Genomic DNA, 144,179 nt, shown 5'->3' with positions numbered 1-144,179 from the left:
ACGTCCTCAGCAGGGTGATTGGCTCAGCCAACAGGTGAGGCCTCTCAAGCCAGGGGAGAAAGTCTGGCTAGTGTCTAGAGATCTTGAAAGTTGAGAGCTGCAAATTAGCCCTACTTATAACCGGAACCCATAGGGCCATTCGCAGGGGAGAAGGCTATCAACAAAGCCTCCAATAAGCTGTGCCTACCATTATTTTTGAAGATTCAGCCAGCGTTCCATGTTTCCCAGCTCAAGCCAATGACTTCTTCCCTGCTTTGCTCCAGTCACCCTGCTTCCCACTTGCTGGATGGGTCTCTGGTTTATTCTGTGTGGCGCCTCATGGCATCTTGCCATTACCTCATGGATTGGAAGAGGTATGGCCCAGAGGAACCTGCTTGAGCTTTGGCTCATGACATCCTGGACAAGTATCTCATCTGCGAGTCTCAGTGGGCACAGATCTCCGGCAGCTCGGGAGCTGCCCCTGCGGAAGGGGCCCCGTCAGAAACATGGATTCTGCCACGGAGTCTAGGCACACTCACAGGTGGGCAGCTAAATAGGGTTGGCAATCACTCACGTGAGTATGTATGCTCCAGCCGATTGGTCTTTCATTGCGGGTGCAGTTAACTCCCGTCCTTTCATTCCACTCTTGTCAAGGCTTGACCAAAGCACAATGGCAGCCATGCTCCCTGCTTACGTTGGTCCTTGTTCCAGGAAAGAAGACTACCTACTGCTTAGCTTGATGCTGTAAAGGAGCGAAATTTATTTCGTATTAAGTTACTGCTTCCGAGCTGCCTGTCGGCGATAGCTTTCAGTTTGAGGATCTTAGTTAACAGCCCAGCTGGCCTAGCGATTATTATTTTCCTTTTGTTCCACACAGTTCTTATTAAAATTCAGCGAACTGTTCAGTCCACTTCAGTGTGTCTCCCTCTGCATGCGGGTCATTACCGCACATCATTATCAGCAAAGCAAGAGAATTAATAGGGACCTAAGAGGCAACTTTTCCACCCAGTAGTCAGCATATGGTTTGAGTTGCCAGAGGAAGTGGTGAAAGCAGGTACATAAACAATATTGAAAAGATACTTGGACAGGAAAAGTTTAGAGGGGTATGGGCCCAACGTGGGACCAGTTTTAATGGGCATCTTGGTCAGCGTGGACCAAGATGCCCAAAGGCCCGTTTCCACACTGTATAACACGATGACTGTGATTCCATGCCGGAATATCCATTGGAGGATTAATTAGCCTATGAGCCTGGATATGTCCAGTCCTTTAGCCACCAGCTACGAGCAAAAAAGTGAGAAACACATTACTCTCACATGCAGTGTAGAGCTGACAGGAGCAGGACTGGTCTTCTGAAGGGCCTCACTGTCATAGACTTCTCCCTCTGCCTAGGAATCTGAGAGTGGTAACTTGTGGTAACCCTAACCTCAACACTGCAGGAGGGATAATCTACTTGAGGAGGTACAAGGCCCGAGGTTTGAGTCCACCTGCATGTATCATAGAGTCATACATCATGGAAAACAGGCCTTTCAGCCACCAAAATCCTGCTGAGCATCACGTGCCCATTTCCACTAACCCTATACTAACCTCAGTTTATTCTTCCCACACTCCTATTAACTCCTCCAGACTCCAATATTGATCTATACACCAGGGAAAATTTATGGGAGACAGCTAACTGGACAATCAATCTCCCGTTTTTTCAACCACTGGAAGCACCTGGGGAAATCAAAGGGAGCATGCAATCTTCACACAGACAGCACACAAGGTCAGGATCGAACCAGGGTTGTAGGAGCTGAGAGGCAACAGCTCTTCTCGTTGTGCTGCCACACCATCCCAGCCACTCTGTGCAGGTCAGGGCTCAGCTATGGGCCTGGGATCATTTTTAGCTCTCTGCGTGCTCAATAAAGACTAAGAAAAGCACAATCTGGGAATTCAGATCTGCACTTGAATCATTAAGACAGAGAAGCAATGGACCAAATGTCAGCATAGCCATGGTGAGCTGAAGGGCCTGTTTCTATTCTGTATTACATTAGAATGCTATGGGTTCTGTGTTCACTATAATGACATGGGTTCTGTATTATATTATAATGCTATGGGTTCTGATTTCACCATGATGTTATGGGTTCTGTATTACATTATAATGTTATGGTTTCTGTGTTCACTATAATGTCATGGGTTCTCTGTTCACTATGATGTTATGGTTTCTGTGTTCACTATAATGTCAGGGGCTCTCTGTTCACTATGATGTCATGGGTTCTGTGTTCACTATAATGTCATGGGTTCTCTGTTCATTATGATGTCATGGTTTCTGTGTTCACTATAGCGTCATGGGTTCTCTGTTCACTATGATGTCACGGGTTCTGTGTTCACTATGATGTCATGGGTTCTCTGTTCACTATAATGTTATGGGTTCTGTATTCACTATAATATTATGGACTCTGCATTCACTATCATGCTATGGGTTCTGCGTTCACTATGATGCTATGGGTTCTATGTTCACTATAATATTATGGGTTCTGTGTTCACTATAATGCTATGGGTTCTGTATTCACTATAATGTCATGGGTTCTGTATTCATTATAATGTTATGGCTTTCATTTCTCGGTATTCTTACTTCACAATCCTTACATATGGGTGAACATTTCACAAATGCTGCACATAACTGAGCTAAAAAGAAACTCTCAGTGGGCACTATTTAATTTTCAAATAAAAAGAATAAAAGTACAGAAGTGTTGCCCTGTGGTCAGAATAAGGAGTAATTCCCCTTTAAAAAATATATTTTGGCTTTGTACATTACTGACCTGTAATCCTTCTTGGGATTTCTTTCCTTGTTTGGTAATCCAGATGCAAGAAAAAAGACTATAATCAGACTACAAGATGACAAGTGTGCAGTTTGCTGACATGATGCATTGGGTGGGAGGATTATTAGGGCATTGTTTGTATTCTGAAATATTACATTTTGTGATAGATAAGCTGTTTAACAAAACTTGATCCACTTACAATAAAGTTGATTGATTTTTGTATCGAAACCCAGGAAGAAAAAAAATTGCCTGCCATATGTGGATTTGGAAGGAGTACAGGGCTGCCCTTTCCTGATACATTGTACGGAACTGATTGTGAGTCTATTTATAGTGTGTAAATTATAGAATTACACTACTGTGCAAAAGTCATTGGCACATATATATAGCTAGGGTGCCTAAGACTTTTGCACTGTAGTAATTTTAGGTATTGCACTGTACTGCTACCGCAAAATTTTAAAAAATCATGACATGTGAATGATGATAAATCTGATCCTGATATGAGTCTCTATTGTGGACTGAGAGTGGGAAGGAGGCAAGGAGAGGGAAATCACAGTTGGGAGGAAGAGAAGGATGAGGGGAGGGAGTGGGAGGTACCTGAGGGACATATTGTAATGATCAATAAACCAATTGTTTGGAATCAAGTGACTTTGCCTGGTGTCTCAGGACTGGAAGTGTCTGCATCTGTACCACTCTTGCCCCTGGCACTCCTTCTCTGCCATCTGTCCCATACCCATCCTGTGGCACTCAACCTCCGTCATTCCCATCATCCTTTGTTCCCACCAGATTTACAAACTCGCTTTCTGTTCCACATTGACAAATACAGTACCGTGCAAAAGTCATAGGCACCCAAGTTATATACAGGTGCTTAAAACTTTTGCACAGTATTGTATGTTCAACTGCCTCTATACAATATGCGAACTATATCTGATTGTCTCTCCATAGTAAGTGGAATATGGGAAATTGTTCTGACTGTCCTTCTACAGTTTGTGAAATATCAGAAACATGCCCAGTTGTCTCTCCACTGTGTTTGAATTGTGGGACTGTCCTACTGTGTTTTCGTGGAAGTTGAGATGAGTGTGGGTAAGTTTTCCTTCATAGTATGCAAAATGTCAAAATCTGTCTGACTGCTAGACATTGGGATACATCTGACTGCTCTTCTAGTGTGTATGTGAAGATAATTGACTGTTGCTTTACAGAGTGTGAGAGCTAGGGATGTTTCAGACTGCCCCCACAATGTGTATGTGCAGGTAAGTCTGACTGTTGTTCAATCTGATTGTAACTCTCCAGTGCATATGTTCAAAGTTTGAAGTAAATTTATTGTCGAAGCATGCATATGCCACCAGATACTACTCTGAGATTCATTTTCTTGCAAGCATTATGGGAAAATAATGAAATACGATAAAATTTATGAAAAACTATACATAATGAACACTGACAAACAACCAATGTGCAAAAGAGGACAAATCATCCCAATAATAAATTAAAAATAGTAAGTAAATAGTGTGGAGAACATGAGTTGTAAAGTCTTTGAAATTGATTCTGCAGATTGTGAAATCAGTTTAGGGTTGAGGTAAGTGCAGTTGGTTCAAGAACTTGATGGTTGTAGAGTAATAATTGTTCCTGCACCTTGTGGAGATGCGTCTACCTGACCCTCTACAGTATGCAAGTAGAGGTGAGCCTGCTGACCCTCCAGAGTATGTATATGGAGGTGTGTCTGACTGTTCACAGTATGTATGTGTAGATGTACCTGTCCCTCTACAGTACGTACATAGAGCTGTGTCTGCTTATCTCTCTTCTGTATGTGAGATGTGTTGATATGTCTGACCGTCTCTCTTCATTGGATAGGATGGGGACGATGTCGCATGAACGAAGTCACCAGAGAGAAGTACTGGTCGATATGAAGCAGTCTCTTTATTCAACAAAATGAGACAGAGCAGGCATCATACTGAGACCCCTTTCAGAGGAAAAAGGCCTGCTCAACCCAACACTGCACAACATTTTATTTGGTAAAGACCAAAGGACAATCCAGGACAATCCCATATTTACAATGCATCCACAATGCTTTCTTTTGACTATACACAAACCTCACACCTCCCTCTTTGCACCAGCACTACAGACACCCAAATAATGAATTTAAATCAGCATTATCTGGTCTTCCAATTAACTGTGATTCACAGTTCTTAGGAACACAGTGTTCAGGGCTACATTTTAAATTTAATCCACAGTCCATATTCATATTTGAAGATTGATGACTGAAGTCAGTTGCTGAAGTTATTTGCCATATGTGCCAGCCCCAAAAATGCACTAACAGTGGAAAGTGTTTGTTACTCTACCTTCATGGTGTTTGGGAGATTTGCTTGTCTGTACAAGTGTACGGAAAGAGAAAGAACGAGGCCAGAGAGAGCAAGTGGATTCAGGAGAAAATTCCAGGGGAGGGAACAGATTTGGTAACAGGAAGAATTCCTTAATTTTGAGGCTTTAGTAAACAATGAGTTAAAAAAGAAAAAGATGTAATGTCTTGATTTCAGCACAGTGACAGCACAAGGATCAGGAAACAAATTAAACTGAAGTATTTAGAGCTTAGAAGGAATTCAAGAAGAAGATTAAGGTGACCACTGATCATCTACTGACCAGAGATGTGGAAGGTGACAATGTGATGAGGTGCAGGTGTGACAGATGGTTTGCTTTTGAAGTATAACTAAAAACAAAATCGAGTTAATTCCACTGTTCTTCAGCCTACTTACAATCTACAGTCACCAGCAGACGCTGGAGAAAATGGACTGGTCATTGCAAAGTCAGCCGCGATTCCCTGTCACTGGATAGGTCCTGTGAGCTGCAAAATGAGCACACACTGAAGCGAATGAGGGAAAACTAGAACCACATTTCCATATTTCCTCACAACATGGAGGGAGACCATTTCGACACATCAAGTCTACGCTGGCTACCCAAACAATTGCATTCCTTGATATTTTTCCCCATAACCTGCTTCCCCTAAATTCCTATTAACAATTTTTAAGAGAGTGTCAAAAATAAGCTTTCCTTAACTTCCTCAATTTGCAAAAAAATGCAATTTGCTCCTCTTTTTAAGATTCCACATGCAGTGTCCAATCTCCAGATTATATTCCATAGAGAAAGTAATGTTGAAAACATGCACAGGTTCAGATTAAAGATCTTTGTCAGTTGTAGCAGTAATATTTTTATATCCAATGTAATATATCAATAATCAATATGCTTTATATACATATTTATAATGTAAATTTTTAAAATTACTTTATTTATGAGTTTCTACAATACAACAAAAAAACCACCAGCAAAAATGAGATTTATACAGTGCAAAACAAACATGACTAATATACAATTCATAACAATAAAGAAAAAGCACCCAAAATAAAATCATATAAGTTAGTATCCTCCCCACACTCCCACTACGCAACTCCAAGCCAACCATTTCAATGTAGAGAAAAGTTAAACAGAGCTTTTGTGACCACAGAGCTGTAAATATAAAAAAGTATATTGCCTACTACCTAAACTGTAATATATTTCACATGAAAAAAACCTTAAAACTTAACCCAAAAAAAAAGCTGAAAGTAAGGGAAGAAAATACAAAAAAAAAGGATAAATCTTTAATCTAAAGAAGAATTATGAAAATATTCAAGAAAAGGTCCCCACACCTTATGGAATTTAATGTCTGAATTAAGAAGTGAATAATGAATCTTTTCAAGGTCTAAACAGGACATAATGTCTCTAAGCCATTGAGCATGAGCGGGTGGGGCAAATATTTTAAAAACTTTTACTTACTGCACTTACAATAGGGGAACTGTTGGCATTTTATAAACCAAACTAAAAACTCTACCTGAAACATGGGATCTATTTTAACCTTACTCCTGAATGTGGGAGAGTCGGATATTTTGGATCTATTCAGATTCCGGGTACTTGGAGTGGGGATTTTCAACCACAATTGTTTCTTATCTACGAACAAAGCTGCAAATGTGGGTGTGTAAAGTTTAAATTGATGGATCAGAGTCTGTCAGGTGAATGGCTGAACTTTGGGTGTTCCTGCCTTGGAGTATTATAACTGGCCTTGGCGACCCAAAATTAATGAAGGGCAACTCAGCCCAGGCTTCCCACCTTGACGATGTTTTATGGTGCACCATGGTGGCATAGAACTTACCATAAGACCATAACATAAAGGAGTAGAATTAGGCCATTTGGCCCATTGGGTCTGTTCTGCCTTTCATCATGGCTGATCCAATTTTCCTGCCAGCCCCAATCTCTTGCCTTCTCCTTGTATCCCTTCATGTCCTGACCAATCAAGAATCTATCATCCTCTGCTTTAAATATACCCAAAGACTTGGCCTCCAGTGTCACCCGTGGCAATGAATTCCACAGATCCACCGTCCTCTGGCTAAAGAATCTCCATTCTAAAAGGACACCCCTCTATTCTGCGGCTGTGTCCACATGTGCTGAGTATGCCCACAAGAAAATGAATCTCAGGGTTGTATATGGTGTCATCTATGTACTTTGACCGTAAAATTCACTTTGACTTTGCTATTTCACATAATTTACCGTGATCCTATTACAGCTTGGGCTGTTGGAGTTTGGTCAGCAATTCCAGAACCATCTGTAAGAAGCTTGTGCATCCTCCCTGTGACCACGTGTGTTTTCACCCACAGTCCAAAGATGGGTTAGTAGGTTAATTGGTCATTGTAATTTGTCCTGTGATTAGGCTGGGGTTAAATAGGTGGGTTGCTGAGTGGCGCGGCTCATTGGGCCAGTAGGCCCCACTCCATGCTGTAGTTCTACATCAATAGATCAATAAGAAAAATTACCTTGGAAGCCTTGACACCAAACAAATTGTCAAGGACCCTGTATTTGACCCTATATAGGATGCTGGTCAGACCCCACTTGGGGTCAGTTCTGGTCGCCTCACTACAGGAAGGATGTGGAAACCATAGAAAGGGTGCAGAGGAGATTTACAAGGATGTTGCCTGGATTGGGGAGTGTGCCTTATGAGAATAGGTTGAGTTAACTCGGCTTTTTCTCCTTGAAGCAACGGGGGTTGAGAGGTGACCTGATAGAGGTGTATAACAGTATGAGAGGCATTGATCGTGTGGATAGTCAGAGGCTTTTTCCCAGGGCTGAAATGGTTGCCACAAGAGGACACAGGTTTAAGGTGCTGGGGAGTAGGTACAGAGGAGATGTCAGGGGTAAGTTTTTTTACGCAGAGAGTGGTGAGTGCGTGGAATGGGTTGCCGGCAATGGTGGTGGAGGTGGATACAGTAGGGTCTTTTAAGAGACTTTTGGATAGGTACATGGAGCTTAGAAAAATAAAGGCCTATGGGTAAGCCTAGTAATTTCTAAGGTAGGGACGTGTTCGGCACAACTTTGTGGGCCAAAGGGCCTGTATTGTGCTGTAGGTTTTCAATGTTTCTAAAGGTGGATCTGCTGGCTTGGGTGGGGGGGGGGGGGGGGAGGAGAGGAGCTAAAGAGCGGAAGGCCAGACTGAGGGGACATCTCTAACCCTGGTGAACGATCAGATAAGACACACTGTACAGGATAATGCAGGAAGCATTGAGAGCTAACTGGGGATAGTTTAACACCCTCAGAGGTAAAGGGCATGGAACTGCAGCCACAACCATCCTTTCACCCCTGGTTTCTTGCCCTATCCCTCTCTTTCGGACTTTAAGTGAACCAAAAAACATTAAGTCGTGAGGGGACTCACGTGGCCACGGGGAGCTGACGCAGCTCCTTTAAGTGTTAGCAGATTTTACATTTAATAGGATCACTGCAGCTTATGTTGTCATCTGATAAAAGTAAGCGGATTGACGTGTACGTTGCTCCTTCTTAACCAATTTGCCTTCAATTAGTGTAATTAAGAAACCAGTAAAGCGGTATTGTATTAATACAGTAAAGTGATGAATCTATTAAATGCCCTCTGCAGCACAAATCAATTTACCACTCACCTCAATGAAAACTGAAAGGCAATTATATTAATTTATTAAGTGGGTGCTTGAGTTAAGGAGGTTACACATCATGCAAGGGCTGGTGGTGCCATTTCTGGAGAGTTTTTTTATTGAATCAGTATTGGTTGCCAACATAGTTTATCAGTAGCCAGGCACACCCCCTAGTGTCGACCACATTCAACTAGAAAGACAAAAATACCCCTCAACCTCCCTCTCTCCTCTGGAGATGCTGATATGCAGGGAGGCACAGTAGCGTAGTGGTTAACACAATGCTTTACAGTACCGGCGATCACCATTCAGGGTTTAATTCCCACCACTGTCTATAAGGAGTTTGTATATTCTCCCTGTGACCACATGGGTTTCCTCTGGGTGTTCCGGTTTCCTCTGACATTCTAAAGTTAGGGTCAGGGTTAGTGAGTTGTGGGCGTGACATGTTGGCGTGGGATGTGTGAGAATGCTCGTGGGCTACCAGCAGCACAATCCTCAGACTGTGTTGGTCATTGGTGCAAAACAACTGCATCTCACTGCAGGTTTTGATGTTTCGATGTAGATGTGGCAAACAAAGCTAATCTTTCTCTTCTCCTATCATTTCAGATCTCCCCCTCCCCCTCCTGTCTTCTCCTATCATTTCGGATCTCCTCCTCCCCCTCCCACTTTCAAAACTCTTACTAACTCTTCTTTCAGTTAGTCCTGATGAAGGGTCTCGGCCCAAAACGTCGACTGTATCTAACCCAATAGATGCTGCCTGGCCTGCTGCATTCCACCAGCATTTTGTGTGGGTTGCTAATCTTTCTCTTTATCTTTCATGTCTGGTTACAGGTCGATGAGTGTTGCTGTGCTCTCCATTGCAACTCCCCAGGCTGTCTTTTCTTCATGTGTTTGACCAGGGGAAGTTTCACAGTTCTCACTCCACAGCCCACAAGCAGATAAGGCTCATGTCAGGCCTCTATCTAGGATCGGTAGATAGGGATGAAGTGTGGGGAATGCTTCTTCTGAAAGAGGACTTCGAACTCAATGATCTTTTATTGCCTCTCATTTATCTCCCACTTTCTTGGATAAAACTCAGTTATTAAATGTGCAGGTTGAGTGCAAGGGAGATGGTCACACATTTATTGGTGACTATCAAAGGGGAATTGGACGAAGGCACCCGAAAAGGATAAAATTTCCATGTCATGTGGAAAGAGCAAAGAACTGGCACGGGCACTGTGGGTCAAATGTTCTCATGTGTTAAAGATCCCTGGAAAGATGTGATTTGCCACACAAAACATTTCTACAAAGGCACCTGCACAGTACACTTTTCTGCCCAAACATTGAACCTAAAGACAAAACATGCATGAAATTTCCAAGCAGACTTGAATTCAGTAAATTATGCAATGAGTATTTCACTGAGTGAAGATACCAGTAAGGAACTGAATCAAACTAATCACAAGGTCCCAGGTCTGACCCAAAGTTGACCTCAACCATTAAAGAACAAGAGAGAAACAACAATCTTCACTGGCAACCCTGGGCCATGAATGAAACAGGCTATCAGCAACATCTCAGAGTTATTTGGTGCTCATAATGTGGCAGTTTATGAGGCAAATTCCTTCACAAAAAGACACCGAACTCCCTTAATAGAGCAGATATCCCATCAAGTGGTTGAAGAGTACCATTCCAAAACTGGAGAGATCCAGGATAGTTTAATGTTATTTCCTGCACACAAGCATAAGGAGAACGAAATAATTGTTATTCTGGAGCTGATACAGCTCAAAAAATACTGCAAAAGATAAAGAACACAATAATAATACTAAAAAAAAAATAAATATAAATACATAAGATAGCTTTTATGCATAGATTGATTGCATGTCCATAAAGTGATGCTAGGCTGAATATAAGCTGACCGATGGGAAATTATAAAGTAGTGGGTGGAGATGTTGATCAGTCTTATTGCTCGGGGAAAGTAACTTTCTTTTTTGAGTCTGGTGGTCCTGGTGTGGATAAAATGTAGCCTCCTCCCTGATGGGAGTAGGCCAAACAGTCCACGAGCAGGGTGTGTGGGATCCTTCATGATGTTACTGGCCCTTTTCCAGCACCTTTCAGTACATATGTCCTTGATGACAGGTAGGCTGGTGCCAGTGATGCGCTGGGCAGTCTTGACTACCTATTGTAGAGCTCTCCTGTCCGCCACAGTGCAGTGCTCGTACCAAGCAGTGAACCGGCTTGTTAGAATGCCCTCTACTGAGCACCTGTAGAGTGAGGTGAGTATGGACGTTCAGCTCTCTTCAGCCTCTTCACAAAATGAGAGACTTCGATGAGCTTTCTTGACTGTGTAGGATGTGTTCTGGGACCATGAGAGTTTGTGTGGGATGTGCACTCCCAGGAGTTTGAAACTGTTTGCAGTTTCCACCGCTGTGCCACCACTGTAAAGGGGAGTGTGACTGATACAAGTTCTCCAGAAGTTTGAAGGGAAGAGAGATGGAGAGGTAGGCAGAATATAACAACGGAGATCCAAAGCTTACAAATTGGCAGTTGTCACTGATGGAACAAATAAAATCAGTGGCAGTCAAAAGGCTGAAATTGGAGGGGGCAGGAAGAGACTTGTAGCTTTGATGGAAGGAGGGGAAAGTCATGTGATGCCCCCTGTTTCATCATGGACATTGTGTCCTAGCTGTCTACATGACACACAAGCCAGTGTGCAAGCCAAGGCAGCACAATACGGAGGGCAAGCTGTTCCGACAGAGCCCGCTCCCCCTCTCCACGCAGCTGATGAATCCAAAGGAAAAGCAGAGACCGATATAGTGTTGCAGGAGTGGCCAGTCAGTCAACGTTGGACTGTCTTGGGGACTCCAGCTCCGGATTTTCCCTCGGAGTTTACTCCCGAAGCTTCCTCCATGAGTGGATATAGCTGCAAGGCAGTGGGGGTTCTAGATCAGAGTTTTCCTTCTCTTAGGTGAGCTGTCAACCAGGGTCAGATGATTTTGTCAGATCATTGACCTGAAATGTTAATCTTGTTCTCTCCACAAAAGCCCTCTGACCTCATGAATGCTTCTAGCATTTTTGTTTTTTGTTGTTTATCCATGTGTTGACATCAACATCAACAGAATCTGAATGTTTATGATGTTGTTCTCAGGCATCTGCTGAGCTGCTGTGAATAAATAACAAGAAATGTCAATCCTTCTGTAAATGCATTCTCTGAATCATTCAATGACACCAGCTGGAAAATTTACAAGAATTGACGGCTGACTGAGACAAAAGCAGGCTCAAGTGTGGTGCCAAACAAACAGAAATCAGGAGAATCACAGCCATGAAGTTCTAAAATATGATTACTTGTGAATGATGCAGCTGTAGTTTCAGACTTGCACTTTTTCAATGTGCAATTCGCTAAGCGTCTCTGATACATCATTGTAGTCATGTTTGCTTTTGGAAACTGAATTCAACTTCATTAAAGTAGATTATTTTGCAGTTTTCAAACCTAACTCTGCTTTTGTCCTCTGCTTCAAAGTCTTTCTTTTAGCAAAACTGTTCTTGTTCCTACTCTTCACAACTCCCCTTTCTCATTCACTTAAACAGCAAACACCGGGGTGACACAAACTCTCTCCTTGCTCTATCAGCACTATTGAAATTAAGATAGTTGCTTCCAAATTTAGGCAAGGCAGGCAGCACAAGTCCGTGGACTAGTCTCAAAGTCAAGTTTATTGTCATGGTGCACGAGTACATGCTGGCAACTTACTTGCAGTAGCATCCCACGCACGCACCATGTAAGCTGCATTCACAAGAAAAGCCAAAACTAAATACAAATTTTACTAGGAAGAGCACATCAGAACAGAAGAGAAAAAAATAAAGTCAATTTAGTGCAATGATCAAAGAGGTCACAGTGTCGCTAAACTGTGGTAATGAGGGCTGGGGCTGCTAGTAGAAACTGATATAAAAAGGACGTTTAAGAGACTCTTAGACGGTCACATAGATGTAAGAAAATGGAGGGGAGGGGTTATGCGGTTGGAAAGTGTTGGAATGATAGAGTGAGTTTATAACGGTTGGCACAACATCGTTGGTCGTAGTGTCCATACTGTTCAATGTTATATTATAATAATGACTGCTAGGCTCTCAAAGGCCAAGAAGCATTTCGGATTGACCGGAAGGTTCTGATAGGTACTATACAGTATACATTTTATTTCAGATTTCCAGCATCAGGGTATTTCGATAGGAAGCCAGGCAGTATTCTTGACTCTACTACAAGTGTAGGATCCGGACGTTTAGTCCGAGCCCCCTACCCCAGCCCAGGGATGGTCGGCTGGTGGCGCAGTGAGATCAGCGCCGGGCTCGAGAACGGAGGTTCCCGAGTTCGAATCAGTGACAGACCGCTCCCGAGTGCGCAACTCGACCTCGTTAAAAAAAAAACACTGCCACCTCCAGTTTTAATTCCCACACGGAATATTGTGGAGGATCAAATACCCAAACCCAAACACCGGGGATATACGGAAACGCTTGAGATCTGGTTCATAATCGAAGCTGAGCGTCAGAAAGTCCTCTAGCTTCTAAAGGCAGTCAGGACCTCATGCCAGAGACAAGTTTAATCAGCTGGCCGCATGGTCAAGGGGCACGGCCCGACTCTGTGAGCACAACTAAAACAGCCCGTCTGCTTCAAACACAATCAAACGGCACCCACAGAGGCTACATTCGCCCTGTTACGTGCAGAAATGGAGGCAGTTCAGTTTAATACACACGTTGAAGACCGAAAAATCAATTGAAGATTGTAAAAAAAAACGGCAATGGGATGCATGGATTAAATCAGAGGATGCAAAACTCTAATCAAGTAATACTTTCGTTTCAACGGTTGCAATTGAAAGAATAAAATGGTCTCAGGTTTTAGTTGGCATGCGTGCCTACAAAATCGCACAAAAGTAGTGAATCGAGACAAATTCGTGCCGACACCAGTCGCTTTCTCTGCGCTTGTCTGCACATGTCCCTCGTTCAGATGTGATGCCTGGTGTGTTTATTTATATTTTCAAATTTTGTTGCTCTAATTGGGAAACTCCTCTCCCTTTGGTTCTGAAAAAAGTTGCGATTTATTGTACAGGGAGTACAGAACCTGCTACCGCACTGAAACAAAAACAAGATACAAATTCATAGGAACGTGTTTTCCATCCGTTCCCAGTAATGAGGGGATTAAGAGGAAACTCACTGTAGACCAGGTCGCTCATTGTCCCCGTACAATTGTTTTAAAGAGACCGCGTCCCTCCGCCTGACCTATTTTATATAAAAAAAACCTCCAATACATTTACTCCGAACTCATTCTCCGTTCTACCATATTCTATCAGCCTTCAAAAACTTCACAACCACTTAACTTTCTTTAAGGAGTCTTATTTTCCCACACAGTTGCAATCTCGGCTCTGCAATAATGGCCAATCGTAAGCAGCGAGTGGTGTGTTGAAACTAAATATTTAAATATATATACTTAAGCGCGTACTGATTTCCCATTCGTTGTTTGCAAACCAAATGTAATTAAAGTTGAAGTCTTAATTATTTGTTCGTTCTGGAAATTATACTCAGTAAAATAAAACGAGAACACTACAATATATTCAGGGGAACAATTGATGACTTTTAATCATTGTTCTTATTCTTTCTTTACAAATCTCGTTATTGATACTTGGCATTTTTCAAATCTGGGAATGGGGATTTAGATGGAATAAGTGGCACGATCAGCAAATTTTTGTGTACAGGGAGAATGAGCAATTACGTTTTTATCTGTGTGTAACCACTAATTCTAGCTCCTTGTTTACGCGAATTTATCCCTGAAAATGTGTTGATATCGGGGAGCAATGGTCCTCTCATCACCTGCCCTAGGATACATTTCAACGCTCCCTCTATTTTGTTTTACAGCTATGGGAACCAACCATTGCTCTGAATGTGAAATTTTTACACGGCCTGAAAACAGCGAGACTTTTAAATGCAACACATAAAAGTTGCTGGTGAACGCAGCAGGCCAGGCAGCATCTCTGGGAAGAGGTACAGTCGACGTTTCGGGCCGAGACCCTTCATCATTTCGGCCCGAAACGTCGACTGTACCTCTTCCCAGAGATGCTGCCTGGCCTGGTTCACCAGCAACTTTTATGTGTGTTGCTTGAAATTCCAGCATCTGCAGATTTCCTCCTGTTTAGGCTTTTAAATGTTTTCTTTTGTTGTAATATGTATACAATGAATATTTAGAACGAAAATTGAAAAATTACATACTTCTGATTTAATTTATTAATTGCAATGTACAATAAATTACAGTACAACAGAGAAAACCTTTCAAATTCTTAACCATCTTCTCGTCTGACTTTATTACAAATCTATTGTCTATAAACACTGCCCAGATTAATTTCCCATCCAGATGAAAGATACGTCGTAATCCTCATTAGGTCATCCAAATGTTCCACTTTTAGTCTGTTTCTGGATTTACATTTGATTTAATTTTTAACACTGAATCTACGTTCGCCGTCAGCATTAGAAATTTAAAATGTTCGACGATGCAACAAGAATTGACAGTTCCTCCTTCCCTAAGCACGTAGCTCAACATATATCACTAAACGCCTTAAAAGAACCAGTCTCAACTTTCACAGAAACGACAAATTTGGAATCACCGTATTACTGCGGTATTTTGGAGGGAAACATTTCGTTGTAGTTCTGAATAGTAGCTGAGTATTTTTGCCAGTCCTTTTCTTTTTTTCCAAATTCAAAACTGGTTGCGTTTGCAATAACGACGGTGTCAAAAGCTTGCTATTCTCTTAACTCATCATCAGGAAATCTATTATCCAAGTGATTACACACGTGTTGAATGAATCGAATATTAGGCGCACTACTGACGTCAGAGCTTATAGATGCAAGCAGGTCTTTCACTTTATCACTTCAATAAACGGTATCGCCAAGATACTGTGACCGTAATTTGTTACTTTTTGCTTTCGCATACAACAGTGCTTCAATTGTATTCAGAAAGGTTTTCCGATCTTCTAAAGCGTCGTTAAGGACAGTTATTGCCACTCGATATTGCGGATTGGTCAGAATCTTCAGGCAGTAGTTGCTGATTGGATCGTTACATACAATAACTTGCAATTCTGCATCAAAACTTCGTAATTCCCCATTAAAGCAGTAACGGCAAAATGTCCTGACAACAATTTTTAGTTCGTTTAGTGGCCTAAATGACACAACATCACATACTACGACATTAGCTAATTCTTCTGGTTTTCCTTTTTTTAAAAAACCGACGGTCTGCTGAACGTTATGTACACTGTTGGTAGTAAAGTTTATATACTGATACTTTTTTTCCAAGCATCATCTAATCCCAGTTCAACGTTGCTCAGATGCTTTACTTCTCGTCGAAGAATCGCTACTATATCGTTATTCTTTCAAAGTTTCACCATCTTTTGAATATCAAGATTGTTGATATATTTTTGTTCCTTTAACATTAGTTTCAAAATACCCACACGGTCTTATTTTACAATATAAATTTCAATATAAATTTCAAGATTATATTAACATTACATAAAAGAAAATCCCAGCTGCGCGGTAACAAAGGTTATGTGCGCGGGAGCATTTCAGTCACTGTGCGGCCGCGCACCCGCTCAGTTTAGAGCGAACAGTAATCCATTTTAATTGTATAGTATTCTCGGGTTGAATTTACTCTTTATAGTTATTCTATATATTATCTGAGTTTAATTAATCTTATTGGACGGCACAGAGACAATTTACTGAAATGAACAAACTGAATTGGGCTGTTCGGTCCTTCGAGTTTCTCTGCCATTTGATCATGGCTGATTTATTTTCCCTCTCATCCCTACCCTCCTGTCTTCTCCCCATAACCTTTGACGCCGTTGGCAGTCAAGAACCTAATAGTCTCTGCTTTAAGTAAAGTGCGCATCTCCTTGCCTAATTCAGGGCGAATGGGGGCTTTATCGTTGGTGTAGAAGGTCGTTGGGGATAATCTGTCTGGCACATAAACAAGGATTATTACCTTGTGGAAACAGTGCCGGGGAGTGGCATAAGTAGAGGGGGTTTCCTTCCCTCCTTGGGCTTGATTCGCAGGCACGTTGTTTTGGGGACGGTAGGTAGTGAGGGGTATTTCACTGCCTTGCTTGATTCCGGAGAAGTGGGAGGAAATACGAGGTCCCATGGGGCCCGGAGGAAGGGAAGTTGGTGCTTTTTCTTGTGTTTTACATCGAATGATTTTATTTCATTCTGGATCATACTTTTCTGGTTTTCTTAAGTGAATATAAAAGAAAACACGTGAAGAATTGTGTGTTTCACTGTGTCCGACGGTATACCGAATTCCAATGTGACCCCCCCCCCACCTTGTCTACCCTTGCTGCCGTTTCCGCAAACAGTTCTTCTACCATATTTATCCTCCTGCATGATTTCGTTACCTGTCTTTGCTCTTGTTCTGCGAGGTTGGTCTTGGTCTGTTGGGGAAATCCTTACATACTTGGACACTTCCTTCCCGCCGACCTGAAAATAAACGGTGATCTATGTTTTGGGAAGGATAGCGTGGAAACAAATTACTGCGTCACATTTTTCGAGAATTTACATATTACTATTTAACTATTTATGGTTCTATTACTATTTATTATTTATGGTGCAACTGCAACGAAAACCAATTTCCCCCGGGATCAATAAAGTATGACTATGACTATGACTAAACCTAAGCAGACAAGGACCGCTATCACCAGCAAACTAAACCCGAGCTATGCTATTGAACTGGTGTTACAACTCTCTTGTTTAACCGCGGAATGAAGTCGATTTTTATATAAACCCACTTAACAGACTATAGTTAAAGTTTTTTTTATTCAAATAAACTTTCTCTCTCATAACAACATCTTTCATGGCCCTGTTTACATTCGTTCAGTCACTATATACATTCACAGTGTTATCAGTTATATACAGTTTGCACATTTTGCTTAAGGAGCACCGTTACCAGTCACAGGGTTATATAAATTTCATGTGTTTTGGAGACTTAGACCCGTAATATCCAATGAGGAGGACATCTGAGAGCAGGTCTTCGCCACAACCCGCTATTTTTGACGTGCTAAGTGGCAGAACTATTAATTACACGTCAGATAGATAGACCTTTAGGAGAACTTAGATTTCAGCTCTGGCGCAAATACGGAGTGACTAACTTCTGTCAGATTTAAAGTGCCAATGTCTTCGTTTACCCATTTACCCCTTTGACTTTATTTGCTTTAATAAAGACTTTCAAAATAATTTTCACTCAGGTTATTCAGATTGAAACTGCACCGCCGCAATTCAGTTAGAGAGCATTCGCACTTCGGAGTTACTCCGAGTTTATGAAGTGCATGCAGGAGTGGAGAAGGAAGGGGCTTCGCCTTCAGGTGTTGTATAAATATTTGATTCATATCCAACCCCTAGTGGTTATTTCCTACAGAAATGAAGCTCCTTAAAAGAACCCCTCCCTTTTCTCAGAATTGCGACTTGAAGTGAAGGGTATTTGCTGCAATGAATGCAGCTAAAAAAAAATCCTGTCAATCACTGTCAAGAGGATGTCTTCTAATAATCAGATCCACTAATCCCCGGGGATTGCTTCCTTCTTCCCCAGTACATCGACATCTGGGAAGTTTATATGATTGAGGAATCGCCGTTGGGAACGGTGTTGGGAGCTACTGAAAGGCGCTGGGAAATAATCTGAGCTGGGGGGGGGGGTGTATTTTAATGGAGGTTTTCAGAACTCCAAGATTTCCTCCCTTTATTTGATCGATGGTAAATATGTTTCTTTCTTCCCCATTTTAAAGACTATACACGAGCTTCTGGCGAGTCAATTAAAAGAAGACGCACGGCTAATTCTACGGTTTTTTAAAAAAATGAGGTGGCGACCAATTTCTAACAATTTTAATTCAAAGTTCCTCGTTTTTTTCATAATTTCGCTGGAGTTTTGTTGTCCTTATGATTTTACCCCTTTGACAGGTCAAGGATTGTACTTGCCGAAACAAGTACAATACATCCGGATAAGTTTTCGTTTGAGAGCCCTTTGCGATGAAATTGTAAGCGATATCCTGTTTTATTTTTGCTTTGTAGCCGGGATGCGTTCTTCGAGCCACAATGGATTGCATGGACGAGAAATGCCTGATTCCAAGCAAGTTCCACGAAATGGTTAAGAGCCCAAGCGCCTGTTCGCGAGTTCACAGCATCGACGTGATCCTGGGATTTGCAAAGGATCAATCCCTGCTCAACTCTGCACCCCTCTCTTCCAAGTCCATCCAGGAGACGGGGGAATCCCAGCAGAGTGACCGCTACAGCCACGTCCCCTCCCTGGGCTCGGCTCGGCCAGGCACGCCTGACGGTAAGGTGGCATTTTCAACTTTCAGAACGCTGGCCTTAAACTTTGCGCAATTGAGTTTTATGTAGAACGGGCAAAAAAAAACAAAACAATGTGGAATTTTATCACCATTCACGTGTATTCTTTTTATACAAAACATTTTGCTAGTTAAAAGAAAATAAGACCAAACTCCATGCGAATGTGAGTACCAATACCCTTCACTGCTGAAACTCTCAGCGCGGTAGAGATACTGCAGGAGTTATCGCATGTGATTTGTTCATAGCGTACTAAATATTTCATATTGTAGTTAAATGTTCCCCACATAGACGGAGAGACCTTATATTCTCATGAACTTCATATATAAAAACAGGTATTATACAAATAGACTACCTCATCATTTAATCTTACAATAATTACATTTAAATTTTATTATCTTAAAACAGTGCTTTAAAAAAATCTTCCTACTAAAGTCTGAGAGGTTAAATTCATACTTTGGGTGACGCCGTTGCTGCCTCACAGCGCCAGAGAGCTGGGTTCAAACCTGATCTCAAGTGTTGTCTGTGTGGAGTTCGCACGTTCTCCCGGCGACCTCTAGGCTTTTTTGATCTGGGTGATCCGATTTCCTTTCACACTCCAAAGATATTGCGGGCCAGTAGGTTAATTAGTGGCTGCAAATTGCCCCTAGTGTGTAGGTGAGTGGTTGAATGGCGGGGGGGAGGCTGTTGGTAGAATGTGAAGAGCACGGGATGATTCATATAGATGGGAGCAATGGTCAGAGCGGGCTCGTGTTTGCGAGCTGGATCGCTCTGTGACTTTAAGCAAAGGGAAATCGTTTAAGTCATCTTTCACTTGCGCGCCCGGTCTTTTATTTGAAACTGACGGAGTTAAGTACAATATCTTCGGGTGAGAGGGCTCTAATAGTTCACTTTAGAAAAAAAATCAGAGCCTTCTGTGTGTGCGTCATCTTTATAAAAATAGAAAATAATTCCCATGTTGACATTTCGCCGTGATTGCGCAAGCACGTTATAATAAATCTTAAATCTGGAGGAGGTGCTGGTTAGTCACAGAGCGGAGAGCACACCTGTCGAATTCAGAGACTGCAATTTAGAGAAAGTTTGTGGGGAAAAAGAATCTGGTGGTCTTCCTTTTATTGACACGATTAGTAACACTACCATGTATCAAAATTAGGGGCAATTTATTCCAACAATTCAGCCTAAATCTAGAAGGAGGGCGGGGCTTATGTTCCAGCTCGTCCTGCTTCGGGTTCCTAACTGAACCGGAACTGAGTTCGATCATCGAACCGCGCCGAATTTCCCTTCGGTACAATCAATAGCTTTGTTCTGCACTCAAATTGGGAGAGCGTTCTGCTAATCCTTTTTTAAAACTCTGTAATTAAATTTGAGAGCATAAAGAATTATACTTTGAAACGTATAGGCAATACTTGAGGCCGAACAATGTTCGTTCTGTTATCGTAACATTAATTGTAGCATGGACGCAAGTTTCTGATACACTTTAGCTCATTTGCCAAACTTGTTGATTGTCGGTGGTCATTTATTCCCATTTCAATGAAATGCATTGTGTTAGCCTCTTGTAAGCAAGTCCTCTAGACTAAAGTGATATTTTGGGATATATTGCCGCGTTTGCTTATTTTGAGCTCTTTGTCTCTTTGTTTTTGTTGTGGTCTGGAGGCTTTGTTTTGATTTCCTCTGGATGAGCTTATTCGCCTTCTGATCCCAGTTTCGTGGCCTCTTCCACACGACTGCAATTATTTTGCAAACCAGCAGCTTGGCGCACAGCGCCGTTGTTTCCACGTGGAGCCACCAAGATTTAAAAATATAAGGAAGGAGGACAAACTGGGGGACAGTAGCTGAGCATCTGGTCCGTCTTGAAGGGTCGGTGGTCAAGGCCTCGAACCGTGGGTTACCACCCTCCCTCCCTCCCCCCCCCTCCACCCCCTCCACCCCCTCCACCCCCCATGCTCGTAAACAGAGTTCAGTCCTAATCACCATTCAAATCAAATCAGCTGGCGAGGCGTGTGGGAAACAAGCTGGCCAGGAAGTTTGCGATCAAGTCGCTTTTCAGAAAATTGCAAATCGATGTAACCTATTTCCAAAGGCTGATTTGCTATTGAGGCTATTGTTCTTTCGCATGAAACCACTCCCGATAAAGTGAGTGTGTGTGCGACGACTTCAGAATCAAACAGCATCCGATCTGGAGGTCGGATACCTGAACGTGAAGCGGATCTGTGTTGTATGAATCTACTGAATGATAAGTTAAGCAGAACCTGTAGTGACCCGCGTTGTGTTTTCAGGACTCTGAGGCGAGTTGTTGAGAATGTGGGAGAATAAAGCATGAGGTTTAGTGTAAGTGACTGACGTCTGGCATGGACTCCGTGGACTGACAGATCTGTTTCCACGCTACATCTTTAAGACTCGCTGATTAACTTTCTGCCCCTCCACCTCGATTCTGAGAGGGAATGATATTTAGCCTCTGTCGTGCCCAGCTTGGTTTAGCTTCCACACTTTGGGAGATGATTTCTGCCAAGTTAATTATGTGTTGGTTTTCCTTAGATTCTGGCCTGTTCTTGAGCAAATGCAGTGACGATCTGGGTGAGTTCGGCAGCTCTACCGTACGCCAGGAGGAAGCTGGTCTGGACATGGACGAGGAGCCGCCCAAGAAGAAACACCGAAGAAACCGGACGACCTTCACCACCTACCAGCTCCACGAGTTGGAGAGAGCGTTCGAGAAGTCACACTACCCCGATGTGTACAGCAGGGAGGAGCTGGCTATGAAGGTCAACTTGCCGGAGGTCCGAGTCCAGGTGAGTCGGGGGAAGGAGCCCACGCTGAGGGAGTCAGAGGAGAGAGTCCAATAGGCGAAGCGACGGAGTCTGGAACAAACTGGTGAAGGAACTCAGCGGTCAAACGTGAGTTCCTCCAGCAGCTTGGCTTTTTGTTAATGCTGGACAGAAATTGTACTCCTGCACGACAAGGAGAGAGGCGGAGAAAACAAGAGGGGAAATGAGAGGGAAAATTAGCAGAGATTAAACCCAACCGAATACAGCGAGGATAAACACAGAGCTAAAACGTTCGAAACAAGGGAGGTCAGATAAAGAAAGAAAATTGAGAATAAAAATGAGAAAATAAAATTAAGAATGTTTATTATTTCAGAATAAAGAATGGAAGAGTGCTAGTGATAAAATGATGCAGAAATGTCGATGACACCCGATTCACTACAAGGAGAAGGTCACGGTAATGGGACACGTTTGCATTTGAAATCACGCATTGTTTCCAAATCCAATTACAACATGCTCCGAGTGGTGGTAAATCATTAGGGCATCTCAAACAATTAACGTTTCCAGCTGATGCCCTTCATCTACCCTGGAAAAGAAAGGGGAAGAAACCCGAATAAGAAGGTGGGGGAGGGGAAGGGGTAACAACTGGTGGGTGATTGGCAGAACCAGGTGAGGTGGAGGGTGGATGGAGGGGGAGGGGAATAGGGTAAGAAGCTGGGAGGTGATAGAGGGAAGAGGAAGCTGAAGAAAAAAGCAATCTCATACCTGAGGACAGTAGACCATGGAAGAAAGGGAAGGAGGAGGGGCAACAGAGGGAGGTGATAGGCAGGTGGGGAGAGAGATGGGAACCGGAGTGGGGAAAGGGAAAAAAAAAGAGAGAATTGGGAGGGACGTGGAGAATTACTGGAAGTTAGAGAAGGGATATCAGGTGTTGCTCCTCCAACTTGAGAGTTGCCTCATTGTGGAAGCAGAAGATGCCATGGACAGACTTTAACCAATTTTTCCCGGGATCAATAAAGTATGACTATGAGTATGACCTGACAGAATGGGAAGTCTGAGATGTCCTCTTTCTTTAAAGAATGGGGTTTCCCTTACACATCCATCGATGCTGCCCTCACCTGCATCTCCATTTCTCACACATCTGCCCTCATCCCATCCTCCCATTGTCATAACAGCACGAGGGTTCCCTTTCTCCTTAGCTACCACCCCATGAGTCTCCATATCCAGCACATCGTTCTCCATAAATTCTGCCATCTACAATGGGATCCTACCACTAAGCACATCTATCCTTTCCCCCACTCTCCACTTTCTATGGGGATCACTCTCTACATGCTCCCTTGTCCACCCATCCTTCCCCACTCATCTCCTTCCTGGCACTTATCCCTGGAAGTGGTACAAGTCTTACACCTCCTCCCTCACCATCATTCAGGACTCCAAACAGTCCTTCCATGTGAAGTGACACCAGTCTGTAAAGGTCATCTATTGTATCAGAAGTTCCTGGTGTGGCTTCCTCTACGTCGGTGAGACCTGACCTAGATTGGGAGACTACTTAAATGAGCACCCTCACTTTGTCTGTCACAAAAGACAGAATTTCCTGGTGGCCACCCATTTCAATTTGACTTCCCATCCTGACATGTCTGTCCATGGCCTCTTCTACTGCCATGACGAGGCCACACTCAGGTTGGACGAAGGGAAGAGGCAGTTCCTAAAATGTTGAGTGTTGAATGCTGCTATGCCTCCTGCCCCATGGTAGTAATGTGAAGAGAGCATGTTCTGGATGGCAAGTGTCCTTAATGGTGAATGTCACCATCCTGAGGCATTGCTTTTTGAAGATCCTTGATGGTAGGAAGGGTTGTCCCCCTGATGCGTCTATAACCCTGTGCAGCCACTTTTTATCTTGCACATTGGAGCTTCCTTATTAGGCTGTAATGCAACAGTCAGAACACTCCCTGCTGTTCTGCTGTAGACATTTGCTGGTCTTTGGTGTCATAACAAATCTCCTCAAACTCCTAATGAAGTATAGTCACTGGCACAGAGGGAAAATGATCTGGTGAATGAGTAGCAGTTGATGCCACTAATGAGTTGAGAAACTTTGCTCAATTTCTCAGGTTTCCCCTCTCTGTAAAACCGTGTTATGATTTGCGGCCACAATTATCCAAATGCCTGGAACACTCAAAAAAATACTTACGCTGGCTGTCTCAGGGTACATCCCTGGGCACAGCAGTGGGTCAGCTGGGCCGGCTCACTGCATGTGCGCTGCAGACTGGGCCACAATCCACTGAACGGACTAACAGCTGAGCAGCAAATGACATACTGGACTGAGGTTGATAACTACTGAAGTGGACCCATCAAAAATCTGCTCCTAGGAGAAGGGTGAACTTGTGATCCTGATGCACAACCAGAGACGCTGATGAACTTCAACTAGGCATTGATTATCTCTGACTCCTTTTATGCACCCCAATTAGATGATTTAACATTCACTTTGTTTGTGCACTTATAAAGGACCTTGTCCCTGCAAATTGATCCTGTACCTTAAGAGGAGATGAAAATTTCTGACATCTCAATTAAGAATAAATGCCCTTCCTCTTTCAGACTTGCAACAACACCAGGAGCTCACACTAGGGCTCTGCATCAGACACTCAACCCAACAATGATGTACCAATATGTGATTAAACTTATCATTTGAAGACTATCCCTTTATTTCAATTAACACAATCTCAGATATTTCAAATATATTTGAAAGCAGAATTGGACAGGAACACAGATACCTTTTTGTTAAATCTGTTTGCATAAGGATGGGGCTTGCCACTATACCTTGTTGAGTTAGATATCATGGCATTTTTTTCATGGGCGAATTAGAATAAATCCAAGACTGTGCAGAACTAATTTGTTTGCAATATATTCAGGATTGCATTATCCAAAACACAGCACAAATGCCAAGGGCAGAATGGTCACTTTCTGTGGTACAAGTTTCTGCAGTCGATCACTAAGCAGGGGATGCTGAGAGTTCTCCAACTTGCTGTCTCAGGGAGGTTCAGCTAGTTCAGCTCATGGTAAATGTTGAACCCGACGGTCCTTAGTCTGTATAAGTTGACAGCTCACCCACTGCATGACAGGGGAAACATACCCTAGAATACATATTGAACAATTTGCTGTAAGATGCCATATGTTAGGTGGAGCTAAAACCCATCAAATATTTATTTTATTAAGGTGTGCAGTCCACAATTAAATCCCTATAATACAGTTTGCCTTGTACACTCAGGCATGATTCCCCTGTGACCCTACAGTGGGTGAGGCTGTTAAATTATACAGACCAAAGGCTGCTGGGCTTAAGATCTGCCATGTGCTGAATTGACTGGTGAGAGCTTTTAGCACCCTGAAATGGGATAGACTACAGAAGCCTGTATGGAAAGGATTCCTTATGCTCTTTGTACTTGTGCCATCCCTTTCATAATACAGCCTGATTCTACTGTCAATCCTTTCACCATAGCCTTAGATCATATTCCATCTTCCTTAAAAGATGCCGTGACCTCTAGTTCAGCAAGATCCTGGGCAAAATATTTTGCACTTTGTATCTGCAAATAATGATTTTTCACCACTCTCTTTACCAACAGCTGTAAATAGATGAACTCTCCCCCTTGAGTTGCTAGCCCGAGATATATTTTGGTCACCGATGTACTTCAGAATTCAGTGGGATCTCGGGTCTCTTCACAAAACAACAATATCCCATTGCCAACACCAGTCTCTGCTGCACATTCCTACTGGCTTTGATATCTCATAGACAGAAGCAGAAATCTACACATAGCATTCTAATCATGGCTTAACTAACGTTGTCCTGATTTATCTTTAGCTCATTACACTGGCACTCAACACAATTTTAATGGCTTCCTTTCTTTCTGCACTCCCACATGGTGAATTATATCTTTAAATGCTTGGGTTTATTTATTGTCTTTCTGTGTTTAGCCATGAAACAGAACTAGAAAGCCAGCCAATGTTTCCAGTTTCAATCACTATACACTGATTGCTAAAGGAAGTGTGCTGGTAAGAAGATATAATTGGTTTAAGCAAAGCCCGGTGGTGGAATTTGCCTGTGGTGCAGACCTGTAAAGCCAACCAAAGATCATGGAAACATATCACCAACATGATTTTGGATTTTCAGCAGAAAGGGTCAGAAGATTGGGGTGGGATCCTGAAGAGGGTGGGGTAGTCTGTGCGACAAATATCCTGCATAAATCATTCCAACAAAATTTCTTTCTTTTAAAAATCACAGGTGTGGTTTCAAAACCGCAGGGCAAAGTGGAGAAGACAAGAAAAAATTGAGGCCAGCACGATGAAGTTGCATGATTCTCCCATGCTGTCCTTCAACAGACCACCAATGCCCTCCAGTGTCGGACCCATGAGCAATTCCCTCCCCCTGGATCCCTGGTTGACATCTCCCATTTCTAATGCAACCTCCATCCACAGTATACCAGGCTTCATGGGGGCACCTCAAGGCTTGCAGACCGGTTACTCGGGTCACACGTTCTTAAACTCCCCTCCACCAATGGCCCAGACAATGCAGTCCATGGGACCTCCGACTTACCAGTGTGCAACAACATTTGTTGACAAGTATCCATTGGAAGATGCAGACCAGAGAAGTTCTAGCATTGCCTCCTTGAGGATGAAAGCAAAGGAGCACATTCAGTCCATCGACAAAAGCTGGCAACCCATCTGACAGAACAATATGAAATGAGGACCAATTGTAATCTGACAGATTCCAGGTTGGAATATTGATGAGATGGATTCCTTCAGTTTCTACGTGACTTTGTATAACTATGGACCAGTAGTCATGACAACAAATGCCTACATCTTGAAAGCTATCGGCATAACCAGCATAATCTGAGATACAATACCAATTGTGACTGGACTTAGATACAAGCCAAAGGACGAACTTTATCTTTTCATTAATTAAGGTGATAATTTTGTGCTAAGGGAATTTCCCATTTTCCACAGTTTTTCACTATTGTGAGGTTATAGCAAAATGTTGTCTTCCATCCTTATTCCAAATAGATATGTCAGATATGTAGCTATGTGCAATTATTTTTTATGTTATTGAGGAACCTAGGCAAAGGACCAAAGGCCCAGAGTGCAGGACACTGCCAAGGTTATAAAGAATAGAAAAGGAGATGAGCAAAGATATAGAAGTTAGAAGACACCAGGCTTGAGTTCTAAAGGCTTGTAGGTTATAGAATGTTAATTTCCACATTATGATCATAGTACATGTGGAGACCAGAAGGAGGTAATATGAAGGTCTTCTTTTATTTCAGCATAAGGAGATAAAAAGAAGATTGTTTCATCTTTCACATCGTGTTGTCTTAAAGATTGTTAAAAAAAAAACATTTATTGCTTGAAAAGAACTGTCAACTTTAGCCAATGAAAAACTTTTACAGTACTTGCTCATTGGGTCTTAAATTCAACTTCTTGCAAATAAATTTTATTTTGAATCTCAAGCAGAGGCTTTCTAGAATGTTGGTGAATAACGCTGTTAAAATCCCACATAAATCAGCAAAGTTGTTGGACTGTTGACACGCAGTTACTTGAGCACTTGATACACTGGAAATATGTGATATTATCTCTCAAATACATTCAAATATAGTTTTTATAGATGGCTTTGAATTTGATTTCTTGCACTGACCAAAATGAGATCTGTTAGAACTGGGAACTGGTATTAGTTTCCATGTTGCACCCTGGTGCAACACATTTAGATACAATGTAACTCTTTTGAAAAGACCTATGAGCTAACAAGTCAAATTCAAGATGGTTTACATGCAACATTCTGTGTCACCTACACTGAAAATATGAAAACAGGGCTGGTGCACCTAATTGTATTTGTCAGATAAATCATGACTACTCTACATATTCCCCACTATTTATCCTTAAGGCCCTAGTTGAATGTAAAGTGTTCAGGGAAATCCTGGGGATTTGAAAGCACCTTATATAAATATAGATTTGCAATGAACCTGCTAGTTTCAGGAGATCTTCCTCAATTTTTGGATATTTAATGACAGTAACATGCAAAACACCAATAGGGTTGTTGTCACAAATATAATCTTAAATACATTTTAATAAATAATTTGTTTGGAATAAATACTCAAAGTTTTTTATGGAGAAGGGAGTCTTATACTCTGTCGCTTCACGCCACAGAAACCGGATAAGCACCGGCCTGATGTACCACAAGGCTCGGGACAGACCTTAACTTTAAAAATTAGTATAGAAAGGAAACAGAGATAAGCACTGATTGTTTCAAATATCATAATTTATGCAGTTTCCATTGGGCATTGGAGAAGGTCCAGAGGAAGTTCATGAGAATGATCCCAGGAATGAAATGGTTAACGTATGAGGAACATTTGAAGTTTAGAAGAATGAGGGTGGGGGTGGAATCTCATTGAAAGCTATCAAATATTAAAAGGCCTAGATAGAGTGTATGTGGAGAGGATGTTTCCTACAGAGGGGGCGCCTAGGAGCACAGGACACAGCCTCAGAATAGAAGGACATCCTTTAGGACAGACATGAGGAAGAAATTAATTAGAGGTTGGTGAATCTGTGGAATTTGTTGTTTCAGGTGGCAGTAGAGGCCAAGTCATTGTGTATACTTGAAGTGGAGGTTAATAGGTTCTTGATTAGTAAGCGCATCAAAAATCACAGGTAGAAGGCAGGAGAAAGGGGTTGAGAGGGATAATAAATTAACCATGATTGAATGCTGGAGCAGACTCGATGGGCTGAATGGCCTAATTCTGCTCCTACGTCTTATGGTCTTAAATGAAGTATAAGAGTAATGTCCTAAGAGAAATACTGATAGTTATAAGCAGAACAGTGAGTGTTTACATTCAAGCCCAATATTTGCTTAAGGTCTCCCAGAGTTATAAGCTACTACAAATATTGGCAATAAGGTGTTTATACTGCACATTAGCACCTTCCCATTTCTTGTCATCCAAATCCATCAACACCCAGAACATCCCTCAATACTCTCATGAACTTTTCCAGCTTCTCCTCAATGCAGGTGTTCTTTTCACATTAAGTACTCATTGAAGTAATAAATTTCACATTCTGTCACTTTATGGATAAAGACTTTCCTTCTGAATTCCTTTTTGCATTAACAACAGGCTCACATATTTTTATGATTCCTAGTTGGGGTCTCATTGAGAGCAGAAACAACTCCGTGAAACACTGTTGTAAACCTAAAGGTCTTCAGCAGGTCATCCCGCAGAATCCCAGCATGGTCACTCGTACTTGTAAAGCTCCTGGTAAACTGTTTTGCTTGTCCTTTGCATAATATAGAGACTGGAACCGCTCAACATCCTCTGCGCTGTTCCAACTAATGACTTAAAGGATTTTGGATTTATTAACAAAGTGTTTTACTTACTTTTTTAATGGGATTATTAAACTATGTCATTTCCATATCTCAATTTTGACATTTAATTTGTAAGGCATAAGTGATTTCCTTATTCCTCATAACAAAATCTACTGAAAAGCATTTGTCAATTAGACACCACCTCTGGAAGTTTACTCCTGTGTGTTGCCAACAGTCGTCTTCTTTATTATCTACACCCTTAAATTAGATGTCAACGACTAACTTGAAACTGTCCTTATGATTCTGAGTCCACACTGTTAATGTAAATGGTCCCAGTTCCTGTCCTTGTTGGATAAAATTTGAGTATCTATCTATTTAGCTCCATCTTTGTTCTTTGTCCTGATGTCACTTTGCTACTTCTTTCTTGATTTTGCAAGTGTCAAAGTTCTGAGTCAGAATCAGAATCCGGTTTAATAACACCGGCCTATGTGGTGAAATTTGTTGTTCTGTGGAAACAGAACGTTGTAATTCATAATAATAAAAACTGAATTACAGTAAAAATATACATAAAGTTAAATTAAATAAGTACTGCAAAAAAGAGGAAAATAAAGTGGTGAGGTAGTGTTCAATGTCCATTCAGAAATCTGATAGCAGATGGGAAGGAGTTGTTCCTGAATCATTGAGTGTGTGCCTTCAGGCTCCTGATGGTAGCAATGACAAGAGGGTACAACCTGGGTGATGGGGGTCCTTAATGATGGATGCCACCCTTTTGAGGCATTGCTCCTTGAAGAAGCCCTAGATGCTGGTGAGGCTGGTGCCATTATGGAGCTGACTAAGTTTACAACTTTCTGCAGCTTATTTGGATCCTGTGTACTGGGCCCCCTACCATACAGTGATGAAGCCAGTTGGAATACTCTTCACCTGTAGAAATTTGCGAGTGTCTTTGATGACATACCAAATCTCCTCAAACGCCTAATGAAATATAGCTGCTGTTGTGCCTTCTTGGTAACTGCATCGATATGTTGGGCCCAGGAACTTGAAGTTGCTCACCTTTTCTGCTTCAGACCCCTCGTTGAGGATTGGTGTGGAGTCTACAAGGCTTTCACAAGACCTTAGAATTCCAAGTGTATTACTACATTACCCTTACTGCTACCGATACCTTCTTATATAATTCAAGTGTTTCTCATAAATAACAAATCCCTCAGTATTTTTGATGACGTGTATTTTATTTTCAGCTTCTGACTGTTCCCTACTACATTTCTGTATAAGAATTCCATTTTCTTTTCCACAATGAACATTGACATTTAATCAACAGTTCCATGGATGTATCTTAACGTCATTTTTATACAAATGATCCACATGGATTTTACAATTGCCTGGTAAAAGATGGGGGAAAGGTTACAGGATGCTGCAGAACATCTGCCCAAGTGTACCATTCATCCTTATTAGTGCCAATGCAGGCAGTTATACATTGATATCCAGTGTTCCCTTTAATGCGTGACGAAGTTGAGCTTGGTACACATCATATGCATGAAGGAGGCTGCTCATCACCTCCTTCTGGTGCCCCCCTTCCTACTCTTTCTTCCACGGTCCTCTTCTATCAGATTCCTTCTTCTTCTTCATCATTTTTACCTCCCTTCTATCGCCTCTCATTTTCTTACTTTGTACCCTCTCCTCCACTTACCCAGCTTCCCCCTCACCTGGTTCCACCTATCACCTGCCATTTTGCACACCTCCTCCTCCTCCCCACCACCTTCTTAATCTGGCTTCTTCCCCCTTCTCTTCTGATGAAGGATTGACTGTTTATTTTCCTCCATGGATGTTGCCTGCTCAAGGAGTGATGCTGAGATAAACTATCAGCTATGACCGTGTTGAGCAACAGAGCAGACACCATGGACAGTTGGATCTTCCTGGACCTTGGAAGTACATACATGTTTCATTGAGGTAGGTGATAGGACAGAATACCTAGAGGTGTGGACAGAACATCCAGAGGTTTTCTTGATTTTGTTCCGAGACCAAAAAGAAATAATTCAGAATTTTCACTTCAGAAGATAAGTAAGAGGTTGGGTTGGGGGGTGGTGGTTAGGAAGAATCCACAACCAACCCTCTTCCAAATAATTTTTATTTCTTACCATTTATTTGATGTAAATTCTGGTGATTTTGTGTTCATTTAAAAATCTACAAAATGTATAAAAACACATCATCATCATCATGTGCCATGTTGACCATGATTGTTTTGGCAAATTTTTCTATGGAAATGCTTTGCCATTGTCTTCTTCAGGGCACTGTCTTTACAAGATGGGTGACCCCAGCCATTATCAATACACTTCAGAGGTTTTCTACCTGACATCAGTGGTTGCATAACCAGGACTTGTAATATGCACCAGCCGCTCATACGACCATCTACCAGTTTCTCCCATGGCTTCACATGACCCTGATCGGGGAATAAGCCCATAGGTGCTACACCTTGCCCATGGGTGGCCTGCGGGCTAGCGGATGGAAGGACCACCTTACCCCTCCTTCAGTAGAGATATATCTCCAGCCTGCCACTCATATAAAAACATAGTACAGCTAAATAACACAGTGAATTCAACCAGATTAGGAACCTGGAGAACTCAGAGTCACTTACTGGCAATGAGTGGACAGACTGGAATCAGGCAGAGTGAACTGAGATAGAAAGGATGGGGAACACCTGTCACAGTTAGAACCAGGATGGAGGTAAAAACATCAACATTTTGGATACTGATTTGATCAATAAGAATCTGCCAATTCAGGAGCAGATTTGGCAGAACTGGGGGAGGGGAGTGGAAGAGGAAGACGTCAACACTGTACAGCCATCCACATCTTTTCTCTTCTGCCTTTGGCATTTTCCCATAGACCCAGGGATCTTCTGCTCAATACAGTTCCCTCAATACTACTGCCAATTCCACTCCAATGCCTTACCCACCAGCAAAGGGAGTGATTGGTGAACAAAGACAATGCCTTCTATTTATAAACACCTTGAACTTCACTAAATACAAGTGATTAATATTTGAGGAAAAGACCAAGCCCAACCCTGACAAAATTGCGGTGATGGCAATCCACTTTGAATACAGTTTGTATTGTTTTTCCTGTTTTGTGTTCTGTTGAGCATCGTGGGCATGCTATGTTGGTGCCTGAATATGTGTTGGCTGTCGATGCAAATGGCTCGTTTCACTGTATGTTTCAACATACACGTGGTAAATACATCTGAATCTGACTAGTAATTATAGCGGAAGGTAACTCATTGTGACAACACCGTGGCACGTCCTCTTTCTAAGCCAGGGTGAGGACGATTGGGATGTTTATCTTCCACAACAACCAGGGGAAACCCGATCCAGAAATGTGTCCGGAACTGAAGCAGCAACAGCAGTACTATAGTCTTAATCACTGCCCTTCGGGTATTCCATGACTACATATAGACCAGGGCTTGTGGACAAGGCTTGTGCTGTCAGACACTACTTTTCCACAAACTCTTCACAAATCAGGCACTACTCACTGTACAGAGGATGGGAGCAGGACTGGAAATCCCCACAAAGGACTGTGATTAATGCTGAGAGGGTGATAGGGGTCTCCCTACCATCCACCTGGGACATTTATCGGGAGTGTTGCATACACAGGGCTCTTGGTGTTATCAAGGATCCTATCCATCCATCCAGCGTCCTCTTCAACGTTCTACCATCAGGCAGGAGACTCCAATGCATAGAGACAAGAGTAGTCAGGATGGGAAACAGTTTCTTCCTCTAGGCCATTAGGCTTCTGAACTCTCTGCTGCATTGCATTCAAAGTGTCACTGGTTAATCTGTTCTGTACCCTACAATATTTAATTTATGCACTTTATTTATGCATGCTTCATTTGTAGATCTTATTCTTACTTTCCCAAGTTATTGCGTGTTATATGTATTACTGTACTTTGCACCCTGATCTGGAGAAACGTCGTCTTGTTTGGCAGTATGCATGTATATAGTTAAATAACAATAAAATTGACTTGACTTGACAAGGAACCTCAATACACCCCTCCTAAAGACCTTGCATTTGTACCTTACCAAACTGAAGCATACACTTTCCCCCAAGTGGTTGCACAATATACAACCCAAATACACTCAGCTATGAATATTCATCTTTACATTTGACTGCATTAATAATGGTGATGTATTTTACTGTGTGCACACTGAATAAAGGAAGGATGGTGGGCAGATGGAACCAGTTGAAGCTGTCATGTGTGATTGGTAAGCAGGTGGAATAGGGGATGGGGGAAGTGGAATTAAACTGGTGGCGGTGGGGAAACCAGAAAGAGAACAAATGGAACACATACATTACAGGTTCCCTGAAGGTGGGACATACCATTCGGTTGTAGACTACCCAGATGGAATATGAGGTGGTGTTCTTCTAGTTTAAGTTTGGCCTCACTATGGCAGTGGCAAAGGCCAGTGATGGGTCCGTGTGGGAATGGGAAGGGGAGCGAAAATGCCTTGGTACTGGAAGCTCAGGATGACCATTGCAGACAGAGCTTAGGTGTGCCACCCAGTGGGGACCCTCTCTTGCCAATGTGGGTGAAACTGCACCAAAAGCATTGAGTAGAGTAGTGAGGTTGGAGAAGATGTGCATGGATCTCTGCCTCAGCTGGAAAGACTGCTTGGGTCCCTGGATGGCGGTGGGGGGAGGGGGAGGTGACGGACAAACACTGGACCTCCTATGGCTGCAGGGAAAGTGCCAGAGGGGTGTGTGGATAGGGCTGAGCAAATCAGGGAGACACAGAGAGACTGGTCTCCGTGGAAGGCAGAAAGAGGTGGGAGGGGAAGATATGACTGGTGGTGGGATCTCTTTGCAGCTGGCAAATACGATGAAGAGTGCTGTTGGATGTGGAAATTGGTAGGGTGTATGGTGAGGACAAGGGGAACTCTGTCTCTGTACTGTCTGTGTGGAGCTGGGTGAGGGTAAGAGCAAAAGTGTGGGAAATGGAGGAAATGTGAGCTAAGGACCCGTCAAACATGGGAGAGGGGAAGCCAAGTTTTCTCATGTCCTGGAGCGGAGAGTCTCATCTTGAGAACAGATGCAGCAGAGATGGAGAAACAGAGAAAATGCTGATGGCATCCTCACATGAGACTGGATGGGAAGAGGTATGGTCCAGGTAGCTGTGGGAGGCAGTGCTTTTATAGTAAGTGTCAGTGGATGGCTTGTTTCCTGAGATGGAGACAGAAAGGTCCAGGAAGGGAAAAGTTTGTCACAAAAAGTGTATGTGAATTTAAGGTAGGTAGAAGTTCATAGTGACGGTGATAAAATTAATGAATTCAGTGTGTATATGAGAAACAGTACCAGTATTTCTATAATTATTTCAAAACTCAGCATAAACCCATTTCTATTCATTCATTCACTGTCCTAACAGAACACTGAAAAACCCGACCTCATAGCTTCTCTTGTCAGTATTAGTCAGGTTGGTGAAATCATTGCCTGTCCATTCTGCAGATGTGACGCCTCTTGCTTAAAGCAGAGGGTTAACAGCAACCATGCTGCCTACAATGCTTTGTGTTTTGTTTCCTGTTAACATTGTCCCTTCGCCACAGGAGCAGAAACGAGTCAAGTTGAAAAGTTTTACACAAATGAGGTGGGTTTTCATGCACCTGTCAGAAGCAGGCCGGCTCCAATCAGTCAGCCTGGCGGGAGCCTGACAGTTCACTGGGCAGGGCTGCTCTAACCGCAGGGAGTCAGTCCACTGCAGCACATGTTAAACCACAGACATTAAACTGACCAGATTTATTAGCAGCCCTCTCAGGAGCTGAATCAACAGCTGGCTTCCCGCTGGAGGAGACAGGTATATGTGAGAACCAACAATCATCATCTTCTCCATTCATTTTATTCCTTCTCTTCTAGTTGACAATAAACTCAACTTGACTTCTATTCAGTACTTGACTATTACTCAGTAATGGACTATTACTTAGTTCTTGACTATTACTCAGTACTTGACTATTACTCAATACTTGACTATATCACAGCCAGCCATCTTCAGGTACCTTGACCAAACTCAAAGTTCCTATTTTGACAGGAAATATTTGCTGAGGATTTTACTTTCTTTGCTCCACTCACAACATAAAACATTTCTCATTGTTTTGCAGCCAATGAAGTGCTTTTGCAAGGTTGAGTCATAATTTGGGGAATGAAGCACCAGATCTGTCCACAGCGACATGTGACTAAGAGTGGGGGCATATAATTAATTATTAACCTAATTTTAGATATTGAAGAAAAAGATATTGGCCTGGTAGTCAAAGAGAATTCCTGTGGGCTTGTAATTATTGTATTTTATTGATTTGTCAGATTTTCTGCCAATAGATTGCCTCTGCCATAGGTCAGTATCCCTCTGTGCTGCATTAGACTGGATCCAGGTTTCAGGTTCTTGCAATGGGGATTTGAAATTACAACCTTGCCAATTTACAATGCTGCTTCTGATGAACATTTGAGTATTCCACTGGGAAAATCCCAAATAAAATCTACCCTACTTAACCATTGATAGGAATCAGGAACCAGTGAAATTTCAGGGATAAGTTAAGGCATTTGGACAGTGCTTTTCAAAACTGTAGGTATCCCAAGTTCTGTACAGCTAACAAATTATTTCTTGAAGTTAGTTGCTGTTGTAGTGTGGGTAAAGCATCCATCAGTTTATACATATGTTCCAACCATTCACCATCTGATAATGATCAGACAGTCTGATTCCAGTGACGTTGACAAAGAAAAAACAAGAGAAAATCTGCAGATGCTGGAAATCCAAGCAACACACACAAAATGCTGAAGGAACTCAGCAGGTCAGGCAGCATCTGCCAAACGGTCTCGGCCCGAAATATCAACCGTACTTTTTTCCATAGATGTTTCCTAGCCTGCTGAATTCCTCCAGCATTTTGTGTGTGATGTTGACAAAGAAATACATACTGACCACATCCTTAGGGATAACGCCCCAAATCTTCAAATTGGTGCTATGCAAGCCCTTAGCATAAAACATCAGCTAAAATCCAAAGAGATTGAACCCCTACAGCAATCTCCAAGGGTTGCAATAGAACAGTCACCTATATTTTTGGCCTTCAGGAGTGTAGAGTGGAACTTGAACTGTCAACAGGCTAACACAAGGCATGAACTGCACCAGTGGAACTGTAGCTTGAGACATTTGAAAAAACCCATTCTTGCCTTTGATATCTAATTTCTTAAATGGCATTTTAATATCAATATTCAATCATCTATGTTTTTAAAAATGATGCAAGAAGCAATGAAATGGAACAAGCTGAGCACAAACAAGAGGAAATCTGCAGATGCTAGAAATCCAAAGCAACCCACACAAAATGCTGGGGGAACTCAGCAGGCCAGGCAGCATCAATGGGAAAAAAGTGCAGTCGACCTTTTGGGCCGAAACCCTTCGGTAGGACTCAAATAGAGCTTTTTTAAATTTGACTAGGGTATTTGTCAGGAACAACTCCACACCTAGTACGGTTATGATTTATTTAATTTTCAGCTACTCGGGTAGATGGGATGGCAGCTTCACATCTGGAACAGAAAACAGGACCTTTAACGTTGCTACTCTCCCTGAATAGGTACAAAGCTCATGGCCTGGGTTGTAAGTCTCATCATACTGTTTCAGCTAAGACTCAAGAATACTGCTGACAGCCAAGCTGCCGAAACTCATCTGGGACTTGTGATCTTCAGCTGTAAACAAGACTAAATCCAGCCTGTGTTTTGAGCTGCGTTTTTGTCACAGGTATCCCTTGGCTAAGAGAACAAGCTGCTTAGTTGCTCTCCAAAATGCAAGTCAGCTGTGAAAATAGAACCACATCAACATCCTGCTATCCGTCCTATCAGCTGTACCGATTATCACACTGGTGAACTGATGTACACAGCAAATAAGTTCAGGACGGATGAAGCAGGATTTCAAATCTTTGATTTAATTGGGTCACTAAATGGCTGGTGAGCTTCAAAACAGTCAGGTACAAAATTACAAGGAGCAAATTTCTAAAATAGCATGTGTTACTTCAGACGGAAACGTAGACCGTTTATTCCTTCAGCATTTTGCGTCTGTTACTCCATGTTAAGTTGAGCAGTGGGAAGAGTAAACCAGAAGGGATATCTGGGGCAACACACACTTTGTGCTGGAGGGATTCAGCAAGTCAGGCAGCACCTATGGAGGGGAATTATCAGTCAGTATTTCGGGCGGAGACCCGTCATCAGGACTAGAAAGGAAGGGAGCAGAAGCCCGAATAAGAATGTGGAGGAAGGGAAAGGAGCACAAGGTGTATAGATGATAGGTGAGACCAGCTGAGGGGAGAAACGTGTGCGTGGGAGAGGGGGGATGAAGTAAGAAGCTGGGAGGGGATTGGTGGAAGAGATGAAGGGCTGAAGAAGAAGGCATCTAATAAGAGAGGACAGTGGACCATGGAAGAAAGGGAAGGAGGAGAGGCACAGGAGGGAAGTGATGAGCGGGTGAGAAGAGAAGGGGTGATCTAGGGATTGGAGGGTAAACCAAGATAAATGTAAGACAGTATGATCTGATACTGGACATTGTGCTGATCAAGAGATCTGTAGATGAAATATGGAGTGCAGCGGACTATGATCGTTTTAAGTAATAAAAGTGGGACTAAGTCCCTGGGGTTGATCAATAAAGGGCCCAAGTTAATCGATCCGAGGCTGCACTGTTGTTGCTTATTAGACATTGATCAGAGTGTAAATGGGCTGCTGGGCAGTTTTGAGCAGCTTTGGACACCTGCTCGGATTTCATCGTTTTTGACTGAAGAGAGCAGCAAAAATGAGACAACAAAGCTTAATGCACAGGTGAGGGTTTGTGCCACTGGCAGGGTGCATACAGTTAGAACAACCTCTCACCTGTGCCTTGACCTGTGCTGATCAGTTGTATTGACCTGCTGTTAATCCCTTTGCTCCTCATTTCCCCATAGTCATTCTCTGTCCTGGGAGTACTTCCCTCTTTGCTCTACACTTCCTCGGTGTTATTCTACTTTTGTTTAGTGACCTTGTCTGTGCTTTTTAGTCTGCCTTTTCTCTTCATCTCTATTTACCTTCCCCTTGAAATACATACACATATAGTTGATTGCTTTTAATATAATCAATGGGATTATTCATCTTTGAATGAAGCCTGTCTACCAGGCAGACATTTCTCAAAAGGTTTGTTTTAAATTTGTTTTGATTCCCCTCCTAATTTTTGGTGCAGAGACAAAGCCCATTCTGTTACAAGATCCTGAAAAGCTCCAAGACCCCCTTCTAATTAGGGAGAGTGCAAAGTGAAGTAGTTTTTTTTTCCGCTTGTTACTCCCCTATAGGTGGTTCAGTACTTGCTGATTCATTAGGGACAATTAAGTCTCTAACTAGTAATTAATCACATAATCGATTCCCTGAGTCCCACTAATGGGAATGGCTTCAAATTAACTGTCCAACTCGGAGAAAACCAGTCTGAGCAAAGATAATGGACCAACAAGCGGAATTAATTGAGATTGAGTTTGATTAAAATATGCTTTGAATAGACACTGAGTTTTCACATGACATGATTCCCGCAGTGGAGCTGTCCTGGCGCCAAGTTTGCACAGGGCTCCATCTGAGCAGCTTCCCCGTACCGAGCTCTCGTCCCATTCCGAGAACAAAGGCTGTTGTACGGCATGGAAAGAAACAGAGAGGAAGTGGCTCCACGATTAAAATAAAAGAATATGAGACGCATATACACACACACACACACACGTGCACGCATTCACACACACACAGACCCACCAGCACATACACAAGCTAACTATACCCGCACACACTGACACACCAACACACACAAGCATACACACACACAGACTGTATATACATATATATCCACAGACATATGCACAAACTCACCAACACACATCCAAGCCAAACACACATGAACACACACTATCATACATACACATACACACAAAGGCACAGACACACACGCAGACACACACACACATACACATATGCTGACTATACACTCATGACACGCTCACACACACACACACACACACACACACCACACACACATGCACACACACAGATACACTCACCACACATGCTAACCACACACATATTTACACACAAACATACACAAACACGGACACAGACATACTCAAAAACACACATACACACACACACACACACACACACACACACACACACACCACACACACATGCGCACACACAGATACACTCACCACACATGCTAACCACACACATATTTACACACAAACATACACAAACACGGACACAGACATACTCAAAAACACACATACACACACACACACACACACACACACACACACACACACACACACACACACGCCAACTAAACACTTATGCATACATGGACAAACCAACAGACGGACACACCAAAACAAATTCACCACACACACACATGCAGTGTATATGGACACAGACATACATGCAGACACATACACACACACCACACACACATCAACTGTACACTCATGCACGCACACAATCCACATACACACACACACACACACACACACACACACAAACATTTCCCAATTAGTAATTCACTTGCACTTCCACTTCCATGTTCTGCTATTGATATTCACACTGTCATCTCTTCTACACTGGAGAAACCAAACACAGATTATGTTATGGAGCACCTGCCATCATTCCTCCAGAGTGACCCCGTGTTTCCAGTAGCTACCACTTTAATTCTCCATACCACTCCCACTCTCACCCTCCTGTCTGTAGCTTCCTTCAGCGTTACAATGAGGTCCAATGCGTCCTTGAGGAACATCACCTCATCTTCCATCTGGGCACATTGCAACCTTCAGAACTTAATATCAAATCCTACAAGGTTAGGTAACACACCCATCTTTCCGTCTATGCCAAGAATGGCGTTCCTGCCTCTCATGATTTTGGCTCAGTTTTTCTTATTCTATTTATATATTCTTGACTGCTGGACAAAACCCACAGCCTCACTATTAAAGTACTACATAGACGAAGAAGCACAATGTGTCAGTAATTGCTCCACTCCCATTACCCTATTTGGACTCACTCTATCATAGATTTGCTCTCCCCCTGGTTTCCCCAACCCCATTTTCTCTGCTACTAAAAATCAATTTGTTTTTCTCTCTTTCCCAGTTCTGAAAATGGGTCCCAGATGTGAAACAATAACTCTGCTTCATTTTCAACAACCTGACCTGCTGCCTATTTAAAGCATTTGCTGTTCCAATCTCTGTCAGTTCCAAGTAACCCATTCACAGAGAGGGCCAATGTCCAGTGTACTTACTCCGAAAGAGAGCCAGTTCCCAGGGAGTCCATTGCCATGGAGAGCTAGTTTCTGGGAAAATCATTTCCAAGGAGCACTGTTTCTCTGGAAGCCCATTGACAGGAAGGGCTATTTCCAGGAAAGCTGTTCAATATCCAGGAATGTATTCCTAAGGAGAATTGGTGCTCAAGAAACTCGTTGCCAGGGAATAAAGGAAACCCACTGCCAGGGAAAGATAGTACCCTGGAAATCTTGTGCTCCATTGGAACCAGGATCCAGGGAACAGATCCACAAGGTAGAATCAGCACTTTAGGAATCCACTGCACATTTTATACAGGAACCCATTCCTCAGTATAACAGGGTATGGTTCTCCATAGAAACATATATAATGTATGCTTAGCTATTCAGCTACAAAGGAAAGGTAGGTCGCATCCGGAGTTTCTCCGGTTAGCTGACAATTTCCCTCCACACCTCTCTGACGTAGTGGGGAACCGCGTACGAGGCAAGTTACAGCCGTGGTTTGCCATTGTCTTCTGCTGGGTGAATTTCCAAAGAGATCACCAGCTCATAACCCAGCACGGATGGAAAGCGTGCAGGGGAGCCGGCTGGATTCGAACTCGGGACCTTTCGTCCCGAAGTCCGACGCTGATGCCACTACGCCACCAGCCGGGTCGCATTCAGATACAAATAAGGATAAAATACAAGAAATAAGTATATGAAATTCCATATTTTATAAAAAGGAGTAAAGCCTAGAATAGGTATAGTGCTAGACCTATGAAATCACTGATTATCCCTCTGGCGAGGATACTGTGTCCAGTTTAGTGTATCTTTAATGTAAGGTGACTCCGGTCAGGTATATCTCAAATAAGTTTAAACTTTGTGATCATGTCATCTTCTTACCTTTCTTATTTTCATTTAATATATGAACAAGGCTGATGTACAGGATGTGATGAGAGGCCAGTTTTCCTGTCTCTCTGTTGTCGCTAAGGCTAGGACTTACTTCACTTGCTGTCATTTATTTTTCAATAGGTAGGCTGAATCTGAATGGACGTTTTGTAGTAAGCGCATGGCAAGGCATCTGTAAAGTCTGTTACTTTAACCATTTAAGTTCTAGTCATATGTCTTGTACAGAATCATTAAGTTGAACACCAGCACCATAACTTTCTGGAAATATGTGGACAGTATGCGCTCTCCAATGGAGCAAGTAGTTACCATACAATGGATGTGATTTTTTTGTGAACACCTTTTAGAGTGACTGTGGTTCCTGCAAGTTAGAAAACCAAGGAAAGTACAAGTCAAAGCACTATAACTACCGGTGGTGGAGTGAACTCCTGTCTCTCTCTTTACTTCAGGAATTATTCATTTTAACTCAAAGTGATCAACTAAGTTGACTTTAGGAAGAAGAAAAACAAGTTCTGAAGGGCATTTTCAGGAGTCTGGGTTATTTTCTAGAAAGCAAAGAGCAAAGAGGCTAGCATGAGGTTTTTATGTTTTAGAAAATCAGTAGAAAAAACTGCAGATGCGGGAAATCTGAAATAAAAACAGAAAATGCTGGGAACTCTCAGCAAGTCAGCCCACACCTATGGAAAGAGTTATAGAGCAATACGGCACAGATACGGCCCCCTTGTCCCAATCCGTCCATGCCAACCATTAGTCCCCATTTCCTGTGTTCAACCCATGTCCCTCCATGCTTTCATGTACCTGTCTAAATGCTTCTCATATGCCACTGGTGTGTATGCCTCAATTATTTCCTCTAGGAACTCATTCCATATAATCAACACCCTCTGCATGAAAAAGTTGCCCCTAAGTCCATTTTAAATAATTTCTCTCTCACCCTAAATCCATGTCCCCTCATTTTGGACTCACCTACCCTGGGGAAATTCTGTTACCATCCACTGTATCTAAGCTGCTTGTAATTTTAAATAGCTCTATAAAGTCACCCCTCATTTTCCTATGTTCCAAGGAATAAAGACCCAGCCTGGTGAACCTCTGTCTATAACGTAAGCCATCTAGTCCAGGCACATCTTCATAGGTCTTCTCTGCAGTCTTTACAATTTACTGTTACTGACGTTTTTTAACAGGGTGACCAGACCTGTTGCCATCACTACTAGAGCAGCCTCACCAATGACTTACACAACCATAGCATGATGTCCCACCAGTGCCCTGACTGAAGAAGGCCAGTATGCTAAAACCTTTTTCATCACCTGTCTTTCACCATGCTGCTTTTAATGAACTATTCACTTGAACTCCTAAGACTTTCTGTTCCACATATTCCCTAGTGCTGTACCAGTCATAATATATGTCTTACACCGGTTTGACTTTCCAAAACGCATCATCTCTCAGCTATCTGTATTGAATTCCATTTGCCACTCCTTGTCTACTTCCCTAACTGATCAACACCTCCCTGTATGATAACTTTCCACACTACCAACAATACCTCCTAATTTTGTATCATCTGCAAACTTACTGATGAAGCCTTGTGTATTTGTGTATATCATTTATATCAACAATGAATAACAGGTATCCCAGCAGCAAACCCTCCAGTACACCTCTAGTCACCAGCCTCCATTGAGAAAAACAACCTACCTCCAAAACCATTTTTAATCCACCCAGTCATTGCTCCCTGAATTCATGGGACCTGGAAACAGAGTTAACATTTCCAAGACTTTGTCTGCAATTAATTCTGACCTCTGATCCTAATGTTTCACCAGCATAAGATGTTAACTCTGTTTCTCTTCTCACTGATGTTGCATTATCTGCTGAGAGTTCTCAGCATTTTCTGCTTTAATTCACTCCTATGGTAGTAAGCCCTATGTTGATTGGCGGTCATCCTGCATCCTGTCTGTGGAAGTCGGGGCAGTATTTTATGAAGAGCAAGCTGTTGCCCATGTAGCTCCTTCTCTCCATGCAGCTGATGAATCCGAAGGGATGGCAGAGACTGATACAGTTTGGCACCAGTAGCGTCGCAAGAGTTGCCAGTCAGCGTTGAACCCAATGATGGACTGCCTTAGAGACTCCAGCTCCGAATTTCTCCCTGGCGTTTACTCCTGAAGCCTTCCCATTGAGCGGGTATAGCGGCAAAGCAGCGGAGGTCTGAGATCAGTGATTTCCTTCTCCTGGATAAGCTGCCAACCATGCTGATAAGCCCCATCTGCCCAGAACAACTGGTCTTAAGGTGCCAGTAACTCACCTTTGCCCCTTCTCCAGTCAGTAGCAATGGTTCTGCTGGGCTTACTAGCTAAGCCACATATGAAGGCAGGAGCTGGACTTGGTTGATTGAGGCTATTGTCTTGTCTTGTCCATACAGCACCAACTGCCGCTGCTGGGCTATAAACGTGCAGAGCAATGTGTGGTTAAGTGCCTTGCTCAAGGACACAACACGCTGCCTCGGCTGAGGCTCAAACTTGCGACCTTCAGATCACTAGTCCAACGCCTTAACCACTTGGCCACGCGCGAATATTTGAGGCACTTGCCATTAGAAGCATTTAATAGGCAGTGGGAGCTTATTCCCACTACTCCTCCCAGTCATGAAAAACCTTAAGGAACCTTATACACGCAGTGCCCACTTTGTTATGTATCAGCTGTACCTAATAATGTGGCCACAGACCATAATCATGGTCTTCTGCTGCTGTAGCCCATCCTACTGCCACACACTGGATGTTTTAGCTTTTCACACCATTCTCTGTAAAGTCTAGAGACTGCTGTGCATTAAAACCCCCAATGAGCAGCAGTTTCTGAGATACTCAATCCACCCTGTCTGGCACCAACAATCATTCCACAATCATTCCATAGACAAAGTCACTTATATTATATTTCTTCCCCATTCTGATGTTTGGGTCTGAAGAACAACTAAGCCTCTTGACCAAGCCTGCATGCTTTTATGCATTGAGTTGCTTCCACATGATTGGCTGATTAGATATTAATGAGCAGGTGAGCAGGTGTACTTAATAAAGTGGCAAATGAGTGCATTTGTTTTTATTATCCTGATGGCAATGGGCTCCAATCCAGGAGGAACAATTCAAAAATGAGGATATTAGAAAGCAGTCAGAGTGAATTTACAATTACCTGCTAACAATGGCTTGGACCAAACTTTCACCTCTGAGTCTGGAGCCTGTACAAAGCTCCGGACAGTCATTCCAGCATCAAGGAAACGGTATACTAATGGAGGTGGCATCTTTCAGGAGAGCTGGTTGTGTGAGAGCCTGCAAAGCCATGGCATTATTTCAGAAAAGGCAGGACAACTATCCATGGTATCATGACCAGTAATACCCCCTCAAGAGGCATCACTGAAGCTAATTATCCAGTCACTCTAAGTTGCTCTGTGAGAACTACTGGATACCACACACAAATTACCTGAAATAGTTCTTATATGGAATGAATGTTGTCACTTGAAAAGTACTTTTTAGGCTACAAAAAATTTCAGAATAACCTGAAATAATTGCTGAAAACATGGTATAAGTGAGAGGAATGTCTATGGCAGCTGGGAAAGCTTACAAATGCCGTTTCCTTCATAAACGGGAGCACATACTGGAAAAAAAACAAGAACATGAGGCACTAGTGAACCATCTGGCTGCCCATTTCATTTATCATGTACAACCCCATCTGTTTTATGTTCATTTATTGATTTTAAACTATGTTACAATCTTTTTCCAAGTTTCTAAAACTGCTCTAGAATATTTTATGTCGAATGCTATGTAACTGTTCAATTAATTAAATTATTTTGAATTAGTTACATCAATTATCTTACTTAGCATGTTCTTTAATCAGTCAATGACATGCAATTAAAATAATAGCTGCTACACTTGATCAAACATAGCTCTATCATTATAATGGAGAAAGCTCAGACCCGTCACTAAGCAATGTTCATGGAAAATGTAGTCGTTTGGAGATCACACAATCAGAAGAGGAAAATATTCTTTCCAACATGCACTTAAATAAAGAATATGAAACTGATCATTCCTTGTTTCTGCCATCAGAGAGAGAAGTACTACAAAACAACAATAGTATCTTGCCTTTCTATAACACTTTAAAAGTTTGTGCCAGTGTTACATAAGAATATTATCAAATAGAAGTAGGTTCAAAAGGAGCAATATAGGGAGACAGCTGGACAGATGACCAAAAGTTTTAACCAAGTAGCTCAATGTCACAGAGCATGTTAAAGGGGCAGAGAGACAGAGAAGCTGAGTGTGACTGTGAGTAATAAGAGGCAATACTCAGCATACGAGAAGTTGGAGAACCAGGATCCAAATCAGAATCAGTACTGACATTGTCGTTAGATATGCTGTTTGGGGGCAGCTGTGCAGTGTAAGACATAAAAAATTACTGAGTTACAAGAATAAATAAAAGGTGTCTCAGAGGTTTGGAGGGATGGATTTTTGAGATGAGGAGGGTAAAGTAATGGAGGCATCTAAAAACAAAGATGAGAAGTTTCAAATTGCAATCTGTAATTTGTTCCCAATTTCTTTCTTCAATGATGAAAATCCAATTATGAAGATTAAACAATTAATTAGTGTGCAAACTTAAAGCACGCAGTATTGGGGGTATGGTATTGATGTGGATAGAGAATTGGTTGGCAGACAGGAAGCAAAGAGTGGGAATAAACGGGACCTTTTCAGAATGGCAGGCAGTGACTAGTGGGGTACCGCAAGGCTCAGTGTTGGGACCCCAGTTGCTTACAATATATATTAATGACTTAGACGAGGGAATTAAATGCAGCATCTCCAAGTTTGCAGATGACACAAAGCTGGGCAGCAGTGTTAGCTGTGAGGAGGATGCAGGGTGACTTGGATAGGTTAGGTGAGTGGGCAAATTCATGGCAGATGCAATTTAATGTGGATAAATATGAGGTTATCCACTTTGGTGGCAAGAACAGGAAAACAGATTATTATCTGAATGGTGGCCGATTAAGAAAAGGGGAGGTGCAATGAGACCTGAGTGTCATTGTACACTTGTCATTGAAAGTGGGCATGCAGGTACAGCGGGCGGTGAAAAAGGCAAATGTTATGCTGGCATTTATAGCAAGAGGATTCGAGTACAGGAGCAGGGAGGTACTTCTGCAGTTGTACAAGGCCTTGGTGAGACCACACCTGGAGTATTGTGTGCAGTTTTGGTCCCCTAATCTGAGGAAAGACATTCTTGCTATAGGGGGAGTACAAAGAAGGTTCACCAGATTGATTTCTGGGATGGCAGGACTTTTATATGAAGAAAGGCTGGATTGACTGGGCTTATACTCACTGGAATTTAGAAGATTGAGGGGGGGATCTTATTGAAACGTATAAAATTCTAAAGGGATTGGACAGGCTAGATGCAGGAAAATTGTTCCCGATGTTGGGGAAGTCCAGAACGAGGAGTCACAGTTTGAGGATAAAGGGGAAGCCTTTTAGGACTGAGATGAGGAAAAACTTCCTCACACAGAGAGTGGTGAATCTGTGGAATTCTCTGCCACAGGAAACAGTTGAGGCCAGTTCATTGACTATATTTAAGAGGGAGTTAGATATGGCCCTTGTGGCTAAAGGGATTGGGGGTATGGAGAGAAGGCAGGTACAGGGTCCTGAGTTGGATGATCAGCCAATGGCCTACTCCTGCACCTATTTTCTATGTTTCTATCTGTATCCATGAGGGAAAAGGAATTGTAAATGTTTTGAGTTGAAACCCTTCACCAGCACTTGTGCGTCTAGTGATTGCCTCTTCCAATGCTAAGGCCATCTACTCTGGTTCCTCTGAAATATCCTTCTTCTTCTTGACACTTTTCATCTTCACTGCCATATTGGATAGAGCTCTCAATGCATTTTCTCTATTTCCTACATGCCTGTTTTCATGCCCTCCTTCCCATGAGAAAGAACAAAGGGCAGCACTTACCTTCCACCCCACATTCAACAAATTGTCTTTTGCAATTTTCTACCTCCTCCAACATGATCCTTCCACCAGTCATGTTCCCCTTTCCTTTCCCCTTTCTACATCACTTCATGACTCCATAATTCAGTCTTCCATCCTCTCCCACCATTCACACTTTCCACTGGAGATGAAACAACTGTTCATTCACCTCTTCCCTTCCCACCATCCAGAGGCCAAAATAATCATTCCAAATGAAGCACCAATTCACTTGCATGACAGAGTTCCCCTTGTCCTCACCTACCACCCCACCACCCTCCGGATCCATCACGTTATCCTCCTTCAACAGGACCCCACCGCTAAGCACATCTTTCTCTCTCCACCCCTCTCCGCTTTCCACAGGGATTGGTCCCTCTGCGACTCCCTTATCCACATGTCCATCCCCACTGATCTCCCACCTGGCACTTATCCCTGTAAGCACAAGTGCTACACCTGTCCCTACACCTCCTCTCTTGCCACCATTCAGGGCCCCAAACAGTCCTTCCAGATGAGGCAACACTTCACTTCTGAGTCTGTTGGGGTCATCTATTGCATCCAGTGCTCCCGGTGTGGCCTCCTCTACATCGGTGAAACCGGACGCAGATTGGGGGACCGCTTCGTCGAGCACCTCCGCTCTATCCGCCACAACAGACAGGATCTCCCGGTAGTCACCCACTTCAACTCTGCTTCCCATTCCCATTCAGATATGTTCATACATGGCCTCCTCTACTGCCATGATTAGGCTAAACTCAGGTTGGAGGAGCACACCTCATATACCATCTAGGTAGTCTCCAGCCCCTTGGTATGAACATAGAATTCCCTCCCCCTCCCTTCCTCTATCCCTATTTCACTCTGCCCCCTCCCCCAGCTGCCTACCACCTCCCTCATGGTTCCGTCTCCTTCTACCACCCATTGTGTTTTCCCCTATTCCTTCTTCACCTTTCCTGCCTATCACCTCCCTGCTTCCCCTCCCCCACCCCTTTGTCTTTCAGATTACTGGTTTTTCAACTGGACCTACCAGCCTTCTCCTTCCCACCCTCCCCCACCTTCTTTATAGGGCCTCTGCCCCTTCCCTCTTCGGTCCTGACAAAGGGTTCCAGCCCGAAACGTTGACTCATCGTTTCCACGGATGCTGCCCGACCTGTGGAGTTCCTCCAGCGTGTTGTGAGTGATCCAATGTAGTCTACTGCACCAGGTATTTACAAAGTGGTCTCCTCTACATCGGAGAAACCAAATGCAGACAGAGTAATTACTTTGTGGAGCACCTATGCACAGTCCACAAGGACAATCCTGATTTTCCTGTTTTATACTGCTTAGTAATATCTCAACTTTTGTCTGGACATATTACAGCTTTCTAGAAAGGTCAATTTTTTGTTCTTCTTCCAGTAAGATGGTGGCACACTCCGATGCAAGCAGACTCTCAGGGGCCAACCAAAGGTGTTTTTCTCTTTGTTAAATGTGTTTTTTATAATCGCAAGACAATACTGCACTCCAAGAAATTTGGGTACTGCAGGTCTCGTTTATCGGAGTAACCGGCTGGGGTGTCAAAAGGAGCTGGACAACATGTCAGTGGAGCTGGTTCCCAAGTTCTGAGAAAGAGCCATTGATCCAAAATTTTAACTTTCCGCAGATGCTGATTGACTCTCAGAGTTCTTCCTGCATTTCTGGATTTGTTTCAGATTCTAGCATCGACAAGTTTGTTTTCTATGAGAAATCAGGGCAGTGCTGGACTTAGAGGGAAACAGGGGAAATGAACAAACAGGGCTTGCTAAGAACTAGGATACAGTGGGCAGAGCTTCAAATGACATTAATGAAGGTGGAAGATGGAAGGCTGAGACAGGGAGCTTTACAGAGAGATAACAAAATCGGATTAATCCCAGGATGTGCCTTCTTACAGAAAATAATCTTTGTTGTTTTAAAGGGAACAGACGAGATAATAGTCCCAGTTTAGCAACAGAAATAATAGTTTGCTTAATAGGTGGTTTTACCTTCATGAGGTGTCATAGGCAATCCCTTAATTGATGTAAAATACAGAAAGAAATAATTTTCTTGTCCCTGTGACAATTGGTAGTCGGAAGGAAGTGCAGAGGGCATTGAGCTGATTTCTGTCTGATAATTGTGGCTCTAGGGCTGATTCTCATTAAACTGTGTCTCTGCTTTCTCAGTTAGTATCTATTTTGCAGCCTTACCAATTCCAAGGATCCAACACAGACAGCACAGCAATTGTCACACAGGTGAAACTCACAACATTGACAGTCAAGCCCATTTTATGCATTGATTATATGTTAACCCTTAGTTAGCCAAAACATCCACTGAAATTTCATTTTCGGTGCATTTCTTTTCCAGTCTATAGCTAATATATTATGACATCAAAATAAGTTATGGTGGTCAACATCTTCGTTTATAAAAGATGAATGCTAACTCAGGTGTAGAGTGCCAACAAAAATTCAACCATTTTAAATAAAAGGTGAATGATTTTTTTGGCAGTTGTATTTTATTTGTGTCACAGAAAAAAGGGATAGTTAGTTAAAGAGAAAGATTCACTGTTCCTTTGCTGCTGGTGTCCCTTTTCTGTGCTTTGGGATTCCATTTCCTTCTCTCCCTGTCATTTTAAATAGGTTTCTGCATTTAAGCATCTACCTTATTCCTTTCTACAATTCGATTTCATTTGCAATGATAAATTCTTGTTTCTGGTAACTTGTATACTTAAGACAAAAAAAAAATACTAACCTCCTTAGCAACACCCACAAAGTGCTGGAAGAACTCAGCAGCTCAGGCAGCATCTATGGAAGTGAATAAACAGCCTATATTTTGAACAAAACCCTTCATCGGGACTGGAAAGGAAGAAGATAGAAGACAGAAAAAGAAGGTGGGGAGGTGGGGGGAGGGGCACAGGAAAGAAGTAGATGCTCTCAGGCAACAGATGAAACCAGGTGAGGGAGAAGACGGGTGGGTGGGTGGAGAAGGCGAGATGAAGTAAGAAGCTGGGAGGTGAGAGGCGGAAGAGGTAAAGTGCTGAAGAAGGAACCTGATAGTAGAGGATAGTGGACCATGGAAGAAAGGTAAAAAGGAAGGATTTCCCATCCCGACACTCTCTATCTGGCCTCTTTGACTGCCATGATGAGGCCGTACTCAGGCTGGAAGAGCAACACCTTCATTCTATTTGGGTAGTCTCCAACCTGATGGTATGAAATTCAATTTCTCTAACTTCCTGTAGTTTCTCCCATTCCCTCTTCTTTTTCTATTCCCCAGACTGGTTCATCTCTAACTCCTTCTCTTAGAACATGGAATATAGAAGAGCACAGCACAGGAACAAGCCTTTCAGCCCACAATGTTGTGCCGAACTAGCTGAAGAGCAAATGAAAGCACCCAAACTCTAATCCCTCCTACGTACACAATACCCATATCCTTCCACCTCCCTTACATCCACATGCCTATCCAAACATCTCTTAGAAGTTTCTTATGTATTTGTCTCTACCACCATACCAGGCAGCGCATTCCAGGCATCATGATTCTGAGTGAAAAACTTACCCATCACATCCCCCTTGGATCCACCCCCTCTTGCCTTCAATGCATGGTCTCTGGTATTAGATATTTCAACAATGGGAAAGAGGTACTCTCTCTCCACTCTACGTAAGTCTCTCATATTCTTGTAAACCTCTTTCAGATCTCCCTTCAGCCTCCGATGCTCCAGAGAAAACACCCCAAGTTTATTCTGTCTTTTGTGATAGCACATGCCCTCTAAACCAGGCAGCATCCTGGTAAACCTCTTCTGCACCCTCTCCAAAGCCTCAATATTCTTCATATAGTGCGGCAAACTGAACTGTATGCAATACTCCAGAGGTGGCCTAACCAGAATTCTATAAAGTTGCAACATAACTTCCTGACCTTTGAACTCAATGCCTCAACTAATAAAAGCAAACATTCCATTATCCTTCTTCACCATCTGTGTAGCCATTTTCATGAGCTATGAACCTGGATCCCAAGATCTCTCTGCTCAACAACACTGTTATGGATCTCGCCCTTAACAGTGTACTGTCTCCTTGTGTTTGTCCTACCGAGGTGCAATACCTCACACTCATCTTGGTTAAACTCCATTTGTCATTTCTCAACCCACATCTGCAACTGATCTATATTGTACTGTATTATTTGCCAGTCTGCTGCACTATCCACAACTCCACCAATCTTAGTATCGTCCACAAATTTTCTAACCCACCCATCTACATTTTTATCCAGGTCATTTATATGCATCACAAGTAGCAGAGAACCCAGCACAGATCCCTGCAGAACTCCAATAATTACAGACCTCTAGCTTGAGTAAGTCCCTTCAACCATTACTCCCTGTCTTCTATTGCAAGCTATTTATGAATCCAAACAGCCAATTTGATGCAGACCCCATGCATCTTAATCTTCTGGATTAGCCTCCCATGAGTGTCTTTGTCAAATGCTTTACTAAAATCCATGTAGACAATACCCACTGCCCTGCTATCAATCCCTCTCGTCACCTTGTCAAAAAACTCAATCAAGTTGGTAGGACGTAGCCTGCCCCACACAAAGCCATGCTGGCTCTCTCTAATTAGGCTATGGGCCATAGGCCATCCGATCCCTAAAATATTCTCCAGCAATTTCCCAACAATGATGTGAGACTCACTGATCGATCGCTCTCAGGATTTTCCCTTGTTCCTTTCTTAAGAAGAGGTACAACATTAGCCCTCGCCAGCCCTCTGGGACCTCGCCTGTGTAGCTAGAGAGGACCCAAAGATACTGGTCAGGGGCCAAGCAATCTCATCTCTTGCCTCCTTCAATATCCTGGGGTAAATTCCATCAGGTCCTGGGGATTTATCCACCTTAATACTCATTAGGAGGTCCAACACTTTCTCCTCCTTGACCTCTAAGTGCTCTAACATATTTATACACTCAGTATTGATCTGGTCCTCCGTATCCTTTTCCTTGGTAAATACTGAAGGAAAATACTCATTAAGTACCTCACTCACATTCTCTGCATCCACACAAATGTTCCCCCTTTTATCCTTGAGTGGTCTCACCCTCTCCCTAATTATCCTTTTACTCTTAACGTATGTATTCAATACCTTGAGATTCACCTTAATCCTACTTGCCAGTGACTTTTCATGCCCCTCCTGGCTTTCCTAATCCCCTTCTTTCTTCTTTTTAATCCTCATGTGCTTCATTTGATCCTGACTTCTGAAATTTTACATACTTTTCTTTTTTCTTCTTGACTAAATTCATCACCTTGCTGGACATCTGAGGTTCTCTTATCTTTCCATCCCTGGCCTTCCTTCTGACAGGAACATACCTTTCTTGTACTCTGTGCAATTGATCTTTAAACACCCTACACGTCTGATGCGGACTTGCCAAAGAAAAGGTGTTCCCAATTCACACTTCTTGGTTCCTATCTAATGCCCTTGTAATTTTCCCTACTCTAATTTAAAACTCTCCCACAAGGACCATACGTAACCTTATCTATAGCTATCCTGAAAGATAAAGAGTTGTGGTCTCTGTTCCCTAACTGTTCACCCACTGAAAGTTCGGTCACTTGACAAGGCTCATTACCCAACACCAGGTCCAATATGACCCCTCCTCTCATCGGACGGTCCACATATTGATTTAAGAAACCTTCCTGGATACACTTAACAAATTCTGCTCCATCTAAACACCTTACACTAAGAAGGTCCCAGTTTAGATTCAAGATTCAAAAACTTTATTGTCATTCTAACCGTACATCAGCTCTGCAGGGCAGAATGAGACAGCGTTTCTCAGGAGCAGTGCAATCATAACATAACAAACGCAACACTAAATAATAAACACAACAGCCACATGTCAGTTAAAATTAAGTTATAACTGTCCAAGTTAAAAGTGTCCAAAGCAGAGTCAGGTAGGTCAGCTATTTAACAGTCTGACTGCCTGTGGGAGGAAGTTGTTTAGTAGCCTTGTGATTTTAATTTTGATACTCCTGTAACGTTTGCCTGATGGCAGAAGAACAAACAGTTCATGGAGAGGGTGTGAGGGGTCTTTAATGATGTACCGTGTCTTCTGGAGGCATCGACTCTGAAAGAGGTCTTGGACAGAAGGTAGGGAGACCCCAATAACCTTCCCTGCTCCCCTAACCACCCTCTGCAAGGCTTTTTTGTCGACAGCACTGCAGCTGGAGTACCAGGTTGTGATGCAAAAGGTTAGCACACTCTCAACCACGCCTCTGTAGAATGTAGTTAGATGTTAGTGGGGAGTGATGCTTGTTTAAGCTTCTTCAGAAAGTGCAATCTCTGCTGGGCCCATTTCACAATCCCAGTGGTGTTCCTGGACCAGGTGAGATTGTCCAAGATCTGCACCCCAAGGAACTTGATATATGGAGGAGTTGAAACTTCCCCTTGACAACAACCCTATTATTTTTATAATTTCCTTAATCTGATTACATACCTGTTCACCTTCGCACCTGGCCATCACATTCCTCTAGGTAGTGCCTCTCCTTCATTTAACTGTCCTTTCCTTTTAGATTCCTTTTTCTCCAGCCCTCTGCCTCTTCGATTAATCACCTCCCAGCTTCATATTTCATCCTCACCTCCACCCACCTTCCCCTCACCTGGTCTCACTTGTCCCCACCTTCTTATTAGACTTTTATCCCCTTCCCAGCCTGAAACATCAGCTGTTCATTTCCCTCCATAGATGCTGCCTGACCTGATGAGTATGTTGCTCATTGTTTCAGCATTTATCTCTTAAATCATTTATGAATCTGAACATTTCCAAGATCTTACTTAACTTTCTCCAGTCCATTGAATACTGTCCCGGTTTTTTTTAATCTCTGCCTCAGGACTCCATCTGAAACTTCTCTCTGGCTCCAAAATCCTTTCCATGATGAAAACCTTAGAAAGTCATGTACAGTGCTTTCACATATTATACAGCAGATGTGAATTATTATCTCATAATATTTACTTTTAAATTTGGTTAAATGCTCCATGACTAAAACCACCAATCCCATTTGGTTTTTATAAGTTGCCCTAAGTAACCTCCCAGGTTCCTTCTGTCCGTTCTTCGTTTCCTGATCCTCATCTGACAAAGTCATAGATCTCTCGGTTGAGAAGTACCCCAATCTCAAACTATGCAAAGCCTGATCTCAAGCAGTGGTCATGCCAGAAGGTGTAGCATGCTCTGCTTCTCAGTTTGAGATACTTCAGTGTTCACTCAATTTTTTTAAAAACAGATAGTGTACAGTATATTGATTTTTCATTCAATTTACAAAAATAGTCTCTTCTCCTCGACTCTGACTGAAGCACATTAACCATGCATTTCTGATTGCTGTGTCTTCAGACGTTTTCTCTTTCTGTCTGCCTGGTCTTAAAGTTGGATTCCTAAGAAATAGTCAATATTACTCTCCACATCCAAGTGATATTTATCAATTTGGGAGTTAGACAATTCCATGGGTCAAATTGGATTCTATAAATTTGAGAATCTACCCATGTTGTTACCCTCTTCTTTCCATTCTTTGCTTATCCCATTACACATCCTTTCATTACTGATTTTAATACCTTCAGCGTTCACAGAAAATATTATTGTGACATCATTTCTTCTTGCACCTGATGACCTAGCACTCTTCGCTTTAACAGCACCCAAAAAGTACTATTTATGGGATCATGTACTGCACACAGAGGTTGGGTGCCACTACAGCCAGAGGTCATGGGTTAAGGGTGAAAGGTGAGAAATTTAAGGGAACATGAGGGGAAACTTGTTCACTCAGAGGGTCGTGAGAGTGTGGAATGAGCTGCCAGCGCAAGTGGTGCATGCAAGCTGAATTTCAATGTTTAAGAGAAGTTTGGTAGGGGTATGGAGAGCTATGGTCCCAATGCAGGTCGATGGGTGTAGGCAGTTTAAATGGTTTCTGCATGGACGAGATGCGCTGAAGGGCTTGTTTCTGTGCTGTACTTCTCTATGACTATGATAAATAGACCTTAATTGCCCAAATGAAAAAATAACTTATTTATATAAAGGTGTTTCCCCATCTGAAGGCTCATGTTCTAATAATTATTCTTAATCCAATATGATAACTGGAGGAGAGAAAAGTAAGCCTTTCAGTCTGATAAACAATTCCACAATATTCATTTTCTCTTTTCTTCCTAAAAGCAGTCAGAGATCACTGACCAGCTGCCTCTACAAACTGCTATGGTGTTACAAGAGGTATAATTAGATTACACCTTTACATTTGCTCCTATTTAAAAGCTAAATTGCCAACTAAATATCTGCTCCATCTCTGCATTTCAACTTCCTGCAATTGTGAAACTGGCTAACTTGATCCAAAAATAAACTGACAATTCAAACATTTTCTCCATTAAGGCCCCCTGGAACCAGGCAGGTCAAATTCCTGGAATTCTTGAATGCAGTTCCTCATTTCAGCCTGCTGCTTCACATCTGAGCCAAGGCATTTCAAGAAATCACCCAGCCTAGCATGTTTATTAAGACTGAATAAGGAGGAGCTTTCAAAATCTGAAAATGTTCTGATGCAGTGTGACCTAACTGGTCAATGGACTGACCAAACATTGACTACATTCTCCACAATGATACACCAGCCAGAAGCAGGCCTTGCAAAAACTCTTCTGGCTCACGTGTTAGAGGATCTTAAACCAATGAACTTGATCCCTTTAATTTTTGAAATATGCAGGAACACAGCCAGCCACTTGGAATGGAATGAGAGACAACCATGATATTTCTGACTGGGACCATTCCTGGGTCATGTGTAATGGCCACAAAAAGTCTAACTCATCAATTGCACTACATTCTGCTCATGTACTGGACTGGGAAGTGACTCAACAGAAGTAAAAAAGAGTAAGAGTAGATCGCAGCCCCACAAGGCTGTTCTGCTATTCAACATCATTACTCATCTTCCACTTAAATAGGATTTTAAAAAATCTTCTTTCATTATTCTTTTTTTTTGCAATCAATTACTGAAAAGTTAAATTTATTGAAAGAGTACAATTTAGTTTGGGACCTACACCTATCAGATTTTGGCCTTGGGGAATTTGTTTATCTATGGGCAACTGCTAAATTACAATTCAGTGTCAGTATTATTCCTAGTCCCGACAAATCTCATAAAGGATTTCATCATTATTTTAAAAGATAAAATAAAAACCTTGCTGGTTTTTGTGCCATTTCCTGTGGATCCATCTGTTCAGAGAATACGGGGATATGTGTGCTCTGGTCAAGTATACACGTAGACATGGCTCCAGACCGTCAGGTCATTGTTCTGTCGGCAGTGTTAGTGTGGCCCACAATAAACAGCAATACTTTCTTACATAGAACATAGAAATCTACAGCACATTACAGGCTCTTTGGCCCACAATGTAACCTACTCTAGTAATAGAATTTCCCTAGCACATTGCCCTCTATTTTTCTAAGCTCCATGTACCTATCCAGCAGTCATTTAGAAGATCCTACCATATCCACCTCCAACACCGTCGCCAGCAGCCCATTCCACACACTCACCACTCTCTGCATAAAAAACTTACCCCTGACATATCCTCTGTACCTACTTCCAAGCACCTTGGAACTATGCCCCCTCGTGTTAGTCATTTCAGCCCAGGGAAAAAGCCTCTGACTATCCACATGGTCAATGCCTCTCATCATAATATACACCTCTATCAGGTCACCTCTCATCCTCCGTCGCTCCAAGGGGAAAAGGCCGAGTTCACTCAACCTGTTCTCATAAGGCACGCTCTCCAATCCAGGCAACATCCTTGTAAATCTCTGCATTCTCTATACTATCCACATCCTTCCTGTAGTGAGGTGACCAGAACTGAACTCGGTATTCCAAGTCGGGTCTAACTAAGCTTTAACGTTACTTCACAGCTCTTAAACTCAATCCCATGTTTGATGAAGGCCAACACACCATACACTTTCTTAACAAAACTGTCAACCTGCGCAACAGTTTTGAGTGTCCTATGGACATGGATCCCAAGATCTCTCTGATCCTCCACACTGCCAAGAGCTTTACCATTAATACACCTGAACGTGTACGTGAGCACTTGGGAATATATGGATGGGTTTGTCTGTTACACGTATGCCCCTTTTGGTGTCCTTCTTGAGTCCCGAGTCTGGAAGCTTGTGTTTCTACGTGTGAATGTGTGCCAGTGTAAATGTACCTTAGCGAGCTTATGCCTGGCTGAGAGTGTATGCATAGCTACTAGAAATGTGACTCATTACGAGATGTGCATTTGGGGGGCACAGCAGCATAGCAGTTGGCGTAACGCTATTACCCCAGCGACCAGGATTCAATTCTGCGGCAGTCGATAAGGAGTTCGTACACTCTCCCCATGGCTGTGTAGGATTCCTCTGGGTGCTCCAGTTTCCTCCCACATTCCAAAGACAACTTGTCAGTAGGTTAATTGCTCACATGGATATAACCAGCCAGTGCGGGCTGTTTAAACCAGAAAGGCCTGTTACCATGCTGCACCTCAAAGTAAAAAGTCAATAGATCTGCTTATGCACACTAACATCACTTGTAAAAGAGTGCATTATGTTTGGGGGGATGTGTGCATTTGTTGAAGTTAGTGTGTGTGCTCATATCCACATTACAGAGTTCATACTCCTGCCTTGCATGGTGTCAGGAAGCCTCAGATCATTCTACAGCCAACGCCATAGTTTTGAAGTGTAATCACTGTTGTAATGAGCAATACAACTGCCAGATTTTACATCAGCCCAGTTGTAAAGTGGTTTCCTATACAGCTATTACATAATCTAGCAACGCACAGTTATGTTTCTAAAGGAACCATTGCCATAACTCTGCTTTATTAACTTGCTCTTGAAAATGTCCATGACACACATTCGGACAGTCCATCGTACCACAGAACAATTAAAGGGCGACTACGTACTCAGTAGCCACTATAAATCAAGTAACACAAACCCAGCAGAACCCAAATGCACATGACACTTTGACCTAGGTCCTTCTGCCCGGTCTTGGGAGTTCTGTTACACGAGTCACCCCTTGCAATACTGATCAGGGAGACACAACGAGAGAATCTGTAACTACTGATAAATACTTTATTGTCTCAATGGAAAACTACGTGAACCTACACAACCAATACTGGTGTGCACACCAACTAAGTTTTCCTGACCTTCCATGAACAGTCAAAGAACAAAAAAATATAATACCAGTTAAAAATCAGTTTCTGCTGCTGGCCACTGGTTTCCCGTAGCCACGTTTCGAATATCCATGTGTCTGTGGGGCTCCAAACATCCGTGTTAGTTGGTCCCCTACAGAGTTACCGCTGCCAGCACACTTGAATCATCTGCTTTTACGCTCATTTCTTACCAATTCAAATATTACATTCCCGTGTCATTGGCTGTAGGTCATGTGTCTGACCTTTAATACCTTTTTATTGGCTCAATGCCAGGCCAGCATCCATTTATTGCCCTCCTCCCAGCAAGTGACAATCGGTAATTTATGGCCCTTCGTTCTCAATCAGGCTCCAGCTTGAATCACATAGACCAAAATTCATAAACCTGCATCTCACATCCACCCGAAGAACACCTCACAAATAACTTCTTATTTGGAAATGATCCCTAGCTCCGCAGATTACCTCAGGCTTCATTGTGTGGACTCTAAAGCACTGGTCAAGCCAAGCGACTAACACACAAAATGGAGAACACAGTCTCTTCATATAATGGCAGCCTTCATCTCCTCCCTCATGGCAAGAACAAAGGCAATCGGTCCGTATGCGTCCACTGTCCTTGGCTCATTCGAATTCACTGGTTTGCAGACTGTAGTTCTTTCTGGCCAACAGTTCTGTCTCACTGCAGTTCAAAGGGTTGGCACGCCTTCTCTCCTCTCGCCCTAGCACGTGTACGGTGTGCCCAGGGAAATCCTGCAGCAGTGAAGCCTGATTCTGTTCTTGCCCAACACTCTTCAGAGATCACCTGCTTGGCATCAGTGGTTGCATACCAGGACTTGTGATATGCACCAGCTGTTCATACGGTCATCCATCACCTGCTCAGGGTGGGTAAGCAGGGGTTACAACTTGCCCAAGGGTGCCCTGCAGGCTAGCAGAGGGGAAGGAGCACCTTACACTTCCTTGGTAGAGATGTATCTCCACCCCACCACCCAAAGAAGGAGGATACCATAGCTAATTTTGATTGGATGAGTTGTGTTCCCCGATATTGATTGGCATTTGCCGGTGTAAGCCACAGGATGGGTTTAACCAGTGTTTCTGAAGCTTGTCATTGAGGGTGCCCCGGTTAATAGCAACAGGATGGTCCTCCTGGGAAGTGTGAGATGGTTGTCCGATGCCGAGGAAGAGGGCCCTGAGAAAGAGGGGGTGGAACTATAATGGGCTATGAGTTACAAAGAGTTAGTATCTGTCAAAGGATGTACTTTGCACAGTGGTGTGCAGCTCTCCATCTTTGGGTTGATTGCCCCTCCTCTTGCTCAAAGGCTGAATAGAGTCTCTGGACCACTAGGAGAGGCTCAGAGACTTCATCTGAGCACTAGTCTCCTCATTGGTTTCACTGGCCCTGAATGGAGATGAAGCTGCTGATGATATCTGGTTTTGGCTTAGTTGCTCCTTGGAGATCCAATACTGATAGGTGTGCTTGTTCTCAGACCTGTATGAGTCAGTATAACCCTCAAAGCTGTCCAAACTCTTGGAGGTGACTGGTAGAGAGTAAGTGTGGCTTAAGTTGCTCAACATCTGGGTAGGTTCACTTGAAAAACTTTGTAAAGAGCCGTAAACTGAGATGTAGCCACTCTGATGCTCAGATCCATGCAGGTTGAGTTTAGAGACAAGAGGCTTTCCAATACTCACTACTTTCTTTTCCTCTATGATCTCTTCAATTTGTTTGTACTGATAATGTAGGCAGATGGAAAAGCTCAGCTCCTTCTGTAGAATATCAGGGGAAACAAAAAAAATGGTCAAGTTATTTATGTGATTTTGTTAGCAATATACTCTTCCTTCCTCAAGTATTTTATTCAATATGTCAGAGTGTGTGTGTGTGTGTGGTCAAGTGACTCTGACATGGAATCAAAGCTGTAACCTTCCTGATTGGCACACACTATCACATTTACATTTTAAGCCAGTGGGTATCTGCAAAGTTACCGGCTACATATTAAGCCAATGCATCAACAATGAAGTTGATGGCAGACTGGTGTAATTCAGTAAGTTATGGGTTCAAGATCCATTCTTGAATCTAACACGCGATTTAGACTGTTGTCCTGTGTGATGTTAAACCGACGTCCAATCAGATCCAAAGGACATGGGGGGGGGGGGGGAAGGGATTCTTAGTCCTTTCCGACAATTCTCTCCCAATCAAAAATGGGTCATCAAACCACTCATTTCAGTGCTATTTGTGGGAGAGCACCTTACACAACTTGATGGCTGTTATCACTTCCACAAACTATGGAACATATGTAAAGCCCTGTATTTGTATTCTATAGAAAAACTAGCTGGTGGTGTGGTGGACAGTGCAATGGCACTTCGGGAAACTAGCTGGTGGTGTGGTGGACAGTGCAATGGCACTTCGGGTGGAATGGCTGTCTCATGGATCCATAATATTGGGTTGGATTCTGATCTCTGGTGCTATGTGTGAAGTATGCACGTTCTCCGTGTAACTGCGGAGGTTTCCTCCAGCTGCTCTGGTTCCCTCCCATATCCTAAAGAGGTTCAAATTACGTAGATGCAAGGCTCAAGAAGTGGGTGGTGTCAATGAGTACATGGGAGAGAATATGCTACTGGGAAATAAATGTGTGAATGGGACTGATGGTATTGCTCTGAAAGAACTGCATTGACTAGATGGGCAAAATGGTCTTTTTCACAGTTGTAAGGAAATACATGACATACATAACTCTAAAAGTATACATAAATATACTCAACATGTGGATTCAGGGAATGGTTGCTTACCCTTAGTTTCTGTAGACCACTAAGCCTGGTGTAGAGACACTGCTCTGGAAAGTTAAAGCTGCTGAATGAGAAGAAGACACTGCCCGTCTCCTCAGGACAGCCTTTGTTGGTCTGCTTGAGGTCGACATCCAAGTCCTGGCATTCAACAGTAAAAGAGGAAAGTCACAGATCCTTTGGCCCACCAAGTATGTACCGACCATCAACCATCCATTCGCAGTAACCTGATTACACAGTCTTATAATGAACCAGAATGTGACCTTTAACATGATAATCGCTCCTTCACTGATCTGAGCCAAACACACAACAATATTCCAGACTGCCTTTTCATTGCATTATCTCTCTCCAGCTCTCCTGCAGGACTCTCTTGTAGGGGTCTGGTTGGTAGTCCTGTAACACCTCACTTTACAATAGATATCACCGGATGACAATGAAGCTCATCTTCCTCCCACTTAACCCAGAAGTGCTGAAGCCAGTTGTAGCCTTAATTCCGTGGTCAGCTGAGAACAGCAACTTCAGCACAGGCGGATAAGTTCAGGCTGTTCTGATTTGTGCGCCAAGCACAGTCATGTTCAGGTACGGATAAAATGAGGGAAGTGCCAACACCAAAGAATTGCCACCTCCTGGAATGATGAAAACCTGGGGAAATTGTCCTATTTTCTGCAAGTATGTCATCTCAGTCTACTCTTCTTGCAAGTGGAACTATGAGCTGGTAGACCTGGAGTGGGTCACTGACAGCAAGGAATTATTGTACATAAACATGAAAAATCCAAAGCAACACACACAAAATGCTGGAGGAACTCAGCAGGTCAGGCAGCATCTGTGGAGAAGAATAAACAGTTGATGTTTTGGTCTGAGACCCTTCTTCAGGACTGAGAAGGTAGGGGGAAGAGGCAGAATAAAGAGGTGGCGGGAGGGGAATGAGGCTAGCTGGAGGGTGATAGGTGAAGCCAAGTGGTTGGTAAAGGTAAAGGACTGGAGAAAAAAATAATCTGATCGGAGAGGAGAGTGGACCATAGGAGACAGGGAAGGAGGAGGGGACCCAAGGGTAAGTAATAGGCAGATGAGAAGAAGTAAAATGTCAAAGTGGGGAATAGAGGGAAGAGGGAAGGGGGAGGGAAGTTTTTTTTGATATTCATATTCATACCAACAAGTTGGAGGCTACTCAGACTGAATAAAAGGTGTTGCTCCTCCACCCTGAAGGTGGCCTCATCTTGGCACAAGAGGAGGCCATGGACTGACATGACGGAACAGGAATGGGAATCAGAATGAAAATGGTTGGCCACCAGGAAGTCCGCTTGTAGCGGATAGTGCAGTGGTGCTCGACAAAGCAGTCCCCCATTTTATGATGGGTTTCTTCAATGTAGAGGAGGCCGCATCGGGAGCAATGGACACAGTAGATAACCCCAGCAGATTCACAGGTGAGTTGTTGCCTCACCTGGAAGGACTGTTTGGGGCCCTGAATGGAGGTGAGGGAGGAGGTGTAAGGACAGGTGTAGCAATTAGGCTGCTTGCAGGGATAAGTGCCTGGAGGGAGATTAGTGAGGCAGGACAGGGGAATCGCGGAGGGAGTGATCCCTGTGGAAAGCTGGGTTGGTGGGGGGGAGTAAAGATATGTTCAGCGGTAGGATCCCTTTGGAGATGGCGGAAGTTGCGGAGGATATTGTGTTGTATGTGAAGGCTAATGGAGGGAGGGAAACACTGTTCTTTAAAGATAGGGCATCTCTAAAGTCCTGGAACAGAAAGCCAAGTCCTGACAACATATGCGGCAAAGGCGAGGAAACTGAGAAAAGGGAATAGCATTTTTACAGGAGACAGGGTGGAAAGAGGTATTGTCGAGATAACCATGGGAATCCGTAGGTTTATAAAAAATGTTGATTGACAATTTGTCTTGTTACATGCCTCAAGGAGGTCTGTGATTTTTTTTGTGAGAATGATGTAATGGTCTTTTGGAGGTCACCTGATGTAATTTTCCCGCCGATGTGAGGTCATGTGATGATGTGCACCACGGGTATATAAGGGAAGACCTCAGATGACACAGTTTGGTTTTTTAGTTTTTAGTTTTCCAGTTAGAACGTGCGTCAGTGTCTCTGTTTCTGTTGCGTATTTGTTTTTATGATGCAGTTTCATTTTTAAAATGGTTGTTATGCTCTGTTGCAAGGTACAATAGTGCTAGACTGGAAATTTTTGCTAGATGTGTTGATGTACTGTATTCCAGCAGTAGTACGGGAAAGTGAAGACTTCATCGAAGTACAGGACCCGAAGGATTGAGGGGAGTCGGTATCGTTCAGCAGTTTAACAAAGGATTGACCTTATTGAGTCTTCGTTGAAGGAGTAGTGACCTGCATCGAAGATAACTCTTGCCAAAAGAGAAAAGGGTTCCTGCAAGGTGCTCTCTAGAATTTAAGGTCAGTTGTTTTAAACTGTTTATTTCCTGCATCGTGAATCCTTTGGACAGAACCAACAGGAAAGTTGCGTCTATGAAGAAATCTTTCTCCAGAGAAGTCTCCCCCAATTGAACGTATAAATCTGTTGGACTTTCAAATTTACCATTTTAAGAACTATATCTGACTTTACCGCTTTAAGAACTGTTTTCACATTTAACGCTTTAAGAACCAGTGCCGAGTGACAATTTGTTGATCGGCTGCATAGCGGTTAACTTCCAGTTAAGGTTTTTTCGTTTGTGTTTTATTGTTTATCCGTGTTTAATAAATGTTTGGTTGTTTTTATATAAACTGCCTTGATTGATATTCATTGTTGCCGGTTACGTAACAGTCTCCAGAGATGGAGACAGAGAGATTGAGAAGGCGGAGGGAGGTGTCAGAGATGGAGCAAGTGAATTTAAGGGCAGGGTGGAAGTTAAAGACAAAGTTGATAAAATTGATGAGCTCAGCATGAAGCAGCACCAATGCAGCCGTCAATGTAGTGGAGGAAGAGTTGGCAAGTGTAAATGGGAAAGGCTTTGAACATGGACTGTTCCACATAGCCAACGAAGAGGCAGGCATACCTGAGGCCCATGTGAGCGCCCATGGCTACCCCTTGAGTTTAGAGGAAGAGGGAGGATCCAAAGGAAAAATAGTTCAGGGTGAGGTCCAGTTCTGCCTGATGGAGCAGAGTGGTGGTGGAGGGGATTGGTTGGTACTTTTGTCAAGAAAGAACCGGAGAGCTTTGAGACTTCCTTGAGGGGGGATAGAAGTGTATAGGGACTGAACATCTATGGTGAAGATGAGGCGGTCAGGGCCAGGGAATTGAAAGTTACTGAGGAGATCCGGAAAATGAGAAGTGTTGCGGATGTAGGTGGGAAGGGACTGAACTGAGGGAGATAGAATGGAACCTAGATATGAAGACACAAGTTTAGTAGGACAGGAGCAGGCAGAGACAATAGGCCTACCCAAATCATCCATACATGCTTCTTGCTAAAAATCACAAATCACCTTGGTCCTTCTGCATATGAATCCTACCACCTCACCAAAACCTCAGCAATTCCTCTACTGGAGAACATTAATGCCAACAACCAGATTTTCGTCCTTGTTTTGGTTATAACTTGCACTTATACTGTTGTTAAGTTGAGTCACATTTACACTACTGCTATCAAGCAGTGCAATTTCACACTAACATGCTGACTACAATGCGAAAGATACTTAAAAAAGTTGATGAGGAAACTTCTTGTCCTTACCTCTGGAAAGTCTGTCAGTCTGGCTTCACATTTAACGATATGCTGGGGAGTTTGAACTATGCTGGCATAGATAATCATAATGTTTGAAAACTCTGCTGCAAATCCCAGACGAATCAAGGCTCCACAATCAAACTGGATGTACTTGCTTTCTGGTAGGACTAGACAGGACAGCCTCATTAGTTACTGTGAACATTATGATCCTGTCCAGAAAACTTCATATCTTCTCACCCCAACTGTACGACTGTCAGACTGAATCTCATCACATCGTTCCAGAACTATAGAAATCTTACCTGCCTCAGCATTACATTCCTCCATGTTGTAGAGCACCAAAATACTTTGCAAATTCCTGGGCCTAAAAGAAAATGAAGCCAGAGAGGGGCAACACTTTGTGGGATAGTGACTGCCACCATTTGTGTCATGCCCTCTTCTCTTTACTACATCAGGAAAGAGTACAGGAGCCTGAAGACGCCTATTCAATGATTTAGAAACACTTTTTTTCCCTCCTCTGTCATCAGATTTCTGACCGGTTCATGAACACTATTTCATTATTCCTTTTCTTGCACTATTTATTTATTTTGCAATTTATAGTATTCTTTCTGTCTTTGTGTATACTGTTGCCGCAAAAGAAAAGATCTCACGCCATGTAAGTCAGTGACAATAAACCTGATTCTTACTCTAATCCATGCAAAGGAGTCCCAGGACCCACATATTAAATCAGTCTTAATTTTCTAAAGATGCTGACATCAACGGGTCTTGGCGTTGTGGTTTGGAGTGTATCCACCAATGACAGGAAAAGGCCTTGGACCCAGTACATCCCAAAAGAACAATCTCTTAAATGGATTTGAATGGTGGGATCTCAAGGGGCTGCAAAAAGGAGAGGTCAAGGTCAAGGCTCTCCTACCATGTTTTTAAAACTCCAGAGTAGAGTCATTTCAACAAACTATCGCTAGCTGAATCAGTACTTTTCTTCTTCTGGGTACTTAACCCTTGGAGTAAATGTTGCCTCCAATTTTCATTCTTGCTCCAAGCATTTTTGTTTAATTCCTCCTGAATCTGTAAAAGCTTACATTGAAATATCCCCTTCCCCAAACAACAAACCTAGTCCTTCCTCAGTTCCTGATTCCAAGACTCAGCTACACCATTGCCTCTCAGGGAGAGTTATTCCTCTTCCATGATTCATTTCCTGTAACTGCATTAAGAAGGCTGTACCATTTAGATATCTGAGACACAAGTGATCCTGCAGATGCTAGAAATATTGAGCAACACCTTCAAAATGCTGCGGGAACGTAGCAGGTCAGGTAGCATCCATGGAAGGTAATAAATCAGGACAGATGAAGGCCCTCAGCCCCTATTTATTTCCGTTTATAGCGCACACAAAATGCTGAGTCTCTTCAGTAGCTTGGATATCAACAACTGGCATTCTATTAAACTTTCGGCATATTTGTGCTTCATTTTTAATTGCACCACAATCTGCTACAGTAATTGGAGATGGAGATTCTGAAATTCCATATTCTACGCTTATGTGTTAACCCCTTTTGGCTGAAGGCTACAATTGCCCAGCACCAAGGACAGGTGGCAGAAGTCTCCCAGAGCTTGAGACCATTGTGAACAACATTCAATGTAGTTGAGAAACTGTGGCATTCATTGTGAATGTCCGATGTGATTAACAGCCACTTGGGCAAGACAGGAGCACATTTGAGCTAAAGGAACTCCCCTTTATCAAAGACATTCAAATGGAGAACGGCAATGGAAATATCTGGGAAATTCTATTAAAACTAACGCTCAACATGAAGCCATGGCTTACTGCAGAGCTCTGTGCCAGGCTGAATGATCGCGATGTTGCCTTCAGATCGGGGGACGTGACAGCTGTCAGGGGAGCAAGAATTGTGCTTTCCTGCTCCATCAGGAAGGCGAAATGGGAGCATTCTCAGAGAATTTACAGCCACTTCTGCGATACCGGACACATGAGGCGCATGTGGCAGGGAAGTAAGAGGATTACAGACTACAAATCTACCCCGCACCTGAGTGACCAGGATGCTTTGCTCCCTGAGAGGCTGAATGTTTTCTACACCAAGTTTGTTGTGCAGAACAAAATGCTGGCCAGGAAGGCACCCCTCCCCCCTGGGGAGTAGACACTCCATTTGGCTGAAGCTAAGGTGAGGAAGACCCTGTCCAGAGTCAACCCATGCAAAGCTGTGGGGCCTGATAACATACCAGATCAGGTTCTGAAAGACTGTGCAGCCCAGCTGACAGAGGTGCTGACGGATACATTCATCATCTCTCTGGAACAATTCGTTATCTCCTCTGTTTTCAAGGCGGCAACTATCATTCCAGTGCCAAAGAAGGCGACAGTAATCTGCCTAAATGTCTACCATCCGGTGGCATTAACATCAACCATTATGAAATGCTTTCAGCAGCTGGTCACGCCTTTCTCCCGGCTACTTTGGACCCTTTCCAGTTCGTTTATCGCTCAAACCAATCCACTGACGATGCAACAGCCTCTGCCCTCCACTCTGTCCTGTCTCACCTGAAAAATGGGGTCTCATACGCCAGACTGCAATTTATAGAATTCAGTTCGGCATTCAACACCACCATACCCCAGAAACTGGTGGGGAAACTGTCCTCACTGGGTCTCAACACCTCCCTTAGCAACTGGATACAAGACTTCTTAACAGTGAGGCCACAGTCAGTCCGTGTGGGCAGCAATGTCTCTCATCTCATTACGCTGAGCATTGACTCCGCCCAAGGCTGTGCGCTCAGCCCACTGCTGTTCACATTGATGATGCATGACTGTTTTCTCAGGATCCGAATCAAACTGTGTTATCTAATTTGCAGATGACACAGCAGTGGCTGGCTTGATCTAGAATGGATGGAGTATAGAGAAGAAGTGGAGCGGTTGATGGATTGGTGTGAGAAGCATAACCTAAGCCTGAACTTGGAGAGGACAAAGGAAATCATTGTGGACTTCAAGAAGGTGCAGATGAAACATCCCCCTCTGCGAATACATGGCTCTTTCGTAGAGAGTTAAGTGCACTACGTTCCTGGGAGTTCACACCATGGATGACCTCACCTGGCCCCTTAATATTAGCTCCCTGAACAAGAAAACACAGCAGTCCTCCACTTCCTAAGAAGATTGGGGCAAACAAGGCTCCCACCGCACATCTTAACTGTGTTTTACAGGAGCACCATTGAGAGTGTCCTGCCAAGTTGCATTTCTATCTGGGGTGTGAGCAATCGAGCATCGGACAAGAAGTCCCTACAAAGGACTGTGAGAACAGCTGAGAGGGTTATAGGGTCTCCCTGCCATCCATCAGGAACCCTTATCAGGAGCACTGCATACGCAGAGCCCTTAGTATTATTAAGGATATCACCCATCCATCCAGCATCCTCTTAGACTTTCTACCAACAGGCAGGAGACTATAATGCATAAAAACAAGAACAGTCAGGATGTGAAACAATTTCTTCCCCCAGGCCATTAGGTTTCTGAACTCCCTGCCACATCATACTCGAAGCGCCACTGGTTAATCTGTTCCATACCTTACAAGATTTAATATTAATGTACTTTAGTTTGTTATTTATGTGTGATTCATCTGTAGATTTTATCCTTACTTTTGTAAGTTATCATGTGTTATGTGTTGAATGTATACTACTGTGCTTTACACCTTGATTTGAGGAAACATTGTCTTATTTCTATATACATTATATACATGTATACAGTTAAATGACAATAAACTCAACTTGACTTGAAACCCAAAAGAATTACATATCCCCATGCGGGTTTATAAAATGTAAAATATGCAAGTCATATTGAAGCCTTTTTACCATTGAGCACTCTCACCATTGGCCTTGGCCCACTGCAAGTTCCTGACTGAAAACTCATCGTAATAATCAGGTGGGTTGATTTTATCTCTTAGCGACCGTCTCTCTGACAGGCTACTCCGGATCTCCAAAGCCTGCCTTCCCTTCGTAAGCTCACATTTTCCCATATCTGAAATTGCAAAAGGGAAAGAGACTGTGAGGGTCAATTTATAATCATTCTTAACTCTTTTGTGCAATTTGTTGACTTTCTCAGCATCAGGGTTACAGCTGGAATCAATGTCCCAAAACCATTCTAACAAATCTCATTCCAAGGACCTTCACATTCTTCCTGTAGTGTCATGACCAAAATTAAGCACAATTCTCCAATTATGGCCAAAGTTGTGTTTTACAAAAACAGCCTCCCTGCTTTTGTCTCAACCATCCCTCTGCTTCCATAGATGCAGTTTGACCCACTGAATTCCTCTAGCACTTTGCTTCTTGCTCCAGATTCAGGCATCTGCAGGCCCTAGTGTCTCCCATCTCCTGTACTCTATTCCTCTATGTAGCCATCAACTTTCCTTCTCAACATGCTGAGGAGATTCACTAGGATGTTACCTGGTCTGGAGGACTTTAGTTTTGGGAATCATTGGATAGCCTGGGCTTGTTATACATGGAGCAAAATTGACTGAGGTGTGACCTGAACGAAGTATATAAAATTATGAGGCTTACATAGGTTAGTCAGTCAGGATCTTGAAGATCACAAACAAGAGGGCATGGATTTAAGGTAAGAGGAAGGAGATTTCAAAATGATTTAAGGAGAATGTTTTTATTTACAGAGTAGTTGGCATGTTGCCAGATGAAGTAGTGGGGTAAGTACATCACCCACGTGTGAGCAAATGTTGCATTTTTGGAGGAATAATAGGGACAGGACACACACAATGAATTGTAGAACCTTCGGGACTAGAGCGACATCACAGGTCACAGATGGATGTGACCTAAACAAATGTCTCTCCTCACAGTTCTGGTTACAACAAAGTATACGATGGTGCTGGAGATGATCCGGTGGCAATTCACCAGGATGTTGCCTGGAATGGAACGTTTCAGATACAAGGAGACACCGGATAGACTGGGTTTGTTTTCCTTTGCGTGGAGGAGGCCGAGGGGAGACCTGATAGAGGTATACAATGTTATGAAGGACATAGACAGAGCAGAGGATAGCAGACTTTTTCCCATAGCAGGGGCAGCTAATTCTAAGAGGAAGAGATTTAAGATAAGGAGTAACAGGTTTAGAGGGGAACTAAGGAAAAATGTTCTCACCTAGAGGGTGGATGGAACACACTGTCAGAGGTCGGTTCTTTCATAATTTAGTAAGAAATAAAAATCTGGACAGGAATTGCCATTACATAGAGAACTTGTGATCAGGTGCTAACAGATGTGATTAGTATGGATGAGCACTTGATGGACATAGTGGGCTGTAGAGGCTGTTTGACTATGCTGATGAATCAGTGATTCCGTGACTATATCGCACATTATAATTAGTGTTGTCCTAGCTCTGATGGCTGGTGACACCATTGTGTACAACCTCCAGTCTGATGGACAACTGTTTACCAGGACACGTAGCTTACTGTCCTTAAGCCAATTTCTCCAAGTGGCCACATACTCTTCTGTTTCAGGAGCTTCCATCTGACTCACAGGTTCTTATTTTCAAGCCTGTCAGATATTTTCTAAAAGTTCATGTGGACAACATCTGCTGCATCACTTCCATTGACCTTCTCTTTTAACACGTCAGAAATTTCAAACAGCTTAGTCAAACGTGACTTGCCTGTATGAAATCTCTGCTGGCTCCTCTTTATCAGCGCAAACTCTTCAAGTGTCTATTCATTCCTTCCCTGACTATTACGTCTAAAATCCTCCTCACAGCTGCTGTTAACCTGACCAACCTGTACCTTTCGTGTCATCACACACCTTTTTTCAACAAAGATTTCATATTCACCATTCACCAGTCTTGACCCATCACATGGCGCACCAATGCACATTTAACCACACAAAGGAGGAGAGGAGATGGCGTCGCGATGAAGCGCGCGCGGCTGCTCCGAAATGACACCGTATTTGTAAGTAGGATGCCATGCACAATCTTGATTTGATGGAGACAGACGTGAGAAGCATGGAGGAATATCTAGAGGAACTTCTGAAATGCCCGCTTTGCTGCCACTGCTACTGTGCGATCGAGAATCACTGGAGGGGAAGGCCCCAAATCCTCGGCTTTGCTTACTGCCTGTTGCCGGGGCCAGGGTCGAAGTGCTTGGCAGAGATGGTGCTCGGTGTCGGAGGGCTGGTCGGAGGCTCGAAGTTTTCGGACGGCCTCAAGAGTCGGCTGTGTCGGGTGTTTCCAGGGTGCTGCATCGGCAAGTTTGCGGCGCTGGAGGCTCATGGCAGGGAGAGTTTTTCTTCCTTCTACCGTCTGCGTGAGATGATGGGGCTATTGAAAGACCTTGAGACTTTTTTTTACCATGCCCATGGTCTGTTCTTTATCAAGTTACAGTGTTGCTTTGCACTGTTGTAACTATATGTTATAATTATGTGGTTTTTGTCAGTTTTTTTAGTCTTAGTTTGTCATGTGTTTCTTTGATATCATTCTGGAGGAACACTGTACCATTTATTAATGCATGCATTACTAAATGACAATAAAAGAGGACTGCGTGTCCTCATAATCTAATCTAATCTAAAAGGAAATGGTTTCAAAAGCACAAATCTTTAGCACAATGAAAAGCCCTAAAGTAATTTATTTTCTTCCGGACCACCTGTAGAAGGTACACATACTGTTGCTAGATATAGCCTTCTGAGATTTAGATCTGGAGATAGATACTGGAACAGCGATAGATATTGGAGGCCCTGCCACAGCAGCCTAGGCAAGAAATTTCAGTACATTCCTTCCAACCACTGTTCACTGGTGGTAAAAGGAATTAATGTTTAGGAGTGCTGGGTGTATCAAAGCAGCAGACTGGATGATGCTGAGCTTCTTGCATGATGTTGGAGCTGCACTCAATCTAAGAAATTCAACAGAATTCCATCACTCTATGAACTTGTGCCTCATATATGGCAGGAAAGCTGTCCAGTGTCATGAGGAAGTCACTCACTGCAGGATAGAGACTCTGACTTGCTTTTATTAGGCATCATATTATGTAATTGGTGCAGATGAGTTTCGGGCCAATGGTGACGCACCAGGATGTTGAAGGCAGTGGGCTCAGTGATTGCACTGTCATTGAATGTCAAGGATAGATGGTTTGAATTGTCTTGTTGCTGATGGTTAGGGCCTGGCACCTTTGCGGTGTACTTAGCAGTTATATCAACCATAAATGTCTAGGGCTTGAAAGAATAAACCTAGGGCATAAATGAAGCAGAAATAAGACTGCTTCACTTGTGAATGGAAATGAACATTGTGCAAATATCAGTGCACATTTCATAACATGAATGTTATCAAACAGAAAGTGGCTAGGAGATAAGTTATATGTTTCCTCAGTCAGTCAGTCAGTAGGTGCCGTCCCGAATCCGGGGTTGGCGGCTATGCACCTCCATCTTCTTCGATCTTGCGCTCTTTTTCTGGCCTCAGCATAACTCAGCCCAGTCCATTGCCTCACATTATCGTACCAAGTGGTTCGCTGCCTTCCTCTTTCCTTCTATCATCCCTTCCAATAACAATTTCTGCAGTCCACCACCTCTTAACAAGTGCCCGGCATATTCCAGCTTCCTTTTCTGCACATTCTTCAGCAACTCCTTTTCTCTCCTCACTCTCTTCAACACTTCCATATTACTGACCTTCATCACCCATCTAATTTCCTGCATTCTCCTTAAACACCACATTTCAAATGCCTCTAGTCATCATTGAGCTTCCTTGCATAAGGTCCACGATTCCACTCCATACAACAGACTGCTCCAGACGTAGCATTTCCAAATTCTACAACACAGCCCAAAGTCCAACCTCTTGCCACATAGCAGGTCACTCAGGCTCCAGAACGTTGATCTTGCAATCTCAATTCTTCGTCTAATTTCTGTATCACATTTCCCATCCTCTGCGACCATCTGCTCCAAGTACACAAACTTCTTGACTTGCTCTATGCCTACGCCGTTAATTTTGATACTGATTTTGGGGACTTCTTTCTTCCGTGATACTACCATCATCTTTGTCTATGTTTCCTCATAGATGTCTTAAACTCTCCTCCTACAGTTCTGGCCTACAGCTTGACCTCAAGCTGGTGGGGTTGCCAACATCCTGGTTTATTTTGGAATCACTAAGAATTGAAGATAAACTATCTAGTAAAAGGCTGGAAGAAAATCCGTAATTAGTATTTTAAAATGTTTTGCTTTTTTTCTTTATTATTTAGAACAGAACATAGAACAGCCCATGATATTGTGCTGATCTTTTTAACCTACTCCATAACAGCAAAAGAGAAAACATATAATATAGCAAAAATTAGTGGGAAGTTAAAGGATTGGGAAGCTTTTAAGAACCAATAGAAGGCAAAACTATAAGGAGAGAACAGATGAAATTTGGAAATAAGCTGGCCAATAATATAAAAAGGGATACCAAAAGTTTTTTCATCTATATAAAGTGTCAAGAAGAGGGGAGAATGGATATTGGTCTGCTGGAAAATTATGTTGGAGAGGTAGTAATGGGGAACAAAGAAATGGCAGACAAACTTAATAAGTATTTTGCATCAGTCTTTACTGTGGAAGACACTAGCAGTATGCCAGAATTCTAAGGAGTCAGAGGGAAGAAGTAAGTGTAATTACTATGGCTAATGAGAAGGTGCTTGAGAAGCTGAAAGGTCTGAAGGTAGATAATTCACCTGGACCAGATGGACTACACATCAGGATTCTGAAAGCGGTAGTTGAAAAGATTGTGGAGGCATTAGTAATGATCTTTCAAGACTCATTAGATTCTGGCATGATTCTGGAGGACCAGAAAATTGCAAATGTCACTCCGCACTTTAACAAGGAATGGTGGCAAAAGAAAGGCAATTATAAGCCAGTTAGGCTGAATTCAGTGGCTGGGAAGACTTTGGAGTCTATTATTAAGGGTGAGTTGTGGGTTACTTGGAGGTGCATCTTAAAGTAGGACGAAGTCAGCATGGTTTCCTTAAGGGGAAATCTTGCCTGACAAATCTGTTAGAATTCCTCAAGGAAGTAACAAGCAAGGTGGACGAAGGACAGCAGTGGATGTCATTTACTTGGACTTCCAAAAGGCATTTGATAAGGTGCCACACATGAAGCTGCTTAATAAGATAAAATCCTATGATGTTACAGGAAAGATACTTGCATGGACAGAGGAATGGGTGACACATAGGAGGCAGTGAGTGGGAATAAAGGGGGCCTTTTCTGGTCAGCTGTCAGTGATCAATGTTGTTCCTCAGGGGTCAGTATTGGGACTGCTACTTTTCACATTGTTTGTCAATGACCTGGACAATGAAATTGTTGGCTTTGTGGCAAAGTTTGCAGATGATATGAAGACAGGTGGAGGAGTAGGTAGTGCTGAGGAAGCAATGTGATTGCAGCAGGACTAAGGCAAATTGGACGAATGGGTAAAAAATGACAGATGGAATAGTGTTCAGAAATGTGCAATAATATATTTTGGTAAAAGGAACAATAGTGCGGTCTATTATCTAAATGGGGAGAAGGTTGAAACACCAGAGGTGCAGGGGGACTTGCGAGTCCTTATGCAAGACTCCCAGAAGTTTAATTTACAAGTTGAGTTTGTGGTAAAGAAGACATTTTGGTATTTATTTCAAAAGGAACAGAATATAAATGCAAAGAGATAATGCCGAGGCTTTATAATACACTTGTCAGGCCGCACTTGGAGTATTGTCAACAGTTTTGGGCCCCATATCTGAAAAAGGATGTGTTGTTATTGGAGATAGTCCAGTGGAGGTCATGAGGATGATTCCGGAAATGAAGGGGTTAACATATGAGGACCATTTGACAGCTTTGGGCCTGTACTCACTGGAATTTAGAAGAATGTGGGTGGATCTCATTGAAACCTACTGAATGTTGAAAGGACTAGATAGGGTAGATGTGGAAAGGATGTTTCCCATGGTGGGGGTATCCAGAACTGGAGGGCACAGCCTCAGAATTGAGGGGTGACCTTTTAGAACAGAGGTAATGAGGATTTTTTTTTTAGCCAGAGTGTAGTGAATCTGTGGAATGCTCTGCCACAAACTGCAGTGGAGGCCAAGTCCATGGGTATATTTAAGGCAGAAGTTGATAGTTTCCCAATTGGTCAGGGCATCAAAGAACATGTTGAGAAGGCAGGTGTATGGAGTGGTATCTGGGATTAGCCATGATGGAATGGCGGAGCAGACTCAATAGGCTGAATGGCCTAATTCCGCACTATGTCTTATGGTCTTAAGTCAATTGGAATTGCTTGAAGAAATAACAAGCAGGATAGACAAAGGAGAATTGGTGGATGTTATGCACTTGGATTTTCAGAAGGCCTTTGACAGGGTGCTGCATGTGAAGCTGCTTAACAAGATGAGTGCCCGTTGTGTTATAGGAAAGACATGGGCATTGATAGAAGCTTGACGAGAGGTTAAGTGTCATAATTAAGGCTGCCAGTGTCTAGTGATGTTCTGCAGTGGCCAGTATTGGGACCACTTCTTTTCCTGTTATATGTCAATGATTTGGATGATGGAATTGACGACTTTGTGGCCAAGTTTGCAGACAATAAAAAGAAAGGTGGAGGTGGTGTTGAAGCAGGGAATCTGCAGAAAGACTTGAACAGATGGCGAGAATGGGCAAAGAAGTGGCAAATGATTTATAGTGTAGGGAAGTGTATGGCCATGCACTTTGGCAGAAGGAATAAAGACACAGATTATTTTATAAACAGGGAGAAAATTCAAAAATCAGAGGTGCAAAGCACTTGAGCGTCCTTGTGCAGGATTCCTTAAAGGTTAACTTGCAGGTTGAGTCTGTGGTAAGAGAGGTAAATGCAGTGTTAGCATTCATTACGAAAAGACTAGAATATAAGAGCAAGGACGTTGCTGAGGCTTTACAGGGCATTGATCAGACCACACTTGGAGTATCAAGAGCAGTTTTGGGCCCTTACCTAAGAAAAGATGTGCTGGCATCGGAAAGGGTCCAGAGCATGATTACGAGAATGATTTCAGGAATGAAAGGGTTAATGTATGAGGAGCGTTTGACGGCACTGGGCCTATACTCACTGGAGTTTAGAAGAATGAGGGGGGGATCTCATTGAAACCTATCAAATATTGAAAGCATCTCACACAAAATGCTGGAGGAACTCAGCAGGCCGGGCAGCATCTATGGAGAAGAGTAAACAGTCGATGTTCTGAGCTGAGACCCTTCCTCAGGACTGGAAAGGAACGGGAGAGTCAGAGTAAAAAGATAGGGGAAGGGCAGGAAGAAGTACAAGGTGGCAGGCGATAGGGGAAACCGGGAGTGGGGGAGGTTCTTGGTTAGGCAGAGCATCAAAAGTTTTGGGGAGAGGGCAGAAAAATGGGGTTGAGAAGCAAAGTAAATTAGCTATGATCAAATGGAAGAGCAGACTCGATGGACCGAATGGCCTAATTCTGCTCCTATGACTTATGGACCAAGAACAACTGAACACTTCCCTCCCACATAGCCCTCCGTTTTTCTTTCATCTATGTGTCTATCCTGGAGTCTCTTAAATGTCCCTAATGTATCTGTCAACCACCATCCTCCAGCAGTGTGTTCCACACACTCCACACATACACCACTCCCTGCATTAAAAACCTACTCCTCACATTCTCCCTGTACATTTCCCCAAACACCTTAAAATTATGCCCACTTGTGCTAATCATTTCTGCCCTGCTGGCTGTCCACTTTATCTCCGCCTTCTATCATCATATATATCAGTTTAGTAGCATGATTGAAATAGTGAAAAGACTGCCTGAGTTGGGTGAGTGGTAGGTCCCAAAGAAATTCAGTCCATAAGGCCATAAGACCATGAGACGTAGGAGCAGAATTGGGCCGTTTGGCCCATCGAGTCTGCTCTGCCATTCAATCATGGCTGATCCTTTTTTTCTCCTCCTCAACCCCATTTCCCAGCCTTCTCCCCGTAACCCTTGACTCCATGTCCAATCAAGAACCTATCAATCTATGCCTTAAATACACCCAACAAACTGGCCTCCACAGATGCATGTGGCAACAAATTCCACAAAGTCACCACCCTCTGGCTAAAGAGATTTCTCCACATCTCTGTTTTGAATGGACGCCCCTCTATCTTGAGGCTGTGCCCTCTTGTCCTAGACTCTCCCACCATGGGAAACATCCTTTCCACATCTACTCTGTCTAGGCCTTTCAACATTCAAAAGGTTTCAGTGAGATCCCCTCTCATCCTTCTAAAATTCCAGCGAGTACAGACCCAAAGCCATCAAACATTCCTCGTATGATAACCCTTTCATTCCTGGAACCATCCTTGTGAACCTCGCCCGGACCCTCTTCAGTGCCAGCACATCTCTTCTAAAATGAGGAGCCCAAAACTGTACACAATGCTCAAGGTGAGGCCTCACCAGTGCCTTATAAAGCCTCAGCATCACATCCCTGCTCTTGTATTCTAGAACTCTTGAAATGAATACTAACATTGCATTTGCCTTCCTCACCACCAACTCAACCTGCAAGTTAACCTTGGGGAGTTTCTGCATAAGGACTCCCAAGTCCATTTGCATCTCAGATTTTTGGATTTTCTCCCTGTTTAGAAAATAGTCCACACATCTATTTCTACTACTGAAGTGCATGACCATGCATTTTCCAACATTATATTTAATTTGCCACTTTCTTGCCCATTCTCCTAATCTGTCTAAATCCTTCTGCATCCTACCCGTTTCGTCAAAACTACCTGCCCCTCTACCAATCTTCATATCATCTGAAAACTTGGCAACAAAGCCATCTATTTCATCATCGTTTTATGATTAAATGGTCATATACAGTCAAGAGTTAATGGATGTCCAGGTTTACTTTCCCTCTCCCCCATCAACTACCACTTATATATCACTTTGACACAGTTTATCAGAAAAAAATGTCAATGTTCTGACACTGGCAGATTGTGGGGAATACAATGCCACTTCCATAGCATGACAGCTGCGCACTGTCCCCATTCTGCTGGAGCTGAGCAATGTCTGGTGAGAGGCTCCACCTAGTGGGAAAGACTGGTATTAATAAATCTACAGAATTTAAAGACTTGAGTATGAATTTGAGTCACATTTCCTCCTCGGTTCTCATGCCCACCTACATTTCCTTTATGTACATACCCGACTTCATCTTGAATGTTGATGTTGTTTTTGCTTTAACCACTAACACTGAAGTGAAATTTACAGGCCCAGGAGGCTAAAAGTATCTCTCCTGCTCTCTGACTTGGGTGTCTTATATTTTTTTCCATTTGTTCTTGTTCCTGCCCTCAGCTGTAGAGCAATTAATCAGCCATGTAGTGTGAATGCAGTAATCAGTCATTATACAGGGCCAGGTGCTTGGAAATTGTAGCTCAATTCTCCACATTGTGCTGGTGATGCAAGCCCTCCACTGTCAGCAATACAGTGACACCACTCTTTGTGTACAGTACGATACTATAAAACAATCAAAGGTGACCAAAAGGAAAATGTTATGTTAAATAGATGTAAATTGACATTATTTTCAGAAAGACTCTAAATCAGAGTTAAACTGAAATATTAACAGAGGAATGGAAGATGTGTAGTGAGTTGGAGAGGACTATGAGTATTTTCGGGGTAAACTAAGGGGAACTAAGGATAGACAGGAAGGACTCTGTGAGTGGGTGAACTGTGGCATGGACGCAGGAACAGGAAGCTCCAAATATTACAGCAGTCTTCCTGTTTGCCAGTGCTAGTTACTTGGGAACCACTCTTGGTCGTCTTAAACTATACTGAACAAATATTTGGGCCAGCAATGATTACCACGGAATGAGAAAAGGACGGACAGGGCCGGACAGGCATTGACAACTCTAAATGGATCTACTCACGTGGCCTCCTTTCCCCAATCTCAACTCAATCAGACTCCTTCCCAGTTTCAAGATTTCTTTAAGTCAAAACCAAACTGAAGAAAATGAAAATAATTCCCTGTGCTGGTTTGTTAGGAAGTCATCAAATATTACATGACCCGCTGAACGTTTCCATTGTTTTCAGATTTTATTTCGGATTTCCAGCATCTGCAGTTTTTTGATTTTCCATACAGGAACATGTTTAGAGAATATATGAAGAAAACTGAGGTTTTAACTATTGGTTCTAGTACATTTGTTACCAGATAAAATCTTGCCAAACCAGAGAGGTTATTTTCTTGGTTGATTAAGAGATAAACAGCATTTTTCAGGCTGAAAAGAAAATATAAGTAACTGATACCACAAACGATCGGCAACAATCAAAAAACTGGATCTCTGACATACCGTGAGAGGTAAAGGATGAAATGGGCAAATGAAATAGATTAAATGAAGCCCTAAAGCTTATCTAACCTAGAGCTACTGTAATGATAGATGGAGACGCAAGAGATGATAGATGGAGACACAAGGGGCTGTAGATGCTGCACTCTAAAGGGGAAAAAAAAAGCAAACTGCAGGAGGAACTCAGAGTCAGGCAACATCTGAGGAGGCAAATGGAGAGTCAACATTTCGGGTGGAGACTCTACACCAGGACCGAGAATGTAGAGGAGACATACTTAACAAACACATGCTCTTTTGACAGCAAATCTGCATCACTCATCACTCTACAATGTAATTACAATCAGGATAGGAGGAGGTGACTGTTAACTAAGGAAAGCCAGGGATTCCATCATGATCAATGCCCAAAGCCAAACACACAAGTGAAACAGGCAAAATCTAATGCCAATTGGAAAATGGGATCAATGGATTACTGAGCGTTGCAATTCACAACCCGACTTAAACACAGACTGTCGTACAAACAAGAATCAGTGAGATGGCTGAGCTCTGAAAGTCACGGAATGTCAGTGTAGGTATTACACAGAGCCGAGCCACAAGGTACTACTGGATAGAGACATACAGTGTTCTAGAGTCACAGAGAGACGTGGCATGGAAACAGGCCCTTTGTTCACTCTGAGTGTTACCTGAGTTTACACCGACCAAAAACCAGCCACCCACAGCAATCCTACTTTTTTTTCTGTTCTCCCCTGCATTAACACCCCAGATTCAATCAGTCACTCACACACAAGGGCGATTTACATTTTAATCTACCAATCAGCATGTCTTCGGGATGTGGGAAGAAACCATTTAACCCAGAGAAAACCCACAAGGTCACAGGGAGAACATGTAAGCTCTGCACAGATTAAACCCAGGTTGTTGCACTATAAAGCAGCAACTCTACTAGTTGTGCCACTGTGAAGTCTGGCAGTTCCTGATAGGAAGATCAATTGGGATGTTTTCTCACTCTGTGTAGAATGTGTCAGAGTCCCCTGGGTGATGGAAATCTGATTTCTGTGCAAAACCAAACTCACCTTCTGCAACTTTATCCAGCAGCACCGTGATCTTTTCATCCTCCAGTAAGCGCTTCTTCAGGAAACTGATGAAAATTCCATTTGTGAACTCACCCTGGCTGATCTCATATGCCTCAGCATCTGGGCAACTGGAACATTTCAAAATATCAGAAACATGCTCTGAAATAAGCTGGATGAGTAGTTCGTGGCCAATTAAACCTCCCAATCACTATTTCCATTGTACCTCTAGAACCCGACATGGATGCAGTCTCATGCCTTGTCATAAATGCAAGGACTAATCCTGACTGTAGCCTGACATTGAAACACCTACAGTACCTTACTGATGTTACATTGGGTGCAACAAAAACACGTTATTGATTCCTGGGCTCTCACCAGTTTGGTTGGGATCTGACCCTGGTCAGGCAAGGAAGCGTTAACATTTTTAGTTGATCAGATTGGGAACTTCTGCCAGCAGGCAGGTTAAATAATTAATGTGAAGTTATAACAACTGCACAGCAGTAAGACCAACACTGGTCATCAGATACATTGAGAAGCTGGAGATAGTTCTGTACTGATAGGTTTTTTCCAATTATTCTTTCAAGTCGCTGTCTTACCTAGAATAACTGTCAATCATAGATCTACTGGCAGCACTCTTGCCTTTGAATCTGAAGATTCAAATCTAATGACAAAGACTTGGACACAAAATGTGGGCTGGCAGTCTAGGGCAACCCAGCTAAGGTGCAGTCCTATATTACTGAATAACTGTTCTTCAAGAATGAATGAATTAGCTGTAAAGCTCTGGAACACCTTGAAGCCTTGAAAGGTGGCAGATACAAGTCAGTTCTATTCCATGCAGTAACTGAAGTCAAGATTACCTCTTAAACTTGCAGACTGGAAAAGGTTAAAGTTGATTAACAAAAAGACGAACTGCTTACGTGGCATAACCATAAACAATGTTTGCTGTAACTCTCAAAGATTCCATCTGTGGAATTATTTCATCATGCATGTTCCTGTGAAAGTAGAATTGGAAAGAAGTCATTTATATATGCAACCATCAATCCAGATTTACTCTCTTGGCTTGTTACGTTGGCAGACCATTTTACCTCATACGGTCTTCAGTTTTGCCATTTTCCATTTGTGCTCTCAACCACCCCATCCCACTTTTCTGTTTCTTTTCAAAGGCTCACTCCCATAACTCCACGACCATCCACATCAGTTATAACCAACTGATCATGATCAATACATCAACCATCACAGACCCACCAACGATGGCCTCTTTACCAACGTTGGCCACTCCATCAATTGTAACCTCCCCATTGACTGACCATTTTACCAGCCACTGACTGTGACCACTCTTATCAATGGTGATAATCCCATCAACAGTGATTACCCATCCACTGTGACAATTCCACCTATTTTAACCATTCCCACAGGAACTCCCCAAGAATTGCAACCATTTTCACTCATTGTCGCCATACCCACTAATCTACCCTACTAGTGTTTGATGCCAGTGCTGGGAGTACTTTCCCTCTAAACTGTACTTGCACTGGGTCAGTCAGAAAGCACAGGATTAAGGAACTTTACATTATGCCTGATTTCTAGTAGCTTTATTCTCTGTCTGACCTGACTTATCCTTACCAATGGTGTTACTGCCATGAGAGTGTTTGATAGGACGTTGTAGAGCAGGGGTTCCCAACCTTTTCAATGCCATGGATCAATACCATTAAGCAAGGTGACCATGGACCCCAGGCTGGGAACACCTGGTATAGAGGAACTTTACTCCAAACATAATCAAACATATTTATTTATGTTCCTTTCTCCTCAGCTAGTTCGTAGGAAGTTTTCATCTGCGTCTATTCAGCGCGAGAGCTCATTCATTGGTGATGCAGAGCAAGGTTTAAAAAGACCTTGGGTGCTTTTTGCTTTTTGCTCAGCAGGCAGCAACCAGCGTGGGGCCAAAAATTGAAAGGAAGTGTAGGCAGAGTGGTCATTGTTGGAGTGGAGCATTGTTAGAGTGGTTCAGCTTTGGCTCAACAGGCTAAGGTGAGAACAGGCTTGGGCAAGTTCAGGCGGAGGTTCTAGGTAAGTAAATAAGAAAGTGTCTAGTAAATTTTTTTTGTTAGTACACAGCTAGTATGCTGAGAATGAATCCGAAGGTAGTGTTGTCCACGGGAATGGTACCGGAGGACTGGAGAGAGGCAAATGTTGACCCTTGTTCAAAAAAGGTAGTAGGGATAGTCCGGCTAATTATAGACCAGTGAGCCTTATGCCTGTGGTGGGAAAGCTGTTGGAAAAGATTCTTAGAGATAGGATCTATGGGCACTTAGAGAATCATGGTCTGATCAGGGACAGTCAGCATGGCTTTGTGAAGGGCAGATCGTGTTTAACAAGCCTGATAGAGTTCTTTGAGGAGATGACCAGGCATATAGATGAGGGTAGTGCAGTAGATGTGATCTACATGGATTTTAGTAAGGCATTTAACAAGGTTCCACATGATAGGCTTATTCAGAAAGTCAGAAGGCATGGGATCCAGGGAAGTTTGGACAGGTAGATTCAGAATTGGCTTGCCTGCAAAAAGCAGGGGGCCATGGTGGAGGGAGTACATTCAGATTGGAGAGTTGTGACTAGAGGTGTCCCACAAGGATCAGTTCTGGAACCTCTACTTTTCAGGATTTTTATTAACGACCTGGATGTGGGGGTAGAAGGGTGGGTTGGCAAGTTTGCAGATGGCACAAAGGTTGCTGGTGTTGTGGATAGTGTAGAAGATTGTCGAAGATTGCAGAGAGACATTGGTAGGATGCAGAAGTGGGCTGAGAAGTGGCAGATGGAGTTCAACTTGGAGAAGTGTGAGGTGGTACACTTTGGAAGACAAACTCCAAGGCAGAGTACAAAGTAAATGACAAGATACTTGGTAGTGTGGGGAAGCAGAGGGATCTGGGGGTACATGTCCATAGATCCCTGAAAGTTGCCTCACAGGTAGATAGGGTAGTTAAGAAAGCTTATGGGGTGTTAGCCTTCATAAGTCGAGGGATAGAGTTTAAGAGTCGTGAGGTAATGATGCAGCTCTATAAAACTCTGGTTAGGCCACACTTGGAGTACTGTGTCCAGTTCTGGTCGCCTCACTATAGGAAGGATGTGGAAGCATTGGAAAGGGTACAGAGGAGATTTACCAGGATGCTGCCTAGTTTAGAGAGTATGTATTATGATCAGAGATTAAGGGAGCTAGGGCTTTACTCTTTGGAGAGAAGGAGGATGAGAGGAGACATGATAGAGGTATACAAGATATTAAGAGGAATAGATAGAGTGGACAGTCAGCACCTCTTCCCCAGGGCACCACTGCTCAATACAAGAGGACATGGCTTTAAGGTAAGGGGTGGGAAGTTCAAGGGGGATATTAGAGGAAGGATTTTTACTCAGAGAGTGGTTGGTGCGTGGAATGCACTGCCTGAGTCAGTGGTGGAGGCAGATACACTAGTGAAGTTTAAGAGACCGCTAGACAGGTATACGGAGGAATTTCAGGTGGGGGCTTATATGGGAGGCAGGGTTGAAGGGTTGGCACAACATTGTGGGCCAAAGGGCCTGTACTGTGCTGTACTATTCTATGTTTTATGTAAGATCCTTCTATAAGATGTGGGAAATTGATAATTACATCTGCACAAAGTGAATCGAGCGGTAGCTCCTTACAGGCCATGTTAAGGAACTGGAACAGCAGCTCAATTACCTTCAGCTTATTTGGGAGAATGAGGAGGTGATAGATGGGAGCTACAGGGAGGTAGTCACTCCTAAGTTGCAGGAGGCAGGTCCTGGGTGATCGTAAGGAGAGGGAATGGGAATAGGCAGCTAGTGCAAAGTACCCCTGTGGTTGTTCCCCTCAATAATAAGTGGGTACGCTATGGATACTGTTGGGAGGGGGGTCAGTGAATGACCTACCGGGGGGAAGACCCAGTGACTGGGTCTCTGACACTGAGATCTGGCTCTGTGGCTCAGGAGGGAAGGGGGGAAGAAGAGGACTCAGGCGTGATGGGGGATTCCATAATTAGAAAATCAGAAAGCAGATTCTGTGGACATGAAAGAGACACCCCGATGCCAGAGATAGGGGTGTCTGGGATTGGGTCCACGGCATTCTAAAGGGGGAGGGTGAACAGTCAGAAGCCATGGTACATATTGTTACCAACGACATAGGTAGTTAAAGGCAGGAGGTCCTGAAGACAGAATGTAGGGAGTTAGGCGGGAAGCCAAGAAGCAAGATCTCCAGGGTAGTAATCTCTGGATTGCTGCCAGTGTCACACACCAGAGAGGGTAAGAATAGGATGATTTGCCACATAAACGAGTGGCTGAAGAATTGGTGTGGGAGGCAGGGTTTCAGAATTTTGGATCATATGGATTTCTTCTGGGGAAGGCATGACCTGTACAAAAATGATGGGTTACACCTAAGTCTGTGGGTGATCAAATATCCTTGCAGGCAGAGTTGTTAGAGGTGTTGGAGAGGGTTTAACCTAGTTTGGAAGGGGTATGAGAACCAGAGTGATGGTGCTGATAATGGGGCAGTTGGTATACAAGTAGATGCGGTGTGTAGTGAGACTAAGGAAGGGCAGCAAGATAATAGGGTAAACTTACAGTCAGTGGGATGAGTTAAAATCAAAAAGGGTGATGAATACTGGACTGAAGGTGTTATATTTGAATACACACAGTATACAGAATAAGGTAGATGATTTTGTAATGCTGTTCGAGATCAGCAGATATGTTGTGGGCATCTACAAATTGTGGCTGAAAGAAGATCATTGTGGGAGCTTTTGATACATATTGTAGCAAAAGGACAGGCAGGAAGGCAAAAGGAGAGGGGTGGCTCTATTGGCAAAAAATGAAATTAAACCCTTAGAAAGAGGTAACATAGGATTGGAAGATGTACAATCCTTGCGGTAGAATTAAGAAATTGCAAGGGTAGAAAGACCCTGATAGGAGTTATATACAGGCCTCTGTACATTAGACAGGATGTGGGCTAGAAATTACAATAGGACACTGAAAGGGCATGTAAAAAGTGTAATGTTGCGATAATGATGGGGGATTTCAAAATGCAGGTAGATTGGGAATAAACAGTTGCTGCTGGATCCCAAGAGAGGGAACTTGTAGAATGCATACACGATGGCTTTTTAGAGGAGCTTGTTGTTGAGCCCACCAGGGGAATGATAATTCTGGATTGGGTATTAGATAATGACCTAGATTTGATTAGGAAGCTTAATGTAAAGAAACCTTTATGAGAGAGTGGTCATATTATGATAGAATTCACCCTACAGTTTGAGAAGAAGCTAAAATCAGATGTATCATTATTACAGTGGAGTAAAGGGAATTACGGAGGCATGAGATAGGACCTGGCCAAAGTTGATTGGAAGGGGACACTAGCGGGGATGACGGCAGAATAGCAATGGTTGGAGTTTCTGGGGGAAATTCAGAAGGCACAGGATAGAAAAATCTCATGGATGAAGAAACATTCTAAAGGCTGACAAGAGAAGGCTTAGACATCATAAAAGCAAAAGAGAGGGCATATAAAAAAATAGTGGAAAGGTAGAGGATTGGGAAACTTTTGAAAACCACCAGAAGGTAACTAAAAAAGCCAAAAAGAAAGAAAAGATGAAATACAAAGATAAGCTAGCCAATAGTATAAAAGAGGATACAAAAAGTTTTTTACAGATAGAGATAAGGAGTAAAAGAGAGACAAGAGTGGATATTGGACCACTGGAAAATGACGCTAGAGAGGTAGTAATGGGGGACAAAGAAATGGCAGCCATACCTAATAAGTATTTTAAGTCAGTCTTCATGGTGGAAGACACTAGCAGAATGCCAAGAATACAAGATTGTCAGGGATTAAAAGTGAGTGTCATTGCCATTGCTAAGGAGAAGGTGTTCGAGAAACAGAAAGGCCTTAAGGTTGATAAGTCACTTGGACCAAATGGACTACATGCCAGGGTTCTGAAAGAGGTAGCTAAAGAGATCATGGAGGCATTAGTAATAATGTTTCGGGAATCACTAGATTCTGGAATGGCTCCAGAGTACTGGAAAAGCAAATGTCACTCTACACTTTAAGAAGGGAGGGATGCAGAAGAGAAGAAATTGTAGGCCAGTTAGCCTGGTTTCAGTGGTTGATAAGTTGTTGGATTCCATTACTGAATGATGAGGTTTCAGGGTACTTGGAGGCACATGATCAAATAGGCCAAAGACAGCATGGTTTTTCAAAGGGGAAATCCTGTGGGAAAAATCTGTTAGAAACCCAAAGGCCTTTGACAAGGGGCAACACATGAAGCTGCCTAACCAAATAAGAGCCCATGGCATTGCAGGAAAGGTACCAGAATGGATAGTATATTAGCTGACAGTCAAGGAGCAAAGAGTGGGAATAAAGGTGGCCTTTTCTGGTTAGCTGCCAGTAACCAGTGGTATGCTACAGGGGTCAGTGTTAAAACTGCTTCTTTTCACGTTGTTATGTCAATAATTTTGATGAAGGAATTGATAGCTTTTGGCCAAGTTTACGGATGGAACAAAGATAGGTGGAGTGCAGGCTGTGTTGAGGAACCAAAGTGTTTGCAGAAGAATTTTGACAGATTGAGGAAATGGAAAAAGAAGTGGCAGATGGACTATAATGTAGGGAATTGCATGATCATGCACCTTGGCAGAAGGAATAAAAGTGTGGACTATTTTGTAAATGGGGCGAAAATTCAAAAATCAGAGTTGCAGAGGGACCTGGGAGTCGTCCTGCAGAATTCCCTACAGGTTAGCTTGCAAGTTGAGTTGGTGGTAAAGAAGGCAAATGAAATGTTAACATTAATTTCAAGAGGAATGGGATACAAAAACAAGGATGTGTTGCTGAGGCTTTATAAAGCAGTGGTCAGACCACACTGAGAATACTGTGAGCAGATTTGGGCCACTTATCTAAGAAAGGATGTGCTGGCATTGGAGAGACACCAGAGGAGGTTCGTGAGAATGATCCCAGGAATGAAAGAGTTAATATATGAAGAGCGTTTGAGGGCTCTGGGCCTGTACTGCTAGAGATTAGACGAATGAGGGTGGGGGTGGGGGGGGGGGGAACCTCATCGAAACCTTTGAAATATTGAAAGCCCCAGATAGAGAAGATGTGGAGAGGATGTTTCCTATAATGAGGGAGTCTAGGACCAGATATAGCCTCAGAATTGAGGGATCTCCATTTAGGACAGAGATGAGGAAAAATTTCTTTACCGAGAGGATGGTGAATCGGTGGAATTCTTTGTCACAAACAGCTGTGCAGGCCAAGTCATTGGGAATATTTAAGACGGAGGTTGATAGGTTCTTGATCAATCAAAATGTCAAAAGTTATGGGAAGAAAGCAGGAGAGCGGGGCTGAGAGGGATAATAAATCAGCCATGATGGAATTGCAGAGCAGACTCAATGGACCAACTGGCCTAATTCTGTAATTAGACCTTATTGTCTTACTATGTGCTACTGCTGTACCTGGAGTGTTTGATGACAAGTGTTAAGGCAGCTTAACGCAGTGTCTAATTAGTGGTCTACCTTTCCTGGGATATTTTGAGGCTTGGACAGCCACATTTCATTAAAGTGAACCTTTTCTTTGCAGAACAGAGTGAGTTCAAGAATGTAATTCTCCTTTTTTCCACACCTTTTGCGACACATGTCAAGCAGGAAGATGTTCAGCCCCGTTTGCTTCTCCTGCATTAACTGCAGAATATTTTGGACACACAGACAGTGCTCAGATGTGTAGGAATATGGAGCATCGATGGGAACCATGAAACTGTTCCCATAGTTTTCATATCCATGACCAGCGTAATAAAACAAACCTGAAGAAAAAAAAAAGATGGTCAAGCTATTCTCTTTGCATAGAAGCATCTACTTTCCCCACTCGCAGAGATACACCACACACCTGGCAATCCTCTGAACTCAAGCATGCTACACATGCCTAACTCATCCAACAACCCCCTGACACAGATCCCAGTCACCCAACCCCCAAACCCAGGTACTCTGCAAACATTTCAGCAGGACGAGGAGGAGCAGTGGTCACCACACTATGGAAAAGAAAAGATTCATTTCAGAATTACGTAATTTATCATCATTTGAACTGTCTTGTTGTGGGATCTTGGTAGGAAATTAGGTTGTAAAGTGAACACAAGGAAGCTGCAAAGGGACACAAAAAGGTTAAGGATCTGGAAAATGGAGAATAACGTGGAAAAATATGAAGTAGTCCATTTTGGCAGGAAAGGTAAAAAAAATACCTAAATGGTGAGAGATTGCATGCAGAGGGCACTTGGGTATCGTGGTGAATGTTGTGCAAAGTATTGGACAGGTACAGCAAGAAATAAAATTGTGTGGCGCGTGGCCAAGTGGTTAGGGCGTTGGGCTCACGATCTGAAGGTCGTGGGTTTGAGTCTCGGCCAAGGCAGCGTGTTGTGTCTTTGAGCAAGGCACTTAACCACAGACTGCTCCAGTCCACCCCCAGCTGAAAATGGGTACCGGCAAATGCTGGGGGTTCACCTCGCGACAGACTGGCGTCCTATCCGGGGGGGGGGTGGAGTCTTGTACCCTCAGTCGCTTCACGCCACAGAAACCGGCATAAGCACCGGCCTGATGGGCCACAAGGCTCGGGACAGACTTTAATCTTTTAACAGAAAGAAATTAGGAAAGCTAAGAAAATGTCAATATTTATTGAAAGAGAAGTGGAAGATGTTGACTTAACTTACTCATCATGACACAGGAAGAGGTCATGCGCTTGACTGAGTTCTTATTAACTGCAGCAAAGTGTTCCCTGTCACCCTACAACTTATTCTCTCTCATGCATCTATCCACTCCACTTTGATTTGTTTGCCATTTCATACATTAAGGAGTAACTTACAGTAGCCAATTAACCTACCAGAACAGCTTTGAGAAGTGGATAGAAGCCAAAACACCTGGAGGTCACAGAGCACCTATGACCCACATGGCCACAGGGTCAGTATGCAAAACAAGACATAGACTCCATATGTGCATGCTGTCAAGATCAAACACAAGTTACTAGAGCTGTGAAATACTATTATTGTGAATTACCAGCAGTAACTACTATGCCACTTATGCTTCAGTTATATAGGACACTGTAACACCACATCTGGAGTACCAAGTACTCGAAGGTCTCATTATTCAAAGAAAGATGTGAATCCATTGGAAGCAATTCAGAAAAGATTTAGTAGGCTGATACCTGACATCAGCAGGGTATGAGGAAATATTGGACAGGATAGACTTGTATATGCTGGTATTTCAACACATAAAAGGTAATATAGTGAAAATCTGTAAGATCATGAGGGACCTTGACCTTCACAGAGTGGATATGGAGAGGATAATTCTCTCACGGAGAATTGAGAACCAGGCCCATCCATTTAAGGCAGAGATCAGGCTTGACTTTCTTTGTAACCTTGTGGAGCTGAAACTGAGACTGTTCCCCGGTCCCTTCTCAAGTAAATCCGATGTGAGAGTTTCAACATCAAGTTGGAACGAGTTTGGTTTTGGCTATGACAGCAAGTAGCCTGGCATGAACAAGCAATGAAAAGCTAGCAAAAGGCTGATGGAGGGAGTAAAAGAAAGAGAGGAAAATTAATTTGTTTATATTTGGATTGGAGAAGTTGAAATGTTGGTACCATACACTCCCTTGCCAAGAAGCAGCAGGAATTCATTGACAGCTCTGTGCATCTCGAGTCTGGTGAGGTCAAGCAAGGACACAACCTTGAAGTCAAGCTGTCGGAGGAGATTTGTGAGCTCATGTACATCCACCATAGGAGCCTTCAGCTGCTTGTGGTGTAAATAATTCATGTTCCCCATGAGCAGGGCAACCTTGTCTGTCGCTGAAAGAAACAGAGTGAATAAATGTTTAGAAGTAACACTGCAAGCAGGTAACATCTACAGTTATTTTTTATATACTTTATTCATTTCCCAGTTGTGGGTATGATCAGGATTTAGTCCCCATCCTGAACTATCTGCAAATGTTCCTGTATACAGCTACTGGCCTTGATGGTAATTTTGCAAGGACTGCCTAGATAGCCACTGGCACGCGGACAGGGTACTTACAAGATCAAATACATGTATTCTGTTAACACTCAGCCTGTGGAATCCCACACCTCAGCAAGTGTCAGTACTTTTATGAGTAAGAAAATAAAGCTGATTTAAAATCATACAGAATTACCGTAGAAGCACGTAGGATGATGGACAACCTCCAGTTGTACTCCTGGGCTGGAGACTGTGTGAAAATACAACATAAATTAATTGAGTATTCATGGGAGAGAGAGAACAAAGCTAACTGTAACTATCCCATGTTCAACAGGTTGCCAAACTCATTTGAATGTGGTCCTGGCCATCACTGACAAGAACCAGATAATCATGCACAGGGGCTCTGACTGTCACTCATTAGGTCCCCAATCGTTGTTCCAACTGTAACCCATTCAGTTCCTGACTGGGCACTGACGTCCAGATTTTCATTTACTGGGGTTCCAACTTTGTCCCATCGGGATCCAGAGTATTACTCACCAGGATCTCAATCTCCTACTAATGAAGATCAGGCTGTTATTTTATGATTGTACTATCGTTTATATTTTAACTACACCATCTGATGAACCTAAATCAAGATGGAGTCTTGTTCAAAGTCTAATAGACAGTATACACCTAAATTACAAACTACCCCATGTTCACCTTTAGTTAGTGACACAGAAACATACTACAAAAGCAGAAAGAAGCTCCTGTCTTTGTAAATATAAACCCATTGTTTAAATGTTCCCCTGCATAATTATCACGGATTCAAACATGCCATTAAAACAGATAAACAAAATCAATTCCAAGATCATAAACAAGAGAATGATCAAACCCAAGTAGACCCTAAAGAATACAAACCCATCATCAAAACAGTCCCATATTTAACATAAACATAATCAAAGAAAATGTACTGAAAGCCAACATATTATGATCTAAACGTGTACAGAGGTGTGATTCAAGCAGGAGATTATCGGGGACTCTCTTCCCACCATTACAGACATTTATACCATACACTGCATCTGTAAAGCAAACAGCATTATGAAGGACCCCATGCACCCCTCATACAAACTTTTCTCCCTCCTGCCATCTGGGAAAAGGCACCGAAATATTCGGGCTTTCACGACCAGACTATGTAACAGTTTCGTCCCCCAAGCCATCAGACTCCTCTATACCCAGAGCCTGGACTGACACCAACCTACTGCCCTCTACTGTGCCTATTGTCTTGTTTATTATTTATTGTAATGCCTGCACTGTTTTGTGCACTTTATGCAGTCCTGGGTAGGTCTGTAGTCTAGTGTAGGTTTGTGTTGGTTTTTTTACATAGTTCAGTGCAGTTTTTGTATTGCTCATGTAGCACCATGGTCCTGAAAAACATTGTCTCATTTTTACTGTGTACTGTACCAGCAGTTATGGTCAAAATGACAATAAAAAGTGACTTGACAAGTAGGGGAGGGAATTCCAGAGCTTTGGATCTAGACAGGAGAAGATGAACAAAACCAGAAGTAAGAGAAATGCTAAGTGAGTTTAATGCTCAGAGAAGAGTAGGATGGTAGGGGTAGGAGGCTATGAGGGATTATAAACGAGGGTTAAAAAGACTAACTTTTAGGCTCTATGAGACATTACAGGTAAGTGAGAGCAGCAGGTGTAGTGAGTGTGACACAGTGAGAAACCCGATGGCAGCAGCAGAATTTTGGGCAAGTCATTCCCAAAGCATTACCTGCGTTATCGACCACAACAAATGCATCATTGAAGGAAGTGTTGGGTCCTGAAAGGATACAGGAAGGATATGAATAAGTGACAGAGGAACTCAGTATAGACTTAATACAATCTTTTCAAAAGTTCTCAAATAAGTATTGTGGCTAGTCCCTTTAAGGGGCCAATACAGTGTCCATACTGGGCTAAATGGCAGCAGCTGCTGACTCCTGCAGCACATCAACAGAGAATGCAATGCTGAAACAGGCAATATCAGTATTACCCATAGAATATCAACAATGCTGTTTATATACCTCAGAGTTTTTATCTTCAAAGACACAAAAGACTACAGATGCTGCAATCTGGAGCAAAAAAAGGAAATACCAAAGGAGCTCAGCAGGTTAGGCCACCTCCAAGGAGGCAGTCGTCTCAATTTCCTCCAGCTGTTTGAGTTTTGTTCTTGCCAGCTTCACGACAGTGTTAACAGAGTAATCCATTACACTGTTCAACACCTTTAAAAGGAGGTGATGCTATTTCTAGCTCTCTATCTTTTCCACCATACGTCCTCTGTAAATACAGCACCACAAACATTGAACAGAGTCACAATGCTTAGACAGTACAGAGTTTGTAAAATGTAATCTCAGGATGCTGGCCAGACTGAAGAATTAATTTATTTTCCCAAGTGCTGTTCCAGGATCATTTTATTGAGCACTTAAGAGTTTTGTGCCTATTACTGAACTTGGGAGCAATTATTTATAATGTGAGCAATTTGCAAATATGCACTAGAGGCCACTGTGAGTCAAGTATGTAGTATTCAGATAAGTTTGAGAGGAAGACTCCCTTTCCAAATGGTCATTAACAAGGAAATTTCATTTTTACAACTATAATGGCTGTTGGTACTAGCCAAGAAATTACCATAATTACTTTAAATTCAGTTCCACAACGTGCCCTTGTGATTGAGGAATGGAGGGCTCAGGGAAGCCATTCAGAAAAGCTGAGGCTGGTCAGCCATGATCATATTGAATGGATGGGGAGGTCTGAGCCTAATCCTGTTCTCACTTCCCTGTATTCCATTGGAATCTGAATTTACAAGCTCTGCATAAACAATACAGTAAGCTAAATCAGAAGTAAAAATGTAGCAAATTATCTCAAAAGGGCCTTGACCAATGAGAGGGAAAAGTAGCCAAGATTCATTCCTTCTGCAAATTGTCATGCTGACACCTTTCCCATGTTTTAGATTGTCTAAACATGAGCTTCAACAGCTTACAGTCATAACAGATGTTCCAGGCAGAAGATAATGGTTAAATACCTGTATCTCAAGGAGAACCCATTTCTTTAGGAGATAAAGGAAATAAACTAAAGAAGTGGTTCACAGAATAGCACTGAACGTACCAATCTCTACTGCAGCAACCCTGCTCCAAACCTCATGGTAAAGATTGAACACGCGGCAGCAGTATTTCCCACGGTCAGCAGTTGTGACTCCAGTAACCTGACATGTGAGAAATAAAGAAAACTTTACTTGTTTGAATATGGAGGATGATTTATTTGGGTGGTCAATTGCATGCAACCATGGGACTTAAATCAATCAATTCCCCTCAGATCATTTCCATGTAAAATATAGTCTGCACCTTCTCAGTATCATCTGATAGAATGTTGGTATCATGGTGAACTACGAGACTTTGAGATCACCTTCACCTACATGGTATCAAAACAGTTTTTAGCAAAATCACAAATGTCATCCTTTGTGACTGAGGCAACAGTAAGCCACTTTATCTCAGCCAACACAAAATATCACCCTCACCAGCCAGCACTGGGTGGAATAATACTGCCTGCCTCCAACTTACTCTACCCACAATGCCTTTCTATTCTCAGATGCTCACAAGGATCCCTCCTTGGCCTCTCAGCAACATCTTCTGAAGTAATGCTGCCTAGTGATACCCAGCTCTATTCACCACTCTCACCCTGCACTCTCTCTGAACTGTCATGCTGCTCCAAGTACTAAATGAGAAGAAACATCACCCGTCCACACATTAGGAAGACTGAAGCCAAATGCCACTCGATTGCCACAGGCTCAATCCCTCCCACTAGCAATCGTACCAGGCAGAGTTAGTCTGCACCTGGCCCTGATGCTTCTGAATGTCAGAATGGTGCAGCCTGTAGAGAACAGGTTCAATCCTGACCTCTGGAACTGCCTCACAGAGGTTGCACATTCTCTTTGTGACTGAGTGGTCTTCCTCACGTTCTCTAGTTTCCACTCACATCTCAAAAATATGCAGTTTGGTGGGTTAATTGGCCTCTGCAAATTGCCCCCTGGTCTGTAGGTGGGTGGTAAAATCTGGGAGGGAGGGTGGGAGCTGATGAGAATGGTGGGGGGGGGAAGAGAATGAAATTGGTTAAGATGAGATAGGATGGGTATAAAAGACGGGCCTGTTTCATGTTGTATCTTTCTGGCTGCATCATTTAATTCTGAGATAAGTTTCCCACAACATGTCAACGTTATTGCAAGGGTTGCCTACTCTCAGCTCTTTAAATTCACCCGCTCCACCGCCCTGACAAGTGGTAGTGAAATTCCCATCAATACCTTTATTCTTGGTTTTACTTTACAATTGCACTTCTAAAATGTTCCTACTTTTTTAACCTTTGTCAACTTGAAATTAACCAAACCTGTCAGTTCAAGTTCATATTCAAGTTTAATTGTCATTCAACCATACATGAATACCCATGAATACAGCCAAACAAAACAGCATTACTCCAGGGCCAAGGTGAAAAACACATTATTAACAGGCATACACAGCACAAAGCACACATAGCACATTTCAGATAGCAGTAAAATACAATCACACAGAAAAAAATAGTCCCAGTCTCTGAGTCCATCTATGAATGTTGCAGCAGTCTGCAATCGAACACCTTGGCGGAAATCTGATCGACAACCCTGCCTCGTTCCTCCTGGGCTTTACTAGAGCTACCAGAAAAAGCTGGACAGACTCAGAAGTCGACGTGCCAAAACAGCGCAAACACTACACCGATGGGGTGCCTGCCAAACCCCCAGCTTGCCCCAGTGGTGCCCCAACCCAGGACGCCCTCAAATTGGTCCAAACATGTCCTCTCACCAAGATCGGAGGCTGCTTTGCCGCGGCCCACTGATGCGGTCACAAGCTGGAGGAGTGGCTCAGAAAAGAACAATCAGAAGAGTGAAGAGAAAAGCACCTGCCATACGAAGTGACAACAACGTCCAACAAGGACCATCACTTGCAGCTGGACTATACACTGCCTTCATGCACCCACTCTAACGCCTCTCCAGCAACACGGTCCCAGTAAGTTCAGCTCCTTCAGTTTCTCTGCTGAAAAGCAACTCGCTGATGGGGTAGGCCTGCAGTACTTTAAGTTCGTAATGACTAGCAGTGTCTTCAGATCATAAAAAAAATACATTAAATAAAAAGGCAATAACACCTTTGGTTGGCCCCATAGAAGCTGCTGAGTTCAAGTGCTTCGATCTTACCAGATTATCTGTATCCTAATTGACACCATTCGCACACCTTTTTAATTTGACACTGCCACTCACGCTTGTAACACAGGAGAAAGAAGGAAGCCCTACTGTGTCTGAATGTATAGGTTAAGCCTGTCTCTTCAGCTGGGAATGGTCACTAACCTCCAGATCTGGTTTATTTGCCTCAGGCAACAGCTGGTTGTTTCGGAACCACTGGTACTGTGGTGGAGGACTGCCCACAGCTGAACACGAAAGCCTCATGTTATCCCCCTCTTTCAGGCTCCGGGAATTGGGATGCACCAAGATATTGACCTTGCAGAGTTTAGTCGCTGCAGGAAGAGCAAAATATAATGGACTTCAGTTAACCATATAACCATATAACAATTACAGCACGGAAACAGGCCATCTCGGCCCTTCTAGTCCGTGCCGAACTCTTACTCTCACAATTAATTAATTTTTGACTTTTGAACACAATTAGTTAATTAGGCCTTTGGTTAATTGGGGCAGCCACTTATTTGGGAGAACTCTTAAAGAACACAAATTAATTGAGGGCATAGGCCAGATTCCCTTTTTTATTTGGGACACTACACCATTTAATTAGGACAGGATACGGTTACCAAACAGTTTCTAATTCATGTCAGACGTGTGCACTTGCAAGGCTGTTAGATGCCACACCATGTTTAGAGCAAACAGTTTTTTAAAATAGTGTCAATTGTATGTGTCCCGCTTGCTGGCGCAATAATATCAGCGCTGGACTTCGGAGCAAAAGTTCCCGCGTTCGAATCCAAGTCAAGTTGAGTGTCGAGCTTGCAACTCTTGCTACAGAAACACCGTCATGACGGTGCCCTGATAACTCACTGCCAAGTTAAGGGCTATTCTTCTCCTTCTTCAAATGTATGCGCTTGTGTTCAAAAGTCAGTGAATTTTGTCACTGATAGTTGGTGAGAAATAAGCAGTAAGACAATTCAGAACTGCAGTTTCAAGCATTCAGGTTTGGAGATGGCAGAAATGGCCAGGCAGGAGTGAAAATGAAACAATTTCACTACTTCAACAAATTAGGCACTATGAAGAATTTGAAGGTATTGGTTACTCATCTTGAATGTTACAAAGAAAATGAAGATTTGGAGGATGCAATTGCCAATAGCGTTGTATGAAGCCAGTCTATTATCTGCATTAGGTGTCTACACTGATTGTGTTCATTTACAGAGAATCAAAAGAACACGCCAGAGTACACTGGATGAATTCCTCTGTCAATAACTACTAGGAACTAATACACAGTTTTATAGTATTGTAGTAGTATTGATAGTGTTCAAATTTGTTCTGTATTTAATTTAAATACATAATTTGTTACTCAGCTAAATCATAGTTTGTCTTTTTTTATACCTTTTAACTGTTTCCATGAAACTTTGGCTAATTGGGCAGCCACACTATTGAGCCAAAATGAACTGGTCCCAATGTGTCCCAATTAACCGGAATCCACTGTAAATAGGTCAACATAAACGGAGATAACAGACTAAATTTGCTTATCCTCGGCTAAATCAGAAAACATTGCAGCACAATAACCATGCTAATCATTGTGGCAAAAGTCACTGCTCATTTTGCAACTCAGACAGGACAGCAGGTCCTAGGTTCAATATGGTCAGCACTGATTTTGTTGAGCCTTCCCACCTTATTCTACATTGGTATTGTTTTACCTTATTCTAGTTCAATGCACCATGTAATGCTTTGATCTGCTTAAATTGCAAGACAAGCTTTTCACTGTATCTTTGCATGTGTGGCGAGAATAAACCAATAGCAATAAAGTGTGGGTCGACGTAGTAGTGCTATATAATCTACAACTGGTCTCAGCCTTGCTAAAAGTGGGGAAAGATCAGCCAGGTTCTCTGCAGCGTGGTTTTTCAATATGGGGCAGAGGACATATTTTAATCTTAAAGCGCATCTCAGGGCTGTGTGCTTAGCCTATTGAAATACCCCCTCTATACCCATGACTGTGTGGCTAAGTATAGCTCAAATGCCATCTATAAGTTTGCAGATAATACAACCACTGTTGGTAGAATCTCAGACAGAGACGAGAGGGCGTACTGGAGAGAGATATATCAGCTAGTGGAGTGGTGTCACAGCAACCACCTTGCATTCAACGTCAGTAAGACCAAGGAGCTGATTGCGGACTTCAGGAAGGGTAAGACGAGGTAACACAAACCAATCCACAGAGGGATCAGAAATGGAGACAGTGAGCAATATCGAGTTCCTGGGCATCAACATCTGTGAGGATTTAACCTGGTCCCAACATACTGATGCAGCAACAAAGGCAAGACAGTGGCTATATTTCATTAGGAGTTTGAGGAGATTTGGTTTGTCACCTAAAACACTGAAAACTTCTACAGGTGTACAGTGGAGAGCATTCTGCAGGCTACATCACTGTCTGGTGTGGGGAGTGGGGTGGGGCTACTGCACTGAATTGAAAGAAGCTACAAGCAGTTGTAAAATTAGTCAGCTCCATCTTGGGTACCAGCCACTGTATCCAGGACATCTTCATGGAGTGGTGCCTCAGAAAGGCAGTGACCCCCATCACCCAGGACATGCTCTCTTCTCATTGTGACTGCTGGGAAGGAGGTACAGAAGCCTGAAGGCACACACTCAGCAACAGGAACTTCTTCCCCTCTGCCATCCGATTCCTAAATGGACATTGAACCCGTGAACACTACCTCACTTTTTTAATATTATTTCTATTTTAGCCCTATTTTTAATTTAACTATTGAATATACATATATATATTTACTGTAATCAGTTCATTTATTTATTTTCATGTATTATCATGTATTACAATGTACTGCTGCCACAAAGCTAATAAATCTCACAACCTATGCCAGTGATATTGAACCCAATTCTTATTCTGATTCTGAGAAGTTTAAAGGGATGTGAGGGGCATGTATTGCTGTGCAGAGTGGTACGTGCCAGAGTGGAGGCAGGTGGTTTGGTGGAAACTGCAGGGCTTTTAGATAAGAATATGAAGGGAATGGAGGGATATGGATGATACACGTCAAAATGACATTGAATATAAGTTGGCATCAAGATCAGCGGCACATTCTGGGCTGCAGTGGCAAACTGTGGACTCTGGCATTTCCTCAATGCATGAATCTCACTAATTAAGCAATTAAACAATCTGCAGATGCTTCAAAATCCGATCCTGACCTTAATCACAGGTCCAGTTTTGGCAAAGGGTCTTAAACCTTAATTGTTAACTCTGTTTCTCTTTCCACAGATACTGTGTGGCCTGTTGAGTTTTTCCAACATTTTCTGTCTTTATTTTTATTTTAAATTTCTAGCATCTGCAATTGCTTTGATTTTCTATGTTGATTTCTTAGTTCCAGCTGCTGAGAACAATTGTGACATCTGGCAGCCACCCAGGATAAGATCAGCCAACTCAAAAAGTCTGCATCTTTTACCTCTTCATATAGGTGTGGACGAAATCAGGAACTGACTGCGAAATCACAGGGCCTCCAATTATTATTGAGAATTAATAATGATCGAGAACAGCTGGGAGCATTGCCTTGACAAACCAGAGAATAACTGTGCTCTCTAATCATACACGAATCTTGAAACACACTAATGTGGATTTTAAAAAATTAGAAAGAGGGACAGGCAAGGTTACATCTGGACAGCTCACAACTGAAGGCTCATTCATAACATACGTGAAGTAACCACTGTCAGAATGTAGAATTTAGCTGGCTCAAAGGGAAACCAGTGACTAACATTACTAATCACAAATAATTGCATAAATATACAGGGTGTGGAAAAGAAAAAGGAACTAGCAGAGCAGTGAATATTGAGCTACTGGCACAGGTGCTGCAAAGGATTTGAACTTCACAGCTTCTTAAAGTGACACTGCCTCTTCTTTTTGCAAACTTTCATAAATTCTCTACACATCTTGCTCGTGGCCCAGATTTGAACAGGTTGCCTCTTTGGGTACTGGTCGGTGGCCAGTAATGATCATTTGAACTATACCTTGCATTTGGTTCAGGTTTGGATAGAGATGCTGTGCTATAGACGTAGACCTTTCAGCGAAGGAGAGGGGATAACAAAGGATGAGAACAATTGTTCCCCATTTGTTACCATTACATAGATCCATTCAGATCCCATTCCTGGTGAGATGATATTTCTGCCCATCTACACTGGTCCCATTTGCCTGCAATAGTTGGCTAGGTTTTGTTTGGAAAGGATTATAAATGCTGAGGCTTGGCACATAACCATGGCTGGTTATAACTTAATACTTGAGCAGAATTTATAATTCCACAAAGATGCTTTGACTTGCCTGTTGTCAGGCTGCTATAAACACGCAGCCGGGCCCATTCAGAAAATGAATATTGGGTTCCACAGTGAACTCTGCAGACATACCAGTCGGCATCATGACGGTCCACATACTTAAAAAGCAGCTCTGAGGAATTTCCACCTTTGACCTGGTAAAACAAAACAGATTTCATGGTTAACTCATGTGGAGTGGCATTCATCCCCGACAAACCACAAACATGGCAGATGAGTACAAGTACTCAGAATCAGACTTATTATCACTGATACACAGTACATAGTGAAATTTTGTTGTTCTGTGGTAGCAGTACAGTGCAAGGCATTAAAATTACTAGAACTTACAAAAATAAATAAATAGTGTAAAAGACAAATAGTGAGGTGGTGTTCCTGGAACATTCAGAAGTCAGATAGTGGAAGGTCTGTGAACCTATGAAGAAAAGACAAGAAAAAATGCGACTGTATGTGAATGCCAGCATTTTAATCTCTTCTCGCAACTCTTACTGCTCAGCCCCATATTGTGTGCATCTGAGCCCAGAAACAAGCTGTTAGAAGTTCACTGTAACTTAGTGGCATGTTATAGTGAGCTACAAGTGTACAGGTATTTTAGACAGGAGTCTCCCTCATGTGAACTCATCAGCCTAAACACCCGGACCCCCAAAGGTCCCACATCATGGATCTGTAAAACTGTCCTCTCATAGATTTTCCATTGGACTGAGCTGTCCTGTTGGAATCAGGACAACATCTTACCCATCTGCACTCCATGACTATACTCTAGGTAACAGCACAGTGAAAATATTCCCCTGGATACTGCAAGTTATTACATGCTCCATCAATGTCATCCATAGGCTACTGTCTCTCAGCAACATTTACTATCTGCAGCTAATTCTTCGTCAATGCAGAATTTTCACCATCCCATCAGTTCCACTAGATTAGGGCCAGTAAGGTGTGGGCATGCTGTGTTGGCGCCAGAAGCTTGGTGACACTCGTGGCCTTCTCTCAGCACATCACAAACACTGATGCAAACAATGCATTTCACTGTATATTTTCATGTTCATTTGACAAACAAAGCTAATCTTTATTAGTGGTGGCACATAAGTATAACAGTTAGCATAATACTATTACAGCACAAACGACCTGGGCTCAATTCCGCTGCTGTCCTGTAAGGAACTTGCACACATCCCCACAACCCCGCGTGGATTTCTTCCGGGTGCTCTGGTTTCCTCTCACATTCCAAAGACATACAGTTTGGAAGGTTAATTGGGCACATGGGTGTAACTGGGCAGCAGAACTCATTGGGCCAGAAGGAGCTTTTACCGTACTGTATCTCTAAATAAAAATATATAAAATAAATGGAGTTTTCCCTCACATACCACACTATAAAAGAGTTGACCTCATTTATCCAATATTGTTAAAGTATTCAAATATCTTTCACCTATTGAATAGCCATCATATGAATGTCTATGACTATCATTGACAATAACATTCTTGATTCTGTCCAGTCCTGCCTTGTCCCCATCCCAGATTGACAAGAAGTTGAAAAGACCAAATGGTAAATGGAAAAAAACAAGTCCTCAACTACATTCCTGATGAAGTTCCAACATTTGGCAGAGAATGCTTTTAGTCATTAAACTCATAATCACATCTGCTACATCTGGGAAATGGAAGATATGTCAGGTCACCTTAGACGCACCATCTTCAAGAAAGGAGCCAAATCCTACTATGGTGACTGCAAAGAGCTCTTCTTTCTGTCTGAACAGGAGACACCTGTGCAAGGCTTCTCCTCAACTGACACTTCCGAATGACTGAAGAACCGCTCCCCCACTTGCAGTGTGAATTAAATCCATCCTGAGGGACAGTAGATGCACCATTTGGCCTACCGGCTGCTGGCTGGCTCCCAGAAAAAAAGTCCTCCCCATTATCATGAAGTGCTTTGAGAGGCTGGTCATGGCACACATCCGCTCCAGCCTCCCAGGTAACATTGACTCACTGCACTTGCCACACACCATCTACCTGGTCTTGCACTCATCTCTGGAGCATCCAGACAGTAGACACCAATGTTAGACTATCATTTATTGACTATAGCTCTACCTTCAATACTGTTCCATTATTCAAGAAGGAAACCAGGGATAATTCTGGAAACTATAGACCAGCGAGTCTCACATCAGTGGTAGGGAAGATACTGCATAGAAATTTTAAGGATAGGATTTATGAGGATTTGAAAAATCATGGCCTAATTAAGGAGAGCCAGCATGGCTTTATGAGTGACAGGTCGTGTCTTTCTAACTTGATTGAGTTTTTTGACGAGGTGACAAGTGTGATTGATAAAGGTAGAGCTATAGAAATTGTCTACGTGGATCTTAGTAAGGCTTTTGTCAAGGTCCCTCATGGGAGGCTCATCCGGAAGGTTAAGATGCATGGGATCCTGGATTCAGAACTGGCTTGGCCACAGAAGACAGAGGGTAGTGGTCAAAGGGACTTACTCTAGCTGGAGGTCTGTGATTAGTGGTGTCCCGCAGAGATCTATACTGGGAACTCTACTATTTGTGATGTATATAAATGACCCGGATGAAATTGTAGATGATGGGTTAGTAAGTTTCCAGATGATACAAAGATTTGCGGTGTTGTGGATAGCGTAGGTGACTGGCAAAGAATACAAGATCGGTTACAGATATGGGCAGAGAAATGGCAGATGGAGTTTAACCCAGCCAAATATAAAGTGTTGCACCTTGGTAAGTCAAATGCAAAGAGACAGTACACTGTTAAAGGCAAAACCCTGACAGTGTTGATGAGCAGAGGGATCTTAGGGTCCAAGTTCATAGCTCCTGGAAAGTGGCTACACAGGTGTCTATCAAGGCACTGAGTTCAAAAGTCAGGAAGTTATGTTGTAGCTTTACAAGAGTCTAATTATGCTTTGGAGAGAGTGGAGGAGGTTTACCAGGATGCTGCCTGGATTAGAGGGCAAATGTTATTATGAGAGGTTGGACAAACTTGGGTTGTTTTCTCTGGAGTTGCAGAGGCTGAGGGGAGATCTGATAGAGGTTTATAAGATTATGAGAGACATAGATTGAGTAGACAACAGTATCTTTTTCCTAGGGTTGAAATGTCTAATACAAGAGGGTGTGCATTTAAGGTGAGAAGGTGGAGTTTTACAGGAGATGTGAGGGGCAAGTTTGTATTTTTTTTTACACAGAGTAGTTGGTGCCTGGAATGCACTACTGTTGATGGTGGTTTGGGACACTAAAGAGACATTTAGATAGACACATGAATGTGAGGAAAATAGAAGATTTGGACATTGTGTAGGCAGAAGGGATTAGTTTCGTTGGCCATTTGATTACTAATTTAGTTGGTTGGGCAGAATACTGTGGGCCAAAGGGCCTGTTCCTGTACTATGTTCTATGTTCTATAATTCTAAGCAAAATCATCTCCAAAGTTCCCAGATGTAGAACTCAACACCTTTCTTTGCAACTCTGTCTTTAACTTCCTGACCAACAAGCCACAATCAGTAAGGATAGACAGCAATAACCCTGCCACAAATATCCTCCACACTTGTGCCCCGTAAGGCTGCATCTTTAGCCCCCTACTCTACACACTCAGGACCACATGACCAGATTCTGCTCTAACGCCATCTACAAGTTAGCTGATGATACCACCATAGTGGACCAAATCTCAAATAACAATGAGTAGGAGTACAGGAGGAGGCAAAGAGCCAGCAACAAGGTGTCACAACAACAACATTTTCCTAAATGTCAGAGCTAAACAAATGAGGTGGTTATTGACTTCAGGAGGGGGCAGTGCACGTGCACCTGGTTACATCAACAATGCTGAGGTCCAGAGAGTTGAAAGCTTCACGTTCCTATGAATATACATCACCATTAACCTGTCCTCGTCCAACCATATTGATGTCAGGGCCAAAAAAGCATGCAGGTGCCTCGACTTCTACAGAAGACTCAAGAAATTTGGCCCTCACCAACTTTGATCAATGGACCATAGAAAGTCTGAAAGTACATAGGTGTACTTTATACTGCTCAATACGAGATGGACACATTTTCTACAAAGGAAGACATCCCTCTTCCCAAATTGGCAGATACCAGAAAGTTGGTGATCAAGTACACAGAGGCATATCAATTTAATCGGATAAGAGCCAAGCTATCAACCCACTCCATGTTCTGGAGAAACTTGCAATGCTTGTCACATTATAATCATGCTACCATTTAATACATTGGAACATTATTAAACTACATTGGTTAGTCGAGCAGTGATGTCCAGCATCTCGGCCTTGTAAAAAACAAACGTTAAATAAGCAGCAAGGTTGCCACCCAGTGGCACAGACGGAAACAACAACGCTTTATATCAAAGGGCAGTCCAGCAGAGATGCCTGGCATCCTTCACACATGGCTGCCTCAAAAGATAGCGCCCTATTAAATTGGCCAGAAGGTTCCACATTTCAGTCAACAGGTGTATCACCTCACAGCCACTTCACTCCCAAGGAAATACTGGTGCTCCGCCCATCACCACAAAAAAACGACAGAGGGTAGACGACACAGCTCAGCAAGTTATTGGAACCCACTTCCCCTCTACGGACTATGTCTAAACTTGTCACTACCTCAATAAAGCAGCCTGCAGAATCCAAAACCTCAGCCACTCCAGACATTCCCTCTTCACCACCACCACCACCCCCCCATTGGGTAAAAGCCTGAAATCATGCACTACGACACTCAAGGACAGTTTCTACCCCTCTGTGATAAGAATATTGAACAGTTCCCTAAGATAAGATAAGCCCTTGATCTCACAATCTATCTCATTATGGCTTTATGCCTTTTTGTCTACCTGCACTGTACTTGCTCTGTACCTGCAACACTTTATTCTCTATCCTGCTATTGTTTTCCCTTGTACTACTTGAATACACTGTTGTAAGGAAATTACCTACATAGATGGTGTGCAGAACCATGTTTCCCCCGTCCCTCAGTACATGTGACAATAATAAACCAGTTCATTAATTTATCCTATTTTTCTGTACCCCTGCACATTATTCGCTCTCTTTCACAAGTTCACCAATTCCCCTTTCAATTCTTTTTGCTAGTAATTCATACTAATGAATAATTTACAACAGTTATTTTTATCTACCAACACACCTTTGGGATGCTGGAGGAAACCAGCACACCTGGAGGCGACGAGTGTGGTTTCAGAGAGAATGTTCAGGTTCCACATAAACAGCACCCAAGGTCAAGATCGTGCTGGGTACCTGGTACAGTGTGGCAACAACACTCACTACAGCACCACCTTGCTGACGTGATCTTCACTGCATCATAACAAGAGAAATGGAGGGTGTCTCACCCACCATCGCACTGATCCATGGGCTTTCTGAACCATTTAACATGTCACCTCTCAAACAAGGCATTGATGATGAACCTACCACAGCTTTTGGCTGTTTCAGGAAAAGTGTGTTTTGACGATCTAAAGCCTTTGCCTTCGTCAATCACTAGGAACTATGAAGCAAACTTCTCAAACTTGACTGTCCCTAGAAAATAAGAAATGGTAGCAAGAGTGGGCCATTCAGCCCCTTGTGCCTGCTCTGCTACACATGTTGACTGACCCTTACCTCAGTGCTATTTCCTACACTAACTCAACACCCATAAATTCCTCAAATATCTAAAAACCTGTCAATGTTTGCTGTGAATATACAAAACAAATCCAAGGATTCATTACTGCCTGTGAGAAAACACCTGTCCTGAATGGCCAGTCTGTCTATTTATCTCCCTTCTGTCAGCTACATGATTATATTATAAACATACATCAACAGAGCAACAAGAAGTCCCAAACTCAGTGCAAATTGATGTTACCATGTTAACACCCCCACCCTTACCACACCCCTAAGCACTTTCTAATTCTCTCTCATCTATGCTGCACCTTCTAGTATCAAGCTTCCTGACAGAGAGTGGCTAATCCAGACGGAAAATGGGAAACTCTTCAATTTACCTGAGCTCATCCCAGAAGAAAGCTCACCCCAAACCAAATCCACTGCTGGGTAAGCGAATCAATATTGGACCCCTCTTCCAAGCCAGTGTCCCCAGCTTGAAGCCCTAATTACACAGTTGGCTCCTTTCTGCAAGGCATATCATTGGTTCACTGCTCTGAATTCAGTCACAGCATGCGGGAAGAGCAAATGATTGAAAAAAAACTCTCAAAGAGTATCATTTCCACAGACACCTGGAAATCCCCAGCCCATGACCACTCAAAATGGAATTGAAGCATTGTCATGGTATTGAGAAATTTGAATCCATACATGAGTGTACTTAATGGAAGGAAAGTGCTAGCTCCCAAACCACCCATCTGCATGCCCCATATTTAGCTGAATCCGTAGGTCCCACATTGGTCTTCTCTGCATTGTTAGAACTCACAGAACTACACTGGAAGCAAGACTTGTTCAATCCCAAGGAAATGCCATAGAAGGGAAGAAGAAGATAGCCAAAGACATTCTCACCTCAACTTTTCCTCGAAACCACTGATAACCGAGCCCTGGGGGACCTATGGCTTGACAGTAGAGAGACACACTGTCTCCAACAGTGACATCCTGCGACTTGGGCTGCACAATGATTTGTATGGTGTCCAAGGCTATAGGAAAGGCAGACATCAGTAACGGTAATAATATGATGAATACAACAAGAAATAAAACTTCCTTGTTCTGCAATATCCCTGTAAGTTTCTTGTTTCGATGCAATCTCGTGTCTTAAGCACCATCTAATTCTATCTTTGCTCAGCAATTGATTTACATATGAAATATAATTACTTTACAGTCTTTTCTTTTTTTCTCTAATAATTGTGGTAGGCCATGAATCTGAATTTGTTGGCCAAACCTCTTGATCCAGAAAGATACCAATGAATGTCTTCTAAAACTGCATTGGTAAGTTTGAACAAGACAAAACCTGCAAACGCTGGAAATCCAAGCAACCACACAAAATGCTGGAGGAACTCAGCAGGCCAGGCAGCATCTATGGAAAAAAGTACAGAAACTCTTTGGCAAGACTGGAGAAAAAAAAAGCTGAGGAGTAGGTTTGAAAAGTGGGGGGAGGGGAGAGAGAAACGCCAGGTGATAGGTGAAACCTGGAGTGGGGGGGATGAAGCTAATAGCTAGAAAGTTGATTGGTGAAAGAGACAGAAGACCATGGAAGAAAGAAGAATTGGAAGGGGGAAGCACCAGAGGGAGGCGATGGGCAGGCAAGGAGATAACATGAGAGAGGGACAAGGAGATGGGAAATGGTGAAGAGGGGGCATGGAGGCATTACTGGAAGTTTGAGAAATCAATGTTCATGTCATCAGGTTGGAGGCTACCCAAACGGAATATAAGGTGTTGTTACTCCAACCTAAATGTGGCCTTATCCCGGCAGTGGAGGAGGCCATGGATAGACATATCGAAATGGGAATGGAAATGGAAAATGGAATTAAAATGGGTGGCTACTGGGAGATCCTGCTTGTTGTGGCAGACAATGCTTGGTGAAGCAGTCTCTCAATCTAGGTCAGGTCTCACCGATATACAAGAGGCCACACCGGAAGCACCAAACACAGTATATGACTCTAACAGACTCACAGGTGAAGAGTCGCCTAACCCAGAAGGACCATTTGGGGCCCTTAATGGTAGTGAGGGAGGAGGTGTAGAGGCAGGTGAACACTTGCTTCACTTGCAAGGATAAGTGCCAGGAGGGAGATCAGTGGGGAAGGACGAATGGACAAAGGAGTCGCGTAGGGAGCGATCCCTGCAGAAAGCAGAGAGTGGGGAGAGGGAAAGATGTGCTTTGTAGTGGGATCCCGTTGGAGATGGTAGAAGTTTCGGAGAATTATGTACTGGATGCAGAGGCTGGTGAGGTGGTAGGTGAAGACAAGAGGAACCATATCCCTGGTGGGAGGATGGGATAAGAGCAAAAATTACTGGTAATTTTGAAACTATTCCTGATCACTTAGAAGGACAGTTAACGGCAAACTATGCTGTGCGGCATGGAATCATATCTTTCCAAAGGTGAACCAGTTTATCAGCTTCAAGGGCAGGTTCTGGACCCCACCTCCCAGGACATGTCATCTTGAATTGATCTGACTTTATTTCTTACACCTTTCACATACAGAGGAGTAAAAATCTTTACATTACATCTCCGTCTAAAGGTGCAATTTATAGTAATTTGTAATAAATTGTATGTACAACGGGACAGTCAATATAGCATAGAAATACAATTATATCAGTGTGAATTAATCAGTCTGATGGCCTGGTGGAAGAAGCTGTCCCGGAGTCTGTTAGTCCTGGCTTTTATGCTGTGGTATCGTTTCCCAGATGGTAGCAACTGCAACAGTTTGTGGCTGGGGTGACTTGGGTCCCCAATGATCCTTCAGGTCCTTTTTATGCACCTGTCTCTGAAAATGTCCTGGATAGTGGGAAGTTCACATCTACAGATGCGCTGGGCTGTCTACACCACTCTCCGCAGAGTCCTGTGATTGAGGGAAGTACAGTTCCCATATCAGGCAGTGATGCAGCCAGTCAGGATGCTTTCAATTGTGCCCCTGTAGAAAGTCCTTAGGATTTGGGGACTCATGCCAAACTTCTTCAACCATCTGAAGTGAAAGAGGCGCTGTTGTGCCTTTTTCACCACACAGCCGGTATGTACAGGCCAAGTGAGATCCTTGGTAATGTGTATACCAAGGAACTTGAAGCTGTTCACCCTCTCAACCCCAGATCCATTGATGTCAATAGGGGTTAGCCTGTCCCCATTCCTCCTGTAATCCACAACCAGCTCCTTTGTTTTTGCAACATTGAGGGAGAGGTTATTTTCTTGACACCACTGTGTCAGGGTGATAACTTTTTCTCTGTAGGCTGCCTCGTTATCATTTGAGATACGCCAATCAATGTTGTATCGTCAGCAAATTTAATTGACAGATTGGAGCTGTGGGTGGCGACCCAGTCATGGGTACACAGAGAATAAAGGAGGGAGCTTAGGCCACACCTCTGAGGGGCTCCTGTGTTGAGGATCAGAGGGGCAGAGGTGAGGGAGCCCACTCTTACCACCTGCTAGCAATCTGACAGGAAGTCCAGGATGCAGCGGCACAAGACAGGGTCAAGGCCGAGGTCTCTGAGCTTCTTGTCAAGCATGGAGGGAATTATGGTGTTGAATGCTAAACTGTAGTCGAAGAACAGCATTCTCACATAAGCATTCCTCTTCTCCTGGTGTGTAAGGATGGTGTGTAGAGCTGTGGCTGTTGGGTCATCTGTCAAACGGTTGTGTCGGTAGGCAAGTTGTAGGGGCTCCAGTTTGGGCGGTAGCAAGCTGCAGATGTAGTCCTTGATCAGCCTCTCAAAGCATTTGCTTATTATTGAGGTGAGTGCAACAGGACCCCATTGTTCAGACATGTTACCTTGGTCTTTTTAGACACAGGGACAATGGTGGATGTTTTGAAGCAGGAGGGCACTCTACACTGGGAGAGGGAGAGGGAGAGGTTAAAAATGTCAGTAAACACACCTGCCAGTTGTGCTGCACCCATTCTGGGTACCCGCTCTGGGATGCCGTCCGGTCCCGCGGCCTTGCAGCTGTCCACTCATTGGAAACACCTGCGTACTTCAGCCTCAGAGATGACCAAGGTGCAGGTCGCTTCAGCGGCTAGGGTTGCCAACTTTCTCACTCCCAAATAAGGGACAAAAGTAGCAGTCAAATCCCGGGACACTTTACCCCAGGAAAGACTACCATGACCATGAAGCCTTACGCGGGCACCTCTGTGCACATGCGCACGTGCTGATTTTTCCCCCCACAAATCGGTTTTGGTTTAATCTTCCCGACTACACTGTATATACATTATTTCTACTTTATATAGGCTGTGTATTTATCATATCATTCCTGCTTTTACTATATGTTAGTGTTATTTGGTCTGATTTGTTAGGTTATTTTTTGGGTCTGGGAACACTCAAAAATTTTTCCCATATAAATTAATGGTAATTGCTTCTTCGCTTCACGCCATTTCGGCACGAACAGTTTCATAGGAACGCTCTACCTTAGCGGGGGAAATATAGGACAAAGGCGGTCCCGTATGGGACAAACCAATTTAGCCCAATATACAGGATGTCCTGGCAAGTATGGGACAGTTGGCAACCCTATCAGTGGCTCTCCTTCGGGGCTCAGTGTTGGCAACATGGAACCAAGCATTAAAAAAAATTAGCTCATCTGGGAGAGAGGCAGCGATGTTGGCAGCTAGTTGTGTCTGGATCTTGTCCCTGTATTGTCATTTCGCTGCCTTGATGACTTTGCAAAGATCGTAGCTGCATTTCTTGAGCTCATGTTGGCTACCGGCAACATAAGCTCTGTCTTGCGCAGTAATTGCTGCTCGCTCAGAACTGTTGATCCAGAGTTTCTGGTTTGGGTGGACCCTGACCAATTTCTGGGGGACAACATCCTCGATGCACTTCCGGGTGAAGCTCGTGATCGCTTCTGTGAACTCGGGGACATCCTCGTCACGAAAGACATTCCTGTTGACGTCATCAAAGCAGTCCTGTAGCAGGAGACTGATTAGTCGGATCAACAGTGGACGGTTTTAACTATGGCTGCCTCCTGTTTCAGCTTCTGCCTGTACATTGGCAGAAGCAAGATGAAGGAGTGATCCAACTTTCCAAACAGTGGATGGAGGAGTGCTTTGTAAGCACTGCAGAAGGGAGAGTAGCAGTGGTCAAGTATACTATCTCCCCGTGTGCTCACGTGGATGTGTTGACAAAACTTCGGAGGGACTTTGTTACTCATTGTTACCATCGGGAAGGAGGTACAGAAGCCTGAAGGCACTTGCTCAGCGATTCAGGAACAGCTTCTTCACTTCTGCCATCCAATTTCCAAATGGACATTGAACCCATGAACACTACCTCGCCAATTTTTTTGTTTCTTTTGTTTTGTACTATTTATTTTAACTTAACTAATTCATAGATATATGTACTCACTGTAATTCATTTTTTCCCTCTATATTTATTTATTATGTGTTTAATTGTACTTCTGTCATAAAGTTAACAAATTTCACAACATACACCGGTGATATTAAACCCGATTCTGATTCATTTTGATTAGATAAGCGTTTAATTCAGCTAATATTCCTAAGCAAAATTCTAACGTCTATTCTCAGTGGAAATTTTACGGAAAGCTTCTGGAATGTTCTTGCAGCTGTTCTGATTCTATTGATGAACTACATGTAATCATGATTTTGTTGGTCAGATACTGGCGTGTGAGTAACCAATCTGCGTATAGGTGTCTCTGAGGAAGAGAGTTGTGAAACAGAGGCTTGAGTTTCTGCTCATCTCTTGCATGGTGTGCATCCCTTCCTACGTCTTAAAGCTCGGATATCCCAGGATACTTAGCTGATGATGCCATCCTTCCTTTAAAATTTCTATCCTTTAGTAATACAGGCAATGCAGCGATGTCCCACAAAAAGGACTGCTAGATCGATGAGTTAATCCACAGTGGCCTGCGCTACCAGGGCTCAGGGATCTCACACGTGAGCATGTCAATCAAAAAGCAAGGTGCTATGATTTGTGATTCTCTTGAGCTTCACTGGAGCTCAAGAATGGAAAGCCCAGAGTAGGAGGGGGTGCGGGGCAAAGGATTATAAGGGTGAGTGACTGGAAGCTCACAGTCACATTTGCATCCTTGCTGAAGGCAGAGGTGAACTAACCTCTACGATGAGGAGTCTGCAAGCCGGGATAAAAATAATACTTACCAAGAAACTAGACGAATGGAATAACATTCTCAATGGAAGCTGGCGTGATATGGTGTGAAACTTAATGCTCAGAACTGATCTAGCACAATGCATCATCATGTCATCTAAAACTATGACAAACTTCTATATATATATACAGTGGAGAGGCTACTGACTGGTTGCATCATGGCCTGGTACAAAAACACCAATACCCTTGAACTGAAAAGCCTACAAGAAGTCAGCAGGCCTGGCAGCACCAATGGAAGAGTAAACAGTCAACGTTTTAGGCTAAGACCCTTCATCAGGACTGCAGAAAAAAGATGATAAGCCAAAGTAAGATATTCATGTCATCAGGTTGGAGGCTACCACTTCACCCCTTGACGAACAACACTGGCGCACCTCAGGGTTGCGTGCTTAGCCCACTGCTCTACTCTCTATACGTATACACATGACTGTACTGTGCGGCTAGGCACAGCCCAAATACCATCTATAAATTTGCTGATGATACAACCATTGTTGATTGAACCTCAGGTGGTGATGAGAGGGCATACGGGAGTGAGGTATGCCAACTAGTGGAGTGGTGCCGCAGCAACAACCTGGTGTTCAATGTCAGCAAGACGAAAGAGCTGATTGTGGACTTCAGGAAGGGTAAGACGAAGGAACACATATCAATCCTCACAGAAGGATTAGAAGTGGAGAGAGTGAGCAGTTTCAAGTTCCTGGGTGTCAAGATCTCTGATGACCTAATCTGGTCCCAACGTATCGATGTAGTTATAAAGAAAGCAAGACAGCGGCTATACTTTATTAGAAGTTTGAAAAGATTTGGCATGTCAACAAATACACTCAAAAACTTCTATAGATGTACAGTGAAGAGCGTTCTGACAGGCTGCATCACTCTCTGGTATTTGGGGGGGGGGGCTACTACACAGGACCAAAAGAAGCTGCAGAAGTTTGCAAATCTAGTCAGCTTCTAGTCAGCTCCATCTTGGGTACTAGCCTACAAAGTACCCAGGACATCTTCAGGGAGCGGTGTCTCAGAAAGTCAGCGTCCGTTAATAAGGACCTCCAGCACCCAGAGCATGCCCTTTTCTCACTGTTACCATCAGGTAGGAGGTACAGAAGCCTGAAGGCACACACTCGGCGATCCAGAAACAGCTTCTTCCCCTCTGTCGTCCAATTCCTAAATGGACATTGAACCCTTGGATACTACCTCACTTCTTTTTAATATACAGTATTTCTGATTTTTACATATTTTTAATCTATTCAATATATGTATACTGTAATTGATTTACTTATTATTTTTTTCTCTTCTATTTTTTATTGCATTGAACTGCTGCTGCTAAGTTAACAAATTTCATGTCACATGCCGGTGATAATAAACCTGATTCTGATTCTGATGAGAACTGGTTCATGGACCTCTGGTTTCCTCCTCCTGTATTCAATAATCAACTCCTTGACCTTGCTAGCATTGAGTGAGAGTTTGTTACTTGTGGCCAGGTTTTCAATCTCCCTCCTATATGCTGATTCGTCACCACCTTTGATTAGGACAACAAAAGTAATGTCATCAGCAAACTTAAATATGGCATTGGAGCTGTGCTTAGCCTCACAGTCATAAGTATAAAGTGAGTAGAGCAGGAGGTTAAGCACACAGCCTTGCGGAGCACCTTTGCTGACTGTGATTGTGGAGGAATTGTTGTTGCCAATCCAAACTGACTAGGGTCTGCAAGTGACACTCTTGAACTAGAGGGGATAACTTCACTCACCCCAACACTGAATTGTTCCCACAACCTATGGACTCACTTTCAAGGACTCTTCATCTCATGTTCTCAATATTTATTGTTTACATATTTGTTATTATTATCAGTTTGTTTGTTTTTCTTTTTGTATTTGCACAGTTTATTGTCTTTTTCACATTGGTTGTTTGTTCGTCTTGTGTGTGATTTTTCAATGATTCTATTGTCTTTCTTTGTATTTACTGTGAATGCTTGCAAGAAAATGAATCTCAGGGTTGTATATGGTTACACATATTTATTCTGATAATAATTTACTTTGAACGTTGAAATATCCATGCTCTTTCAGGTCAAGCACATGTTCTTCAAGTACACATCTTCTGTCCCTACATCCTTACAAACAGTCAGTTCCTCTCAGTGAAAAGATTTTTTTCTCTTCTCTCCTTTAATTCTTCTGCCAATTCTTACTAATCTGCGTCCTCTAATTTTTCAGCACTTTGCAAAGAGAAAATGGTCTCTCCTATTTACTCTGCCTAATCCTTAGCTTATTTTATACATTGGTGGCTGAGTTCAGAATGACCATCAATGGGATACACTAGCCAAGAAGGAGTTGGAATTGTTGCCAAGAGACAAGGAAAACAGATGAGAGGTGAATCAAGCAAGGCTACAGAGGCAGAATATGACACCAAGTTTGTGAACTGGTTGATTCAAACACTAACAGTTGTAAGGGAGAAGAATGGAGGTGTGAAAGAGACCAAAGATTATGAGTAACTAGATTTTCCAATATTCAGCTGGAAGAAATATTGTCTTAGCTATTTCTGTATGTTGGGCAAGGGGCTTAGAACATAATTCCAATGGTGGGCTTAAGAGAAAACATGTGAGGTAAAGTGGATGAAATAAAAATTTACAAATATGGACAGCATTTAAGGACAAAATACGAGCAACCAGAATGATCTGGAGCTTTGGGGAAAGGGGAGAGGAGGTGGACCTTGTGGAAGGGTAGGACCAATGGGAAGAAATAGGAGATACAAACTACAGAAAGAGGATTTCCATAAAGGGCCTCGGCCCAAAACCTCGACAGTTTACTCTTTCCCATAGATGCCGCCTGATCTGCTGAGTTCCTCCAGCATTTTGTGTGTGCTGCTGTGAAGCTCATGATTATTAATGGTAGGCCTGAAATGCAAACTTGAGCACCGGGAAGGAAATAAAAAGGTGATGGATACAATTTGAATAAAATATCAAGCCCAGTAATTGTCAAAATGATAGGTAACACAAAATGGCAGACTAGGTTGTCATAGAAACCTCAATGGTTATGTCAAGGAGCTTTCCAATTCTCCCAGCAACAGGATGGAATTGTATTTCTTTGGTCAAAACCATTACTGAAACAGAAGGTGGAGATAAAGGTCCCTGAAAGTGGCCATATCTTATTCAAAAAAGACAATCATGTTTATGGAAATGGGGCCAGATCCATATGTAATATTGCAGGCTTGATTGTTCTATGCAGAGCAATTAATATAATAACAAGGAAGTTAGTTACATTAAAACTTCAAGCAAGTACCATCAGAGGGTGTGGAAGGTTTCTCTTTTAGTATTTTTTCTTTTTTTTATCAACCTTATGTGATCTTGATGCCATTAATTACAATACTGTTACTATATCAAGTGATTTTTGTATTTGTTCTGATTTTAGAGACAGGCATAACTTAAGGATGTTTGTAAAACGGGAATCTGTTTATGACCTGGGGACAGTCTGTAATGTCAACGGCATGCAGATGAGCATACCAACTACAGAATGGGGTAAAATTGATGATGAACATTTCATTTGAATGAAACTGTATTTTCATAGCATTGCTTATGACTAATACATAAATAAACATTGATATCTCAAGTACTGCAGACAACAGCAGATGCAGTATAGCAAGGGATCTGCTCCAGTTTTGCAAAAGGATGACACTCTAATTGTAATGGCCATGAAAGAAGAAAACCTCAAGTTCCTGAGGAAGTTTGTAGGGGACTGCATGAACATCATGTGCAGCTTAAAATCAAGCACATGTGCTTTGGTGTAAAAGAAAAATGATCTATTTTAGTTTGAGAACAGACGAAAATAGGTTGCAGTCAGTTCATGAGGAAGTTGAAGTAATTGTCAGAATCAGAAAATCCAAGAGTGTTACCTGTTATTTCTAGATATGTATGAACTACAAACACTTTGCTCCTGTGTGGACAGCTTCACCAGATGTTCAAGAAAGATCAGCCAATTTATTAATTAAAATTTATCAAAAACTAATTAAACTCAAATAATGTCATGTGAAGGCAGCATTTAGTGTTGCTGCCTCTCAACCCCAGGGACCTGAACCCTGATCTTAGGTGTTGTCTGTAAGGAGTTTGCGCATTTCCCCTGACCTCTGGTATTCTAAGCTTGTCCTGCATCCCACAGACTGCTGAAAGATAAGTTAATGGCAAAACAAGTCACAGGGGCACGTGAAGGAAAGAGGGAGTAGGATGGATGGGATCACTGCCCTGGCAGAACATAACCACTTAAAGCACCAATCCATGTCTGGAAAGGGTCTACAAATTCATTCCATCAAGATCATTGTGGAAAAGAAGTGGGGAGGTTTTTAGTGTTAATTGACAGTTATTCAGGTAGTTAGAAGGAACGAACAAGGAATCAGAGCAGTACACGAGCAGAAGAATTAAGTAGAATCTCTGTCACACAGACTACCTGATAAAGGTCAGTAGATTATATTGTTTCAGTGTCAAGAACATTGGAATTAAACAGTTTCACTTATTATCACCAGCTTCGAATAGGGAAGAAATTAGATTTGTAGAGTTATAAATGCATTCAGTACTAAACAGGACCTTTTGGCCTACTGAGTCAACACTAACCATCTGGTGCTCATTCAGAAACTCCAGTACTAGACATTTGGATTGCATCTAAGTCGCCGGAACAGTGGCCTCTTGGCCAATCATCCTTTATGAACCATACCCAGGAAAGCAGCAGAGGAAACCATGAGTACTATTTAAGGAGAGTAACCAAGATCATTCAATAGGGTAGAGAATTCAGAAATCGGAAGTGTAAAGGCACTGGGCAGCCTACTTCATGGTTCCCTAAAAGTTAACTTGCAGGTTGAGCCGGTAGTAAAGGAGGCAAATGCAATGTTAACTTTCACTTTATAAGGCATTGGTCAGACCACATTTGGAATATTGTGAGCATTTTAGAGCCTGTATCTAAGAAAGGATGTGCTAGGCGTGGAGGTGGTCCAGTATGATGCAAGTAATGAAAGGCTTGATGTATGAGGAAGACTTGATGTTGTTGGGCCTGTACTCAATGGAGTTCTAAAGATTACGAGGAGAATCTCATTGAAACCTATCATACTGAAAGGCCTGGATAGAGTGAACATACAGAAGTTTCCATTAGTTGTTCCATTAGAGTCTAGGATCCAAGGTGAAAAGCCTCAGAATAAAGGAATTTTTCAGCCAGCTGATGGTGTATCTGTGGAATTTGTCACCATAGAGTGCTGTGGAGGCCAAATCATTGGGTGTTTTTAAAGTAGAGATTCAAAGCTTCCTGATTGTTAAGGGGTTAACAGTTATGAAGATAAGATAGGAGAATGAGGCTAAAATAAGATCAGCCATGACTGAACTATGTTTAAATTATAGAATCTCCAGATAATTATGGACTATTCAAACAATGGCAGCACCACCACAAAGATGGCAGGAAGTACAGAAATCAATACACTTAGTTAGATTTGTGAACTTCATAGTACATTCAATTATTTAATAATGGGAGCAATGTATTCTTGGTTGTAGCTAATGGCTGAGACTATCATCCCTTACAGAGTCAGACTGTGAGTGCTACTGAAGTTCGAATATCTCATGGACATAAGTATGCAGATTCTGCCATGGGAATCATTTGAGATTAAGAACCCGACTAAGTTCACATACTTTACATGGTAGATGGACCCAAGAAACTGGAACCTGTTAAAATAAAGTGGAAGAAAATCAGAGAAATAGGCTAAAGAGAGAACAAGTAAAGAAAGCAAAATCTGTTGAGATGGGTAGATATAAGTTCCAGGAACAAACTGAAATTGAAATATGTCTACTAGGTCAGTCACCTTAGTGGATCTTGAAATCCGCTGCCCAGCTACAACCCCTTCACCCCCATTCTCTCCCATGGTCCTGACATTTCTTACCCAGCGCAGTTATCTGCCCAGTAATTCCTCCGCAGTCTCCTCAGTCACAATAGACAGTGGAGAAAATCTCTCTGGGTACACTCTTTCTGGTGACAGAGCGAGGAAAGATGACTAGTCAAATTTAGCCTGCAGTCCATTGTTTGGGCATGCCTGTTTAAAGTTTTAGATTTATAGCCGCTTCAAGATCTAACGAAAGATCCTAGACCTGAAACATTAAATCTGTTTCTCTTCCCATAGTTGCTGACTCACCTAAATACTTACCACAGTTTCTGTTTCTATTTATGATTTCCAGAATATCAAAAATTTGTGAATGGCATAATTTTGCCTCTATATAAAAAATATACTGTTTTTGGTAATAAAGAGTTCAATAGGAGTTTTCTGAAACAAAAGGATTTGAATGCAGGCCTTGAAAAGTGAGTGGGGAATGACCAAAAATATATTACACGTGCCACTGCTATAAAATTATGAATAGATATCAACTCAGTGGTACACAATATCTAATTGAGCTTTTCTCCCAAAACTTCAATATTCACAGGCTCGCTCCTAACCTTTGGAGCTGTCTGTGTGGGATTAACACATTTTCCCTGAGATCACCTGGGTTTCTTGGGGTACAGCAATTTCCTCCCACATCTACAACACATACAGGTTGGTAAGTCAACTGGCAATGAAAATTGTCATTAATATAGGTATGGGGGAATAGGTGACTGGGAACATTAAAGGTGGAATGGGATTGTTCTAATGAACCAGCAGAGACTCAATGAGCTGATTGGTCTCCTGTGTAAAGGGGAAACCTGGAAATGTTTGATAAGCATCGCTCAGGATAGGTAGAGGATCTATTACTCAATACCAACAGTAATTTGCCAGCCAGCTCATTAACCAGTCGCACATGGACACAGATGCTTGCTTTCCTGCTTTCTCTGCTCTCCAGGTAGGCCAACTCAGGCAAGCACTGGCAAAGCAGATGCTAACAAAGGGCGAGGAGAGTACAAAGGTTGCAAGATCACATCCTCGCAGTGAACTTAAAGCGCTGCACTGCAGGGAATAAGTTAAAGCAGCATGTCAAGTTGGAAATTACAAAAAGATGCACACAACTCCAGAGTTCTGAGCTTCTGGCGTTTGTAGTCCCAGGTACATATGCAATCCTGGATTTATCATACTCTTGCTCATATATGTGGGTGACCCTTGCGTGGCTGCAAGAAGCAATTATTTGATATTCATGAAATGACTAATAAGGTAAAAATATAGAGCAGCATCCAGAGTACCCTGTTACTTAAAGCGAACATCTGCTTCACATGATTCATACTGTGTCATCAGCATACTCTTACTCACCCATTGATAACACACACCGCACCGCCTCCGTATGCCCCATCTTATGCAGACAGCTGAGTACATAGTTCACAGGACAGCCACGCTCTGCAATTAATTGGATAAAGTATCGACTTGGGCTTCCATCTGGATCAAGAACCTTCAGCGAGCACGTCTCCAGCTCCCTTTCACTGGCAACAGAATTACACAACAATGAAAGGGGCAAATGACTGCTCCTGTTCTGTAACATTCTTTGATTCTTTGAGCAAAACATAACCCAAGAACCTTTAGGGTAGGAGAGGAATCTTCAGGATTAAACCAAAAAAAAAAATCCAACCCTTTTTCAGATATGACTCTTATCTGCTCTTCTCCCACCATTTCTGTTAATCCCATTTTAATACCATATATCTCATCCTCACCTTCCCACCATATTGCCTGAGTCACAAGGAAAAATTCCAATAGATCACAAGTCTTTTGAGCAGGTAGTCTGGCCATTAATTGAATACCTCAGCTAAAAAGGAAGCATCTCTGACAATGTGACACTTCCCCAGGATGCTAAACCACATTATGGGCAGGAATAGGATTCAAACCTGCAGCAATTTGATTTTAGATACAGTGAACCAAGCTGACACAGTGAGAAAGAGTTTGCTTTCACTGTCTATTGAATATTTTGGTCAGCAAGAAAAAGTGGGGCTTGTGTTTAAATTAAAACTAAAAATAATGTGTTGCTGGGAGTCAGCTACATAGGAAGTCAGAGATTCTTAGGAATTAGTTCCATATGAAGAAAGGGGTACTGGAGTAGAAAATGAAAGATACCCAAAGATAGGTTATGTGGATTGGGTGGGCAGCTGGGAGCAAATTCCATGGAGTAATGAATACTAGTAGAATTTTAATGTGGATAAAAGTTACTGTAGGAATGAAGAAATAAAATTATATTGTCATTCCCAATGGTTCAACAACTGTATGTGTGATGATTGCACATCTACTCTGCAGTGAACTAGTTGGTCCCGGCGTTGGACATTATTGAGTGCATACTATTGGCTCTGAAACAATCCTACCCACATATTATTGAGGGTTCCCTTTCCGAGCCATTTTACATTGACATTTTCATGATAGGTACTTGATGTTTGATAGAGTTAGAATTGCAATGAGAACATTAAATGAGAGGAAACTTAAATTCCTGGGCCATGACATCAGAAAGGGAGAAATAGAATGCCTTACATTACAAGGCCGTATGCCTGGGAAACGCGGTAGAGGAAAGCAAAGAAGAAAATATATGGACACTGTGAAAGAACTAACAGATCTAAGTGTGCGAGATATCATTGACGCTGCGAGGGGTTGTTCGATGTGGAAAGCCATGATCGCCCAAGCGTGTAACACACAAGGCACATGAAGAAGAAGAAGAAGAATTGCAATCAGTTGTTATGTTATACTGTGGTTAAGAAACACTTCATTCTTAAAAAACACTTCATTGTTTTTGCATTAAGATGTTGAGATGGTCATATTGTTGAGGTTTTCAGTGCCTATCATTTCCTATTGAGAGGCTATACTATCAGGAACAAATAACATCTAGGAAGATATGATAACATTATTTGGTCACCCTTTCTAACAGAATAAATCGGCACCTACCTGCACTTGAACCGACTGTCTGCGCCTACAGTTTCAGCCAGTTTTCTCCACCCTTTCATGGTGCAGTTGTCCAGATATGTGCTCAGTCTCTTCAGCGTTAACTCCCCAAGGCTATTTAAAGGCATGTTCCAGTAGTCCATGTTTTCTTTAACATCAACTTCACAATGGAATGAAAGCACTACTGAAAGCACAACATGAAGAGGAAATGTGAATGCAGTGACCTACACAAGTCAGACAAACGGATGGAAGCTATCACATCAACACTGCCTGAGGAATAAGGGTCTGTTCGATTTTTGAACCCTAACTCAAAACATGAAAGAGGAAGCATTAAAGTATTGTTTCCAATGATAGATCTAGAATGAATAGGGAAAGCGGAAGAATTTCTTTTTCTGCAATTTGTGTAACTGGAATGCTTTGTCACAACCAGTTATTCCTACAGGGGATATGGGACAGTTCCAAAGGTAACAGCTTTTGTATCTAAGCGGAAAGAATATGTAAAAATAAGGGGAAAGGAAAAAATAAGATAAAATAAAGAATCAACGCCAACAGTAATTTACCGATTCAACATCTGACAGATTCATTTGAAACCAACTTAGTATTCTCTACAGCATAAGTAAGTAATATTTAATTGAAACATTAGAAACAAGCTATGAGAGGAATGCTGTTATTATTATTGGCAGTGCTGCATTCCAAGTTTAATAATAAATAAGGATTTATACAGAATTTATCCAACTGTTTCAGAGAAAAACCATTAAAAAAATTAAAGATTTAGTACTTTCAGATACACGTCTACAATCTGGGTGCTTGTTCTACCGAAACTTTCAAACAATGAATGAATTTTAAAAACTTGCCTCTGGTTGAAAGATCTGGGAAGTGATGAGATCCAAGTACAGATGGAGTCTTTGTGGTCTGCTCAATTCCACATTGATTATAGATCATCCACAGGCTTCCAGCTAGTTACTATCAGAAACAAATATCTGTCTACTGCAGCCTTTTCACAAAAAAAGGAAGTATATGAAGGTGCAGACAAATCTGAGGATGTGAAACTCCACATACAGTTGTAAACAAACTCAGTTCTGCATTTCCACTTAAGGTTCCCTAACTTCATCATCCACTGTGATCTAGTTCTAATCAAGAAGCACAGCTAGGAGTTCCAGTTAATATATGGCAGAGTCAAACTTTTATGCCACAAGTAATTCTACTAACTTCTCAACCTTATAAAATTAATCCAGAACAAAGTGACTTACTGTATATGGACAAGAAACGTGAAAAACTCAAGGAGCAAGAGTAGGCCAAGTGGCCCATTGAATCTGTTTCACAGTCACTAAAATCATGACTGATCCAATTTTGGCCTGAACACTAATATAATCTCTTCCCCCCACTCCCATACGTCATCTCCCTTGTAGTTTAATTATCTGCCAATAGCCCCAAAATCACCTTGAATATATTTGATGACTGTCACCACAAATGTTAAGGGTAGGGAATTCTACAACATCCTGACCCTCTAGAGAAGAAATGCCATCCGAAATAGATAGCCTCATTCTGAAACTATGACCCTTCATTCTTGAGGGGTGTTACGTGACCACAGTTTTGGTTTCCTGGGAGTCCATAGTTTTGTTTAAAGTGGGCATCACTTGTCCCCAGTTTCATTTTACTGGGAGTCCACAGTTTCATTTCTGTGAACATTACCTTATGACGCATGCCGACAGTATAAAAGAAGTGTGGACATTTTGCTGAGAAGGAGTCGAAGGAAAGAGAGAGAGAGTGAAGATCGCAGACTTCGAGTTATCCAGGAACAGCTCACGATCAAGAAGGGTAAAGTCTAATGCTTACCCAAACTCAAAGGACCAGCGGCACACTGTGCATTTTGGAGACGTGTCTGTCATTCATATGATCCATGGGTGTGGATATCGTGACAGTCACTTTGTGAAATCGCTCTTTGTGGACTTCGGAACAGTATTCCTCGGCTGGGATCTTCGGTAACCGTTTCTTCGTTCACTAGTCATGGAATCTTTGGAATTCATTGTGATCGCCTCATCGCTGCACTGTGAATCCACAAGTCTCTCCTCTCACCTATTTCATGAATTACTGGGACTCTCTGAACTGCCACTTTAAGACTGTGCTTGAGTAAGATTTGTTAAGAACGGGTTCTAAGTTTGACTGTTTGGGAGCTATAGATGCATAACACTGTTAACTTCTGTTTAAGAAAGTAGTTTATTTAATTTTCTATATTTTTGAGTAGAGGTTAATAAATACAGTGGTTTTAATATTAAAACCCGACTCAATTTGTCATCTCTTGCTGTTGGTACGTTACGAAATTGAGACAGGGGAAACATACTCTCAAGGTTCACCCTACCATTGCCCCTCAGAATCCCACATGCTTTAATATCTGATGTATATTGAAGCATATTCAGGATCTGTCATCTTGGTTACAATGTACATTCCACCACTGGCAAACATCAAAATAGCACTGGAGGGGCTGAACCCTGCGAACAGCAGCCAAGAGACAAAACACCCTGGTGCCGTCCCGATCATTGCAGGCGACTTTAACCCGATCAGCTTGAAGAAGTCTCTGACAAACTACCACAACATATTACCTGTAGAACCAGAGAGGACATCAAGAGCCACCCCACACCTCCACTTTGACAAGTCCAATCACCTGGCTGTACTTCTATACATGGCATATAGGTAGAGCCTGAGGTCTACAGCATCAGTGGTGAGGACTGCAAAGGAATAGTCAAGAGAGCTAGAGGAGCACTTACATGACTTCTTTGGATCAGTGGACTATACCACATTCAGAGATTCAACATTTAATCTGAATGAATATGCCACAGTAGTCCCCATTTTCACCAAGACCTGAGCGGATGAGTGTGTGCCTTCAAGAACATGGCAAGTATACCCAAACCAGAAGCCCCGGATGATCGAGAGGATTTAAGGTCTGCTGAAGGCTAGACCTGTGACATTCAGGATTGACAATCCAGAACCCTACAAGATCCCCAAGTAGGACCCAAGAAGGCAATCATGAGAGCGAAAAGGCAATTCTTTGTGAAGCTAGAGACACCATCAGATGCATAATCGCCGTGGCAGGGTTTGCATGTTATTATTTGCAATAAGGCAAAACCTAACAGCATAAATGGCACAGATGCTTCATGCATGTTTTGAAAGGGAGAATAATGCTACACTTGTGTGAATCCCCAGAGCATCTGGCAACTCTGTGGTCTTTGTCTCGGAGGCTGACATGAGAACATCATTCAAGAGGGTGAACTCTCACAAGGCATCAGGCCCTGACAGTCTACCTGGCAATGTTCTGAAAACCTGTGCCAGTCAACTGGCTGGAGTGTTCGAGGACATATTCAACCTTTAAGTGCTGCAGCTAGAGGTTCCCACCTGCTTCAAAAGGACATCAATCATACTGATGCCCAAGGCCAACAGGGTGAGCTGCCTCAATGACTATCACCCGGTAGCTCTCATATCTACTGTGATGTTATGCTTTGAGGGGTTGGTCGTAGCAAGAATTAACTCCTGCCTGAGCAGGGACCTAGGCCACAGCAATGGGTACTTTAGTAAGACATTAAAAAAAATTTGTCAATCCTCAAAATTGATAGACCCTGCACAGCAGACTTAGATCATGAGTACAGTTCCTCTTCAGAAAACAGAAGCAGGGAAGGCATACTGGGCTGCAGGTACGATTGAAATGCGGAGGCCTTAGACCCACACTTGTCATGGTCCGGTCCGTGAAGTCCGCATTCCAGTTCACGGTTCGGTCCGTGGACTCAGGACCCCGGGTCTTCTAGCTGTCCCTTGTTTTGGTTGAGTTAATCACAGGCACCTGATTCCCATCTTGGGGCTTGGAATATAAGTAGCCTTGGGGGTTGAGTATGAGCTGCTGGTTTGTCTTGTCAAGATCCCCTGGGGGCAACCTACCGGTGGAAGGCTAGAGCAGCCACTTGCCATCTTTAGGCCGCGTTGGAGAACCATCGCTTCATGGAGACTTGCTGTCGGTAGTTGGAGCCATCTTTGCAGTATGGATTCAGCTGTTTCTCGGGCCAGCTGAGTGGCCATCAGCCACTCCAAGCTAGGTAGGGATCTGGCTGTTTCCATAGCCAGCCTAGGTTGCTGGCTGTAACTGCGACTTGGAGCAACCCCGATGCAGAAATGGAACTGTCTGTCGTTCTTTGGTATTTGTCTCTTCTTGTCCTTGCCTCTGTGGGGTAAGTCAGGCCATTCTGCTGTTGCCCTGCATGGGGGACCTGTCTTGTCTGGTCTTATCCTCGCCTCTGTTGGATAAGTCCGGCTGTTCTGCCGTTAGCTGATGGATGGTCCTGTCCCACCTTGGTGTGGAGAAGAAGTTGAGTCCTGGCTTGTCTAAGTATAAGTCCCGGCTCTATGTCTATCTACTGTCCTGTCTCATGTTGTTGTCGTGTTAAAGATGAGTCCCGGCTTTTCGAAGGATAAGTCCCGGCCCTATGCTGATGTTCAGTTCCCAATCTGTCTCTGAGCTCCAGCCTCTGATTTATCAGCCTCCGCATTCCAAGACCCAAGACGCCGGCCTGCCTCCAGGCTCCAGCCTCAAGACGCCGGCCTGCCTCCAGGCTCCAGCCTCAAGACGCCGGCCTGCCTCCAGGCTCCAGCCTCAAGACGCCGGCCTGCCTCCAGGCTCCAGCCTCAAGACGCCGGCCTCCTGTCCTGTAGTCATGTCATGTCCTTGCCTGGTTCTGGGGCCTGAGCCCAAGGCAAGACCCAGGTTCTGGGTCCTTGTCCAGTCTCTGGCTCAGGGTCCAAGCCCAAGTCTGTGTTCTTGTCCCTGCTCCTTGTCTGTATCCTGTCACGCCCCTACTCTGGTCAAGTCCTGTTCCTTGTACTTCAATGTCTGTGTCTTGCATTTGGGTCCACCATCAACGCCCCCCACTGTGACAACATTCCCAACTATCCTACTGGTAAGTGTACAGTCTCTGAAAAATAAAATTGAAAACGTCAGAGCAAGATTGCAGCACCAGAGGAACATCAGGGACTGCTGTGTACTTTGTTTCATGGACACATGGCTCACTCCTAGCATTTTGGGTGCAACGCTGCAGCCAGATGGCTTCACCATTCGCCACAACAACAGGTCAGTTGAGTTTTTTTAAAGGTGGAGGAGGGGAGTATGCTTCATGATTAACTCACTGTGATGTCCAGATGTGATGGTTTTGTCTCTGCCCTGCTCACCCGATCTGAAATAGCTAGTGGTCAAGTGCCATACATTTAATCTGCTGGGGGAGCTTCCCGCCATCATCCTGGTAGAGATGTACATTCCACCTCAGACCAATGCCAGGCAGGCACCGGAGGAGATGAGCACTATGATTGGAAGTCACAAAACAGCACTCCCTGATGCCTTCCCTATCATTGGGGTGGGGTGAGGTGTAGATTTCAACCAGGCCAGCTTGAAGAACTACCACCAAGATATCACCTGTGGAACCAGAGGAGCAAACACACTTGACCACTGTTACACCACCATCAAGAAAGCTTACCATGCCATCACATACCCGCACTTTGGGAAGTCCAATCACCTGGCTGTACTTTTACTCCCAGTATACAGGCAGAGACTAAAGACCACAGCGTCAGTGGTGAGGACCAATGAGGAATGATCAAGGGAGGCAGAGAGGTGCTTACAGGACCGCTTTGAGACGGTGGACTAGACAATATTTAGGAATTCATCTTCGAATCTGAGTAAATACACCACTGTAGTCACTGACTTCATTAAAACCTGTGTGGATGAGTATGTGCCTTTGAGAACACATCAGGCACCTCAAGCCCAAAGCCGTGAAAGAACTAGCTGATTTCTAGTCTGTTGATACTGGATCTGGCATTCAAGACCAGTGATCCAGGGCTGTACAAGAAGTCCAGGTATGACCAACGGAAGACAATTTTAAGAGCGAAGAAAGAAATAATTCCAATTGAAATTAGAGATGGAATTGGATACAAGTCAACTCTGGCAGGGTTTGCAGGCCATTATATCAAACACAGCAAAACCTAACGTCATGAATGACTATGATGCTGCACTCCCAGATGAGCTAAATGCCTTTTATGCATGTTTTGAAAGGGAAAATAAGATTACCCGTGTGAATCCCTGCAGCATCTGGTGACCCTGTAATTTCTGTCTGAGGCTGACATCAGAATATCTTTCAAGACGATGAATCTTGCAAGGCATCAGCCCCTGATGGTGTACCTGGTAGGGCACTGAAAGCCTGTGCCAACCAACTGGCAGGAGCGTTTAAGATCAGCTTCGATTTCTCACTGCTGTAGTCGGAGGTTCCCACCTGCTTCAAAAGAGGCAACAATCATACCAGCGCCCAAGAAGAGAAGGGAGAGTTGCCTCAACAACTATTGCCCAGTGGTACTTGCATCTACTCCGATGAAGTGCTTTGAAAGTTGGTCATGGTCAGAATCAACTCCTGCCTGAGCGAGGACCTGGACTTGCCTCAACTTGCCTTTCACTGCAATAGGTTTCCAGTAGATCCAATCTCAATGGCTCTCCACACAGCCTTGAACCATCTGGACAATGGCAATATCTATGTCAGGCTGCTGTATATTGATTACTGCTCAATGTTCAACATCACCATACACCCCATACTAATCAACAAGCTCCAAAACCTGGGCTTCTGTATCTTCCCCTGCAACTCGATTCTTGACCTTTTATTTACTTGTTTATTTATTGAGATACAGCACAGAATAGGGCTTCCAGCAATGTTCCCTCTAATTTTTAGTAGTCAGTGTGCGCAAAAATCTTACGTTGTGCATATTTTTTTCCTGTGCCAAAAGTATGTGTGCACTGAATGCACACACAGGACAGTTTTATGTAGGTTTACAAAATACTTGACATAAAACTGCACAGAATAACAACAAAATAACATACATATTTAAGTCACACACACAAAAAAATGCTGGTGAACACAGCAAGCCAAGCAGCATCTATAAGAAGAGGTACAGTCGACGTTTTGGGCCGAGACCCTGCGTCAGGACTAACTGAAAGAAGAGATAGTAAGAGATTTGAAAGTGGGAGGGGGAGATCTGAACTGATAGGAAAAGACAGGAGGGGGAGGGATGGAGCTAAGGGCTGTAAAGTTGATTGGCAAGAGGATATGAGGATCATGGGACAGGAGGCCTAGGGAGAAAGAAAGGGGGAGGGGGGGAAGCCCAGAGGATGGGCAAGAAGTTACAGTGAGAGGGACAGAGGGAGAAAAAAAGAGAGGGGAAAAAAGGGGAAAGAAAAAAAAATCATACTAATGATAATAAATAAATAAGGGATGGGGTACGAAGGGGAGGAGGGGCATTAATGGAAGTTAGAGAAGTCAATGTTCATGCCATCAGGTTGGAGATATTTAATTTTTATCATATTTAAGTCACTCAGTTATTTTTTCTCTCTCCTGTCTTTGGCATTTCCCCATTCTTTGTAAACTCTATCTCGACTAATAGAACTTCCATCGCACTGATAGCTTTTGATTCTCATTAACATATCCAAATGACATTTACCTGACCAGTTTCTCAGCTTGTTTTTGAGTTGATTCATTAGGCTAAAACCTCACTCACAGGCCGCACTAGACGCAAGAAAGGTTCCCCCCAGTGTCCATCAATTGTGCAAGGTCGCAAAACTGTTCAATTTGAAGTGCAAATGCCACCATTTGAGTAAAGTTTGAAATCGATTTGGATTGAATTTTTTCTTGCACGGAAAATTTGAATCATTAAACTGTCTAACTATTACAATATTTTCAGCTTGAAAATCATGATTTTTTAGACATAAGGCATTAACTTGTTCATCGCCAAATGCGAAGTCACAATCTGCAATTGTGAAGAAATCAAAAGCTGACCATTCTTGTACCTCAACTTTGATCTCCTCTGAGTTTGATCGTTTTCGCTCTCGCTCATCTGCACTCAACTGTAACATGCGTAGCACTCCTGTAACGGGTAATGATGGGTTCTGTTGCCTGAGTTTTTGTACACCGTCCAAACGCGATTTACTTGCCAAATGACGCTTCAAAAAGTCAAGTTTCCAAATATCGTCCCACTTCTTTCCACTAGCAAATTCTCCAGCAACTTTCGCATCACAACACAAACAGTTAACTCCAGTTTCCAAATCATACATAAATATTTCTCGTAGCTGAACGTTCATGACCTCATGAACTTTCAATGTAACAATTTCTACTATTTTGTTAAGCCATTCAACTTTAAACAAATTTGCAGTTCTTTTACGCTTCACGCCCTTCACTTCTTTTGAATTCGACATAGCGAATCAATATTTTTTCTAATAAAAACTTAGTAAGCTATCTACAAGATTTGTAACAGATCTTTGTAAACTTTACGATATGAACACTGTCTGCCAAACATGGCCGCTGCCATGATGCAGCTGTACAAACTGGAACATGATAGGTGAGGTGACGTAAGTTAGCGACGTGCATTGTGGTATTTGGAAAAACCGACTAACTAGTTAACAGAAACAGTTAGCTAAAAGATTATTTTCAATAAGTATATGTAAGGGGGTTTCAACTTTTATGTTACTGCGGAGGCAGTAACTACTACATTATTTTAGGTAACTAACCTTTTGTGCGCACATTAATTTCCTTTGTGCGCTGGTTGAAAAACGTGTGTGCACGTGTACATGTGCACAGCTTAGAGGGAACTATGGCTTCCAGCCCTTTGAACCTTGCACTAGGGGATCGGCTGTACTGGATTGGGTATTGTGTAATGAACCAGAGGTGATTAGAGAGATTGAGGTGAAGGAACCCTTCGGAGGCAGTGATCATAACATGATTGAGTTCACTGTGAAATTTGAGAAAGAAAAGGCAAAATCTGATGTGTCGGCATTTCAGTGGAGTAAAGGAAATTACAGTGGCATGAGAGAGGAACTGGCCAAAGTTGACTGGAAAGGGACACTAGCAGGAAGGATGGCAGAGCAGCAGTGGCTGGAGCTTATGCGAGAAGTGAGGAAGGTGAAAGACAGATATATTCCAAAAAAAGAAATTTTCAAATGGAAAAAGGATGCAACCGTGGCTGATGAGAGAAGTCAAAGCCAAAGTTAAAGCAAAGGAGAGGGCATACAAGGAAGCAAAAATTAGTGAGAAGACAGAGGATTGGGAAGTTTTTAAAAGCTTACAAAAGGAAACTAAGAAGGTCATTAAGAGGGAAAAGATGAACTATGAAAGGAAGCTAGCAAATAATATCAAAGAGGATACTAAAAGCTTTTTCAAGTATATAAAGAGTAAAAGATAGGTAAGAGTAGATATAGGACAATGGAAAATGATGCTGGAGAAATTGTAATGGGAGATAAGGAAATGGCGAAGGAACTGAACAAGTATTTTGCACCAGTCTTCACTGAGGAAGACATCAGAGTATACCAGACGCTTAAGGGTGTCAGGGAAGAGAAGTGTGCACAGTCACAATTACGACAGAGAGAATACTCAGGAAGCTGAATAGTCTAAGGGTAGATAAATCTCCCGGACCAAATGGAATGCTCCGTCGTGTTTTGAAGGAAGTAGCTGTGGAGATTGCGGAGGCATCAGCAATAATCTTTCAAAAGTCGATAGATTCTAGCATGGTTCCAGAGGACTGGAAGATCGCAAATGTCACTCCGCTATTTAAGAAGGGGGCAAGGAAGCAAAAAGGAAATTATAGACCTGTTAGCTTGACATCAGTGGTTGGGAAGTTGTTGAAGTCGATTGCCAAGGATGAGGTTATGGAGTATCTGGAGGCATATGACAAGATAGGCAGAACTCAGCATAGTTTCCTTAAAAGATAATCCTGCCTGACTATTGCAATTTTTTGAGGAAATTACAAGTAGGCTAGACAAGGGAGATGCAGTGGATGTTGTGTATTTGGATTTTCAGAAGGCCTTTGACAAGGTGCCGCACATGAGGCTGCTAAACAAGATAAGAGCCCATGGAATTATGGGAAAGTTACATATGTGGATAGAGCATTGGCTGATTGGCAGGAAACAGTAGGAATAAAGGGATCCTATTCTGGTTGGCTGCGGGTTACCAGTGGTGTTCCACAGGGGTCCGTGTTGGGGCCGCTTCTTTTTACATTGTACATCAATGATTTGGATTATGAAATAGATGGCTTTGTGGCTAAGTTTGCTGATGATATAAAGATAGGTGGAGGGGCCGGTAGTGCTGAGGAAACAGTCTGCAGAGAGACTTGGATAGATTGGGAGAATGGGCAAAGAAGTGGCAAATGAAATACAATGTTGGAAAGTCTATGGTTATGCACTTTGGTAGAAGAAATAAACAGGAAGACTATTATTTAAATAGGGAGAGAATTCAAAGTTCTGAGATGCAACAGGACTTGGGAGTCCTTGTGTAGGATACCCTTAAGGTTAACCTCCAGGCTGAGTCGGTGGTGAAGAAGGCAAATGCAATGTTGGCATTCATTTCTAGAGGAACAGAGTATAGGAGCTGGGATGTGATGTTGAGGCTCTAGAAGGCGCTGGTGAGACCTCACTTGGAGTACTGTGTGCAGTTTCGGGCTCCTTATTTAGAAAGGGATGTGCTGACGTTGGAGAGGGTTCAGAGAAGATTCACTAGAATGATTCCAGGAATGAGAGGGTTAACATATGAGGAATGTTTGACCACTCTTGGACTGTACTCCTTGGAGTTTAGAAGAATGAGGGGGGACCTCATGGAAACATTTCGAATATTGAAAGGCACAAACAGAGTGGATGTGGCAAAGTTGTTCCCATGATGGGGGAATCTAATACGAGAGGGCATGACTTAAGGATTGAAGGGCGCCCATTCAGAACAGAGATGCGAAGAAATTTTTTTGGCCAGAGGGTGGTGAATCTATGGAATTTGTTGCCACGGGCAGCAGTGGAGGTCAAGTCATTGGGTGTATTTAAGGCAGAGATTGATAGGTCTCTGAGTAGCCAGGGCATCAAAGGTTATGGTGAGAAGGTGGGGGAGTGGGACTAAATGGGAGAATGGATCAGCTCATGATAAAATGATGGAGCAGACTCGATGGGCCGAATGGCTGACTTCTGCTCCTTTGTCCTATGGTCTTATGGAATTGATGGCTTTGCAGCCAATTTGCAGACGATACGAAGATGGGTGGAGGGGCAGGTGGTGTTAAGGAAGCACGGAGTCTGCAGGAGAATGGCCAAGGAAACGTCAGATGGAATACAGTGTCAGCAAGTCATGCACTTTGGTAGACAGAATAAAAGGTGTAGCGGCTACTCGAACAAACCAACACCACTTACAGACAAAGCAGGGGGAGGAGGGAGATGATCTTGTGTGATACTCTCTCCAATCCAATAACAACATTCCAAAGTCTAAGAATACCTGCAGTCTTTTATTTGAAAAGTAGCCAAACAATCTTGATGTGATAAAAGCTAATGAAACTAAAACCAACGATAAAACAAAATAAACAATCAGCATATTAAATGTATGTAAGCTAAGCGTTCTTAAAGGTATTCAAGAAGATTCCAAGATAGAGTTATAGAAAAGTATAGCACAAAATCTGGCCCTTTGGCCCATCTAGCACATGCTGAAGCATTTAAACTGTCTACTCACATCGACCTGCACAGGGACCACTGCCCTCCATACCTTTGCCATTCATGTACCTGTGCAAGCATATCTTAAACATTCAATCTCACACACACCAATTCCCACTCTCCTGACCCTCAGAGGAAGATGTTTCCGCTCATGTTCCCCTGAAACGTCTAACCTTTCACCCTTAACACATGACCTTTGGTTGTAGTCCCAACCAATCACAGTGAAAACAGCCTGCTTGTATTTACCCTATCTTTCCTCCTCATAATTTTTATACTTCTATAAAATATCCCATCAATCTTCTATGTTCCAGGCAATAAATTCCAAACGTATTCAATCTTTCCTCCCATCCTCCAGACCCAGCAAGATCCTTCTAAACTTTCGCCATACTCTTTCAATGTCATTTACATCTTACCCATCGAAAAGTGACTAAAATTGCTCGCAATACTCCAAATTAGGCCTCACCAATGTCTTATACAACTTTAACATAACTTCCCATTTCCAGTAGTCAATACTTTAATTTATGAAGGACAATGTGCCAAAAGCTTTCTGTACAGTCCCATCTACCTGTGAATTATGGATCTGTATTCCCAAAGCCTTTTCTTCTACAGCGCTCTCCTCAGTGCCCGACCATTCACTGTGAAAGGCCTATCCTGGTTGGTCCTACTGAAGTGCAACACCTCACACTTGTCTGTCTTAAAATCCATCTGCCATTTTTCCAGCTGGAGCAGATCCCACTGCAAGCCAGGATAGTCTTCCTTGCTGTCCACTACATCCGCAATCTTGGTGTTATCTGCAAATTATCATCCAGATGACAAACAACAAGAGACCCAATACCAATCCCTGTGACACTCCACTAGTCACAGACCCCCAGTCAGAGATGCAACCATCTACGAACACTCTCTGGCTTATCCCACAAAGGCAATGTCTAATCCTATTTACTATCTCATCTTGAACGCCAAGCAACTGAACCTTCTAAACCAATATCCCTTGCAAGTCCTCATCAAGGAACTTGCTAAAGTCCATGCAGATAACATCCACTGCCTTGCCTTCATCAACCTTCCTGATAACTTCCTCAAGAATTTCTATTAAATTAGTTAGGCAACTAACCACACACAAAGCTGTGCTAACTATCCCGAATCAGTTCCTGACTCGTAACATCCCTCCCCCTGTGTTGTGTCTAAAACAACAGTACCCCTAAACCACACCAACATTTGTTCTGGCACTCTGGTTCCCACCACCCTGCAACTCCTGTTTAAATCGCCCATGAAGCACGAGCAAACCTTCCCACTAGGATATTAGTCCCCTTCCAGTTCATCTGCAAACCGTTTTTTCTCTACAGGTTGCACGTTCCCTGGAAGAGAGCCCAACGATTCAAAAAATCTAATGCCATCCCTCCCATACCTTCACCATGTGTTAAACTCTATGATCTTCCTATTCCTGGCCTCACTAGCATGTGGAAAAGGTATCAATCCTGAGATCACAAACCCAGATATCCTGCCCTTTATCATCACACCTAACAATAAACTGGACTGGTCAAAGAACACTGAGGCTGTCTACAAGAAGGGTCAGAGCCGTCTCTATTTCCTGAGGAGAATGAGGTCCTTTAACATCTGCCAGATGATGCTGAGGATGTTCTACGAGTCTGTGGTGGCCAGTGCTGTCATGTTTGCTGTTGTGTGCTGGGGCAGCAGGCTCAGGGTAGCAGACACCAACAGAATCAACAAACTCATTCGTAAGGCCAGTGATGTTGTAGGGATGGAACTGGACTCTCTCACGGTGGTGTCTGAAAAGAGGATGCTGTCTAAGTTGCATGCCATCTTGGTCAATGTCTCCCATCCACTACATAATGTACTGGTTGGGCACAGGAGTACATTCAGCCAGAGACTCATTCCACCGAGATGCAACACAGAGCGTCATAGGAAGTCATTCCTGCCTGTGGCCATCAAACTTTACAACTCCTCCCTTGGAGGGTCAGACACCCTGAGCTGATAGGCTGGTCCTGGACTTATTTCATAATTTACTGGCATAATTTACATATTACTATTTAACTATTTATGGTTCTATTACTATTTATTATTTATGGTGCAACTGTAACGAAAACCAATTTCCCCTGGGATCAATAAAGTATGACTATGACTAACTCCATGAATTCACTTTGCAGACCCTCATCACTTGGTACCGACATGAACCACGACCTCTGGCTGCTCACCCTCCCTCTTGAGAAAGCTAAGGACTTGATCTGAGGTGTACTGGACCCTGGCACCTGGGAGGCAACATACCATCTGGGGATCTCATACTCACCCACAGAACTTCATGTCTGTTAACCTAACTGCCCACAGAGCTTGCCTCTTCAACCTCCTTCCCTTCTGAGTCTCAGAGACAGACTCAGTGCCAGAGACCTGACCATTGTGACTTTTCTCTGCTTGCTCGTACCCGGAACAGTAACTAAAGATGTTGTTGATGGGAGAGTGACCAAAGGTTTAGTCTGTACTGGCTGTTTAACCCCTGTCCCCTTTCTGACTGTCACCATGCTCCTGTGTTCTGAGACTGGAACAGACCCTGACAGACATTACCCACTCACACTCTGACCCGTCACCAGTGAGAGAAGGACAAACCAAGACAGACATTTCCCACCCTGACACATCCCCAGACAGAGCGAGACAAACCCATTCAGGAATTCTCAACCCTGACTCTTCTCTGTGAGAGTGGGACAGACCCAGGCAGACAATCCCCGCCCACACACTGCCCATCCCCAGTGAGTGTAGGACAGACTCAGGCAGACATTTTCAATGCAGACCTGTGTCCAGTGAGAATGGGACTCCATGGCAGACATTCTCCACCCTGACCCTTCCCCAGTGAGAATGGAACAGACCCAGGCAGACATTTCCCACGCCCAAACTACCCATCGCCCATGAGAGTGGGAAAGACATTACTGACACCCCACCCTAACCATTTCCAGGCAGAATGGGATTGACCCAGGGAGACCCTTTTTCCCCTCCCTTCCCTCTGTCCCCATCTCACACATGAACAGGGCAGAACTGCACTACTGCTCCGCTTCAGGTTGCCACTGTGCTCTGCTTACTGACAGGGTTGGAGATGGTGCAGCAGAACAATGAGGGGATGAAGGTGTCCATAGCATTGATTGAGACAAGGAGGTGCTGTCACCATTGTTGATGTGTAGCTGGTTGAAGTTCAGCAGAAGAGTGGGTGTGAGTGAGGGTCCTCATGATCCAGGGAAGGAGATGTGGATCTGCAGGGTGTGGGCAGGAGGAAGGAGGGTGTGCAGGGTCCTAACAGGGGAACGAAGATTTATAAGGAAGCTTTAGTAATGATCTATTACTGAGGAGAAAGTGCTTGGAAAGCTGAAGTCTGATGGTAGATAAGTCACCTGGACCAGATGGACTACAATCCACGGATCTGATAGATGTAGATGAGGAGCTTATGCAGACATTAGTTATGATCCTTCAAGAGTCATGAGATTCTGGAATATTTTTGGAGGAATGTAAAATTCAAATGTCACTCCTCTTTGATGAAGGGAGGGAGGCAAAAGGCAAGAAATTATAAGTCAGTAAACCTGACTTCAGTGGTTGGTAAGATGCTATAATCCATTATTAAGGATGAGGTTTCACAGTAGTTGGAGACACTTGAAGTACTGTCTGCTCTTTTGGGCCCCTTATCTAAGAAAATAAATGATCTGTTGATACTGGAAAAAGGTCCCGAGGAGGCCTACAAGAATGATCCCAGGAATGACTCACTTTGAAGAACGTTTTACAATTCAGTTCTCAGTATTATTTCTTGCGCAGTTTGTCTTTTGCACTTTGGTTGCTTGTCAGTCTCTATCGGAAGTTTTTCATAAATTCTGTTGCATTTCTGCATTTTCCTGTAAATGCCTGCAAGAAAATGAATCTTAAGGTGAAATACATTGCCTTGAAGTAGTATTCAGTCCCCACAAATACCGTATTTTCACATTTGACTTTGTCATTTTCTAAATATTTTGATGTAGAATTTATTGAGCTAATCTACAAAACATTATGCATCATATCAAATCAAAAGAAAAATTCCAACATTTCTCAACAATTTACTCAAAATTAAAACCAAACTTGTGAGTCTGAAAAAGTATTCATCCCTTCCTTTGTAATTACCACACTCACTTTCCTCAGGTGCCAGTTGTGATCTCACCAACTCATCTAATTTATCAATGCAGACATTGTAGGATCAGTGAATTCATAAGAATAAAAACCCCTCACTCTGTAAGGTCCGGCTGTATGACACACTTACAACAGACCAAACCAAAATGAAGACAAAGGAGCATTCAAGACAGGTCAGGGAAATGAGAAAAGGGAAGCACAAATCTGGGGAATGGTACATGACTATCTCAAAGGCATTAAACATACCTTGGAGCTCAGTGCAATCGATCATGAAAAAGTGGAAAAAATATGAAACCACAGCCACACTGCCTAGGTCAGGCACTCCTCCACACTTAGTCGCTGGAAAAGAATGGCACTTGTAAGAAAGATTACTGTGATGCCAACAGTCACACTGAGTGAGCAGCAGCTGGAGATGAACAAGAGCAACATACAGTGGCTTCAAATATAGTCACCCCCACCCCCACCAGCATCCCTCCTCCTCCCCTTTCTCCCATGAAATGGCTGACAGGCTGGAGGCAGTGAGTGGGAATAAAAGGGGCATTTTCTGGTTGGCTGCTGGTGACTAGTGCTGTTCTACAGGGGTCAGTATTGGGACCACTACTTTTCACATTGTTTGTTAATGACTTGGATAATGGAATTGGTGGTTTTGTGACAAAGTTTATGGATGATATGAAGATAAGTGGAGGGTAGGTAGTGCTGAGGAAGCAATGCGATTGCAGCAGAACTTAGACAAGTTGGAAGAATGGCAAAAAAGTGGCAGATGGAATTCAGTGTTGGGAAACGTAAAAGAAACAATAGGGCGGACTATTACCTAAATGGGGAGAATATTCAAACATCAGAGGTGCAGAGGGACTTAGGAGTCCTCATGCAAGACTCCCAAAAGATTAATTTACAGTTTGAATCTGTGGTAAAGAAGGCTCATGCAATGTTGGCATTCCATTCAAGAGAATAGAATAGAAAAATAAGGGGATAATGCTGAGGCTTTATAAGAAACTAGTCAGGCCTTACTTGGAGCATTGTCAACCGTTTTGGGCCCCATATCTCAGAAGGGATGTGTTGTCATTGGAGAGAGCCCAGAGGAGGTTCACAAGGATCATTCTGAGAATGAATGGGTTAACATATGAGGAGCATTTGGCAACTTTGTGCCAGTACTCGCTGGAATTTCAAAGAAGGTGTGGGGATCTCATTTAAACCTACTGCATGTGGAAAGGGCTAGACAGGGTGGATGTGGAGAGGATGTTTCCTATAGTGTGGATATTGAGAACTAGACAGCACAGTCTCAAATGCCTTCTTCATCTCCGCTGACCAGTCAAGCACATGATTCAGGATGTTGCCTTTAAATACACCTTACAGGGGAGCATATGTAAGTTCAGTGGCTTGTGGAAAGAAGCAGTAATAGAAATTTACCATCCCAAGAAAGTCCTGTAGTTTTTCAGTAGTGTGGGGCAGTGGGGAATCCATCACAGCAGCTGCTTTTGATGGGAGGGGTTTTGCACCTTCTGCAGAGATGTGATGGCCGAGAAAGTCAATGGCTGATACCCCAAACGGGTATTTTGCATGGTTAGTAATCAACACGTGTTGCTTAAGTGCTCGTAAAGTGTGCAGAGATGAGGTTCGTGTTTGGATTTGGATGCATTGGTGACAAGTATGTCATCCAGGTGAACAAAAAGAAAATCTAAGTTTTTAATACAGAGTCCATCAGCTATTGGAATACTGTACTGCATTTTTCAGCCCAAACGGCATGCGCCTAAACTCAGTGGCTAAATGGGATTATCACAGCCATATCTAATCTGTGCAGGTCTTTCAGGCCTTTTAACATTCAAAATGTTTCAATGAGATCCCCCCTCATTCTCCTGAACTCAAGGGAATACAGCCCAAGAGCTGGCAGACATTCTCATACCGTAACCCTTTCATTCCTGGAATCATTCTCGTGAATCTCTCTGAACTCTCTCAAATGTCAGTGTATCCTTTCTAAAATATGAGCTCAAAACTGCACACAGTACTCCAAGTGTGGTCTCATGAGTGCCTTATAGAGCCTCAACGTCACATCCCTGCTTTTATATTCTATACCTCTAGAAATGAATGCCAACATTGTAATCTCCTTCTTCACCATTGACTCGACCTGGAGGTTAACCTTCAGGGTATCTTGCACAAGGTCGCCCAAGTCCCTTTCCATCTCTGCATTTTGAATTCTCTCCCCATCTAAATAATAATCTGCCCGTTTATTTCTTCCACCGAAGTGCATGACAATACGCTTTAAAACATTGTATTTTATTTGCTACTTCTGTGCCCATTCCCCTAAACTATCTAAGTCTCTCTGCAGGCTCTCTGTTTCCTCAACACTACCTGCTCCTCCACCTATCTTTGTATCATCAGCAATATAGTCACACGTCCGTTAATCCCACAGTCCAAATCATTGACACACATCAGTAAAAACAGCGGTCCCAACATTGACCCCTATGTCCCATAGGTTTGGATCCTGCTGCCACTGACAAACTCCAATGAATTTCGTCGCTTTTTGCCATCTGATCAGTAAGTGATACTGGCATCACTTTCACTTGAGTACCTGTGTCACACACGGATCATCGCCTCGAAATTGTGTCTGTAATATACAGTAGACATCCCTGGCAGCTGGAACCCACAGTGTCCACAGACCTCTGAGGTCCAGATGCACTGGTACTGTCAAAGCGACCAGGTAATCAGCACTTTCCAGCGGTCATACCAAAGCAAGCGAGGTAAAAACACAGGCCTGGCATTGTCTGTTTCGCAGCCACGGGTGTCCTAAAGTTGGGGGCTTTTTCACCGGGCTTATTGAGGTAGAGAAAGCTGAGTGGAGACTATCAGCCATATCAGCAAGCTCCCTTTTGTCCTTCACAGGTGTATTAGCTAGGGCTAAGCAAATTTGTTTAGGCATTTTCTGCATGAAGAGTTCTTTAAAATTAAAAGAAGGATGGCGATTGCTCAGGAGGGATAGCATGTGATCCGTTAGCTCTGATGGTTTAGCGTCACCATGGCTGGGCAAGGAAAACAACTGTTGTGCACTCAGACTCCAACAATCCAAAAGTCTGTGAAAGGTGAGCTTTCAATGATCGGTATTGATCGTATTCAGGCAGGTGTTCAAAGAGATTCATCACTCTGGCAGCACATGGTAATATTTGGTGTTGTCGGGGGAGATTTCTCACAACGTAAATTGGACCTTGCCTTGCACTAACAGCGTAACGTCAGTTTGCTCCAATGTAGGATTTCACAAATAATACAGCAGAGGCATTTTATGTTTAAGAAAAAAACATAGCAACTTATTTATTGAACACAAAGCGCACTAACAGTCCTTGACGTAATTAACTCACCACCTCAGACCAGCCTCTTGAAGTGAACACCAACCCAATATCAACAGTTGTGAACACTGTACGTTTCCACCAACATCACATCAAATTACATTTAATTAACTTTCTAAACACAAGTAGATATAGCTGAATGAAACGAAGTTCAATGTTCAAAGGAAAATATATTATCAGAGCACATACATGTCACCACACACCCTGAGAGTCTTTATCTGCGGGCATACTGAGCAAATCTATAGAACAGTAACTGTAAGCTGCAAGCAAACTGTGCAAATGCAGATATAAATAAATAGCAATAAATAACAAGCATGAAATAATGATATAACATCCATTCTTCTTCTTAGTTCTTACAGAAACATCTGCATGATGCTAAGCTAGGGCGCATCATCAGTGATGTTACCTGGGGTCGTCAGGTGGTTCAGGTCCTTCAACATCATACACCCTCACCCAGGCGACCCGACCGGGGTTGATCAGACCCTGGCCTGTGCCCTAGCAGAAACCCACCGATCTGCCCTCTTTATCCAGAGCCATCTTGACGCTTTCTCTGCTGCATCTGTGGTGGGAAAAATGGCTCTCCTTCTTCTCTCTCCCGTGATTCCAAGCGCAGTGTATACTTTGCAGAGCGACTGGCCTGCAAAGCCATGACACCCGACCTTCACGGGTCGAAACTTTTCTCTCCATCCTCTTCTTTGGCAGTTGTTCTTCAGATGCTCATACTTGGCTCTTTTCCACTTGTAGGCCTCCTTCATGCGTTCTTCCCACGGCACGGTAAGCTCAAGCAGAATCAATATCATAGTATAGTGGAGTCCTTTAATGAGTGCAGTTATCCTCTTCTGTTCAAGAGCCTGATGGTTGAGGGGTAGTAACTGTTCTTGAACTTCAGTGGTGTGAGTGCTAGGTCTCCTGTACCTTCTACCTTTTGGCAGCAGCGAGGAAAGAGCATGGCCTGAGTTGTGAGGATCTCTGATGATGGATGCTGCTTTTCTATGACAACGTTTCATGTAGATGTCCTCTATGGTCGGAAGGGCTTTATCCATGATGTACTGAAAATCACCTTCGGTAAGACAGTAGTTCTCCTGCAACCTGCATTAATCAGTCACCCTCCTCAGCTATGCATCACCATCGACGGCACTGCCCTGAAGAATGTGGAAAGCTTCAAGTATCTGGGAAACACCATCTCCATCTGGGAAACACCATCTCCAGTGATGGATCCCTTGACAAAGAGATCATAGCAAGGATCCAGAAAGCCAGCAGGCACTCGGGAAACTCCGTGTCAAAGTTCTGGAGCACAAGGACATTCAGCTTTCAACCAAGCTCAAGGTGTACAAGGCTGTGGTCCTCACCTCTCTCCTGTACGGCTGCAAAACCTGAACCCTGTACCGCAGGCACATCAAACAGCTGGAGCAGTTTCACATGCGCTCTCTGCGGTCGATCATGAGGATTCAATGGCAGGACCAAATCACCAACCAGGAAGTCCTTGACAGAGCCAACAGCACAAGCATCGAGGCAAGGATCCTCCAGGCCCAGCTATGCTGGACTGGCCATGTAATCTGCATGGGTGAAACAAGAATCCCCAGGCAGCTGCTCTACGGTGAGCAGCAAAGAGTACTGAGGAGATTTACGAGACAGTTGTCAGTACTTGAGGAACTGAGTTATGGAGAGAGTTTGGGCAGGTTGGGAGTGCACAAGTTTAAGGGAAAACAAGAAATTTAATCAGGACCGAGGGGAGAATTATTCACACAACAGACACTCAGACAGTACATGAATAAGAACGGTTTCGAGGGATATGGGACAAATGCAGGCAGGTGGGACTGGCTCAGAATGGGATTCCACCAACAACACTACCCCATTACCTCTGCTCCCTCCCCGTCCATTACCCTGTTCCCTCCAGCTCATCCAAACCAGCTGACACAATTTGCTCGAAGATAACGTTGTCATCAACAGGTCCATACAAATCAAGTTCCCAGAATGGTCTGGGGAGATTGATATATCATCAACTGACCCTTCCAGACTGGTCTCCTGATCAGCTCCAGGACAATGACAACACTGACGACCAAGCCCTTAGCTGTGATGGGTTCCACCAATGGCCCTATTGGCTACTGGCCTTTCTCCGTGGTGATCGACTCCTCTTCCGCTCTCACCTATCGGTGTTTCTCCAGCAACAGCATCGTCTATTGGCTGCAGTTGGCTGCCATCGTCCATTGGTTTACCTCCATCTGTCTTCGCTGATTGCTCCACATGAGGAACCCCAGTGGGTGACTTCACTGGGTACTGTACATCATTGGACTACAGCACAACAACTTCATATGGCATCACATTAGGGATCTTCACAGATCAAGTGGTCATTGATTGACAACAAAGCATCAACTCTGAATGGCTTGATTACTAATTTCAGCTCTGTCTCAGCCAATCAGCTGACCAAACAGCTCAGATCTACCCGCTGATGACTGTGCCCTCATGGCCAACCAGGAGAACCACCTGCGGACGATTGTCGACAAGTTCTCTGCAGCCTCAAAGCTGTTCAGCCTGACAATCAGCCTCGGTAAGACAGAAGTTCTTCTACAACCTGCACCAAACAGTCACCCTCCTCAGCCATGCATCACCATCGACAGCACTGTCCTGAAGAATGTGGAGAGCTTCAGGTATTTAGGAAGCACCATCTCCAGGGACGGATCCCTTGACAAAGAGATCATAGCAAGGATCCAGAAAGCCAGCAGGCACTCGGGAAACTTCGTGTCAAAGTTCTGGAGCACAAGGACATTCAGCTTTCAACCAAGCTCAACGTGTACAAGGCTGTGGTCCTCACCTCTCTCCTGTACGTCTGCGAAACGTGGACCCTGTACCACAGGCACATCAAACAGCTGGAGCAGCTTCACATGCGCTCTCTGCAGTCGATCATGAGGATTCGATGGCAGGGCCGAATCACCAACCAGGAAGTTCTTGACAGAGCCAACAGCACAAGCATTGAGGCAAGGATTCTCCACGCCCAGCTACGCTGGACTGGGCATGTAGTCCGCATGGGTGAAACAAGAATTCCCAGGCAGCTGCTCTACGGCGAGCTTGAACATGGCAGTCGCAATCAGGGCCGCCCCAAAAATAGATTCAAAGACAATCTGAAATCGTACATCAAATGGGCAGACCTCCAGACTCGACAACTTGAGGAGTCCACAACCAACAGGGCTGCGTGACGCGCCCTGACCAGAAAAATTGCAGCTGACTTTGAGGATGACCGAAATCAGCGCCTTGCAGCAGCACGAGACTGACACCACAAAGCTGTGTATGCACCTGTTCTAACAACCGCCATTCCATGTCCAACCTGCAACCGCATGTGTGCTTCGGCCTTTGGCCTCAAAAGCCACAGGTGTATCCACAGGTGGCCGCACAATGTTTAGTCTTCCTTGGACCCCGAGAGACAACCACCACCATGATCGGCGGCTGATTAATCGAGAGCACCTCTCAGTAGCTCCAGCAGTAACACCATATTTTTGGCACCCAGCCTCACCCTACCCTTCCTCCTCACCTCTCCCTTCCCTTTCTCAGGTTCATCCTGTCCCATGTCCTGGCTGTGCTCACTGCGACTGCCTCTTTCCTCCAGTGAGGGAGCACCTCCCTCCTCCTCCCCAACCCATACCCCACCCTCCCTTTCATCCCTCCCCCACATGTCTCCCCTCCTTCTCTCCCCTCAACTTTTACTTCCACCTCCATCCCCCACCTCTCCTCTTCCCTCTCCTATACACTTACCCCTCCCTCCCCCTCCTACACACTTCCTCATCTACCTCCCCACCTTCCCTCAGGACCTTGTCAGGGAGCCCTCACTTCAACCTCCTCCTGCCCATTCCTCTGCACTCCCCTTCCCTCTCCCCCTCCCCGAACCTCTCCCCCTTCCCTCCCCATCCCCTTCTCTGACCCTTTCCTCCCTCCTCCTCTCCTTCCCCTCCACCACTCCCTCCCAATTCCTCCCCCTCCCCATCTCCCCTCCCTCACTCTCCCCTTCCCCTCCCATCCTCCTCCTTCCACTCCCTCCATCTCCCTCCCTCCTGCCTCTGCTCTTCCCTCACCTCAATTACCTCTGCCCAACCTCTCATTTTCCTTCCCTCCCCTGCCCTCCATCTCCTCAACTGTATGTGTTTTTGTGTTTTGTGTGTGTGTGTGTGTGTGTGTGTGTGTGAGAGAGAGAGAGACCTACCCTCCCCGATTCCCCCTCCTACCTCCATCTCTACCGCAATCCATACACACCACTCCCCCCAGACAGAGCAATCCCCCCACACTCTGCAATCCACACACACACCACTCCCCCCAGACACAGTGTAATCCCCCCACACTCTGTAATCCACACACACCACTCCCCCCAGACACAGTGTAATCCCCACACACCACTCCCCCCAGAATAATCCCCCCACACTCTGAAATCCACACACACACCACTCCCTCAGACACAGAGCAATCCCCCACACTCTGCAATACCCACACCCACACCACTCCCCCCAGACAGAGTAATCCCCCAACACTCTGTCATCCACACACACCACTTCCCCCACACTCTGTAATCCACACCCATACCACTCCCCCCAGACACAGAGTAATCCCCCCACACTCTGTAATCCACTCACACACCACTCCCCCCAGACACAAATTCCCCCACTCTCTGCAATCCACACCCACACCACTCCCCCCAGACACAGTGTAATCCCTCCACACTCTGCAATCCACACACACACCACTCCCCCAGACACAGTGTAATTCCCCCACTCTCTGCAATCCACACCCACACCACTCCCCCCAGACACAGTGTAATCCCTCCACACTCTGCAATCCACACACACACCACTCACCCCAGACACAGTGTAATTCCCCCACTCTCTGCAATCCACACCCACACCACTCCCCCCAGACACAGAGTAATCCCCCCACACTCTGTAATCCACACCCACACCACTCCCCCCCACACTCTGTAATCCACACACACACCACTCCCCTCCACTCTCTGCAA

General features: G+C 43.2%; 2 protein-coding genes across 3 annotated transcripts; one reads left to right on the top strand and one right to left on the bottom strand.

Moving 5' to 3' along the window:
* The first annotated feature begins 18,805 nt into the window (after window positions 1-18,805).
* Window positions 18,806-26,710, top strand: rx1 (retinal homeobox gene 1). The gene is made up of 3 exons (XM_072244047.1): window positions 18,806-19,046; window positions 21,593-21,843; window positions 26,087-26,710. The coding sequence occupies exons 1-3, from the start codon at window positions 18,806-18,808 to the stop codon at window positions 26,528-26,530; spliced, it is 936 nt and encodes a 311-aa protein (XP_072100148.1). The 3' UTR covers window positions 26,531-26,710.
* A 31,598-nt stretch (window positions 26,711-58,308) lies between these two features.
* On the bottom strand, window positions 58,309-121,174 carry malt2 (MALT paracaspase 2). 2 transcript variants are annotated; one of them, XM_072243943.1, is made up of 17 exons: window positions 121,036-121,174; window positions 120,185-120,365; window positions 118,580-118,746; window positions 106,112-106,242; window positions 99,638-99,782; window positions 95,488-95,654; window positions 93,231-93,327; window positions 91,864-91,911; window positions 90,304-90,357; window positions 89,762-89,965; window positions 87,760-87,937; window positions 81,053-81,127; window positions 80,139-80,266; window positions 68,692-68,841; window positions 64,854-65,011; window positions 61,181-61,315; window positions 58,309-60,163 (listed from the first exon to the last, which is right to left on the bottom strand). In XM_072243943.1, the coding sequence occupies exons 1-17, from the start codon at window positions 121,121-121,123 to the stop codon at window positions 59,741-59,743; spliced, it is 2,529 nt and encodes an 842-aa protein (XP_072100044.1). In that variant the 5' UTR covers window positions 121,124-121,174; the 3' UTR covers window positions 58,309-59,740. The 2 variants fall into 2 exon arrangements, with proteins under 2 accessions (XP_072100044.1, XP_072100045.1); XM_072243944.1 differs by having other exon boundaries at window positions 120,185-120,362.
* Between the last annotated feature and the right edge of the window lie 23,005 nt (window positions 121,175-144,179).

Source organism: Mobula birostris, chromosome 26 (assembly GCF_030028105.1).
Source record: "Mobula birostris isolate sMobBir1 chromosome 26, sMobBir1.hap1, whole genome shotgun sequence".
NCBI lineage: Eukaryota > Metazoa > Chordata > Chondrichthyes > Myliobatiformes > Myliobatidae > Mobula > Mobula birostris.
This window is presented reverse-complemented; position numbering and strand designations above follow the sequence as displayed.

Coding starts and splice junctions, on each gene's coding strand:
- rx1 (XM_072244047.1), top strand. CDS start 18,806: ATGGATTGCATGGACGAGAAATGCCTGATTCCAAGCAAGTTCCACGAA. Junction 19,047..21,592: donor TCGGCCAGGCACGCCTGACG/GTAAGGTGGCAT, acceptor GGTTTTCCTTAG/ATTCTGGCCTGTTCTTGAGC. Junction 21,844..26,086: donor TGCCGGAGGTCCGAGTCCAG/GTGAGTCGGGGG, acceptor TAAAAATCACAG/GTGTGGTTTCAAAACCGCAG.
- malt2 (XM_072243943.1), bottom strand. CDS start 121,123: ATGATCTATAATCAATGTGGAATTGAGCAGACCACAAAGACTCCATCT. Junction 93,328..95,487: donor CAAATAAACCAGATCTGGAG/GTTAGTGACCAT, acceptor CTCACATGTCAG/GTTACTGGAGTCACAACTGC. Junction 90,358..91,863: donor TGTTGTGGTCGATAACGCAG/GTAATGCTTTGG, acceptor ATTTTCACACAG/TCTCCAGCCCAGGAGTACAA.